The sequence below is a fragment of the Dendropsophus ebraccatus genome, unplaced genomic scaffold, assembly GCF_027789765.1.
Source record: "Dendropsophus ebraccatus isolate aDenEbr1 unplaced genomic scaffold, aDenEbr1.pat pat_scaffold_565_ctg1, whole genome shotgun sequence".
Taxonomy (NCBI): Eukaryota; Metazoa; Chordata; class Amphibia; order Anura; family Hylidae; genus Dendropsophus; species Dendropsophus ebraccatus.
The window spans coordinates 1-103675 of record NW_027210164.1 but is presented as its reverse complement, the minus strand read 5'-3'; the positions used below and the strand labels follow the sequence as shown (position 1 = coordinate 103675).

The following is a 103675-nucleotide window of genomic DNA, read 5'->3' as shown; positions in this document are numbered from 1 at the left end:
CCCGTAAGTTGCGCGAAGATGCCGTGGGGAGTAATGTCTGCTTGTGTGCCACTGCTCCCTCCTCAACGGGTGCTGCTGTGTCACCCTGCCCTGAAACACGGCCTCTGCCCACTGCATCGCCCCCTTACACTGGGCAATCAGGAGTGATTCCTTGAGTAAGAAATACAGAAATCAGAAAATATACTATGGTCCCACTAGTTCTTTGGAGGCTGTGGTATACAATCTGTTGGTGGCTGCACCTATACACTGTGTGACACCCCCTAACACAGGGTAATTTTGCAGTGAACTTGGGTATGGCTTCAGTAAGAAATACAGAAATAAGTAAATATACTGGTGGTCAGTGTCACACTAGTATTTGGGGGCTGTCGTATAGAGTCTGTGAGTAAGTGGTGGTCTGTGTCTATGGCACCTGTCACACTGGACAATGAGCAGTGAGGTTCTATGCAGCTGTACTGCAAATCACAGCAATACATCTACGACAGCAGCAGCACCAGCCAAAAAATAATATATTAGTACTGAGCACTTCTTAGGGGTCTGTATGCAACACCTAATGTCCTCTTTCTGTCAGCAGCCGATCACCACAGTGTGCTGCTGAAATCCTGGTAGCTGCCTGCAAGTCCCAGCCAGCAGTCTGGAGTAATACAAATAAAAGACAATTTAAAGCCCTTACAAGGGCTGTTTGGTTCTTTTGCTAGTATTCCCTGCCTACTGGAACACCAATTCCCTCCCTAACGTTCTCCCTGACAAGCAGCAGCTCTGTCCCTAATCTCTTCCAGCATGCATGTGAGCCGAGCGTCCGCGGGCGAGATTTTTATATGGCAGGGTCATCTGATCTGGCCTACCAATTGCTGCTATTGACATGTATGGGCCCACGTGGTCGCAGTATGTACTAAAGACTCTCCTGCATGTTGATTGGCTGAGAAATTGCGCCGCAACTTACAGGAAACGGATGATGAGATTTTCTCGAGTATTGCGACATGCTCGTCCGAGTAACTAGTACCATCGAGTACCCTAATACTCGAACAAGTATCAAGCTCGAATGAGCATGTTCGCTCATCACTAATCACAAGTCTTTCCATAATTATCAGCTGCTGTATGCCCTACAGGAAGTGATAAATTCTTTCCGGTCTGACACAGTGCTCTCTGCTGCCACCTGCTGCCTGATGAACAGATGGGGGGGGGGTTGGGTTTCCACAGCAAGGCAGATTTATCATGATTTACCATGATTTAAGCTTTAAGCCTGCTCTATATAATTTTTTTTATAATACATCTTATGAATCACATTACGTAGTCCTATTAGAAATACTTCTGGCAAAATAGCCCTCATATACATGACTATGTCATAGAAAAAATTAAATAAGTTACTGCAGAAGGATATAAAAAAAAATGTTGCTGTGAAATAAGGAGGGTGTAAGACAGTAAGGCTGGGTTTACACTGCGTTTTAGCAAACCGCTTTTTAATGCGTTTTTATTCTTTATTTAGATATTTTTTTTAATAAAAATGTCAGTAATTAGTGATGAGCGAACATCCCAATGTTTGGTTCGGATCCCGAACATAAAAAAAAATGATTGTGATTTGTGTTCACCGAACATTACCGAACAAATAACCTACAGTAGAAGCGTATGTTTCGGCCTACGCAAATGTGAACAGATTATCAAGTGCAAAGTGTAAATTACGCTGTTGCGTACGCTCACTAGTTCGAATATGTTTAAAAAGGATTGTTATAACCTTTTCGATCATCAACAAATTGTTCGTTTGGTGAACATGAACATTATCGTCATGTTCATACGAACATTTATTAACATGTTAGCTCATCACTATCAGTAGTAATAATAATTTTTAATAATATTGTCAGTAATAATAATAATTTTTAATATAATGACAGTGAAAAAAAACAGATAAAAAATGCACACAAATGCATCAGTTTTTTTCATCTTTTTTTTCCATCCGTTATAAGCACATTATGGAATTGTACACAGATTTCTGCTTATAATCAGTGCACGTTCTGCGCCAAAATCAATGTGGATTCCTCTTCAAAAATATCTGTTATACTTAATTAAAAACCATGTTGTAATTTATGCCACAGGTTTAAAAGTCCACATGCAGAAAATAAAAAATGACACCCTGTCTCCATAATGGTTTGACTTTGCGCCATTCCTGAGGGACCCCCGATTTTCACACTTTAACCCAATACAGGGATCTGAAACTTTACTGCAGGGGACCATCAGGTTGCTACCTCTAGGAGTTGTCCTGGTGGTGCTGACCATATGATGAAGAAACACTGGTGCAAAGCATTGAAAGAAAAAAAAAAAAACAGAGCGAGGTCAGGGCTGGCAGAGAGTTATTGTTCACCCAATAGGGCAGGTAACACAGGGTCAGTGATCATAAATAGGCTGGGGTCAGATATGGGTATATAGTAGAGTACGGTGCGCAGAGATGAGGTCACATAACAAGATGAATAACATCAGCATACAATAGAACACCTTGGCTGGTACTAGCAATCTAGGAACCACATTTCTCAGCCAAGTTGTGCTTTGTGAATTTGTCTAATATACATGGTGTTTGACAGGGACAGGGACAGGAGGAGGAGTAAACTGAACAGAACAAATGGAACCCAGCGTCTGTGTCAAAGTGAGAGCAAAGAATGAAATAATATACATTATTGACCAATATTCATTGTTGTTTAGACAACAAATTGTAAGAGCCTAACCATCAAATTCTAAGTAACTTGGTTTGAGAGCGTTTTGCAAGAAGAGCTCACAGTTTTTAAAAATCATAACTTGGTGTAAGAGCATTGCTTTGGTTTAGAAGCTCCCTGTACTGGGTGGGAGGGAAATCGGGGAGGGGGAGGGTCTGCATAACGTAGTATGGGGCAGTGTGGCTTGATCAATTCACATACAGAATTCTTATGTTTTTATGTAGCCGAGAGGTACTAGTATCAGCCATAGGTGTGAGGTGCAGCACTCTTTTTCCTCCCTGAACCGTATTTGTTTCTCTCTTTTCTCCGTGTTTTGCACTCCTCCTGGTGAGACCACATGACCGCAATTAGCAGGAGACACCGGAGTGCTCATGGTTTTAAATCCCTCCTGTCTGTCCCATTCTATCTTTGATAGCTATGGTGAGTGCAATACCTTATCCAGACTTGTGCTGTTTGGGGGCAGCTTCCTCGCCGGCGGTGCTGGCTGGGTTTTGGTGTGGCATTTTTGGGTCTGGTCCTGTGGCATGGGGGTTGCAGGGTCGTTCCATGGCCACCCTTCCCTCACTGTGCACGCCTGCGGGGGTGGTGGTCGCTGACTGGCACAGTGTGGACTTAGTGTAGGGACCCATGTGTATCAGATACCTGCACTAGGTACATGGGGGCAGTGTGGCTTGATCAATTCACATACAGAATTTCTGATGTTTTTTATGAAAGCCGAGAGGTACTAGTATCAGCCATAGGTGTGAGGTGCAGCACTCTTTTTCTTCCCTGAACCGTATTTTGTTTTCTCTCTTTTCTCCGTGTTTTGCACTCCTCCTGGTGAGACCCACATGACCGCAATTAGCAGGAGACACCGGATTGCTCATGGTTTTAATCCCTCCTGTCTGTCCCATTCTATCTTTGATAGCTATGGTGAGTGCAATACCTTATCCAGACTTGTGCTGTTTGGGGGCAGCTTCCTCCGCCGGCGGTGCTGGCTGGGTTTTGGTGTGGCATTTTTGGGTCTGGTCCTGTGGCATGGGGGTGCAGGGCCGTTCCATGGCCACCCTTCTCTCACTGTGCACGCCTGCGGGGGTGGTGGTCGCTGACTGGCACAGTGTGGACTTAGTGTAGGGACCCATGTGTATCAGATACCTGCACGAGGTACATGGGGCAGTGTGGCTTGATCAATTCACATACAGAATTCTGATGTTTTTTATGTAGCCAAAAGGTACTAGTATCAGCCATAGGTGTGAGGTGCAGCACTCTTTTTCTTCCCTGAACCATAATGTAGTATACAGCCCGTACTCTGACCCATGAAGTCTCCCTCACCTTCCAAATCATAACAGATCCATTTCAGGCTGGGGATTACATCAGGCGACAGGACTAAGGAGATAATCTCTCCATAGCTGTAACCCCTCTCTCCCAGGACAGAGAGTGCTGCATTTATGAGCCCACATCTGCCCTGCTCATTCCTTCATTCCTTGTGTTTCCCATCCTCTCCATTTCTGCTATAATGTGCCTGCACTTACATTCAGCTATACACACAGCTGCTATAATGTGCCTGCACTTACACTCAGCTATACACACTGCTGCTATAATGTGCCCGCACTCACACTCATCTATACACACTGCCATACCTCCCAAGTGTCCCTTTTTGGATGGACAGTCCCTACTTTACACCCATGCCTCTCTGTTCCTCTTTGCCCCTCTTTTTGACCTAAGGTTCAGATTTCCATTAATAATAAACTTTCTATATTACTCTAGAAAGTGTCCGGTTTCTTACAGTATAATAGACCCAAACTTGCATTTTTTTCTATCTTGTGGTGCAAGTTGGATCCTAAAAATTGTTATAATCAGATGAATCATGTGACATTATGGCCCCTTTCACACATGCAGTTCATATGGCCCCATACAATCGTCTGTAGGTTTTACAGATCCGTTTTGGGCCATGTTTCATGCCACAAAAAATGATGAAGCCATTGTGCGTCCGTGTCACCTATATGTCAGTGGGTGCCTGCAAATGCGGACAGTTACTGAAACACATTTGCAATCCTGTCTGCAGTTGTGGGTCCATAGTTACAGACAGGAGTTACTGGTGTGTGAATGGGACCTAAGGATGCAGTCACACATACAGGATCTGCTTCATACAGGAATGCATCAATCTGCAGCAGATCCTGTATGCGTGATGCATCCTTGAATTAATAAGTATACAAATGTCTGTAAAATTTTCCTATAGTGAACGCCAAGTGTCCGTCTTTGACTGCCCAAAAAGTTGGGGAGTATGCACGCTGCTGCTATAATGTGCCTGCACTTACACTCAGCCATTCACACTGCTTGTATAGAAAAGTTTCTGTCACTGTCCTCCTGCACAGCTCTGTGATTCTCACTTCCTGATTGGCCCATGCTGAACACACACCTCTTCCTCATTGTGATCATGTGACCACACAGACCTCTGACAGCAGCCCTTCTTTTCTATTCTAGCCTGTTGTACTACGCTCCTGCATTATGGGGATCTGCACCTCCATCACTTATAATCACCTCCAAAAACTTATAATATGACATATCCAGCTTTCTAAATGCTTATTTTACCGGTTATTCAGAGTAAAAAAAATAATTATTTGGGGGGTTTGGAACCATTTGTCCTGCATTTCAGTTATTCCTTGTAAAAATTTAGACACCTTCTCATCGGTGATACGAGAAATGTCAGTATTACCATTATGTATATGGACAATGTTTAGCTGCAGCTGTAATTCTATTTCTTGTATTACAATTTGCATTTATGGAAGTAGATCATGTTTACTGGGTGGAAATGCAGCTTATATTATTTTTCATTAAGTGGCAGAATTGCATTGTAATTGTTGATAGAGTTCAGGTGGTGACATTACTTTCCTTGGCTTTTTCGCTGTCATTTCTCATCACACATAACTTAAAGGGGTTATCCAGTGCTACAAAAACATGGCCACTTTTCCCCCCTCTCTTGTCTCCAGATTGGGTGGGGTTTCAAACTCAATTCCATTGAAGTAAATGGAGCTTAATTGCAAACCACACCTGACCTGGAGACAAGAGTGGGGGAAATGGCAATGTTTTTGTAGCGCTGGATAACCCCTTTAATTTTTTCACATATAGGGTTTAATTTCTTTGCCTGTGTGTATTGGAAGGGTTGTTACCAACATTTGGTGAACATTGTATGTCAATAGCACCTTTAAAAAGATATTCACATAGAAAATTGGTGATGGGTTCAAGTGTTCAATACTTACTTCACCCGCTGTGTGTGTGAGTGGCTACTATATAAGACTACTGGGGAGGGCTGGCTACTATATAAGAGACTATGGGGGTTGGCTACTATATGAGACTACAGGGGAGGGCTGGCTACTTTATAAGAGACTATGGGGGAGGCCTGGCTACTATATGAGACTATGGGGGAGGGCTGGCTACTTTATGAGACTACAGGGGAGAGCTGGCTACTATATGAGACTATTAGGGAGGGCTGGCTACTATAGGAGACTATTTTGGAGGGCTGGCTACTATATAGGACACTTGGGGGGCTGGCTACTATTTGGTCACTACTGGGAGGGCTGGCTACTATGTGGGGCAATTTTGGTTGGGTTGGCTACTAGATGGGGCATCTACATGGGGCATTTATCATGTCATTTATCATAGTGCACAGTGCTGGAAGAGGCACACCACTGACAATGCCAGGACCGCCTCATTCACGCTTTATTAATTATCAAGGTTGGCCCACGACTTTGTCCAGTTTTTTTAATTTTGACCCACTGTGTATTTGAGCTTGACACCACTGTCATAGACTGAACATGCTGACCTTCATATGGTTGGGTCAATAGCCCTGCATGAGCAGTGTCTCTCTATGGTTAATTGTACAGCGCTTGTGGCGCAGAAACTCCGGTTGTACACTTAAGAGCCTGTATGGATGTATTCAGACTATTAGTAATTAGCACTCTTAAGGACATCAGTCAGTTTATACTTCCTGGAATATGTAATAATTTTTACTGACGTTCCACTTCTAATGGGGACAAATAAAATTTTATTTATTTATTTAACTGGATAAACAATTGATAGATCACTCCTTTCTTGTTCTACCTTGTGTAGTGGAGTGCCTGAATGTAGGAGAACGTGAGCAGTTTTTTTTTTATATAGTTTGGTTAGTGTGCAGTTACAAGGTACGGCCACTAGGGGGAAGCACAAGTGAGGAGAATTTCTGAAACTTGCTGGTTGTAGGAGATCAGTTTACAGCCCCGTCTTGGTTCTCAGGCATTACTTCCTTCTGTGCTCCTCAGAATCACGTTGTTTTTTTTTGTTTCTCTCATCAGGAAGGGAAGAATAGTTGACAACGTCTTGTGTCTCTCTCTGAGGTTTTGTCTGGAGGGGGGCAGCTTCTCACCTGGATCTGGGATAGAACTCCTCTTACCTAGTGGAGTCCTGTGACCCTGGGCTGGGTGCAAGGATGAACTTGGAGTCATCCCTAGATGGTGGTGAGTGCGGAGAGTGCTGAGCGCAGGAGACTCCATCTAGTCTGTATCAGTGGAAGGGATCCTTGGAGAAGACTTACCAGCATGCTGCTGCCCCAGCTCCGGGGAGGATACCTGCCCCTGGTCTTCTTCCTGGGCGTCTGGAGTTTTATCACTTTTACCCTGGTTGATAGTTGTCCTGGCAAGTGTACCTGCTCCGGACTCAATGTGGATTGTCATGGACTGGGACTGAAGACTGTGCCCAAGGGGATCCCCAGGAATGCTGAGAGGCTGTGAGTATCTCCACAGTGTCACTGCTCGATCCTTATACTGCTATCATAGTGTCACTGCCCGATCCTTATACTGCTAGCATGGTGTCACTGACCGATCCTTATACTGCTAGCATGGTGTCACTGACCGATCCTTATACTGCTATCATAGTGTCACTGCCCGATCCTTATACTGCTAGCATGGTGTCACTGACCGATCCTTATACTGCTAGCATGGTGTCACTGACCGATCCTTATACTGCTATCATAGTGTCACTGCTCGATCCTTATACTGCTATCATAGTGTTACTGCCCGATCCTTATACTGCTATCATAGTGTCACTGCCCGATCCTTATACTGCTAGCATGGTGTCACTGACCGATCCTTATACTGCTATCATAGTGTCACTGCTCGATCCTTATACTGCTATCATAGTGTCACTGCCCGATCCTTATACTGCTATCATAGTGTTACTGCCCGATCCTTATACTGCTAGCATGGTGTCACTGACCGATCCTTATACTGCTATCATTGTGTCACTGACCGATCCTTATACTGCTAGCATGGTGTCATTGATCAGACTTTATAGTTATCATAGTGATCAGACTTTATAGTTATCATAGTGATCAAACTTTATACTGTTATGGTGTCATTGATCAGAGTTTATACTGTTATCATAATGTCATTGATCAAACATTATAGTTATCATGGTGTCATTGATCAGAGTTTATACTGTTATAGTGTCATTGCTTAGACTTTATACTATTATCATATTGTCATTGATCAGAGCTTGTACTGTTATTATAGTTTCATTGATCACACTATAGTTATCATGGTGTCATTGATCAGAGCTTAAACTTATCATAGAGTCATTGATCAGACTTCATAGTTATCATAGTTTCATTGATCAAACTTTATAGTTATCATGGTGTCATTGATCAAAGTTTATACTGGTATAGTGTCATTGCTTAGCCTTTACACTATTATCATCATGTCATTGATCAGACTTTATATATTTTATCATAGTTTTATCGATCAAACTGTATACTTTTATTGATCAGACTTTATATTGTCATCATAGTGTTATTGATCAGATCAGACTATAGGTATAGTTTTATTGATCAAACTTTATACTGTTTTTGTTCTGAGTTTATACTGTTATCATAGTGTTATTGATCATTCTTGATCACTGTCAGTGATAACGATAAAGTTATATTGTTATATATAGTTAGTGATCATGTTGGTGTTATTGTTCATATTACAGTGTTCATGATATTGATTATGTTATAGTGTTGTAGTATTGGTGTTATTGTTCATATTATATTGTTTAGTAGTATTGATCATGCTGTAGTGTTATGCTGCGTTTACACGGAACGATTATCGTGCAAATTCGCACGATAATGGTCGAATTCGAACGATAATCGTACGTGTAAACGCAGCGAACGATCAACGATTGATCTTTCAACAGGTTCTCAAATCGTCGTTGAAAAAAATCGCAGATCGTTCCATGTGAACAGTCGTTCGCCGATTTTAACCAATGTGTTATATAGGCTTTAAGCGATCGCAAAACGAATTTCCGTACGATATATCGTACCGTCTAAACGCTGATTGTTATGAAAAAAAAAATGTTACTCCGACATCGTTAATCGCACGATCGGGCGAATTATCGTTCCGTGTAAACGTAGCATTAGTGTCATTGACTATATTATATTATTATATACAGACTGCTTATATAAGTGTCCTTACTGACAGGACTACTGCAAGGTGACCTACATACTACCAGGCTCCTCTGTGTGCCATGGAGAATTCCTCGCCCCTGCTGTCCTGCCTGTCTCTAACTTTGATAAAGTGACAGAAACTTTATTGTTTTTTAGGTCATTTTTTTATTAGTATCTAACTTTTGCAGGGAATGAAACAGGGAAGTACCTGCATCAGACAAGGTGACAGATTTGTATCACCTGCTTTATAACTGCTATTGCTGCAATGAGTCTGTAAACCTGATCCGGGACTGAACGCCATTAATACGAAGGGCAGGGTTTTATATTATTACAATCACAATGACTTTTATTCTTTTTATTCTGCATAGCTGACATGATCATCACATAGGAGGGTAATCCCCAAAGTGCCATACATCATTGTCGGCTTAGCCACTAAGATACAAGATTTATCTTTCTGGGAGACACTGAGTGGTGTATTACAAGAGTCACTGATACTGACAAAGACGAGAGTGGGTAAGAGCCTGGAAAGTGCAAGTGACTCCAGTCACCGGCTGCAGCCTGATCCATGGGATGCTGAGTGCTATCATTGCAATACATAATACAAGTTCAGGGTCCATTATACTTTACTTCACCCAGATGATTCTTGTATTATAATATACATCATGTAATCCATTAGGGGTTGCATAAAATGTATCCCTTTAGGAGCGATCTGTAGAATGTATTGCTGCTCATGGCCGTACTACTTTAATGCCTTAAGCACTTCACTTTATGGCAAGGTTTTGTTTTACTTTTCACCATTCTTTTTCAGCAATCTCCCATACACTTTCACATGCACCCCTAATCTTGTCACACTGGTTCACATCACAACTTTGCTATCTATTGAATTTTTCCATGAAAAAAAAAAATGAATGGTAAAAATGGATGCTGTTGTATGCCATCCATTTTGACCCACTTTCCATTGAAAAAAACACCACAAATTAAAATGGATCTGCCCCCCCCCCTTTTTTTTAACACTTTGTAGTGTTCACAAAAAAGAGGTTGGCCACATTTTTCTGTAAATTTTCCAACCAAAACGGATACAGTAAGAACCTAGCAAAGTCACAATGTGAACCCAGCCTAACTGTATGCTTGGTTTACACATAATATTTAGGCCGGTATTTTTATCCAAAATCAAGAATAGGTCTAAAACACAGAAAAAGGTAAAAAAATATATAATTATAATTTGTACTAAAAATCCTGCCTATTGTGTGTGAATGCAGCCTTATAGCAATGTTGTCATGAAGTTTAGGGTCCCTGACCCTTCCCATCTGACGTTGTTCCTTCTAGCTTTCTCTATAAACCATGCTTGGCATGACAGCAGCGCTTAGAGGATCACATGGCACCTAGGCCTCACTGGATATAATTATAATGTAATGTTTTTCATAAAGAGTGCATGGGGGGGGGGCATTGATATAAAACTGATATAACTATCTGGCTGTGGAAGAGCAGATCCAGACTTTCATATGGAAAAGATAAAGCGCTAAATCTTTAATGTCGTAAGAAGAGAGAATATGTTGTAAGGCCAGCGTTAAGGTTATCATGCTGTCAGAGATCTCTGCCCTTCGTCTGCCAACCTCTTATCATGTCTCTGTCCCTGGTCTCCATCACTGAATGGCATTGCTGCACATCCATTACCCAGGACTTTATTGGAAACACAAGTTCCTGTATAAAAGGGTTGGATGTGATATAACGTGGTTTTCTAGCGAGTGTCTTGTATATTTTAGTCCTGGATAAGACGTTTCAGGAATGAGAGCGGTAGTTAGTGGTTGTGCCCTATGCCATAAATAAATGGCAGCGGTCCCTTACAAGTAGGCATCTCTCCAGGAAATGTCACATTGGAAGACGCAGGCCACAGTGCTGGAAAAATAACTAAGGAATGTTTTCTCCTATTGTTTTTCTCAATATACGGACGTCTGCTTTCTGATACGCAGAATAATGGAAATGTTTTAATGTTTTTGGACTGGTAAAAGTGATATATATTTTGTTTTATCATTATCGTTGAGCCAGAGGTTTGGGCAGAGAACCACTCAGGCTTTGGGTAATAAAAGGCCTTGAATGAGGTGTGGAAATGCAATATACAGACTCTTCCACTTCAGTCATGCTGCATTCAAACACTTCATAAATCATGTGAAGATGGGCTCCGTATCTCCAAAGAAACTTCTCATAAAGCCACAGGGTTTTTTTTTCTGACATGAACAAGCTGTTACACACCTAACAGTACAGAGGGGTCACAGACTTTACCACAGACTTGTCGCATATCTGCTACAATGATTTTTTATGCATTTAGGTTGTGACTGTCTGTAAAAAACTATTGGATTTATTGCCACCATCCTGAATGAAAAGGGCAACATGAAAGACATTGGGGGAGATTTATCAAACTGGTGTAAAGTAGAACTGGCTTAGTTGCCCCTAGTAACCAATCAGATTTCACCTTTCATTTTTTGAAGAATCGGTGTGGAATGAAAGATGGAATCTGATTGGTTGCTAGGGGCAACTAAGACAGTTCTACTTTACTCCAGTTTGTTTTTGTCCTTTTGGCATGGAGGCAGTAGAAGTATACATGTATTTCTTTTTGAATTATTAAGATCATGAGGAATAGTGTAAACAGAGCCAAATAAAACCTTGCTCCGCTGTATCATATATCATTAAGCCAATGTGTCATTTATAACCAAACTGATGTGGCTTCTTTGTGATATATTTATGGCCATATTTTCCGCCTTCGATAAATCTGTCACAACATACATCATTGTTATTAAAGAGGTTATCCAGCCCTCTAAAATTGATGGTCAGTATTGGAAGTGTGTGTGGGGCTACATGAAGGGGCTACAGTGCTTGGGCCACAGTGTCGGTAGCAGTGATGTGAGGTAGTGCAGCTTTATCCCATATATCACCATCACCTCACATCACCGCTGCTTCAAACAGACACCCATTGCTACATTGATGACTTATCCTCAGTATACACCACCAGTTTTGTAAGGCTGGATAACCCCTTTATCTTTTACAGTGGATAAAAATAAGACAGTCTACACAGGGGTCAAAGGGAACAGGCTTATTAAAGACGTTTTGATGTCTTGCGCTTTTCACTTTTTAAAGGGCCTAGAATGTAGTCACTGGGTGCGGTCTAGCAGGTGAGGTCATGACCTCCTATGGATCAAAGTACACTAGAAATTGGTGTCAATTTTGTGGTATACATAGCCAAAGGATGTAGCGAATATATGTTAGCAGTAAGTACCTTTTAAAAAGCTTGGCACTTTTTATGCCAGCATACTTTTTCTTCAGATTGGCATATGAAATGTATAGAATCCATTTATCTTATTTGTGCCTTTTTGTGGCCAGACTTTAAGCTATGCCTAATTCTTACTTTTAAAGTGACATGCATGGCACAAATGGCCCTAGTCTTTTCAAGATTTGTAAATGAGTTCTATTTAAATAAAAAATAAAGCATTACAGTACTTATCAGCCGCTGTATGTCCTGCAGGAAGTGGTGTATTCTTTCTAATCTGACATTGCTCTCTGCTGACATCTCTGTCTGTGACAGAGACTGTCCAAAGCAGGAGAGTTTTTTTTATAGGGGATTTGCTACTACTCTGGACAGTTTCTGTCAGGGACAGAGGTAAGAGCACTGTGTCAGACTGGAAAGAATGCATAACTTCCTGCAGGACATACAGCAGCTGATAAATACTTAGAAATTGAGTTTTTTAACTAGAAGTAATTTACAAATCTGTATAACTTTATGACACCAGTAAATTTGAAAAAGGGGTACCCTTTTAAAGCTAATGTACCAGCAGGTACATCGCTTTAAAATTTATACATATTGCTAGTGCCGCATTCCTTTTTGGAACAGCAGTCAGGCTGTAAGCACTGGAGGTGGGCCAGCCCGCCCCCAGTGGGAGGAAATACCTTCGCCTCTTTGATGTGACTCCATTGATTCTAATGGAGCTGTGCTATTAAGGGGTGGGGGTCTCTGCCCACTGGGGGTGGGCCGGCCCCTGCCTCCCGTGATTTAGCGCAGGTTGGTGACTGGTAATAGACTGCCACCGTGTGCAGGAAACAGGCTGCAGTTCAAGAAAAGGACCACGGCATTCCAGTGCCAGCGCTGGTCTATTGATGTATAAATCTTAAAGCAATGTAATTGCTGGTACATTGGTCTTTAGCTGTTAGCTTTTTTTTACATTTAGGACACAAATTACCCTAGTTCTAGTCTTTTAAAGACTGATATTTTCTTTTTTTCTCCACCTCTGGTGTGCCACAGTGCCTCTTGATCATGATTGCTATATGTCATGGTTTATCTTTCAGAAGTTCCCATGTAAAGCCTCTGGGGACACTTACAGACTGAAGGATTGTTGATACTTTTGCCATTGCTGGTGTTTTGTAGAATTTTCCTTTGTGTCTGTGTTTTCTGCTGGTGTTTATGTTCTGTACTGTTCACATATGGCTTTTAGTTGAATTAGTTTATATATCATATTTTACAAACTATTTCTCACATGGTACATTGGATGTGTTCTTATCCCGTCTCTCTTACCTCATGTTACCAGTGCTAACCATGTACAGAGGATTGATATGCTAGAACATTTAGCATCATTGATTTAGCTTGTATTTTTCTTTATGTCTGGCTGCATTCCTTGCTTATTTGTGTTTCCTCTCTGTATAACATTTGTAGTGTATGGAAACCAGAACCAAAATGTTTACAAAAAGAAAAAGTAGTAATCGGAAGTCTAAGCAGTAACAAGTAATGTGAATGCTGAAATCCATCATGTGTATTTGTTTGGCTTTTTAATAGCCATCCCTTGTATCTAATTACTATGTGAATGCGAAGATGAATGGCGTGCCACTGTAGTGTTTGGAAAAGTGGGATTGTATTAGCAGAGAACGTACGGCTGGAGTTTACAGACAAAGTTTAACACTAATAAATAGTAAGGATTTATAATGCTTCAAGAGCACATCGATTCTGCAGTATGCGGTGTTTATAAGTCATATTTATGCATTTATCACAAACATGCTGTTTTGCTATGCATTTGGAGCAATACTTTTTTAGTGATATAATAATAAAAAAATATAATCTAGGCGACTCCATGTGCTTGAATAGGCCCACACAGCAGTTCACAGTCAGTCTCCACTGATCAGTGGCATTGTGCAATCACTTTATGTGGGGGAGATAAAGAAGAAGTCAGGCTTTTTCTAAAAAACGGCATCCTGCAGAGGGAGGAGGGAAATTGATCACAATTACTAACTTACCTCTACTTGTGCCCTTGATGAACGAAAGTTCATAAGTTAGTACTTATGGTCAATTTCCCCCCTCCCCCTGCAGGGTACTGGGTTTTAGAAAATGCTGGACATCTTTAAGCTATTTGCTAATATCTTATTCATGTTAGTAAGAGTTGTGCAATTTGAGTATCACTGCAAGCTATGTTGTTTATGTACACAACATACCTCATTGGGCTATGTTGTTTCCCCGCGTAGGTTACTTTCAGCCTCTTGACCACCCCCGGATACTTAGCCTTTCTGACGAGTCCCATTCCTGGAGTCGGTCCCGGGATGAAGATATCAGCTCCCGAAGCCGTGCGTGCGCGCTGCTGAGATGAGTCCAACGCCCATAGAGAATAAATGGAATCGCCATTCTCTATGGGCGTCAGACTCATCTCAGTGGCACGCGCGCACGGCTTCAGGCGCTGATATCTTCTTCCACGGACCAGCTCCAGGAATGGGACTCGTCGGAAAGGGTAAGTATCCGGGGGCTGCACCGGGGGGTCAGGCGGGCTTTGTGCCCGCGTCCCCTTTCACAGGTTCCCTTTAAGAACAATGCCAGACAGGTAAAGAATTGATATGTAACACATACTTACGTCCCTCACTTTCCCGCAGTTCTCATGGTGCTCCTAGTCCTACTTTGCAGCACTTAACTTAGCAGGTATATTAGAATGGTGGGTAGGAAAAGCAAAATTCCTTAATGCCAATGTGCTGTATTTTACTTATTTATTTCCAGATGTGGCAGGGCGGATTTTGCTCAATTAATTATAATACAGTATGACGTGATCTGTAGTTTGCTATGGACTGCTGGTGCATCAAGAAACTATTTAGAAACACGGTCAGCTGCAGGGCGTTAATAATTATCCAGGCAGATTTCATTTAAAAATAGTGTGGAAACTATTTAATGTATAGAAATTGGAGACTAAAAATGATCCAAAATGCTTGTATGAAAGGTTCACTGACTAGACGTAAAGGATTTGCAGGCCGTATCTGCTGCTTGAGTGATTCAGAAATGTGTTCTTTGAAATGTCACTGTCTATCTCTATGTAGTTTTCACACCTGGTCTTTTAGATCCAGAGGGGAATTAAGTGGTTAAGTAAACATAAAGTATGACAGCTTTTAGAATGAAAGATTGTTACGTAGAATTTTCTTTATAAAAATAATCAACCTAAACTTTATTTATTTATGACAAATGAGAAGGTATGTGAGACCTGCTGTCTGACTGCAAAATGTTTTCTGATTGTAATTTGTTTATTTCAGTTTTTTCGTACATTAGTATCAGCCATTTTGCTTGAGCTATTTAGATATGCTTTACAGCAATCCCTACAGACAGTCACAATGGAATGACCAAGATTCATGGGCGGCCCTATTCATTTTAAAGGCATAGTTTACAAGGCACGCTCTATGACCTGTGCAGAGATCATACCACAGAGAGGGGAGGCCTAGATGTCTTAACTATGTATTGGTGTCACATTCCCTTTATGTTCTATTTTTAAATACAACCACTTTGGACAAGTTCCTGGTGTAGTGTTTGGCCTAGATGGATCCAGCTTTCCTTGGTGGGTACAAACCTTCCATAATTACAGCACAATAATTACACAGTATATAGCATATAGTATATAGGTATGCAGAGCAGTAAAAGTATAAAACAAGCTGTATAGCCAGTTCCAATAGAAAGTTGCTGCTAGTGTCTGCATTTTTTGTGTTTTCTATTTAGTGTATGTCTATGCAAATTTTTCCTATTATACATGTATGCTAAAACACTGATATTTACATAGGTCCAGGTGCTCTACACTACCAGCACTACTATCCCTCCTTTCTGATGGAGGGATTCCAACCGCAATGGGCCATCAATTGCTTTAAGTGACCCTAGAAGGTACATTTTACTAATTGTAAAAATTTGTTAAAGAGTACCTAACGCTAAAAATAATTTTTTACATGACATCAGACATGTCAAAAGTTATTGATCCCACTGGGTCAAGACCTGCTGGGATCACTGCTGAAACCTACTGGGATCAGGAGATACAGTATAGCCAGGAAGAGCATGTGGCAGAAGTGTGATCCTCTGCCCAGCCACCTGCTCTGTTTTTCTAGGTAGTTTAATAATGATGGGCTCGGCTGGAGTGGGATACGACCAGGGACTGAATGGCGTAGCTGCTACGGTCTCTGTCTGGCTGTATCTCCTGATCCCAGCAAGTCTCCCTAGTGAGAACTGGTGGGATCAATAACTTTTCATGTATCAAAAATTATTTTCAATGACAAGTACTCTTTTTAACAAAAATAATGAAATACACTAATTCTGGGTTAAATTTTTGGTTCTTTATGTGCACTTAATGCATTTAAAATAAAAGAAAAATTATTATTATTTTTAAGTAAACCAAATGCTTGCAGGTTATAGCGGTGCCCACAAGGGATTTATTTTTCTTTGTTACTAGACGTATTATTATTTTTTTTAATATTGTTTATCACTGTCTAATGTAATTTTTGATGTATTACATTAGGGTAATTGGTTTGTAGTAGTCGCACAACACAACACAACATCAAAATCTAAGGGATCTTTTACAAAGGTTGATAATTGGTTGAATAAGTGTTTAGATGATCAGATGATACATTTGTGATTAGCAGCAGAACTATGGCTGTACTACATAGCTAGGATCCTGCCTCAACCGACTGGATTGGAAAACTGTGATGATGGCACAGCATAATAGAATGCATGTTGGCTTTACACTGGCTGTAAGTAGTAAACTGACCATACAAAAAATTATAGCACATGATTACATTGCGACAATTCTGCCTGTAGATCTTCCACTTTTGGGGTATAAGGAGAGATCTTTCAATCAAGGTCAGTGGGGGGAGAAGCTGCCTTGGACGGCCCCAAAGACTGGTGGTTCAGGCACCATGAAAGTAGTGACAAAGACCCTTTATGGCAGGTATTCAAGGAGTTATTTTGGGGAGGGTTGTGTATTTATTTCATTTTTTTTTTATTAGAAACAACTTACTATGGGACTATTATTTACTGTGCTGGATGGTGTCTCTGCTTCTGTTCTTTCCTTAGCACTCAATGAGCATTGTGCAGCAGACAAGACAACGCAGAAGCTGAGGGCGCCTTAAGAGGTTAATTGTATTTATTTCTGTATTTATTTTGAGGCTCCGAAAAATCTTCCAGCCTCTCTTCTCAGAGAGTACAAACCCTCTTCAAGCCATTGAAGCATTCTCTGAGAGTAAACTAAGGATTATAAAATAGATTTGTTGCCAAAAATTCTAAATTATGTGTATTTGTCAACAGTTCTGTATTCTGTGAATATAATCTTTATGTGCTATGTGTCTTGAATGTGATAAAATAATGTGAAGAGCCATTATATTTAGTTAGAGATTTTGGCACCTGGAATTGCTGAGCGAGGAATTCCAGAAGCATGAACAATTCCATTATTTATGCCACATACTGACCTGGTTTGGCCTGTTCTTGTGATCTTCTGGCAAGCAGAAATGGTTTTGTGGTAAGCTTAATTATTTTAACAGCTCACAAGAAGCCTCCAGTGGAAGCATGTGGTCACCTCCAGGAAAGACAGTGGCCCACCATTATCAGAGTAGTTATCCCCTTTTGTGCAATTTACTCTAAAACAGTGTCTTATCTGCTGTGTGATATGTATTAACCATTTGAAGTAAGTATTCATTCATGTCAGTATGTAAAAGTGGAGAGAATGGACATGAATTACTAATTGGCCAGGAGTAATACAGGATTTGGTCACCAAAACCTTTAAGCAAATTTACCATCTCGTAATTAATTTTTTTTTTTTTTCATATAACCCTGTCAATGCCGGCATAGTGATCCTGGGGGCGTGGTCTATTTTCCAAAATGTGTCACTCAGCGACATTTTCTTCTTGTGCACTGGCATACTCTATGCACTGGAGGCGGGCCTAGCATCCCCAGTGTAACAATATCCACTCTTGACACAGGCTTGATTCTAATGGCACATCACTGAGGGGAGGGGATATCATTAGACAAGGAGGCGCCAGGTCCGCCTGGACAAAAAGAAAATGGAGCAGAACGCAGGAGCTGGGTGGTGTTTGGAAAAATAGACCGCGCCACAGGGATCACTGTTCCTACGGGGTAATGAAAATTTTATTTTGAATTACAAGATGGTACATTCGCTTTAACATTTAAAACTACTGATATTATATAATGAATTAAAGGAAACCTATGATCACTATCATGCTGCCTGAAGCAGAAGTCCCTGGTGGTGGCTGTTTGTCTTGTTGCCACTTAATTAAAAGTTTTGGTCTTACGCCCAATCAGGAAGGGATCTATCACTTAAGGCTGGTGGGAGGAGAAGCCCTTTTGGACTCATAGTTCAGGCAGCATGAAAGTCGGGTAACCTTCAAAGTCAGCATTGTCCCTTGTTTAATATTAAAGCTTTAACCCTTTGCCAGCGATCCTCATACACCCCTGTTTAGAGGAAACATTTTCCATGATTGCATTTTACAACCAGTTCAAGGCTACAAGCTTTTAATACTTTTAATATCAATGAAGTATGTTATATTGTTCCCTATTTTTAAATCATGTTGGCAGGGAAGGGTCCTGTACATTGCTGGGTGAATGACAAGTAATGCATTGATATTAAGCAGATTGAGCTGCCACAGTGACAGCCTGATCTTTGGATCGTGACAAGCAATCTGTCAGAAAAGCTTCAAAGGACTGAGTGCTGTGTCTCTATATGTGAACGTGGCTGCTTCCATGTTCAGCATGTTGCAATGGTGATGTCAGTACTAATGTCACAGATTTCCTAAGACAGAGGGGGTTTGCTAAAGAAGCTGAGAAGACAGTCAGTCTTCCCAGCATATCCAAATATACATATCACTGGTAACAGTAAATTATTAGACAGTTACAGTACTATTAGATCACTATTACCAGTAATGTGTGGGAATACATAGATCACATTTTTCCTGGCATATGAACCCCCCCCCCCCCACAAAGTATAAAAAACTAAACATGAATAAAATGCTATGAATGTACCTGCAGCTATAAAATGAAAACCTGACTATTAATAATTAAACCTGTACTTAATGGAGCACATCCCAGGCACGACAACATTGTGACTGACACAGACACAAATCGCTTGAGGTTAAACCTATTTCTGCTTACTTTTCCCTTTTAAAAGCCTTCAAGTCATATACAAAAATAAATGAAGCAGCCAAATACATAAAAAAAACACTTGGTATGTGCAAATACATGTGCCAAGACTCCCAGTCATGAAAAGGTTAATCTGTATTAAACATTTTATAACTGTGGTGGAAAAATCATCTTGAATAGCCAGAATTTTAGTGTATACTTCATTACTATGTTATACTATTAAAAACCATTGGGTAAAACTTGCATCCTCAATTTCCACAAATTCTCATAACCACAGATATTCCTCACACAAAGGAATAGCATTTTTACTGTAAACTTGAGTCTCCTTATTAACACCGTTCATTACTAGGTTCAGTATTCTGCACTGATTCATATTATTGTACCTTCAGAGCTCTGTATTTCTTCTACAGAGCTACAATCTATTCTCATTGTCCAGGTGAGGATTAGGCCTATCTGCCAGAAAGGATTAGGCCAATATCTGCAGAAAGTATTTCAGCCCTCTGTCCTCTATGCCTACTCTATATTTTATCTTTTCTATTATAACCGGAAAGGGGAATTTGGCCAAATAGCCTAGTTTGAGATTCCAAGAATGAAGGATTTCAGTGTTGTTTTACTGCACAACGCCGTTGAAGAGTATCAGGCAGGCTGCCGTCCCCTGTATGGCCTGGTGGCAGAGAGCATTATTGTAAAGCCAGGGACGATTCTGGGGTCTCTGCCGCCTGAGGCAAACCTCAGACGGCCGCCCCCTCAGTGATGGCCAGCATCACCCCCCCCCCAGTCAGCCGCTCACCTGTCCCACGCAGCACCTGTCCTGCGCTCTCCGCTGTCTCCACGTCCCGTCAGGTCCCGTGACATCACCCTGCAGCTGTCATGGACCTCCAGGCTGTGGTGAGTGAGTGGGGCGATCGGGTCGCGCGGGGCCGCCGGGGGGGGGGGGGGTTGCGGTTTGGTTTGATGCGCCACCCACACCGCATCAAACCGCAGCAACCCCCGGCGGCCCCGTGCGACCCGATCGCCCCACTCACTCACCACAGCCTGAAGGTCCATGACAGCTGCAGGGTGACGTCGCGGGACCTGACGGGATGTGGAGAGCGCGGGTGACAGGATAGTTGAGCGGCCGCTGTCATTTTTGTTAAGTGATACTTAACTAAAATGACAGCGGGGGGACATAACGCCGCCCCCTGCCGGACCGCAAAATCTGCCGCCTGAGGCGGAAGGCTCATTCCGCCTCATGGCGGAAGCAGGCCTGTGTAAAGCAGTGCAGTGGTCCATTCTTTGGGGTTCATTTAGGATCTGGTGGGATACCTTCCCACTAATATACCATTTCTTTGAGATGTGAATACCCTTTATGGATAATTTTAATAATATATTTAGGCAGGAAGAGTCTTAAAGGAATCTTCCAGGAAAAAAAAAACATACTGATAAGCTGTCCTGTGAATAACTTGTGTCGATATTTTGCCCAGAAAAACACTTTAATATGTGAACAAATAACCCAATACAAGCATAATTGTCAGTGGAGCTTCCGTATATAACTTCTGAAGGTAGCATTATATAAAAAAAAAATGCAGCAATTTTTTTTTATATATATAATATATATAATTTTTTTAATATAATGCTACCCTTGAAAGTGGCAGCGGCTGAAACAGAACACCAGGGGAGCGCAGAGCGCACCATTATATAAGGAATTTTTTAACGCTGAACAACCCCTTTAAAAACCTGCAAGAATTTAAAGCGGTTTTTAATGTAAAATCTATTGTTGACCTATCTTTCATAAAGGTTCCTAATACCAGATTTGTAAGTATAAGATTGCCCACCAATCAGCTGTTTGCCACTACTGGGTAGTGGCCAAAATTGAAAAAAAATTGGTTACTGCAGCTTTGCTCCATTTGAAATAAAGTTGGCCACTAACCAGTGGAAAAATTGTCGGTGTCACTGTGTGTACCAACTGGCAAACAGCTCATGTGTGGGGGTGCTGGGTGTGAGACATTAACCATCTGATATTGATGGCCTTTCTTTAACCCCTTTAGGTCAGCTATACATATGTATGCATTCCTACTGACGATGTCCCGTCCATTCGGAACGAATATATCTGTTTCTGCTGTAAAGGGGTTTTAATGTGTGTGGGTCCACTTCAAAGTTATCACCCATGCACACATTATTTACACCACATTAGTGTCACCAGAAACGCCGTGATCTATAGCCAACACATCATTCAAGGGAGTCAGTGACAGGATAAATACATGACTGCGGGAGTCCCAATCACTTTCCCTGTCAGGTGGGGGTATAATACCTCTGTCCTGTTGGATTGGCAATCTTCTTATAGAGTCTGCCATCAGGCCTTATAAAAGGGATCAAAAATTTTCTTTTACACCAATATAAAACTGATACAAACTTCAGATTATGGCACAAAAAAACAGCCAGCCCTGTAGGTGGAAAAATAAAAATGTTACAGCTCTTACAACGCGATGAGGAACACTGCTTCAATGTTACCTGGGCATCCGTGCATCAACAGCTTTAAGTCATGAAGGGGTTAAGACAGGCCAATAACAACTTTTCCCTTGAAAACCCATTGAATACAGTACCCTTATTGTAAAATTGTGCATGCTCTATTATGGAATAAATAAGATTTTTTGCTGAATCTGTATCCTGTTAATTCTATAACTGTAGAGACAGAGCTTCATCCCCTATAATAGTATGCAATCAAATGAGTCAATGCACAATTTGGATCTAATTAGAGGTCAAAGGTTGATATTCATTAGGGTTCATGCACTGGATCGTTGCCCTCCATGCAGCGAGCCAGATTGAGCAGAGATAGAGAGGGGATGATGTTGAATTAGGAAAGTCTGAGTTATACAGTGCCACTGCCCTGTCAGTAGATTCTGACTGAACTCATTCTGGTGATGGAGAGACGTGCATTTTGGAGATGTCAAAAATGGGATAAAGTACACCAAATTGGTCAAAATTGCCCAGGTGGCATAATATTTGTGATCCACTAAGCATATTAGACATATTTCTCCTCCCAATGCTACAGTAGCTCATTGCCGGTGTATCTTCACACCAACATTATGCACCAATATGGGACACTAAGGAAGGCTTGCCATTTGTCAAAAGCACGTAATTATAGTCTGCCATGTACCTTCTTATGCAGAAATGATAAGCAACATTTTGCAGGTCATTGTTCAATATATGCAGGTGTTTTTTTGGCATCCTTACTGTAACAACTTACCCTTTGGGTAGTGCCGCACTTTCAGTGGAAGGAAAGCTGAGCTGTGATTGGTTGCTGTGGGCAGTTTGCACCAGTCTAAATTTTACACCCTTTGATAAATGTCCCCTAATGGCTTTTCTTTCTTTCATCACATCTCACGTGGTTTAGAAGATTACATACACGGGGGTTGTGTTTAGTAGCAGAGTCTTTCAATGTTGGGTGCTGAGACTCCCACCATTTGCTAGGAACAGGGGGGAGAAGTGTTCCACTGAATGTGTTTGTTCTTCCCACCTACCTATTTCTGTAGGAGATGGACTCCTTGAGCTTTCTATACAGTTTGTCTTCTGCAGTGATTGAGTGCATCATCTTACTCTTTCTCGTTATTGTCTCAGCACCTCAGCTATCAAATATTAGACATGTGACACTTTTTTAACCTTGGTGAAATGTCTTGGGTAGTGTAGATGGAATTATTCTGAAAATACTGGTGTAACAGAGTTGTGGTTTCCTACCTCACATTGAAATCATGATTTTTAATGTCTTTTCCATCTTTTTATTATACCATCTCTTTATTAAAGTGCTCCAGTTGCCCCTGGAGTAAAGCACCCCGACAGTATGATGTCTAAACGCCTGTGTTTCCTAGTTGGAATGGTCTTCTTTAGCCTGGAAGCCAGAGAACATTTCTCCATTTTTGTCCCTGTGTGCTGTTGCAAATCATAATCTTTGGACCAGTGGATTCTTTCTTGCTGATAAGCCTTTCAGGTCATGTTGATACAGTTGACACACGGATATAGACACTTCCGTACCTCTTACAGCATCGTCGTAGGGTTGTTTACTGTTGTTGGATTGATTCAGTTTTTTTGCACCAAACTCGGTTTTTCAGTAGAAGAATGTTCTTCAAGGGTAAAAAAACAAACATAAACTTGTAAATTTTCAATCTATGGAAATGCAATCAAAAGCACAAGATGAATGGTGTAAATGTAAAATTAGAATACCAAATGCGAGAATTGAAATTTGCTGGTCCAATCATATCCCACAAAACAAATTAACCCCTATCCAGGTCCAAAGACAGGTCCCACCAACCTGAGCATTACGGATAACATATCAGTTTTACAGCACATTTAACAGCATAAAAATAACCAACCAAATTTGAAATGTTTTAAAATTTTCATATCACTTTTTTTCCTTTTTCATAGTATAACTTTTAGTAAACTGAAGGATGTTATGGTCCTGGGAAAAAAACAAGCCCTTACATGGCTGTTAGGACTTGGACCATGCGTTCGGCTCGGCGTCCATAGCAGCGAGTATTCACTCCTTGGCTGATCAGCATAGGTGTGGGGAGTTCACTGATTGTGGACTGATAACTGACTCACTAGTCAGCTGTCTGTATCTGGGCAGGAACTAAAGCCTCAGCCTCAATCACTTTTAGGGACTGGGACTACAGGTCCCATAAGTATCCTCCTCTGTCTCAGTATCTTGCCTGCGATAGAGCCTCACTTGTGAGTTTTTCTTGACCTAGCACTTGTTCTAACTGATACTCTTGGTAACTTGATTTTTGGCTTAGACTTTGACTATTCTCTTGATCCTGTTCCTGTACTTCGCTGACCATTATCCATTATTGTGTTTCTACATCTAGTCTTCGTTTTGTGCTACATTTTACCTAAGTTAGGGAACGCTGCCCAGTTGTCTACTGCTGCCTAGGGCAGTTGGGGCAAGTGGGTAGGGACAGCTGGGGTGGCTGCCAGAACTAGGGCAGCACTCGTCTGGTGTCCTCCATTCCTCCCTTGATGGTCCCTGACAATGGCCTTGTGGATGGAAAAGTTAAACAGTTATGATCATTAGAAGAAAAAAGAGATAAATTAAAATCAAAAATTTTAATTTTCAAGTTTTTTAAAGTATGCAACATGAAGTTAAAATCCTCAATATATAATAATTACATTTTTTCTGTAGTTTCCACATAATCCTTCTAGCCCAAAATGTGGTCCTTATAGCTTGTTGTCTTGGGGTTACGACCTATACTTCAGTCTCAGCTTGCTGGTCACACATGCTTAGTTGCAGGACTAGGAGCTACAGTATATTAGATTGAGCTGTTTGTCTATGAAACTGTGAGGGAGAATAAAGAACTAATGTGAGAGGTTCAGCAGTGAGGGAGCAGAATATGAACTGCACAAAAATGGTGTAGACTGCAGCAAGAGGAATACAGGGGGAGAACAGACTGTAGTAAATATAAGGAATAGGTCTGCTAACCAAGGGCGTATTACACAGCATGATACTCTAGAGGAAGCGAGCGCCGTCCTCTCTTTTTAGCGCCTGCTTCCATCTTGTACCTTGCTCGCTGATTGTGCTATTAAACTCATAGACATCAAGTGGGGAGCAGCGGGAGGGGCCGCCCGAATGATCCCTAGACTGTTCGGGCTGTCTATTGAAGTCAGTGGCATTTTACTGCTACCGCTGCCAATTACGCATTGCTTCACACAGCAGACTGTTGCTGCACAATCCATGCTCTTTCAGCATGTTGAGAGACCAGAATCAGATGACATTGTGCATGTGGGCTGATCATTGGCTTTCAACACGTGCTATTACACTAAAACATTATCAGCCTGAATGGCCAGTTATCATTTAGGCCTCAAGCCCCACTCACACTTTTTGTGCTGAGGACACTAGACGGCTGTCATTTTAAAAGCAAATATTGGGCGTTGTGTGATAATAATGGCCGGTATTTGCCTTGAAAAGGACGTCCGTCTAAAAAGGAGGCTGTCCAATGCATAAATTAGCCAAAGCATATATTAAGCATGTAGGGTTAGTGTTATGCTGATATTTATGATACTATGGAATAAGTGCATTATGAGTGAAGTAACTGTAACTGTACGTACTGTATATTTAGTGGGAGCAGTTCCCATTTCTTACCTGCACTCATCTGCTCTTAGTTGTGTTCAGCAAAAAGAGCTTTAAATTCTGAAGAGTTAAATTACTTGAAATTGGATTGGATTGTGTTGGCTGTGAGGCGTATAAACTGCTCTAATGTCATTGATCATACTATATTCATTGTGTGCAAGGCTTAGCGGTCTAACCTACTATAATTGTGGATGTGCATTGCAGACAGTGATTATGGGGCCTGCACATATAGTCAAGCTTGTTCCAAACGCTTCAACAACCACATATGCTGTGAATAAGGGTACGGAAGTCTTTTGGGCAAAAAAATCTGGGCAATCATTTATATTACTGACTCCAGGATATGTGGTATGTGCAACTGATGGACAGACGTGAAGTAACCTCATATATTTGTTGATAATTACAGAGGCCTCTAATAAGTAAATGAGCTAAAACTCTAGTTTTTTACTAGCGTTTCCCTTTAAAGTGATGCGGTGGAATCTTTTTTTCCACAGCTATCCACTTCCTGGAATGTTTCTGTGGCCTTAAAGATTTCTAAGAATTGCTAACAGAGTTGTCATTTATGACCAGATTAGTATGGAATATGGTAGACTTCCTGGGGTGACTTATTTTATTTATTATGCAACACTGACTTCCTGTTCTTGCCATTTACAGTGATTTTTATATATTGCATGCGGGTAGTATACTTCATTTTAGTGAAGATTCCATCCTGCGCAAAAAAAACTGATATAAGTTTTCTGTGGCTGCTATTCATAAAATAGCAACCACAGAGAACCTGTCAGTTCACACAATGGAGCATGAGGCTCCGGCTGCACTGTGTGCAGCGGTGAATTCGGATACGGGGGGCTTAAGGGTACGCCCGCATCCAAATTCAGCAGAAATTAAGATCATCTGGCTGGTACTGCAGTGCCGGCTAGAATAATGTTTAGTAACACCGGCCGTTCTGTGTTAGGGCCGGGTCACAGAACGGCCAGTGTTATACATAGTGTGCACATAACCTAAGGCCCTATTCACACATAGTATTTCCATCGGTCTTTTGGTCAGTAATCTTTCGACCAACATCAGGAGGGGAACTGGCAGTGCAAAATTATAATATGTGTATAGCTTCTTTTGTGTGTTTTCAACCCACTTCTAGTTGTGGTTGAAAAAATACTATGTGTGAACAAAGCCTTAGGCTATGTTCACAAATAGTAAAAGAAAAGCAAAATACACCCAAAATTACAGTGATATTACAGTGAAAACAGTGAAATTAAAACTTGTGTGGACAGTTAAAAAAAGCAGGTAGAAATAAGTATGTAAATTTTTTGGACAATTGTAATTATTTATGGTCTTTATTCTATAAGTTGTGTGCACTGCCAGACTATTTCTAATTGACCACAATGGTGCACATACAGGCATATTTTGAAAATACGGGCATATTTTTACCTTAAAATTATGGCCGTATGTTACCTTTATTTTAGGCTATATTCCCATGATTTTGTAAAGATTGCAAATCTCTGTAGAGATAAGCGAAGTGAAGCAAATTTATAGCGATTTGTTTAAAAACTGTCTAAACATGGCGGCCGTTCATGATAGCTTACAATACAGTCACTCGGGGGGAGCAACTTAATTTGAATGATTGGCTAATTGACATTTTTTTAAATTGACATTTTCCAATTTTTAACACTGTAACAACATCTGTTAAAAAATAGCAACTCTGTAATACTCCCACTGTTGTAGCTGCTATAGTTTGGCTGTTTTCTTGAGATTCATTTGCATTCAATTCACAAATTTCCCAAAAATCGCAAACCTTGTGAAACGAACGTTCAGCTGCTTAGCTTATCTCTAGTCCTCTGCACTTTATAACAGAGTTGAAACACATAGCACAAGTGCACTTTCCTGGCATACATTTGGCTATTGTATCTGTGAGCACCTTTGGTATTTCGGAAGATTTTCCCTGGCATATTTGCTGAAAAGCACCACGGGCATGGTGTGAAACCCCCTTAATTTCAGGAACAGGCAATGGCAGCGGATGAAACTGGATGCCTCTGGTGTGGGGAAAACGTTCACTGTGGTTAATGCTCTTTAGAATGGCTGAGTGTAAACAGATTACATGATCATTATATGTCTGAAGGTGAGCCATGTGTTTATTGTTCCAGCATCCATGCCAGATGTTTCAAGTCATTTCATTGCTAAAGCCACAGAGTTTCCTGTTCATCTATTTAGAATGTATGGAGACAGTCTCTTTTTTTTTTCATTTTCGGAATGAACTATTAAAAAAAGAATTTCAGTCCAGCTCTTTAGCCTGAGAAAAATTAAATAGTTTTCCTTCAAATCTTTATCGGGGAGACACAAGTCCAAGATAAGATGTCTTGGTTAGTAGGGCAAATAGTAGTACTGTACCTAAAGTACAGTGCCTTCCAAGACGTGCATAGAGGCTGGAAAGCTTCTTAGTATGCAGCCTATAGCCTCAGTGTGCTGCTGTAAAGGAAGATATCCTCAACTACAAGCAACGCTTTATACCTTTGTGCATACAGTCTGAGGCTGGGTTTACACTACGTATATTTCAGTCAGTATTGTGGTCCTCATATTGCAACCAAAACCAGGAGTGGATTAAAAACACAGAAAGGATCTGTTCACACAATGATGAAATTGAGTGGATGGCCGCCATATAACAGTAAATAACGGCCATTATTTCAATATAATAGCCGTTGTTTTAAAATAACAGCAAATATTTGCCATTAAATGGCGACCATCCACTCAATTTCACCATTATGTGAACAGATCCTTTCTGTGTTTTTAATCCACTTCTGGTTTTGGTTACTGACTGAAATATACGTAGTGTGAACCCAGCCTCATAGAGCATGCCATAGAAATCCAACAACTAAGAGGTATACAGAAAAACAGTGAAGTCTTAGGCTGGGTTCACACTACGTATATTTCAGTCAGTATTGTGGTCCTCATATTGCAACCAAAACCAGGAGTGGATTAAAAACACAGAAAGGATCTGTTCACACAATGTTGAAATTGAGTGGATGGCCGCCATATAACAGTAAATAACTGCCATTATTTCAATACAACAGCCGTTGTTTTAAAATAACAGCAAATATTTGGCATTAAATGGCGGCCTTCCACTCAATTTCAACATTGTGTGAACAGATCCTTTCTGTGTTTTTAATCCACTCCTGGTTTTGGTTGCAATATGAGGACCACAATACTGACTGAAATATACATAGTGTGAACCCAGCTTTAGGGTGCAAACAAGCAATCAGGTTGAGATCCAGTTGCACCTCAGTTTTCAATATTAAGTAACAGAAGAATTTTGTTAAAGTATTGGATAGTACAACGTAATTGCAATGCAACCTAGTTGTGTGTTTTACCGTTTTTCCCCAATTACACGTTAGGTAAAAATGTAAAATGTCATTTCACAGCAAATAATGGTTGTTATTTCTATGATAATGGCCCCTGTTTTTTGTCATGAAATATTGGACGTCCAAGAAAAATGTCCATCAATTTTACCTAGTGGGAACAAAACTGAACCATAATATAACCAAATGCATGAGCACTAATTCTTTTAATACTAGGCACACATAACAGACAATAACTTGTTAAACAGAAAAGCCAAAAAGATCTATAAAGTATAAAGGGTAAATCTTCATTATATTTCCCACTACATAACTGCAGGAAGCTAAGAATTGGTTACTAATTTAGGGCTTATGCACACAGCTTTTTGCGAAGCCATGTTGTGTGGATGTGCAAACCTATACATGACACTTATTTTTATGGAATCTGAAATTAAATGGTAGGACATACAATGGGCAGCATGATACCAAATTTCCTTCTGCAAAGCTTGTGGAAATATTCCAGGCATAGACAGGGGTTGTATTGAAAGTGCCACCTATGTCTTGATAGTGGGCAAACGATCCTCTACTGGTAGTCTGTCTGGGCCATGTGAAGCCTGTTCTCCATATATTTGCCCTTACATAACGACTTCTCCCAATACCTCCTAGCAGCGTGATCAGAGCGGCCTAGATGATTCATGGTTCATTAAACGACCATCCTGCTTCTCTTAGCCCAGTCATTTGCCCCATCTGAAAGTCTTTCAACTGGGCAAATTGTGTTCAGTAAATTGGAGAGACAAGTCTAGTAGTCAATTTCTCACAAAGAGGTCCATTACCCAAAAGTGGCCTCTGAGATTCTTTTTTATAAGGTAGGAAAGGAAGCACTTTTACAGCCTCTTGTGGCAAGGCTCAGACCATACCTGTAATCATTTACATATCTGCATTTTTATCTTCAGTGAATTTTCACTAGATTTCATATACTTATTTCGTCCTTCATGGCAAAAGGGTCCCTAGTTATGGAATATTTTCAGTTTTTTTTAATTGTAACAAATTGGGGGGGGGGGGGGGGGGTTAGAAAATGTGGGAAAAAAAAGTTGCTACACCTCCAGCCTTAGTCTGCAAACAGAACAGTATCTGTCTTCATGCTAGACAATACACAATGCTGAGAAAGCATTTTGTTCAGCCACATATTAATCTGCCTGCTAAAAGTGGCTGGAGTTGTTGTTCCTGTAATACCAGGAATTATGAATGAATGCAAAGTGAGAATAGATGAGCATTTGTTTGTAACAAGGCCAATTCATGTTTACATTGTCTGTGTTTACAGTACATAATGCACACACCGAGGTGATGTGTTCTATAGAATAAACAATATCTTTTGTCAGCTGACTACTGCGTTTGCTCATAAGGCTAGTAAAAGTATACCGAAATGTCCCAAATGTGCAAGACAGACAGACTATTTATTCTAGTCCTATAAATGAAGAGCTCACATCTGGGTACCAGTGAATCTTATTATTTGTGATGTTGTAGCTATAAAATATATCCTGATTTTCAGGGTTTCTCTAAAGCTTTGCTCTCCACTAGAGATAAGCGAATAGTGAAATATTGGTCTAGCAAATAGTGGTCTAGCAGTATGCACTTGCGTACGTATCAGGTCGGGTGCAGTGTAAAATACGTAATAGCGAAAACTAACAATAACTACAAATCAGTAGTAGCAAGATAACAGGTATTATCCCACACTCATAGTATACAGCCGAATACCAGATATATAATTGTTTTTTAAAATAATAAAATTAAAGGGCTGGTCAACGGCTTTACGGGATGCAGACTGCGCAAATCAGTAGTAGCAAGATTACAGCTATTATCCCACACTCACAGTATACAGCCATATACCAGATATATAATTGTTTTTTTAACACAATAAAATTAAAGAACTGGTCAACTCCTTTACAGGACGCAGACAGCGCAAATCAGTAGTAGCAAGATAACAGCTATTATCCCACACTCACAGTATACAGCCGTATACACTATCAGTAGATGTCTGAACACACTGTCTCACAACAGCTTCTTAATATACAGTATGGATACTTTTAGCCCTAACAAGGGCTTTTGGGGGTCCCTTCCTACCTAATTTCACCTAAAAGCTTACTCTCCCTGGTGAACAGCATATCCCTCTCTAGCTCCATCCAGCAAGTGACACAAATCTGATATCACTATTCTTATATTCAGTAGGTGACGTAGTTTAGAGAGTCAATCACAGTTAGAGTTTTTTTTTTTTTAATCCTGCCTATTCCTAGTGCTTGTCCCTCCCCCCATGTTTATTGGCTGGAAAAAAACACCAGGGGGGGTGGGAGGGCGAATTGAATTTTTACTGTGCTGGCATTTCGAATATTCGAACAGCTCAAATAGCGTACTATTCGATTGAATAGTATTCGCTCATCACTACTCGCCACCTTAGAAGTGAGAGGTTTGGCAAGTGCGCTCACTACTTCAGGAGAGCACACATACTTCTCATGCTCCATTAGGTAGCAGTGCCTTTACATAAATATGTCTACAGTGCGAAAAAAGTCTCCTGAATATACCAGAGTTCCTAGGATCACAGTTCTTTGCTAGTTTTCTTACCCAGAACAGAAGTTTGCTACCAAATTTGCAGTTATATTTTGAACAAATTTTTTTCATTTTTTTTTCCACTGAAAAAAACATTTGCATTTGCCGCATATTTCAAGCTTTTTCCAGTCCATGTAGGACTGCTTCCAAAATCCAAGGCAGAGTCTGATCAGCCATGCAGAATACAATAATCTGAGAATAGGAGAATAGGATTTTTGCCACACCCCTCCCCCGCCCTTCAGCTGATTGACAGATGACTGCCTATGCACAGCATGGATAGATAACTGCCAATCAGCAGCTGATGGGCGGAGTTTTCTGCTTTTCATGAATAGTTAGAACTACTGGGCTCATGCACATAATGGAGATGACTTCTTATTGCCCATGTTGTTCAGGAAGATATCTCTGAATCAGCTTCACAGAACAATGTAAGTGATACGTCACTCTGTCCAGCTTCCCCATCACTAGTTTATGTTACCCCTAGATAGGACACTAAAAATAAAGTATAATAAACAAAATCCCCATTTCCCCCAATGCAAATGCTAAAAGTAGGGAAAAAGTATACATTTGGTATCACTGCATTTGTAACAATGCTGGCAGTAAAGTTATCCTATATAACATGCATAGTGATCGCAGAATAGTCAACGTTAGAAAAAAGCTAATTTTGCAATTTTTTTATTAAAACAGGGGGCAAGACATTTCACGGATATCGTCCAAAATTTACCACTAACCTAAAGCACAATTTGTCCCAAAAAAATTGTTTCAGAATCGCTTGGATAAATGAAAGCATCAAGGAACTATAACCATATGAAGTGAGACAGGTCAGATTTGTAAAATGGGCTCTGGTCCTTAAGACCAAAATTAGCCCAGTCCTGAAAGGATTAAAGGAAGAGCAAAAAAGAAATGTTAAGGCTAGTTCCAGCCTATACCCAATTTTTTTTAAAATCCCTTGTAAACCCCTTTAATTGAAGTCCACTTCTATATAGACATAACCTTTTCAGCATTGCATTGCTTATGCTTTATGTATAATCCTGTTTGTAGGTCATTCACTTAGCAGTGCTCTAACATTCCAATGTGAAGTAGGAATTTCCAGCAGAAAGTACAGGATTATAGTTTGATTAGGACTAATTGGCCAGAATTAACTGCACAGCAAGTCTTTATATGGTACATAGATTTATACTTATCTACTAATCTGATAGTGATGACATTGAATGTACAGCAATTTATAGTTATCTACCAATGTGAGTGTATAGAGATTTGTAGTTATCTACTCATCTGACTATACGTAAATTTATAGTTATCTATTAATCTTGCAGCAATGACAATGGGCAGCTAACTCCTGTCAAAAATAAATAAATAAATAAAAAAAATAATTAATAACTTACAAAACTAGCCTTTAGTTCTATACATTTTGTTGTAAAAGGCAAGAGCTTGCCGTTTTAGTAAGTTTTCCTACCTACAATGAATGGAGAGATCTGTAATCTTTATCATTTGTACACTTCAACTGTGAGAGACAGAAAAAAATCCAGAAAATCACATTGTATGATTTCTAAGTAACTAATTTGTATTTTATTGCATGAAATACATATTTGATCACCAACCATTTATCAAGAATTCTGTCTCTTACTGACCTGTTTTTTCTTTAAGAAGCCCTCCTACTTATTATTATTATTATTATTAGCTGTATTAATTGCACCTGTTTGAACTTGTTACCTATATAAAAACAATATGTGTTCACTAAGGACACGATGGGACAAAATTTTAGACCTGCACAAGGGCGGGGATGGGCAACAGGACAATAGATAAGCAACTTGGTGAGAAGGCACTGTTGGCACAATTATTAGAAAATAGAAGAAACACAAGATGACTGTCAGTTTCAATTGATTTGGGGCTCTATGCAAGATCTCACCTCAAGGAGTATGGATGATGGATGATTCAAAAAGGGTCAGGAATCAGAACAGAACTACAGAACCCTGCTCACGACAGCACATATCTAGGCCTGTTTGAAGTTCGCCAATGACCATCTGGATGATCCAAAGGAAGCTTTGTAGAAGGGCATATGTTTAGATGAGACCAAAATAGAACTTTTTGGTATCAACTTGACTCGCCGTGTTTGTAGGAAGAAGAAGGAAGAGTGCAACCTCAAAAAAACTGTCCAAACGGTGGAAATGTCATACTTTGGGGGTGGTTTTCTGCAAAGGGGAAAGGATGACTACACCATAATGAAGGGAGCATGGATGGGGACATGTAATACAAGGTTTTGGCAAACAACTTCCTACCTTCCTTCAGTAAGAGCATTGAAGATGGGTCGCGGCTGGGTTTTACAACATGACAATGACCTAAAACATAGACAAAGTAACTAAGGAGTGGCTTCGTAATAAGCATTTCAATCTCTTGGATTGGCCTAGCCAGTCTCTAGACCTGATCCCAGTAGAAATCATTTGGAGGAGGCCAAAATTAAATGTTGCCCAGCAACAGCCCTGAAACCTAAAAGATCTAGAGAAGATGTGCATGAAGGAGAGGAACATAACTCTTCCTGCAGTCTGTGCAAACTTGGTCAAAAACTATAGTAAATGTCTGACCTCTGTAATTGCAAACAAAGGTAATCTCAAACCTCGCTGGTCTTACTCATCAAGTCCCTCTGAGTATTTTGAGCTGTCTCCCATCTTTCTAGCTGTTGCAGTTCCTGAGTTACAAGTTTTTCTAAAAGATGGTCTATTATCAAGATAGGAAACTACATTTCCCATCATTCAGTGCTTATGCCTGATGATAGTGAAGGAGCAGAGCTTAGATGGTGATGATAATGATGGCGTAGCAGAGCTGAGACGGTGATGATGGCGTAGCAGAGCTGAGACGGTGAGCTGGTGTAGCAGAGCTGAGACGGTGAACTGGTGTAGCAGAGCCGAGACAGTGAGCTGGTGTAGCAGAGCTGAGAAGGTGAGCTGGTGTAGCAGAGCTGAGATGGTGTAGCAGAGCTGAGACAGTGAGATGGTGTAGCAGAGCTGAGACGGTAACATGGTGTAGCAGAGCTGAGACGGTAACATGGTGTAGCAGAGCTTAGACGAGCGCCATGCACGGGTGAGCTGCGGGGGGTGTTGGAGGGCCGCGGGTGAGAAGGAGGGGGGTTTGTTGGTTCCGCGGGTTAGCGCCCGGTGGGTGACGCGAGGGGGGGAGGGTGTCCCGTGGATGCCGCAGGAGGTGTCGCAAATGATGCCAGCAGGGGGGGGGGATGTGGGCTTGCTGGTAAGCGCCGCCGCGTTTGAGCCGAGGGTGACGGAGGTGCCGCGGGTGAGCGGCACTTGTGAGCCAGGGGTGATGGGGGGTGCCGGGAATAAGCCCGGTAAGCAGGGTGAGAGGGGGGGCGAGCGGCGGGTAACGGGTGTCACGGGTGAGCGGCGCATGTGAGCCGCGGGTGCCGCAAGCGCAAATGGGCCCAGGGGGCGGGCGGTAAACATAGCCGCGAGTGACCCGCAGGGGTGCCGCGGGTGAGCGGTGCTTGTGAGCCACGGGTGACAGGGGTGACGGGGGTGCCGCGGGTGAGCGGCGCTTGTGAGCCGCGGGTGACGGGGGTGCTGCGGGTGAGCGGTGCTTGTGAGCCGTGGGTGGCAGGGGTGACAGGGGTGCCGCGAATTAGCCTGGTAAGCGCCGCTGTGAGTGAGATGGCACAATCAGGGAGTGAGCTCTGGGGCTGGGGGGGCACACGGTGTGGGTGATGGGGGTGGCTGCTGAGACAGCTGCACTGATCACTGTCTCCCTATCTGACAGCAGCCACCACTGTCAGTGTCCTCCTTCACTTCAGTGTACTGGGTTAGAAGTGCTAACCCGGCCATTGAAGAGAAGGAGGACAGTGATGCCATCTCGGAGGGTGGGAGCCAGGTGCAGGGAATGGTGACGGGTTGGACTGGGATTTGATGATTTCATGCGTTTGGTGGGGGTGGATGTACCTAGATAACAGCAAAACTGTGCAGAATTTATAATAAATTGATATTGGAAAGATGGAAAGCTAGGGGTGGGCAACGTATTAATGCAAAAATAATTTTGGCGGGAATACCCCTTTAAGTTTTTCTATTGTATCAAATATTTATTTCATGCAATAAAATGCAAAATAATTATTTCAAAATATTACAATGTATTTGCCTGGAGTGATTGAGAAGCTGGTGGGATGGGCCCAAGGATATTTGACAATCCTCCACTCTCAGGAAGAACAAGTGAAAGAATCTAAGGATGTAGACCTCAAATGAGGGGAATGTAAGAAATGTTACATAGTGCAGTGCAGGAGAAGAAGAAGTATGCCAGCTCATCTTCCCTTCCTGTTCTCAGGTCTGGGGTATGAGATATATGTAAACCCATGTGCGAAAGAGCAGTAGGGGCAGCCTGTTTCTGTGAGATCCAGCAGGTTTAATGAAATACATCATGAATAGCAGTGAGTTTGTTCCACATGAATTCTCATCAAAATCCACCATCCAACATTTTTTTTATTTATTTTTATTTATTATTATTTTTATTATTTTTTTTTATTATTTTTTTTGCATAATTTGCACTGAAATCCATATAGCAAAATCCTTAATAAATTACACAGAAATACATATGATTGTAAATGTTGTACATCAGATATTACAGTATATGATACACTGTTCTAGGAGACGCCACTGCTAAGGTAAATCTGTGTGGTCAATTTAGTGCCAGTAACATGAATCCTAGACACAGTCTATTTTTCCTGCAGGTTACATTCCTTGTGTTAAGTAGCATATCCATGATGACTTTTCGCCTGCTAACAAATAAGATTTTCATCTTAAATGCTGTTTTGTGTATTCATCATCCCAATGGAGATTATCTAAAAGGTTGCTCTGATATTTAGTAATTTTGCACTATTAAGAATACCTAAAGTTTTTAAAAAAGAACTGTACACTGAAGTTGGGTTCTTGGTCATCCCTGCCATGTGTTAAGTGTAAGAGTCCATTCAGAAAGTAATTAGTGAGCCCTCTGGGTTTTGCAAACCCTCATACATGAAATGAGTGTAAAATATTCAAGAAGACTATATTCAAGTCTACGTCGGTGGTGAAGAAGTTGGATGCAGCCCTAAGGCTGCCTGGAAAATGTAATTTCTGCAGGTGATAATAATAATTCAATTTATTTAATATAATATTTCAACTCTAATTTCTTTATGAATTTCACTGTAGTGAGTACGCGTCCAGGGAGATCTCTGACATCTGAACAGATAGATTGGTGAAGTCTGGTTGGCGAGCACTAAGCGAGCTCTGTATTTTATTAGAGCCATGTTTATCTGCGCATGGAACAACGACCTTATTTAAGAAGCATTTTATAAACATTGTTTTGTCACTCTTCACATTGCGCTGAGTAGTTTATTGAATGTGCCCAGATTATAGTGATTTTCTTTGAAGCATTAATTTGCTTCTAAACAAAAGTTGACTTTCTTGAGAATTTCTCTGGTTGACTTGTCAGAGCTGTTTCTGAAGTACAAAGAGTTATTGAACAACACTTATTCATAAGCCATTGGTTAAAATAACATCCTTTGCCAAATGTAAGTACAGTGGAGAATCGAGATACATTGTGTGCAGGAACAACACTGTTTATACAAAAGCCAGAAACATGCATGTATAGTTTTCAATAAGAGTATCATCCATTGTCCTAGGAAAACTAAAACTTGATCATTTTAATTAATCTTCTGTTACCATAGATGTCATCTGGGTCTATTTCTAAATAGTGTCTTATAATTATACACTGATATTCCTCAGTGTCATTCCTTCCTATAGTCCTAAAAATTCATATCACATATGAAGAGTTGTGATTATCCATATTTTACCAAATGGATCTGGGGAAGGACTGGTAGTTATTTAACCTCTTTGCTTCAGCAATAGGTTTATATACATTGTAAGTGCCGATGCCTTATGCACTTGCAACATCTATTAACATACCTCATACAGAGGAGCTTTAATGTGTGTGGGGCTGCTTCAGTGTGAGCAACAGCACCGCACACATGAATGTATCAGGAGCCGGCAACACTGTGCTGCTGTCTGCCATTAAACCCTTATAAACTACGCTCTATAGCGTTTAAGGGAGTTGATTACTAAAGCAGTACCTGTCAATGATTGATTGGAATCCCCGGGTCCCAATTTGTTTCCCTGACAGACAGAGGAATAATATCTCCATCCTGTCGCATTGGTGATCTGCATTTACAGTTTGCCTCTCTCTCTCTTTCTGTTCCCTGTTTTCTTTTTCTTTTCTGCTCTCCCCTTTCTCCTTTCCCTTTTTTCTGTCCCCTACTCTCTCTTTCAACCCTTTCCCTTTCCTTCCTCTTGCCTTCCTTCTCTCCCCCTCCTCTTTTCCTTTCTCTCCTCCCTCTCTCTCTTTCTTAGTTTTTCTCCCTCATTTCTTACTCTATTTCTTTCACCCACTCCACCACTGACCCCGTTTTTTTTTTCAATCCCCCTCTCTGTTTCTTACTTTATTTCTCTGCCCCTCTCTCTACACCAGTTTCGGGTGTATTTTGCATCGTCCTTCTGCTTCTTTACCAATTTATCTGCATCTCCCTGTATAGTCATTACATCCCTGTAAGTTTGTTAGCTTTTTGCGTCTCTATACTTCAGTCAGTTTAAGGCTATGTTCACACAACGTTTTTCAGCTCTGTTCAAAATGACATCCGTTCTTTTGAGTCTAAAATAACAGATGTCATTTAGCTTTCTGGCCTCCCCTTAGTGCAATGACTAGTGTTTGTACATTATTCTAGTTTGGATTACTAATTGGACTTTGGGTGTGGCTTAATTGAAAAGTCCATAGAATTTAATAGTCAAAACGGAAAGAGAACGGTGACAAAAGAAAAACTGTATGTGAACAACTAATAAAAAACGTCCGCTGTTTGCAAAAGACGGCAAAAATAATTATCATGTTCATTATTTTGACGTCCGCGGCAAAAACGTCCATTATTCACTACATTGTGTGCATTGTACTTCCGTCTTTCCATTGACTTCAATGCACTTCAATCGCGGCAAAAACTGATGTTATTTTAAATATCAATTACCGCTTAGCTTTTAAATATTTATGAGCCCTTGTAAAATAAAGGCTGATCTGTGATTGGCTGCTATGGGCAACAAAGACCATTCTTACCATAGGATTGCTTGATAAATCTCCGCTGCTTTCACAACTTCAGTTTTATTTAATAAAAGGTGACAAAATAAATCTAAATTTGCAAAATAGAATTAAAAAAAATTAATTCAGAGAATATATGGGTCATTGGTCTCAGTGAGCCAAGAAAGTTCTTATACTACAGTTATAAAGTTACTTTGGCAAAATTATTAATTCATCCAATATTATGGCCAGACATTTACCAGCATTAACTGCAGATCATCCAACTTCATTAAATTTTATGCACACTATAGTTCTTTTTAATATAAGGGCGTTCCTGAAACTATTCTTTTGATGCATTACGCTATTGGAAAGAGCTCGGTTTGCTTCCTGGATGACCCTGCGCTATAAAAGAAAAATGTCATTATTATATGAATGGTCCTTTTTATGGAAAATATAGCTTATTGTATGCATATTTATGTGAAATATTTGGGATCATAAAATGTCATTAAAATTCTGCATGAACAATAACTTTAAGACAAGGCCTGTATCATATGCAGAGAATTGATCTGTGCGGAGAATTTAAGGGCATCTGTCACTAAAATGCACAAATTGCTGTATAATGATATATCTTCAACATTTGTGAGGGTTCTTTTCTTCATATTTTATTGCACATTACACTGTAATTCTCAGAATTTCTACTATGTATTTTAAAAGGGTTGCTAGACATAAGAAGACCCTGAGTTGTTTTAAACACTTCCATCTATGGACTGTGCCTGGTACTGAGTAGGGCAGACACAACCTACCTTTTAGGGAGGAAGCCTAGAAAAATGATTATCCAAAATATTTTAAGTAAAAATGTATCTATATTTTTCACAAAAAAGAGAGAATTTTCTTATCAGGATGATGTTTTTATATTGAAGGTCATTCAAGGTCATCCATCACAGCATTGGTTTATAAGGCTTTATTACCAATTTTTCAGACCCTAATAGTGGGAGTTGTGAAAGGGTCATTGACCACTGTGAGGTCCATATGCCATAAGTTATGGTTTAAATTATTAAATAACATTTAAGCAATCACTTTTGTAAGTTGTCTCATTACACACACACACACACACACACACACACACACACAGTAAATGAACAAAATACAGAGGCCTTGTCATTATCCACATAGTGTCCTATGTCATTTCCTCATTGTTAAGCCACTGGGGATTCCTCTGGTTAAAAAAAAAGAGAGCACAGAGTGTCTTTTACTGGCACATAACTATAATATGACAATAGAAGGAGGCGATAATATGATACTCTAGGCACATACACGAATGTTCTATCTATCCAGGACATCAGAGTAATCTGACCAGTTTCATATCAGACTTCACACTGAACAGAAAATTGAGCATGTTAAGTAGTACTCAGCTAGAAATTACCTCGTCATATTTGCATCTTGAATGCTTAATCCTACCTAGTCTCCGACATTTGCAGCGTGCATTCCTCAGTTTAAATCCTCCTTTAAATCCTGCCATTCTTGTGATTCATTGTGGGATTTTTCTCATAGCATTCAGATGAATTTCCTTTAGTGTAATGTGGTAATTGGCTCCGGATACATAAGACTGACATATGTTTTAGGCAGGTAAAGGTTCGTAACAGCTCTACGGTGAAGAATTCTTTTTGTTTTTTTATTTTATAAACACAGACGACAATTGCACTTCTTGTACGTTATTGTCTTATAAATATATGAAGTGGGAATTCCCTTGTTAGGTGCAATAAAACTAGTCCTCTAGCTGATTTTGTCCAATAAAGGCTAAACTCAGACTTTTAGGGACCCATTCTTTCTTGATTACTTATTTGTTGTGCTTCCTTTTCTCTTTTAGGCTATGTCCCCACAATGTAAAAAAAAGGCAAATAACGGCTGTTGTTGCAAATAAAATGGCCGTATTAATGATCACAATCATTATTAGCCATTGTTTTGCAACAATGGACTTTATTTGCCCTTGTCTTTTCATTGTGGGTCACGGAACGGCCGGTCTCTGAAAAGATTTGCAACAACGGCTGAGATTATTACAAAACTCACGTGCACTGCATTTTGAGGAAATCACGGCCAAGGTGTATACACATAGGGGGAGATTTATCAAAGGGTTTAAAATTTAGACTGGTGCAAACTGCCCATAGCAACCAATCACAGCTCCTCTTTCATTTTACCAGAGCTGAAAGCTTAGCTGTGATTGGTTGCTGTGGGCAGTTTGTACCAGTCTAAATTTTATACCCTTTGATATATCTTCCCCATAGTATTCATTGAATAGCGGACGCACAAGCCTGACAGGTCACACAATGGAGAGTGCGGCTCCGGCTATGGTGAATTGGGATGCAGGCACAAACGGATGCACTCGCTTCCCAATTCAGCACAAATGAAGATCACTGCAGTATCGGCGGAGATAATCTTCACTGAGACAGGCCGTTCTGTGACACGACCGGGTCACAGAATGGCCGATGTCATACACCGTGTGAAGCCAGCCTAAAGTAAAAGTGCTTATTGTTAGCGAGGGTAGTAAGATTGTTTCTCCACTGGAAGAGAAGTATAAAAGATGTAGATTTATAAAGAAAATATATGAATATGGTTGTATAAGGATAACAGTAAATGTACATTATGAACATAGACAAAATGCCCTTAATTTACGTTGGTTAGTGTGATTTTCTAGTAAATATCTGATATATTGTACAGTAAGCAATACAAACATATGGGAAATCATACAGTTGCCAATTCCATGACAATGACAAAAAGAGAAGCTTTAGTAATTAGTTTTTGTGCAGCTTTATATAGCCAAGTTTATAAATGTTAAAGTCTGTCTGTTACTTCTGTAGGGCTCTATTGTACCTCTGTATACCCTTGATTTCATATGCCAGAATGTGTATTACAGAGCTGTACTTCTCTAGAAGCTTTAGAGTGGCGCTGGACCATACGTAGCATACGTAGTGCAGAACTCACTCATTTTGTGGAAATGTTGTATTTCAACTCATCAATTATTTTTTTAAATGTATCCTGAACAAAATATTACGCCAAGTTAGGGAGATTTGCGGGAACTGGACTCCTGCCGGCTGCTATCCTAAGGCAGTAATCATAGGTTTATGGCTTTATATTCTTCATTCTGTATGTTCCTAGAGTCTGTCACAAAATCTTTTTTACACCCATATGAGTTTCTAGTCTGGAAATTACAGAATTAAAATAAAATCCTTGAAATTATTTGACCTTTTTTTGTCAGTACACTAATGTTTAAGTAGAGTATACATTAAAATATTCTAAAGGGTTCTGAAATTGTCACACTATAGTCTACTGAGCCAAAGATCTCTGGCAGCCCTGGTAGACATAACTAGCAGATGACTCTGTTTTTTTTTTAAACCCTCAGTGAACTTGCGCAGTGTAGCAAATGGTTAAGCCAAATGAGGCTTATTGGGCCGAACACGGTTTATATTAACTACGGTGATTACACTTGGCCATCACAAATGATTGTCCATAATTTACAGATAATGGGTGACCAAAGGGGCCAAAATCAGGCATTCCAGCCAACCATTATCCCAGACATATGGTCAGTCTTCGACTAGACAGTTTTAAAACCTGGCACAACTATGCGCTCACATTCATGAAGCCACACCCCATTAAGCACAGTGCAAAAGTGTCTAAAAGTCTAAAACTAGTAATATTAGCCCATAACTGTGCAACTTCATTCTTGTGTAACTTTTTACTGTTGGCTTATGACTACTTTTTGGTGCAGTGTTACCAAAACAGTCAAATCTCATTCAGTAGGAGAAATGAATGGGATACAAAATAAGTCACAAGGGACAATGAAGCCTATTTGAAACTGAGCTCATATCCTTGAATATTGAATTATAAGGCAATAGTTACAGATGGTAATATTATAGTATTGTCAGTTACTGTAATATCGGAGTTGTGAGTCAGTATATTAGTGATAAACATAATAATCACAGACTGTGTGTAATATTATTCCAGCATAATGGGAAGGACAGCTGCCCGACCATTCTAATAACATAATTGTTCACCTCATTCTTGGTTCCAGATCTGTAGATTTTGCGTGTTTGTAGCTCTATACAGAATGCCACAGAATATGTGCTATTCCTTTTATTTATTTTTTTCCACTTTTACTTAACAGCTGTTATTACTTTATGCATTTATTTAGTATTGTATTTTCTTTTCTTATTTCAGAGACTTGGATAAAAATAATATTACAAGGATTACCAAGACGGATTTCGCTGGCCTGAAAAATCTTCGCGTATTGTAGGTTGCAAAAAAAAAGAAGCTTCAAATAATGACTCCCTGTGTAACCTTGCCGATATGCCATTCTTTTTATCTACATATGATTTTGCCTAAAGAAGGAACAAAAAAAGTTAATGTATAGTTTACTACACCTATACTGTTACCTATACCACTACTATTGATATACACTCTTTTATTTTATCTTTTTATTAATTCACAGTTGTCATATGGTGTTGACCTTTTGAAATATCACATACCCATTCAAAAGACTTGTGTGTATCCGATATTCAATCCTGTTTGTCCAAAGTATTTACAAAGAAACCTTATTCATATGACTTCTAGAAGTTAACAATGAAAGTGTTATTAATATTGTGTTGACATAAATGCAAGAATTTTCTATCTCTGAATATACAAACCTCGGGACAGTGCTAATTGCATGGGGACCATAGTATTGACATTGCAGTTTGCTTTGACATTCCACAGACTGTTCCCATAAGCAAATACACTACAGATTTACTAGTCTGTTTATTCCTATAGTGTAGTCTTACTGTGCTACACTGTTGTTTTTTGGCTTTTTTTTTTTTTAAATAACCTGCAAAGTTAGCATTTTGGAGTTCAAAACAGGAAGTAAACGTGCCATTTTGTTTGATATATAGATTTTTTACATTCCCATCTTTCCTACTTGTGATACCTGGTGAGATCCGGGGGTAACTATTGTAAAACAGTTTTGAGAAATAGTCTAATTGCATTGCTAAATTTAATGTATAAATATTTTTATTCTAGCTTAGCAAAGTTTTTTTTAGGAAAAAACATATTAATAATTGACATTCATTTAATATATTTTGTGCATGAATTCTCTGTAGTCATTGAACTGGTCATGTTATAGAGGTGATTAAGAAAGAGCTCGAGTAACTGTGCAATAAAGAGCTGCTCTACATTACATAACCAGGACAGACTTCCATCCTTTGGAAGTAAACGGTGAAGGCTCCATATAATTTGGAGGAACATTGAAGACTAGAAAGTTTATAAAAAGTATAAAAAAATGGCATTACTTTTTATTATATAATAAATAAACTTGATTTGCAGCTGAAGTAACGCTTTACCACTAAACAATTATACCAGCTGCTAAGTGGCCAAAGGGAACTAGCATGGAAGAGATAGGTATGGTAAGAATTCAATTAGCAGAGCAGGAGTAGAGCTGTGTTCAGACATAGAATATAAATACTATAGAATACATAGAATACAAATTCAATGATGACTAAGAATGCAGTCTCGCCATATATCACGATCCGAAGACTGCATCGAAGTCCGAACAGGCATGGACATAAATTCATAAGTATTTTTAGCAGACCGCTCAAATAATTCAGAACAATAAATAGGAAGTTTTTGGTCATAGCATTGTTCAGATATTTGAGGATAAAGTTTAAAGATTTAACGCTGCTTTAAACTTGTGCAGCTTAGCACGAAAGTATCACAAGACATGCATTAATTGCTATATAGTGCTTAATCTATAGTCTATAAGTGCTAGGGCAAAACATCTAAAGCATCAATAAGCAATAGAATTGACAACTACATGATACCCCAAACAATACTGCATAGCAAATATAATGGATTATGCTTTGTGTTAAATTTGGTGCTTCTCTGATTTTTGTCCAACTAATCACAGCTCATTTTGTGAAATGATAGCTGGTCTGTGATTAGTTCCTATCTGGGACATAAATCAGACACATTTTTTACTTGCACATGTGAACCTACACAGCCCCAGTGCTGACCATCATTAGGCTATGTTCACACAACATTATTTTAAAATAAAGAACGGACGCTGATTGCAATGGAATCAGCGTCTGTTCTTTACTGCAGGGGCGGCATTGCAAGGAAGTCAATGCAATGCCGTCCGCTGTATGCACACATTGTTATTTTAATGCCCTTCATTAGAACGAGCATTAAAATAATGTACATGCCTATTATTTATTTGGTGGACAGCGTGAAGAAATAATGGCTGTTCACACAATATAAAGTCGGCCGACGGCCACACTTTATAATGAAGTGAATGGTTAATTGATTTGTAGGCACACCCGCAAATCTTTTTTGTAAAAAAAAAGAATGTTCCTGCAGCCGATAACATAGTGTGAACATAGCCTTAAGGTGTAAATTCTCAAATACATATCTTGTGTTCAGGTGTAAGATTCCCATTTACTGGATGACTGAAATGCTTTATTTTCTAGGCACTTGGAGGATAACCAAATCAGCATCATTGAGCGGGGAGCATTTCAAGACTTAAAGCAATTAGAACGGATGTAAGTACTTACTAATTATATAACTACAGATGTACAGGCTTTTAGTAACGGATGCTGAAAAAAAAAAACAAGATGGAGTGAAAAAGTCTAGCTGAATAAAAGCGGAAATAGGAAAAGCACTGTTCATTGTCGTAGGCTAAAAAAATAAATATATAGATAAATATACATTTATTTATATATCTATTTTTTTTAACAGTATATTTAATTGCAAAATGATGGATTCGTTAGAAATAAATTATTGACCAACGAAAGTGTCTTGATTACAAAGAAAATGTGTTTTAGTAATTTAATATATTAACTATTAGAGGCATCGGCATTCGGCATCATTGCCGGCTATTTTTGAAGTACTCCGTACGGACCGCCTGTCAATCCTCGGCCGCATGTTCAGCCGCAAACAATGGTCTTCAGACATAGTGTGCACTGTGCAGCCGCATATCCTATACTTCCAAGCATACACACGAACCACCAAAAATACCGCCGCACTATTACAGCCGCAAATACAGCCGCACTGTTACAACGTGTGAACCGAGCCCTAACATCCATACGTTCAGTAAGGAATTAAGACACCTCTAGCATGATCTCAAATGAGCAGCTGAAAGTTAGACTATATCTATCTTAAACTTATACATTACCTTCAAGGCAAAATGTGAGTTACAATCTGCAGGGTATGCATAGATTTAACAAATCCTATTGAAATCAATAAAAAAGTGTGCAGCAAATATGCCACACATGACTATAGCCTTGAACACCATGCCCAAGTAAGCTGGACAAATCCCTTAAGTTTCAGGTTGTTCCTGTTCTGTGCTGTCTTTTCCCATCATTTAAGTATGACGAAACACTTTTCTTAATTTTACATGGAATCTGATTTGTCTAACCCAAGCTCATCTGACCATATTAAAGGGGTTGCACAGGGATGATCATTTTTTGTTGTCTTTAGAAATGACCCTGGGTGCTGCTGCTGTTTCTATAGTCTTAGGTGTATGATGCGCTGGTCCTGCAGGAAATGCCTCCTCAGTTAGTCACTTGCTGAGGCAGAAAGGCAGTTATTTTACTAACACCTGGAGTTATTTTCTCATTTAAAAAAAATAATAAAATGGCTATGTTTCCACGTCTTTTTTTACGTGAAAAACGCCCATCTTTTGATAAAGACTGACGTCATTGAAGGGGTTGGCCACTTTATAGTAAAATTGTCCAATATACAGTATTAGTAACTGTAATCACAGCACTTAATGACAGCAGCTCCCTGTGTACCTTACAGAGCTAAAATCAGATTCCCCTGCTCTGTGATGGGTCTTTCCAAAAAGTGGCTAACAAGGAGGAGCATGTGACCATGCCCCGTCCCCCCAGTGTCCACCACAGAGCCTGTATATGCTTATGAAGGGCACTGGGGGTGAGAGGCATGGTCAGACTCACCACAGAGCAGGACAGCACAACTTTGAGGAGGGGAGTCTGATTTTAGCTCTATGAGGTACACAGGGAGCTGCTGTCAGTAAGTACTGCGAGTACAGTTACGAATACGGTATACCGAACAATTGTACTATAAAGTGCCAACCCCTTTAATGTTCATGATAATTAATGACATCTGTCTTTATCAAAAGACGGACATTTTTCACATAAAAAAGACATCATAGGAACATAGCCATGATGTTAAGGCTGGGTTCACACTACATATATTTCAGTCAGTATTGTGGTCCTCATATTGCAACCAAAACCAGGAGTGGATTAAAAGCACAGAAAGGATCTGTTCACACAATGTTGAAATTGAGTGGATAACCGCCATTTAATGACAAATATTTGCTGTTATTTTAAAACAACGGCTGTTATATTGAAATAATGGCAGTTATTTACTGTTATATGGCGGCCATCCACTAAATTTCAACATTGTGTGAACAGATCCTTTCTGTGTTTTTAATCCACTCCTGGTTTTGGTTGCAATATGAGGACCACAATACTGACTGAAATATATGTTGTGTGAACCCAGCCTAAAGGTGCTTTCTGGCAACAGTGAGTGATAGCAGAAGTACAGGAATACAAAAATGTATTTTCTCCTTGCCAATATCTTCTGTTAAGATGCAGGAAATTCCTAAGTGTTGATAACATGTAAAATGTATCCTGACAAATAAGAAGAAAACAACATAAACCAATGATTAGCTGCTCAGGTATTTCAGGGCCCCCCAAAGCTTTCTATAAATGTGCAATAATATTGTCAGTGCTTCAAGATGTTTTGTTCAGAGCACAGTCTGCCTGTTTTCAGTGGTAGCAGTAAGTATATTGAGGCAGCAGCCACATTTTAGAAGCTTTTTTCTTCTGGTTTGGGGCGCAGATTTTGCATGTAAACAAATAAAATGCTGGTGTGAACAGATACAGATGTGTGGCCGTTCAGGTTATTTTTTAAGGATTCCAACTCTCAATCTGTTTCTTACTCAATATATGTGGAGAATCAAGAAATTCCATCTCTAAGTGTGAGACCATAGAATATGAACTCAGGCATTGAATTATCTGAAACTGAGAGTATATTGTCCAACCATTCATTATATTCATAGATAGTATTGTAGTCACTGGTAACAGTCTACATTTTAGAGTTAAAAATCTGTAAATGCTTTATGGCCACGATAAACCATATTTTGGGTTGTTGCATCAAAGATGTGTAAAACATTAATGACATATAGCCCCAACTGTCCTTATTTTCAAGGTCCTTGGATTTGATACTTTACAGTCTGTTCTCACCATATGTACAAATAGACTAAGCTAGATCAGTATCTTTACATTGAGGCAGGCCTCACTGGTGAACAACACCCAGTTGCAGGTAAGGTAGATAGCAAGGAAGTGATACTACACTAGACACTAGTCTTTCTTTATTGTTAAAGCAGTCCTGGATTTAATGTCTTAATTACCACCTTAAGATAGTCTTGTTTCACCAGGTTGAGGAAATAAAATGACATACATTTTTAGGCCATGTTCACATGGCGTAAGGGACCGGCCGTTCCATGACCAGGCCGGTCTCTGAAAAGATCATCCCGCAGAGATCATCTTTTACCCGCAGAGTTCTGATGTGGGCGCATCAGCGTGCGCCCACATCAGAACTCACCACAGCACACTATGAAGCAAGTGGGCGCAAAAAACTGACATGTCAGTTGTTTGCGGCGCCACTAGGGGTCCCAGCAGGAGCGTATACTATGAGTATACGCTCTGGCCGGGACCCCATAGACAGCAAGCCAGCGTATTTTTTCGTATTAACTACGGCCGTTGTTGCAATCGGCAACAGCGGTTGTAGAGATACGAAAAAATACGTTGTGTGAACATAGCCTTAATTTTGACATGGACATTGCTAATTCTACATATTACTGACCTCTAGTGGGTGAGGCCACAATAAAAAGAGAAGCAGTCATTGAGCATGTGGAACCAAGTGGGCAAGTAGAATTATAGAGGATGGATGTAATTATAGAGGATGGATGTAAATATTAATGATAGAGAATGGAATACGTAGCACTGTTTTATTTTTTTATTCTTTTATTTTTATTATTAGTTGTTGTTATTATTATTATTATATTATAGTGCACTCTATGGATGAGGTTCATCAGTTACAAGCTTACTTAAAGTGTCACTTTAGGTATTCCCTTGGCAAATATCTGTGAATAAATGTAAAGTTGAGCAGTTGTGCCTACTTAAAATGCAGTAAAAGTCAGTCTTCATATAAAATCCCTTTGAATTGATAACAGGGAGCTCCCTCCACCTAGTCAAAGAAACACAGGAGCTGTATATGTGTGGAACTAGCCATTCATAGAATAAAGGCTTAGTTGATGTAACATAATTGCTCATGCAAATTATTGCTGAAATTATTATCCAGTCTGATCGTCATTTAAAATCGGGAAGAAAATGGCCCCCTTTTAAAGGCCCTATTACATGGAGTGATCAATTGCAAAATCAGGGTGAATCAGGCAAATATTGCCCTGTATAATAAAGACAATGATAAGCCGAAGAGCAAGCTATCATTCGCTTGTCGGCTGACCATGGTCTTAAAATAAGTTTTAAGATCATCGGCCACCATCCATGCATCACTCCATTTAGTAGCTGATGTTTGGCTGCCTGCTGAATAAAGGGGTACTTTGGCATCAGTATATAGAAAATAATAAAGATGCTATGCTTAACTCCCCATGCTCCCCCTGTGTCCTCCTGCTGTATTTCTGGGTCTCCCACTGACTGGAGTCACCACCGCAGAGGAACCCATCTCTGCAGTGACAGCCCGCTCAGCCAATCACTGTCTGAGACTGGACAGTGCTGTGGCTGCAGAGACTGGTTCATCTGTGAAAGTGGCAGTGGTGGCTGTGGTCAACAGGGGACCTACAGACATGGCAGGAGGGAGCATGGAGAGGTAAGCATCACATCTTTTATTTTCTATATACCAATGCCACAGAACCCTTTTAAAGCAAGGGATGCTTGGACATCGCTAACAATGTCTGTGGAGACCCTCTGCAATGGACTGATCTAGCAGATCAGGCTGTCTAATTCAGCTCTTAAGGCCTACTTCCTCATACCCTATGTTTATTTTGCTTTCTCTGTATCAATGGGGGAGGAGGAATCCTAACTTTTACCCCAAGACATATATCTTTTTTTTTCTCGAGCACACACTGCGACTTTTTAAGCCTTGGTGTAGACAACACATATACATTCCAGAGTCACTCCCATGTAGAATTTCAGGCCTTTTGCCAGTTTTTAGAAATACATCATATCAGCCATGTCTACTGGTATGTGTATGAAAAATACTTGCAAATGTAGTATATGTTATCTAGGAGTCTTTTTCTGTGAGATCATTGAAGCAGACATGCTCTGGTTGTTCCAATTGTCTGTGCATATTTGTTCTATTCTAAGTACGCTTTCTGTATCTTTTCATTATCATATTTCACAGCATGGAGGAGACAGGGTTGACTGTAGTTTAATACAACTCCTCTTCAGCATGCAACATAGCGGCAATATTAGACCAACTTACTACCTGTTGGAACTTTCCAAATATACATAGGTGGTCAGCTACTGAAGATAATATTTTAATAACGGATTACAAAATGAAACACCTCATGTTATCCTACGTTTTTAAAATATCCTCTCCTGAAATTTCTCTAAAATCTATGTCCGACTCATTATTGCTGTGGAATAAATATATGTTAAAAAAATATTGGCTATACCTAACAAAGGAAGAAATTCCATTAAATCTATTAGAATTGATTATACCAGACTTACAACTGGATATCTGGCTTGAAGCTGGTTACCGCACACTAGCAGACTTTCGTGAAACTACTCATACCCTGTCCTTATCTGATTTACCCCTTCCTATCCCTCACACTTCAATTTTTCTATCACACTATAAAAAGATTATACAATTCATTAAAAAACACAATTGGTTTACAAAACCCACAAAATTGACGAATGCACATACCTTTTTCTTTTTCACTGGAATGGCTTCCGTAAAGGTTATACACATATATATGACATCTTAACAGACAACACAGAAACTGAATCTGATAAAAAGCTGCCTTACATGCAGAAATGGGAAGAGGAAATGGGCACTTCCTTTACAACAATGGTTTTCGGCCATTAGACAAATCTCTCAAAACACCAAATGCATAAATCATGGAGAGGTTGTAATCAAATTGCCAATCAAACACATATGTGGTGGTCATGTCCTATCATAGCACATTATTGGAATGAAGTGTTTGATCTGATCTCAAAATGTTTCCCCAACACTCATAAAAAAAGATTCAGCACTTGTTATACTGGATATCAACCTGTCTTCATTTCCCGCCCATTCTAGAATGATCATACACCATATTCTAATAGCAGCCAGACTATCATTGGCACATAAACCTCCCACAATCTCAGAAGTTATCAATAGAGTAAACTCACAATGTTCACATAAAACCCTTTTATCTCCTGTTTTTTTTCACAATATGAAGTTGATAAAACGTTGGAAACATTGGATTTCCTCACCCTTTGCGAAATAATCTGCCTATTCGGCTACTTACTTATCTTCCATCTGGAGAAATATTAAGTCCGCGAAATTCAATATTGGCAGAAGTACTTATGTGTATCTTATTGTTTTTGTTTTCGCAATTTTATGGTTTTTGTTCAGGCCAATTGTAGGCCTTGTTAAAATTCTGCAAAATCTAATAAAAATTTTAATTTAATACAACTCCTCCTAACCACAAATGGTTTCCTCTTCTAGAAATCAGGGGCAGTACTAGTCAGAACCCCATTGACTGTATCTTACCTGCACAAATTCCTGTCACCTGGTAAAATCTTTGATATGCTACATGACCACCTTTCTATTGGAAACATTTGAAAAAATATGGGCGCAGCCATGTTCCGGACATAGCCAAATTGATTGGCCCCCTCACTTGCTAGGGGGGGTTTGACTATGTCATGTGCCTTTTCATTTCAGAAATAAAAGGTGTCCTAAGTGTTTTGACTCACCCTGTACATGGATTATATTTATTGTTGTTTCCCAAACAATGGCTACTTCTGTGCAAGAACATATATATATATATATATATATATATATATATATATATATATATATACAGTATATATTCATATGTTGTTGGGATAAGTTAGGACAGCCTTTTTTAACATGGAGAAGTTTTGGGAAGCATTTCTTAAAGGAATAATTTGAAAGTAAGTTGCAAAAGAAATATTGTTGGAAGCAGGTTTGTAGCTATGTGAACAAAGCCAATTCCAAGAAATATGTCTCTTACATAGAAGATACCTGATGTCTCTTACATAGAAGATAATTGATGTATCTTATACAGCACAGACCAAAACACAATTCATATTGAATTTTTAAAGAGAACCAATCACAGCTCTCTGATGCTTTGCCCCTCAGTTTCCAGCAAGGAAGCAATTTGAAAACACCTCTATAATTTATGATATTTCATTGTAATTAGAGTGTTGCTACATATGTATTTTTAGGCTATGTTCACACTACGTAAAACTACGGCCGTAGTTCTTGCCGCAGAACTACGACTGTAGTTTTGCTGGGTGAAACGTAACCTTACTTTCAAAGGGATCCTGTCCGGAGCGTACACACATCGTATACGCTTCGGCCGGGATCTATGCGGCGCCGCAAATAACTGACAGATCAGTTTTCTGCGGCCGGAATTCAGTGAATTCCGGCCGCAGAAAGACCTCACAGTTCACACAGTGAAGCGAGCGGCTCCGGCCGCTTGCTTCACTGTGTGCTATGGGAAGCTCTGATGAGGCGCATGCTGCTGCACCCGCATCAGAGCTCCACGGGCGGAAAGATCAGATTAAGTACCGGCCGAGATGATCCGGCCGGGGTCACGAAATGGCCGGTCTCATACGTAGTGTGAACATAGGCTTATCCCGCTATAAGGAATGGAAGGGTTGGGAGGTGGTGGGGGGGCTGAGGGGTTTTGTTTGTACTGGGGGATAAATTGTTGTTTTTTTCATTTCAATAAAAAAAAAGATTTCATTAAAAAAAAAAAAAAAGGAAGCAATTTAAGAAAACAAAAAAAAAATGTTTAATGCTCGTCCGGGCTCATGGTAACTAGGCATGAGGGTGGAGCCACAGCGGCATGAGTAACACCACCTCAGCCCTACTCCTAGCCACTGACGCTTGATTGGCAGCCTGAGCACTGGGAACTTAAAGGGGTTATCCAGTGCTACAAAAACATGCCCACTTTCTTTCAGAGAAGACTCTTGTCTCCAGTTCAGGTGCGGTTTGCAATTAAGCTCCATTCACTTCAATGGAACTGAGCAGCAAAACCCCACCCAAACTGGAGACAAGAGTGGGGCTGTCTATGGAAGAAAGTGGGCATATTTATGTAGCACTGGATAATCCCTTTAATGAAAAGGTCAGCGCCAATAAAAAAGCTCAGGCTGCCAATCGAGCATGAGTAACTGGGAAGAGGGCAGAGCGTGACTACATGCTGCTCCGCCCTCATGTTACCGGGAGCCAGGACCGAGCATTAACCGTAGATTTTTATAAATTGCAGCCCCGCAAAAGACTGCCTGGAACAGCCTGGCAGCTATAAGTCACTGGGGCCTTTTTACTCTCCATCTGGGAGGTGAATGGTTCCCTTTTAAGTTCATCTTAACCACTTTGTCCCACATAACAAAAATGACTGTGTTGGTACCAGACAGTATGTAATTATTCTTATTCCCATAAATTAAGTAGATTGCATTCTTCATTCACCACCTGCATACCAGACAATCCTGTAAACTTAACCAGGGAATATAGCATGGGCTTGCACTATTCTTGCATCATTCTTTGACTGGTCCATATACTTCATCTGTATATGTCCACCATGTGGTAAACAAATATGAAGCATATTCTAGGGATCAGAATATCCCTCCTTTAGAGAAGCATTGGCCTGCCTCCTTTAGAGGTGACCTAGTAGAGAGACCTAGTAAATAGAAGTGGAAGGGTAAAAAGTATAGGGAAAAGAATGTTAAAAATATTTGCAGATTGCAAAAGGTATACTAGCTATCCCCAAACAAGCTTAAATGTCTGAAAGGATAGGGTAATCAGGATTAAACATTCATATCATGAAGTATTGAAAGACTCTTTAGGGTGATTGAATCAGGATGATTCACAAACAAGGAAAACACTTTTACATGAAAAGTAGCCCTCCTCCAAAAGGAATACAGCGTGCTCTTTGGTGCCACCTATTGGAGGTAAGTGTCCCTGCAAGTCAGTGCTTAATAAATAATTGGAAAAATAAGGGAATATGAAGTCAATGTTATGTTCCACAGAGCAAAGTGGATTAGAGAAATATATGTGATCGGTGATCAATGAGAGTCATTTGGAAAAATTTGAAGGGAAAGGTACTGTAGCAATGAATTTGTTAACAGAAAAAAAGGAGAGTCATGTAGTACTGTTGTGGTGTTAAATAGATTGTCTGTACTTCAGCTCTGTTACCGGCAGCATCTCACATCATTTCCACTAGCATTCACAATTCTTATGTTGGTAAATCAGTCTGTATGTATTTCACTTATTTGCTATGAAACAGTAATGCATCAGATTTGTCTTAAACTATGTAAAGAATGCAGCCGGACTTTTCTAGCATGAAGATAAAGAAAGAATTGTTTTCATATCGACAGAAGTCTCATGGTCTTTGAACAGTGTTACTTTCCTTCTCATCCTATTAGATTATAAAACCACACTTTTAGTAATTCACAGGAAGGAATAACCCCACTGTTAGGTGTTATGCGGGAAGCTGCAGTAGTTGGTCGAGGCTGCAGATTTTAGCAAATGTAAGGAATTAGAGAAAAAGGGTCTTTTGTGTAAATGAGTGTTAAATTACGTTATTTGCACAATTTCTGTGTCACACTGTCATTTACTTTAGTGCTTTTTTGTACCTTTTGTGACAAGTGAGAGGGAAACCAGGTCAGTTGTAAGTCAAGATTTTTTTAATTAGCAAATTGAGATATATCTTTATTATACTGGGCTTATCTTTTATATTTGGAGCAGATTTTGCTGCCAAGGAAGTAGCCTATAATCATCAAGGCACCTTGCATAAAATGTCTAGACTGCTTAACCCCTTAAGGACACAGTCAATTTTACATTTTTGATTTTTCCTCCTTGCGTTTTTTATTTTTCCATTGACAGAACCACATAAGTGGTTTTATTTACCACTTATAAAAAAAAAAATAGTATTCTGACCCTTATACCTTAGAGCAAATGTACCATCAGGTACATGACTTTATGTTTTTAACATGAATAGACCGACACAGGAATGCTGGGACACCATTCAAAAAAAGAACCGTGGCACAGGCATCCCTGCGCCGCTGCCGGTCTATTCATGTAACATAGATAATACACATACAAAAAGCTCCAAGGTAAAGGCATTACAGTGACAGAAGGTACAGATAAAAAAAAGTAAAAAGATACAAAAGTAAAAGTTTAAAAAATATTTTAGTTCTCTGTGTGAAATGATCTCCGCTTAGGTGGGTGTTGGTCGTACAACCTAACAAGACCCGCGGCATATTACCCGTGGCTCTGTTCAATCCTATGGAGCCACTGGAAAGAGACGAGTGAGCACTTTCTGGCTTATTTGGCTCTTTCCAGCGGCTGCATAGGAATAAATATTGGCAGGGGGTCTAACCTCCAAGCCCCCCACAATCTCTTACTTGTCCCCTATCCTGTGGACAAGGGGACGAGTTAATTTTGCCTTGAGAATCTCTTTAATAAAATGTAAATAACCCTTTGAAGTGACTAATTTAGTATGGGTATTCCATGACACCAAAGGGTTAATGTATGACATTTCGAGCAGACATTTTGGGGTAGTTATTGCTTCTCTGGTTTACCAAGTTAAATGACTTAAACAGTGGTACCTTACTACAAGTACCTGAGCTGGAGATTGTGTGCATGACCTTTGCTTTATTACTGTAAATGTAATGTAAAAACATTTAATTTTCATTTTTTTCAACCATTCAGCAATCCAAATATGGCCGCTAATTCAAATGACATAAGAAAATTACATTTTTCATTTGTTTCATTGCTCTCTTGTGGAAATGGAAAGAATTTAATTATATCTGGTATTTTGTATGAATAGAAATGTCATTTTATCCAGAACATATGGTATAATAGGGGAACAGCGATGCAGGGCACACGATTGCCATTCTTTATTCTTTATGATGTCTGATTGAAGTTGACAGATTGCACCTACTTAGTCTGCTGTGTCAGACTTTCATGAAAGAAAATGCGGCCTTGTAGTCTACAGCCACCAAATAGTCCACAAAGCTAATCTTTGGTTGGTAGAAAAAAAGCATAAAAAATTATTTAAAAAAATAATGCATCTATAGTTTAATAGCAGAGATGATGTTTCTCTTAGTTCCCCTCTATGATGCTCTTCTGGTCTTGCTGCTTGCCCACATGGCTGTCTTTGCGATTGTCAATGTCCTATTGCTAAGTGGACCAGAAGTAACTTTCCGCATACATCTCTAAGACATGCTTTATGTGTGGATTATAGAATAATGGACTGATATATCGAGATCATTTGTAATATCGGTTTGCAAAACTAAGAGACATGCAGTATATTTCTACCCAGCTCTTGGAGGCAACAGTGATCAGAAATGATGCCAGTAGACACAAAACTGACCCTAACAGAAGACTACGGGATCAGTTTTTTCTTCTGCTTTCTGTCTTTTATATACTGTGCTGGGAGGAAAAAGACTACAGAGCCACAGACTTATGAATGTGTCTTTAGAAAACTAAGATCCATCTATGATTTTGGGTTAGTTGTTTTTATTCCATATGACTTTTTCTTCTTATTTACCTTAATGAAATTTGAACTTTTAGAGTGCTCATTTAAAGGAGAAGTCCGGCCATTTTGAAAATCTGGCAGTCGGCATTGCAGGGGGGAATTTGATAACAAGTACGAATTCACATCTTTCCATGCCTGCGGTGAGCAGCACACGTCACAACCTGGTTGATAGACTGGCCGCTCAGCCAGTCGTGACTGGGTCGGGACGCCACTCCAGTCACTGATTAGCCTGGACAGGCATTTTCCCCAGAGTCATAAGGTCATCACAACTTGGGGGAAAAGGCCTTCCGGCAGGGGTCTAGAGGTTGGTCCTGCCACTCAATGCGGGCACGAGGAATGGTAAGTTAATACTTGTTATCACATCCCCCCTGTCCCTGTCAGCTTATGGATTTTCAAAATTACCGGACTTGTCCTTTAATTCAGACTCCTTTCTTTATTTTATAGGTTTAAATTCAGATTTAGACATGCTAACAATCCATACAAGCCATTACCTAAAAGTACTGACAATTCACAGGGAAACACCTTTCTACGTATGCCGCGTTGAGCCTTGCAATCGTTTTAAAGGGATATTTCTACTAATTTGATTAACTACAGTCAAATCGACTAACAGCTGTTTCTGTTTCACAAAACTCAACTACTGACTTTATGCAGAAATGCGCACAGTAAAAGACCTCTTAGTTGAGAACTGCAGTAGGTATAAAATTATTACCGAGGTAATGACATTTCTGTTTATTTATGATAATCCTGTTAATTTAATTTGCTGAAGTTCAGCATCAAGCAGAGGTCCTCATACAATGCGGCAGTGTTATGTAGACTGGGTGAAGCCTTGAGTCATGATGTCTACAGTTACAATGTTAATTGAGGTCTTTTACATCTTTTTACAATTTTTCTAAATTATGATCCAAACTTTAGTAACGTAAGTGCTGACAGTTTTTCCTGATGTGAAGCAATAATTGGTAAGCAACAAGCACTGGACGTATGTGTAGAAGTTTAATCTACAGTGTGTTTGATTGTTCGTGGCAGTGGGCATGTGTCCTGCCGTCTGATGTAGTGAATAGGGTCTGTTTCTTTGCATCTTATAATCAGTAGCTAAATATGGACTTATGACTCTAATTTGAACTAAGTGGTCTTTATGTTTTAATATTGGCAGTATTGAACAGTACTACATTGTGTTCCTATATTTCCAAACACTGATGCTAGGAACCGATCAACACACCCACAATGAATTCTTAAATTCATATAGTTAAAATTTCATTCATTATCCTTATTTTTAATGATTATAGCCCCATTATTAGAACGTATGTTGTGTCTACAGTGCACTCTACACTTATAGGGTGGTCTGTAAGTATGCCAAGCTATCAGCAGTAGAGAGAATGTCTTCTTTCTATGAACTCTATGTATACACAATGAAAATAGGTCTAATACAAGAGAATAACATAAAGTAGTATTAAACTATAAATAATAATAATCATACAGTAAAGAAACTTGTAGTGAAAAGCTTTTAACCCCTAAATACCCCCTCTTGCAACTCAAAAAATTTCAAAAACTTTCTTTTTCCGTAAATTTAGTATGTTTTTTGTAAAGAAAAGTAATATTTTATGTCACACTCTTTTAGAGTAGATATACATAGTATTTCAAAGCATTATTGCCTGCCAGCGTTAGGCAGAAGCTTACAGCTGACCTAGCCTTATTTAGCCGCTAAACTGGCATAGTAAAACATTGGTCTCTTGTGATCAAATCACTGGACACAAGTGGGCAGAGGGAGGGAGCTTCCTACCTCTGTTAAACCCCTTAGATCCTTAGATGCCATAGTTGCTATTGACTGTGGCATCTAAGTGTGGAATGATTTAGACGCCAACTTTTATTGGTTCCCATTCAATGTCCTGATAGCTAAGCTTGTTGATAACAGACTGGGTACAGTGCCTGTAGTGGTACTGTCACAGGCTAAGGTTGAGAACGAGACACAAGACAGTGGGCCCTGAATTAGACCCCACCCGCTGTCACCTGCCTACTTGCCTCGGCCGACCCTAGGCGGTCGAGGACAACCACGAAGACAATCCCTATGCTAAATACGTGCAAAACATTAAACGCAGACAGACAGACAAACACAATGCAGAAAAGTCAACTAGCCGAGTCAGAACCAGACGAGCAAACGCAGTACCAAAATCAGGGAGAAGAGGATAGTCAGGGGACAGGCAAAAGGTCAGAATCCAGGCAAGACAGAATAGCAGAACAACGCAGGGAACAGGGAACTGGAGAGCTGGGACCAGGACAACTAATAACCAGCAAAGAGAGCTGGTAGTGATGACACTTTATACTGGGTCAGGAGGCCGGACCAGTACACCATTGGTCCGACCCCCTGATTCCTGATACTTAGCAGCTGGTCTGCTCCAGACCGAGTGGCGGAGCAATCCGCCCCTCAGCCTGAGCCTGATGCAGTTCAGCTGCAGAGGCTGGACGGCCGGCAGGAGTGGCGCGGAGCCGCAGCGTCCCTGGTTACCAGGGATGCCGTCGGGTCTCCGTGACATCACCCGGCTCGGCCGGCTGCCTCGGCGCAGGATCCTAGCGCCGACAGAAGCAGCCGGGACCGAGGAGGACGCCGCAGGAGCGCTGGCAGGTGAGTTCCTAACATTACCCCCCCTTTTATGAGGGGCCTCAGGACCCTTAATCAAAGGACCAGGCTTGAGAGGGTTACATAAATGAAATTGTCGAACCAGACGCGGCGCATGCATGTCCCTACTTGCGACCCAAGTGCGCTCTTCAGGACCAAATCCCCTCCAATGAACCAGGTACTGCAAAGAATTCTGGACCCAACGAGAATCCAGAATTCTCTCTACTTCGTATTCCAGCTCTCCTTGAACAACCAAGGGAGCAGGGAGGACAGAAGGCAACACCGGGTTAACATATTTCTTCAACAGAGATTTGTGGAATACATCATAGATCTTCATACTTTTAGGCAATTGCAGCTTAAAAGAAACAGGATTGATGACCTTAAGAATAACATAGGGACCGATGAATTTGGGTGATAGTTTACTGGATGGCGTTCTTAATTTCAAATTTCTGGTCGAGAGCCATACCTTATCTCCCACCTTGTACTCTGGACCAGATATGCGTCTTTTATCAGATTGTCTTTTAGAACTTTCTTGGGCTTTAACCGGGTTCTGCAGAGCCTGGGCCCAGACTGTGCACAGTCTTTTGTAGATCTTTTCAGCGGATGGGTTGACCGACTCAGCAGCATGAACGGAAGAGTACCTGGGATTAAACCCAAAATTGCAAAAGAAAGGCGACATTTTGAGAGACTGATTTTCACGGTTATTTAGTGCAAACTCAGCCAAGGGTAAATATTCCTTCCATTTGTCCTGAGAGCTAGCAACAAAACATCTTAAAAACTGCTCTAATGACTGGTTTACTCTCTCCGTTTGACCATTAGATTGAGGATGGAACGCTGAGGAAAAGGACAAGGATATACCCAGACGCCCACAGAACTCTTTCCAGAACTTAGATACAAATTGTACCCCCCTATCCGAGACAATGTTTTCGGGAACCCCATGTAGGCGGAGAATATGATTAATAAATAGAGAGGCCAAACTACGAGCAGTAGGGAGTTTACTAAGAGGAATAAGATGACACATCTTCGAAAATCTATCAATGACCACCCAAATCACCGTTTTACCCTTGGAGACTGGTAGATCAGTTATGAAGTCCATAGAGATGTGTGTCCAGGGTTTGGTAGGTACAGGTAAAGGTTGAAGAAGTCCCTCCGGCAACCTACGAGATACTTTTGACCTAGCACAGATCTCACATGCCTCTACAAACAATTTCGTATCTCTGGCCCAAGATGGCCACCAATAATGATGAGCTAAGAGATATTTCGTTCCGGCAATGCCTGGATGACCTGCTAGTACAGAGCAGTGAATCTCTTCAAGGACTCTGAGACGGAGATTAGGGGGAACGAAGAGTTTATTTTCTGGAGTGTTCCTAGGGGCCATGGCTTGTGAGTCTATCACTTGGGCAGCCAGATCGGGCTGTAAAATGGCCACTACTACTCCAGGAGATAAAATAGTTGCCGGATTCTCTGTGGGAGTATTACTGATCTCAAAACTACGTGATAAAGCGTCAGCTTTTACATTTTTGGAGCCGGGTCTGAAAGTTACCTCAAAATCAAATCGTGTGAAAAAAAGTGCCCATCTGGCCTTTCGAGGGGTAAGACGTTTGGCTTTATCTAAATAAACAAGATTCTTGTGATCAGTCAATACCTTAATCTTATGTTTAGCCCCTTCTAAAAAATGCCTCCATTCCTCGAAGGCCCATTTTATGGCGAGAAGTTCTCTATTGCCTATATCATAATTGGTTTCTGCGCTAGAGAACTTTCTAGAGAAATACGCTATGGGTTTGAGATTGGTGAGCGTGTGAGAACCTTGTGAGAGCACAGCTCCCACCCCTACCTCTGAGGCATCTACTTCAACAATGAAGGGTTGCTCGAAGTCTGGTTGAATCAATACTGGAGCCACAGAGAAACACTCTTTAAGTTTGTCGAATGCCAGAACAGCTTCAGGAGTCCAGTTTCCCAAATCCCCAAATCCCTTCCTAGTCATATCAGTTAAAGGTTTAGCAATTATGGAAAAATCCTGGATGAATTTCCTATAATAGTTAGCGAACCCCAAAAATCTCTGTAACGCCTTGAGACTGTTGGAACGCTCCCACCTCTTGATAGCATCTATTTTAAGGGGGTCCATTTCAAAAGAACTGGGGTTGATTTTATATCCCAAAAATGATATCTCCTGAACACCGAATTGGCACTTCGACAACTTAGCGAACAAATTGTTTAGTCTAGGTAGCTCCATAACTTTACGCACATGATATATGTGGGACGACCAATCAGGAGAGTAAATAAGTATATTGTCTAAATACACCACCAAGAATCGACCTAAGTACTCACGAAACACGTCATTTACAAAATGTTGGAACACGGCCGGGGCATTGCATAACCCAAAGGGCATCACTAGATATTCGAAGTGGCCCTCAGGGGTATTAAATGCGGTTTTCCACTCATCCCCTTCCTTTATCCTAATCAGATTATAGGCTCCACGCAGATCAATCTTAGAAAACCATTGAGCCCCTACAATCTGATTAAACAACTCTGGAATCAATGGAAGAGGATGTTGGTTTTTAATGGTAATTTTATTTAGTTCCCTATAATCAATGCAGGGACGTAGACCGCCATCTTTTTTACCAACAAAGAAAAATCCTGCTCCTAGTGGAGAGCAGGAAGGACGGATGTGACCTTTGCGTAAACTATCCTTGATATATTCACGCATAGCCTCCCTTTCTGTCCTAGATAAATTAAACATTCGACCTTTAGGATATCTAGACTCAGGAATCAGATCAATGGCACAATCATATGGACGTGCGGCGGTAATTCGTCCACTGATTTTTCATCAAACACATCAACAAAATCAGATAAGAATTCGGGGATCTCCCCTTCCAACAAAGAACATTCCGTTTGATGCAAAGAAATACAATGGGAAGCACATCCCGGACCCCATTGAATGAGTTCCCGGCTTGACCAGTCAAACACCGGGTTATGCTGAGTCAACCAGGGTAACCCCAAAATAATATCTGAGGACAAATTATCCATAACCAAAAAATCAAGGAACTCCGAATGGATAGACGCTACTTTTACCTCAAGATGGGGGGTGATATATCTCACCTTACCCTGCGCCAGTGGTGTAAAATCTGCTCCAGTAATACTCAGCGGGCACTTAAGCTGAAGAGGACATACCCCCAGACTGGACCAAAAACCAGAATTAATAAAATTAGCAGATGTCCCAGAATCGATATGAGCCAATCCTGAAATACTCTTTTCCCCTAAGGAAAGAGTAATAGGCCCAATCAACTTATTTTTACTATCGAGCGGTACCTGTGCACCTGAATGACCCCCTCGATAGTCATTCAGGCGCTGGAGTTTTCCGGCGGTGATCCAGGCCTGGAGGTACACTCCCGAACACGGTGTCCAGCTTTGCCACAGTATAGGCACAGATTGTGCTGTAAACGATAGGCTTGCCTTGTTCTAGCATCCGTGGCTCCAATCTGCATGGGTTCTTCTTGGGACAAGGACAGAGAAGGAGTAGGTTTAGGGGGAGAAAAGACGGAGGATGAGGATTTACAGGGACCAGTGGTTAATTTCTCTCTACGTCTCTCTCGCATGCGTCTATCTACCCTTATAGCTAAGGTCATGGTCTCTTCTAAAGACTCAGGAGGCGGATAAGCCACTAATAAATCTTTTAATTGGTCAGAGAGACCTACACGGAATTGGTACCGTAGTGCAGAGTCATTCCAACCGGAGGGAATACACCACTGGCGAAATTCTGCACAATAGTCCTCTACTGGTCTTTTTCCCTGTTGTAGTGAGGTTAATTGGCGCTCGGCCACTGCGGTCCTGTCAGGGTCGTCATATAGCAAGCCAAGAGCTGAAAAGAAATAATCAACAGAACTTAGCTCAATGGCGTTGGGAGGTAGAGAAAAAGCCCATTCCTGTGGTGGTCCTTGCAGAAGGGATATGATAATTCCCACCCTTTGATTCTCGTCCCCAGAGGAGCGTGGACGTAACCGAAAAAATAATTTACATCCCTCCCTGAAGGTCCGAAACTCCTTTCTATCCCCTTTAAACTTCTCCGGGAGCTGTACAGGTGGTTCGGGCGGGGAAGGAGTCGTCATAGTCACTTGACGGGGAGCAGCCTCCTGTTCCTGAACACGTTCCGCAAGTCCTTGGACCAATGTGTTCAGGTTTTGCATCTGCTCAACTAACGCCTTAATGGGATCCATGACAACTCTCGGGAGACGTATATATATAATTTTAGGGCTGGTTATTCTGTCACAGGCTAAGGTTGAGAACGAGACACAAGACAGTGGGCCCTGAATTAGACCCCACCCGCTGTCACCTGCCTACTTGCCTCGGCCGACCCTAGGCGGTCGCGGACAACCACGAAGACAATCCCTATGCTAAATACGTGCAAAACATTAAACGCAGACAGACAGACAAACACAATGCAGAAAAGTCAACTAGCCGAGTCAGAACCAGACGAGCAAACGCAGTACCAAAATCAGGGAGAAGAGGATAGTCAGGGGACAGGCAAAAGGTCAGAATCCAGGCAAGACAGAATAGCAGAACAACGCAGGGAACAGGGAACTGGAGAGCTGGGATCAGGACAACTAATAACCAGCAAAGAGAGCTGGTAGTGATGACACTTTATACTGGGTCAGGAGGCCGGACCAGTACACCATTGGTCCGACCCCCTGATTCCTGATACTTAGCAGCTGGTCTGCTCCAGACCGAGTGGCGGAGCAATCCGCCCCTCAGCCTGAGCCTGATGCAGTTCAGCTGCAGAGGCTGGACGGCCGGCAGGAGTGACGCGGAGCCGCAGCGTCCCTGGTTACCAGGGACGCCGTCGGGTCTCCGTGACGTCACCCGGCTCGGCCGGCTGCCTCGGCGCAGGATCCTAGCGCCGACAGAAGCAGCCGGGACCGAGGAGGAGCGCTGGCAGGTGAGTTCCTAACAGGTACAGTCTCCTTATGAAGAGACACCATGAAATGCCCATAAAACACCATACGACAGCACATAAGGGGTATTCTCTTAACTTGTATAGTAAATCACATATTTTTGCAAATACATTGGTTTAGCGAACTTGCCTTCTTCCCCTGATATGCTGATTTTTCCCTCCCATGACGACTCCTTGTTAAGGTTACAGACCACCACTCTGCTCTAAAAGCAGTGGTCTGGCTTGTGTATATATAGTTATGCATATGTACACTACCGTTCAAAAGTTTGGGGTCACATTGAAATGTCCTTATTTTTGAAGGAAAAGCACTATACTTTTCAATGAAGATAACTTTAAACTAGTCCTAACTTTAAACAAATACACTCTATACATTGCTAATGTGGTAAATGACTATTCTAACTGCAAATGTCTGTTTTTGGTGCAATATCTACACAGGTGTATAGAGGCCCATTTCCAGCAACTATCACTCCAGTGTTCTAATTGTACAATGTGTTTGCTCATTGGCTCAGAAGGCTAATTGATGATTAGAAAACCCTTGTGCAATCATGTTTACACATCTGAAAACAATCTAGCTCATTACAGAAGCTACAAAACTGACCTTCCTTTGAGCAGATTGTGTTTCTGGAGCTTCACATTTGTGGGATCAATTAAACACTCAAAATAACCAGAAAAAGAGAACTTTCATCTAAAACTCGACAGTCTATTCTTGTTCTTAGAAATGAAGGCTATTCCATGCGAGAAATAGCTAAGAAATTGAAGATTTCGTACAACGGTGTGTACTTCTCCCTTCAAAGGACAGCACAAACAGGCTCTAACCAGAGTAGAAAAAGAAGTGGGAGGCCGCGTTGCACAACTAAGCAAGAGGATAAGCACATTAGAGTCTCTAGTTTGAGAAACAGACGCCTCACAGGTCCCCAACTGGCATCTTCATTAAATAGTACCCGCAAAACACCAGTGTCAACATCTACAGTGAAGAAGCGGCTGCGGGATTTTGGCCTTCAGAGCAGAGTGGCAAAGAAAAAGCCATATCTGAGACTGGCCAATTTAAGAAAAAAGATTAAGATGGGCAAAAGAACACAGACATTGGACAGAGGAAGACTGGAAAAAAGTGTTGTGGACGGATGAATGCAAGTTTGAGGTTTTTGGATCACAAAGAAGAACGTTTGTGAGACGCAGAACAAATGAAAAGATGCTGGAAAAATGCCTGGCGCCATCTGTTAAGCATGGTGGAGGTACTGTAATGGTCTGGGGTTGCTTTGGTGCTGGTAAGGTGGGAGATTTGTAAAGGGTAAAAGGGATTCTGAATAAGGAAGGCTATCACTCAATTTTGCAACGCCATGCCATACCCAGTGGACGCAAATAGCGGAAAAAAAAAAAAATTGCGTCAAACTCCTAGATGCCAGCGTTGCCTCAGAGGAATCACAGGAACGATGATGGTAATATTTAAAAGGTTTATTTAGAATACGCACAGAGTATTACGCGTTTCAAAAGCATAACTTTCTTCCTCAGATAGTTGTGCATGTACAACTATCTGAGGAAGAAAGCTTATGCTTTTGAAACGCGTAATACTCTGTGCGTATTCTAAATAAACCTTTTAAATATTACCATCATCGTTCCTGTGATTCCTCTGAGGCAGCGCTGGCATCTAGGAGTTTGACGCAATTTTTTTTTTTTTTCTGCTATTTGCCTGCACTTCTACGGGCCCCTTTGGGAGAATCCCGGTCTGTCTCTCCCAGCTAGCTGCAGCCCTGAAACACAGACGCCAAGTTGAAACAGGATACAGTACCCCATAAAGGGGTGATATGCAACAAGCCCAAGGGGCTTTAAGGTGAGCCTCCTTCTATCTGTTCATTACCCATTGGTACCTACGGTATCACACGAGGCGCCGCCTCCCGCCTTTCGCTTTTTTTCTTTATCCTATCTATACCCAGTGGACAGCGCTTGATTGGAGCCAGTTTCATCCTACAACAGGACAATGACCCTAAACACACCTCCAAATTGTGCAAGAACTATTTACAGCAGGAGCAGGCAGCTGGTATTCTATCGGTAATGGAGTGGCCAGCGCAGTCACCAGATCTGAACCCCATTGAGCTGTTGTGGGAGCAGCTTGACCGTATGGTACGCCAGAAGTGCCCATCCAACCAATCCAACTTATGGGAGCTGCTTCTAGAAGCGTGGGGTGCAATTTCTCCAGCTTACCTCAACAGATTAACAGCTAGAATGCCAAATGTGTGCAATGCTGTAATTGCTGCAAAAGGAGGATTCTTTGACGAAAGCAAAGTTTGATGTAAAAACAATGTTATTTCAAATACAAATCATTATTTCTAACCTTGTCAATTTCTTGACTCTATTTTCTATTCATTTCACAACGTATGGTGGTGAAGAAGTGTGACTTTTCATGGAAAACACAAAATTGTTTGGGTGACCCCAAACTTTTGAACGGTAGTGTATATTTATACAGTGGGTAAAACAAATATCTTGACAAGTCTTACAAGTTTAACTATGTTAGTTAAGGGGTTAAGAGTAACTCCAGGTGAGACGTTTCAATTGTATCTGCCAATTATTTTAATCACTGACAATTAAATTCTCTTTTGTTAACTTTTAATAGCCTATGATAAATGATCCAAAACTTCATCACAGCAGATAACATATGGTTGATTAGGAATAGGAATATATAGAATTTTATTTTTTTGTATATATATATATATATAAATATATATATATATATATATATATATATATACATATATATATATAAATCAAACATTTACAGTAATATTTTTTTATTCCAGTGAAGGTGAATGCAAATATTGAGTTTCTTACTTTTTAGAGCCTGGATTTCCCTTTTAAAGCATTGCTGACTTGCCCTCTGTCTTTCGCTTCCACCTCTGGAAAGGAAACTATTAGCTGCTCTGTCAACAGTTCAGCTTTGAAGGATTTCAATGAATGAATGAATTAAGAGAAGCAACAGGCAGCCAAGGCAAAATAACACATGCAATTTAGCTGTAAGGAATTTTATCACATGCATGAAGAAGCATATTATTTCACTTTTAAATAGTCATTTTCATCCCACATCTATCCATAATGGCAGGATGCTGACCAGATAGGAGTTTGGGGTTGGTTTATTCTTGTTTAGGAATCTTTGCTCTGTGTTCTCTGGGGCCATTGGCTGCATGTGTGGGGTGAATGAAACCCTTTTTTATTATGAATTTTATACTTCCAAATGAGAAGCTAAGAATGATCAGCTCTACAATATTGTTGTAGTATCGAAATATTGAGAACATTTCTAGTGTCATTATTTCTAAACAATTATACATAACTAGACAGCCAAATGTGCACCATTGTTGAGTTTGTGCTCCTTTAGATACATACAATTGAGCATTCAAATTCCAAGGTCCTATTTATACATCATTGCAACAATTCAGCTTAAAGATAGTGTTTGGCCTAGCTTTATTACTAGTGCGCATGCCCAGGGGTCACAAAATAGTATTCACACACCAAATCCCGACACTTCAGGCATGCACAGTATAGAGTCAAGGATGCCAAGATATAATTTCAATATGGAGCGTGCGATTGCCATCAGAATTTATAAGATGTCAAAATTTGACAAATGTTGGGACAAATGGAAGGAGTTTTATAAATAAGATCGCTTTGTATCATGGAAAGTTTAAATGGGTTTCAATAAGTGTTTAACGATGGAATGTAATGGTGGTTGACTGTGTTAAAGCAGGATACCATTATGAGCTTGGCTATGTTTACAGCATTATAATTTCAGGAGCCCATGTATGTTCACTGTGACTATAGGGTTTAATTACCCTATTTGTAATTTTTCTTTTTGTACTGATTAATGGAATGTGCAAATTTATGTTTATGTTGTGTATAGATGTGGAGCCGAATGTTTAATCGGCGAATGTTTGTGTATAATGTAAAGATAAAAAATATTTTTCCAATAAAAATGTAAATTAAAAAAAAAAAAGGATGCCAAGAACCAGCTGGCATGGCAGACGTAGTAGTAGTAGAATGATATGCTGTGTATTTTATCATCACAGGCACCAAAGTGTTATTAAAGTGGTTATGCAGAGCTACAAAAACATGGCCACTTTTCGCCCTACTGTTGTCTCCAGTTCAGGTGCAGTTTGCAATTAAGCTCCATTTACTTCAATGGAACTGAGTTTCAAAATCCCCCCCAACCTGGAGACAACAGTAGAGGGAAAGTGGCCATGTTTTTGTAGCACTGGATAACCCCTTTAATATTTGATATCATGAGTACTGAAGTATTATGTATATGTATTCACATCTCGGTACTAAATAGTAAAAGTAATATCAGGGTATAATCTGCGCACACATTAAAAGATGTATGTTACTGTTTAGACATGGTCTTGGTCTTGTAGGTAACTTACATTCCAGTTTTCTTGTTACCATATAATTTTTCCTATGTTTGTACCGATGAGCACCATTACCAGTGGCATGATCCACCCCAATGGACTCTCTAGCCATACGCCGCTCACAAGGACAGCAACAGCCAGACGGCTTGCTCAGTGATACATGTTTTATGTTTTATGCATACATCTAATAACTGAAACAGCTCATATCTGCACCTTCAAGACGTACATGTATTGTTTGTATGTTATAAAAATTTGAAAAATCCTGTTTAATAAAAATAATATTGAACCGTAAAAAGATGTATGTTGTTGGGAGCATTCTAAAAATAAAAAGTAATGCCTACCCTGGTCCCCCACAATTGCCCACCAAGCAACTTCTGGTTCCCCTCTGCTTTCTTATTGTACCTGCTTCTAAGGTGTAGGATTGTCTTCTTAGCTAATCATTGGTCACACCGGTGTTCCACCTTAGCCAGTGGTTGGCTGAGAGCACCGGTCCTGCTCTGATGTGTCATCTCAGATACAGGTACAAATGGGCTAACGGTAGTTACTAGAAGGAGAACCACAGAGGTCCAGGGTATGTAAACTTTTTATTTTTCAGCAACATATCTTAAAAATTTAAAATGTTAGAGTACCCCTTTGATATAAATGGACAAGGCTAAAAGTATGGTTATATAGTTAGGTAAATGAATATTTATACACTTACACAAATTTAGTTTTTTATTACTTGTTTACTGAAACTTATTCAAGTCATAGTCATAGGCTATGTTCACATTGAGTAAAAAAAATAAAAGAAAAAGGCGTCTACTTTTTCTTTTAAAAATGACATCCTTTTTTATTACCGCATTTTTATTGGAATGCATTGACATCAATGGAATGATGGCCACGCAGTGCACACAGTGTATTAAATACCAGACATTGTTTGTGCGGGCGTCAAAATAACAATCTTGACAATTATTGGTAGGTATCTTTTGCTAAGAACAGACGTTATTTTTTAGTTGTTCACACACATTTTTTTTTCTTTATTTTTACACTGTCATTACTATTAAAGTCAATGGATTTTTAAAATTAAAGACATACCCAAAGAACTAGAATAATGTACCAACAGCCGTCATTGTAGTGACGGGCACCCAAAACACGTGGCCATTACAAATATTCCTAATCTTGTACATATTAGTGTAACACTGAGTGCAGCAATTCTCATAGACTCCATCTTCGCATATGGACACGCTAAGTTCCACTTACAAGCAGAGACCTTTGTCCAGTTCATGGAAGACCAGTTGGAGTGTAAGTCGGAACTGGATGAGGGTCTTTGCCCGTTGTGGACCTAAAATTTATATGACCTATGGGGATGTTTTATGGATGATGCATTTATAATGAATTGTTTGACTCTCCCTTTCAATATTTTTGATCTCCTTGTATATATGTAGTTTGATTTATGAGGTATAATTTATTGCTATAAGTGAAAAAATGAAGTGTTGTAACTAACGTTGGAGATTAAGTGCTGCCCCTTTCCATTGTATTCAGTTTGCTGTGACCTGAGGACCAGGTCTGGTGATGCATGAGCAACATATACATGAAATTTTTTTCTTGTTCTTTTATTTTTGATTTGTGTCCTTTCAGGGGACACATGGCACGACCCGAAAATGTCATCATACTGCTGAACTCCTATCTGCACATCCACAACAGTTTACACAACACATTTCTTTCTCTCACAGTCACTTTTTGAAAGTTAATGTGAGATCTAAACAAATACAAGCCCCACAGGTCTTATCCAAACTGACTATGTCCCCTAAGAATTACATGCAGATGTTGTTTTTGCCCAACAAATGGTTACATTTATCATCTTGTTCTTACAAATGTACAGCTCTACAGATTGACATCTGGCCAGGTATACTCTAAGAAGAGCTTGCAAAACAAGTTACTACATCAAGTGATGTCAAGATACCTGACATATTGCATTTATATAATTCCATACACTTCAATGGAAATGTATGTGCGTGTAGGGGGGTAGCATCGTCTGCAGAGTGACACAGAGGTGCAGTATATATAGACATAAAGACACAGCTCTAGTAAGTTTTACATCTCACTCTCATAGTCACAGCTTGCATTACTTAGTATTATACCTAATGCTAAGTTATTCAAGCTGCTGATGCCTCTGCTAAATCTCCTCTTTTTTATGTGCAGTGTGTAGTTGTAGACATCATGACAGCTGCTATATACCCAGCAGCTTTGGGATAGGACATCTGAATAATAGAGAAGGACCCTACACAAAGAATAAAACCGATAAGAATGCAATATACACAGGGTGGATATATATATATTGTGGGGTAAGCACAATCAACTCCACTTTCCAGTATTATTAAAAAAACATCAAGGCCAAGTTAAGAAATACATACTTTATGATCAGTTAGAAGTGGCTTGTACGAAAGAGAAATCCACAAAGGGGTTCTTTAAGAAGTGGAAGACGTTTACATGTAACTTTCTCACTCAAGCATAAATAGGTAGTTTTGCCTTTCAAAGACACCAAATGGTATGTAACCAAAGAGGTAGTAGGGACACTGGGACGGCTTAAGGTGTTATTTGCCATACTCCGTGGAGTTGCTCTTTCGTACCTCTTCACTTGAAGGTGGAGTGCCTAAACCCACTGGTGAAACTGCAAGCAGGGGGTGGGGGAAGTGATTTAGTGGGGGTCATGTATTTCTGGCCGAACACTGTGGTTTACGGATCTTGGCTACACAAAAAACATTGGAATTGATCACGGCCTTTGTTGTTGTACACTTTTTCTTATCTCCACTAGTGATGAGCGAATAGTGAAATATTCGAATATTCGATATTCGTACGAATATCTCCCTGATATTCGACTATTCGATCAAATATTCAATCCCATTAAAGTCTATGGGAACAAGTATTCGATTATTGAAAAACATCTATTCGACCACTTGGAGGTTCACCAAGTCCACAATGACGCCTCAGGGAAAGAGAATTTGAACGCTTATCGAATATTTATTGAATATCCAGCACACTATTTGATAATATTCAATCGAACAGTATTCGCTCATTACTAGTCTCCACAAATGTTAATATGTTCTATATTTGAGAAAACTGAATGAAAAGTTAAAAAAGGGGGGGGATTATTATTTATATATGTCAGGTTTTTGTTTTTAGTGTAAAATGCACAGAAGTGGGAATTTTACCTAAGACAGGTGTGTGGTAGTAAATTTCACCCATTATTTTAGCATTGAGTCCATAGATGTCTATGGATAGTTAGGCTATGTTCACACTACGTAAGTTCCATGGATTTCCAACGGAACAGCCGTGATTTCTACGGAACTTACGTAGTGCTGCAGTTAATGTCAGTGAATAGCGGACGCAGAAAACCCTGTTGGGGCACACTATGAAGTGAGTGGCTCTGGCCGCATGGTCCATAATGTGCAGTGGGGAGTTCTGATGCAAGAGTGCACTGATGCGCCCGCATCAGAATTTCGCAGCGCTAAAGATCTGCAGTCCCGTCCGGGATGATCTTTTCTGAGACCGTCCGTCCCGCGGAACGGCCGGTCTCAGACAGCGTGTAAACATGGCATTAAGGTATATGCGTTATAATCATTTGAAAGAAAGAGTCTGTATTCTGTCTGAAAACCAACAGGTTTCAGCTGTGTCCTCCCACATGCGTTTTTGACGTGTTATTTCTTAAGCAGATAATAACATTTACACAAGCACCTACCCAAACACACCTTTGCTGTCTTGCAGCTTCCTTTCTTGTGCATTTAAAATGCTGATATTAGACATTCATGTGAAAAAATATGTACGGAGGTCCCAAAACAAGTTCCAAGACTGGAGTTAAAATAAATAAAAAAATAAATAATAATAATAATAATAATAATAATAGTATTCATATGCTTTTCTGTCCTATATTAGAAACATTTTTGGGGGGATATGCTTGGCTAGGAGAAAAATCCTCCCCATAATGGTCCCTAAGACCACTTCTGTGTGGATATACACTAAGTTATCAAGCAAAGAAGCTGCTGGAGTTCTCAGAACAATGACCTACAACTCTGAGATTACTTGGATAATGAGAAGCTGAAAATGCACCTAGCTTCTAAAAACAGACATGTCTTCCAGAAGCATGGAACATATCTTACAACAGATCTCAAGAATGGGAATGTTGGACTCAAAACCATGAACATTTTGATATTTTATTTAGTTAGGATTGTGTATAATTGTCATGGTGGATAGGAGTCCATGAACTCTAATAGAAAGCTGAATTGCACATAAGAGTAGCCTGCTGCACTGTGATCCTCCTAAAAGAGACTCTTTATTGAAAATTAATATGTTAGCATTTTGGCAGTTGCATATCTTTCTATTTTTCCTGGCTGCACACTTCTAAAAATGTTGCATAATTCAGCACATTTTATATTTTGGTAAGTGAAGATGTTTATGAATTTTAGGGAACAAATTAGGGCACGAAGCTACAAAAAATAAATGGAAAATTAAGTAGTTCATAGATTGCAGTTTTATTGCACCGGGTCATTTCAGTGAAAACGTTGCAGCACTGCGACGGTACGGCAATAAGCTACAACACGTGTAACCACAGCCTAAAAGGGTTTTCTAAGCTTATATAACATAACAGAATATTACGTAATTGTGTCTAATAATCACCTGATGGTGACACCTTTGTTTTTTTTGGTAAGTGCCTTGGTAAGAGCAAAAAATTATCTTTTAATCTGCAGCTCTATGCCAAACTGGTGTGTCTTTGCCCCATGTCTATGATGCCTCTCATTACTTCTTCCCCACCCTCCTCATCATTAGGAACACCCCCTGGCAGGATTTTTCCTATTCATCACTGACCTAAGCTGCATCTGGGCTGTTGCAAAACACTACAGTTTAGACGAACAATGAATAGGCATCACAGACCTGGGGAACAGATACTCTAGGCCAGGGGTACTCAACAACTTTTAGTGAGGGTCCACTTACCGGGGTCTATTGTCAGGTGAAGGTCCGAGCTGAACATCAGTGTGCTTTGTTACTTTTTACAAACGTTCAACTATTTTACATACAGAATTGCTGCTTATTAGCGGGAAAACTGGCATGTTTTCTCTCTTACCAGCCCTTTGATATAAGGTACAAAGGGGGTGACTGCCCTGGTAGTATATAGCCCCCCCTGTTGCTCCCCCAGTAGTGTATAGCCCCCCTGTGTGCTCTCCCCCAGTAGTGTATTGCCCTCTGTTGCTCCCCCAGTAGTATATAGCACACCTGTGATCTCCCCCCAGTAGTATATAGCCCCCCTGTGCTCTCCCCCTGTAGTATATAGCCCCCCCTGTAGTATATAGCCCCCCTTCCGGTAGAGCAGGCCGGCGGCGTACACTGAGGTCACTGGTGCACGCTCTGCTGGGGAATCCCCGGGACGTCCCCAGACAGCGCGTATCAGCTGGGGGCCGGACCGACACTGCCGCGGGAGGCATTACGGTGGGGAGCGGGACCTCCTAACCGCCCCGGATCCGGTCCGTCCCGGAACGGATCCGGGGCGGTTAGGAGGTCTGACAAGGGTCCGGTGAGCTGGCCTCCGCGGTCCGGTCCACCAGTTAAGGACCCCTTCTCTAGGCCATGCCAGTTTGACACAGCAATTAAAAGATAATTTATTTGCTCTAGCCAAGGCACCAGGCGCATTTTAACATCAAACGGATGGTACTAGTGGTTTGGTGGATACAGAGTCGCTTTAAAGGGGTAGTGCGGTAAACAATTATTCACAGAATAACACACATTACAAAGTTATACAACTTTGTAATGTATGTTATGTCTGTGAATGGCCCCCTTCCCCGTGTCCCACCACCCCCCACCCGTGTACCCAGAAGTGTGGTGCGCTATACTCACCTGTCACATGCCGACTCGTCTCCGATCTTCAGTTAGCGATGTCGACTTCGGACAGCCGGGCTGAATCCCTCCGAGCGTCTCGAGTGCCGACCGCCCTCTTCAGCGTAATCTGATGCTCAGCCGCGATTGGCTGAGCACAGTTTGGCTCAGCCAATCGCGGCTGAGCAGCCAATGATGCGGCAGAGGGCGGCCGGCACTCAGGACGGACGGAGGGATTCGGCCGAAGACGACATCGCTGACTGAAGATCGGAGACGAGTCGGCACGTGACAGGTATGTATAGCGCACCACACTTCCGGGTACACGGGTGGGGGTGGTGGGACACGGGGAAGGGGACCATTCACAGACATAACATACATTACAAAGTTGTATAACTTTGTAATGTGTGTTATTCTATGAATAATTGTTTACCGCCGCACTACCCCTTTAAGCAATAGATAAAATAGGAGCAGGTCTCTCAAGCACAATGATGGAGAACTTAACCTCAGAGTTGAGGAACATGGAACTTGCCTGGTGTGGACAGCTATCTTGGCAGCCTGATCTTCTGGTATCAGCCTCAATGCCAAACTTTGGAGAGGAACATAATGTACACTTTAAGTCGATATGCTGGAAACAAAATAGGCAAGTGTATGATTCTGAACAACTATGATAAGGACTTGCTTACAATACCTTGATGACTGGGTCATAGCATCTCCAAAATGTTAGGATTTGTGTGTTTTTTCCCAGTTGGCAGTGATTTAGACCTACCAAAAATAGTCCAAGAAAAGACAACTGGAAACAGAATTATGGATGCTCACAGCTCTATGATTTGGCTGGTCTGATCCCACAGAAAATTCACTGTAGCAGTCAGGAACTTACCTAACCATACCCCTGTGCTGCTCTGTTCTTCTCCTGCACAGCAAGGAAGGTGGGAGTCTGATGCCATGGTTGACCGGCCATCACTGGTGGCGACCAGTCAACCAACGACAGTTTGAGGATGCGTTAGGTTATTTGGTAGCCTGGCAGCGTATTTGAAACACTGGAGCACTAGACCAATCAGGAATGCCAGGGGTCTCCAGATTGCCAGGTGTGGGGGGAAGGGAGGTAAAAAAAGAGGCAGCTACTCACTATAGCTGCCTATGAATGTTTGGTCACTTGCTTTATCACCAGTGTAAACTTGTTTGACTACTGCATTCCTGACTTTAGCTTTTGTACCCTCACTATGTCACTGGATCCGAAATTTGTACCTTGTTACTGTATGTGTTTGACCTCCACCTGTTTATTGGTTTTGACTCTTCCTCTGATATTGTCACAGTTTTTGCTCTCTTGGTTTTCACCCCCTGGCTTGTTTGTAGACTTTTTAAGTGGCTAATCCACACCCAGCTGGTTGTTTGACTTGGACTGGGGACTGTTCTATACCCCTGATGGGCCCTAAACCTAGTCATCCTAGGGAGCATTGCCTAGTTGGGGGGCTGCTGCTTAGAGCCCATTGTCCAAGTAGGTAGGGACAGTGGTCTGGGTCCAGTACGTTTCCCACTGTTACCCTACAGACATGATAGTAGCACAATTTGAAATTGTAACACTTTAAAGTATTTGCTGATGCCATTTTGGTGTCAAATACCACAGATTGCCTTCTGAGGTTTGTTGGAATCCATGCTTCAAAGGGGCAAATGTGTTTTTGATCTTTGAAGGAGACCTACACAGTATTGTACAGGTGTTATGACTGAATGATTTATACCACTTGGCAAGATTTCTTAATTACCCTTTCTTCCACCTTAGCCCCTTTTCAATCATGAATAGTTATTGCTAGTTTACAGAATCCTGTGGTTAACCAGTGGATAGTGAGTGCAAACAGTCTGTATTCACATGCTTAAATTTTATGGCATTTTAATAAGAGGAAAAATCGTGTGGGGTGGAGCGTGTTTGAGTTTTGCCACAATAATGAGACAGTGATCACACAGCATGGGGGGGGGGGGGTAATATTGAAAAATATTTCAATGAAAGGAACTGACCGCTAAAATTTCAAAGCCATATAAAAATTTTAAAAAAAGGGGCAACATGAAGGCAACAAGTTACTTCTTACAGTATTACTAAGACATTTACTAACATTTTTACTTCCGTAAATAAGCAAAAAGTATGGGAAGTGATTTAGTGATTATGGTCATTTTTAGAAGTAAAATAAATGCATAATTCTTCATTCTACATAGTGTTGCTCACATTCCGCAGCTCTTTATAGTAATCCCTGACTATTTTTCCTATCTCACACACAAGGGACAATTTCTTTGGTGGCCAATTAATCTAGCAGTGTGTTTTGGGAATGTGGGAGGAAAGTGAAGTACCCAGAGGAAACCTACGCAAACAATTAGTATGCAGTTATGATTAGAGGACATGTTTAACATGGACGAGGGTAACAAATGGAATGAATCAACTAAGTGAAAAACAAATCTTTCTGGTAAATAAAGATGTCGGCTCAGCTGCTAAATTACCTTGGCATGAAACATCCAGAAATGTGTAAAGAACAGAAAGGAAAAGCCAAAATGCAAACTTCTGTCTAGGCAGCGGTGTGATAGTCTGCATCTATGTAAGTAAAACAAACACACAGGGCCATACTCATCAGTGACATTCCCCTGCCAGTGTTTGCTTACTGGGATTGCCCATTAACACTATCTCTCTTGTCACCTAATTGCTGGATGACAGCAGGAGCTACAGATGTAATGCGCCGTCACAGATAGAAGCAACCAGCAGTGTTAATGGTATTTCAGTCTGTATGGATTTTCTCTAATTGAATTCAGCTGCTCCCCGAGTGAATATTTTGTGGAATGTTTCTACTTCAATGTTATTTGTGGTAGAACTTTTTTGGCATGACTTTCTAAATCATCAGAGAATGTTCTTTACTAATTAGCAGTAATTGGGAATTTGCAGTCAAGTGCAGATCTGAAAACTTCTAATTATATTTTCCTTGTGCTATAATAATGCTCCAAGACGACGCAAGCACCACATCTTAACCAGTTAACTTATAAAACTTTGTGTGATTGTGATTATTACTATTTTGACTGTGTAAAAGCTTTGTAGATTTATTAGGAACTAACACCATAGTTACAACAACACAAAGCAGTTCACAGAAAAAAATTCTAGCTAGTAGGAATAATGGGAAACATGACAGACTCATCTTCCCATGATGGTTTAAATACACACACACACACACACATTTATATGCAATATATATAAAATGATGTTCGTTTACTCTTTTATAACCACTATTTTTCCCATGTAATTGTATGCAAAGTAGCCCTCCTCCAAAAAGAAGAGAGCTTGCTTTCTAGTGCTACACAATGGAAGCAGCTTTCCTACAAGTCAGTGATCCTGGCTCCTTTAGGCTTTGTTGACACAACATTTTTTCCTCTCTGTTTAAAATAACCTCCGATGTTTGCATTAGACGTCCAAAATTATTGACTTGATCATTATTTTGACATCTGGACAGATAACGTTTGTCATTTTATGCACTGGACATCCGTCATTCCATTGATTTCAATGCATTACAATAATTTTTTTTCTTTTTTTTAAATATAAATGGAGGACACCTTTTCCCTTTTTTCACATTGTGTTGGTGGTGCTATATATATATATATATATATATATATATATATATTACACAAAAGGGGTTGAGCTTTTTCTAATCTTTGATAACCCTTTAAGCTCCTTGAATTATGTCTGGGGATTCTAAATCAAACCAGAATATTTCACAAGAACTTCAACTTTGTTGGAGGAGTAGAGTTTTTCCATTGGTTTGCAGGAGGGCTACTTATTTTTTCCCAGTGGAGGATTTCATGTCCTGTCAGACTCCACACTCTCTCCTTTAGTTGCATGTAAATAGTAGCCAGTTGTTCCAAGGACAAAATATAGAAAACTAATTTAATTAATGTTAAATTCTAGTTGTTTATTAAATTTTTTTGTGTTACCACAACAATTCTACAGTTAGTAGCCCATCATTCTATTATGAAGCACATATTTGGTCTTTTCTTAGATTATGGTATGTAGTGCTGTGGTTAGTGTAAAGAGGTTATGCCACAATCAAAACCTCCTATCCTTTGGAAAGGGAATAACTAGCAGATTGGTGGGGCTCTGGGACACAAGGACGGTTCCATGATATTATTTAATCTGTTTTAGGCTATGTTCACACTATGTTAAGAGACCTCTGCAAAGATCATCCCGGCCAGTACTGCAAAGATCATCCCGGCCGGTACTGCAGTACCGGCCGGATGATCTTTATGGCCGTAGTGTTCTTATGCAGGCGCATCAGCGCGCATCTGCATCAGAACTCCTCATAGGACACAATGAAGCAAGTGGCCGGAGCCACTCGCTCCATTGTGTGAACTGACAGGATTTCCTACGGCCGTAATTCACTGAATTGCGGCCGCAGAAAACTGACATGTCAGTTCTTTGTGGCCTGGCGTGGGATCCCGGTCGGAGCGTATAGGATGTGTAAACGCTCCGGCTGGGACCCCATAGAACAAAAGGCAATTTTCCACACTGCATTAAGTACGGCCGTTGTTGCCGATGACAACAACGGCCGCACTTTTACGTAGTGTGAACATAGCCTTAACATAGCCTTAGCATTTTTTATTAACTCTGCAAAAATGGCATAACTTTGCTTGAACACAAATTTTGAACCTCAACATGTAGAACACAAATTAAAGACATACAGAGGGCACAAGGAAGCTGTTGCTTAAAATACATGATAACTTAAGCTCCAGTAGTATATGTCCATCCTTTGAGGTATGAATAGAGCCCTTTTGACAATAAATCTCTGCAATATGGAAAATAAGATTTAAAGAAGCAGTTCACATTTTTTTTTTTATCTGCCCCCCCCCCTTCCCGCGCAGATAGTCACTAGATCAGTGTGGCGCAGCACAGCTTCGTTTTGGTCCCACGGCACCGTTCAAATCCGGTGCACACTCACGTCACCCGCTTCTGTGACCCCTCTTCTGTCTCCTTTGATTGAAGACCGGAAGTTACCCTTTCCAATGCATTCTCTATGGGAGATCGTGACTTCTGTCTCTCAAACACAGGAGACAGAAGAGGGGTCACTGGAGCGGATAACGTGAATGTGCGCCATATTTGAACAGCAGCACGGGACCGGAATTAAGCCTCGCTGGGAGACACCGATCTCATCTGGTGAGTAGCCACACCACCGCGCAGCTGGGGGGCAGATAAAAAAATTTTGGGATTCGCTTCTTTAACCTGCCTTAGTGGCAAAATTGGAGCCCAGTAATACCAGTCCATTTTAAGATAAAGGGAATAGAAAGAGTTGTAAATTAAGGTCTAGACTGTACAGTTGTTTTTTTTTATATACTTTATACCCATAAATATCAGGAAAGGCCATTACTAGAGATGAGCAAATTTACAGTAACAATGAAGCGAAGCACTTTGTGATCTTTGCAATCCGCTAATCAGTCTGCTTCCTTTCTAACTCACTGCCGCTCCTCCCAGGGTGCTGGAAAAAACTGGATCCAGTCCTGGAAAACTGGGAAAAGTTTCTCAGGACTGGATCCAGCTTTTCCCTGGAGGAGTGGCACAGAGCAGCAGTGAGTTAAAATACAGCAGGCTGATGAGCAGATTGCAGAGATAACAAAGTGATTCGGTTTGTTATTACTGTAAATTCGCTCATCTCTAGCCATTACTATTGGACCAGAGGGCTGTCTGACTCACAGTACTCCTGCCAATCAGCTAATAAAAGAGGCTGTAATCAGGTGCGCTGCTTTCTCTTCTTTGTTTTCATTAGATTTATGGTGTTTGTGCTAGCAAACTGTACTTTTCCCTTGATCACACTATATGATCCCTGTGCAAACAGTATCACGTTACCTCTGTGGTAATTGTAGTGTCTGCTGTATCTTCTTAAGACTGTACAGTTACAATTTCCTCTCCGTTGGAGAAAATATTCAGAGTAATAGTCATTGCTTCACCGTGTGTTTCAATAAATAGACTGTACCCTACCCCTTTAATTCTAAGTGTGTTGGTTAACATAAATGGAGGCAACACTCCCATAATCATATATTAATGCGCACACGAGGATAAATGCAGAAAATTATTTCAGGATGTTGCTTTCTTTAAGTGGACTGTTGGCCATCCACTCCATGCTGTGAAGGGATGATGGAAAACAGATATGTTGTGGAAAGAATTCTTTAAAGCACGGAAGACAAGTCAATGGAAACCATATGCAATCATGTATGTTTATGTGTATGTTTCTTGTGGTTTCACATGTATCCCTGTATATTTTTTACAGCACAGCAATTTCCCTTGCCCGATAGAGACATTGCAAGAATTAAAGGCCTTAATGCATTTTATATAGAATAGTGACCTAAAGTAAATCTTTGTTTTGTTGAGTAGCTCAAAGTCTTACAAGAGACCATAGTTTTTGCCTAAGATGTTTATAGAAAATAAAAAGTATAACTCAGAAGAGAAACTTTAACCTCAAATCTAGCTGAGTCATTGGATTAGTCACTGTGGTTTGCTTGGTATATAAAATATAATATATGGTAGATCATTTTTCAGATTTTCATAATCTCTCTTGTAAGTGATGAGAGGGAAAAGTATGTGTGGCTTTCCTATGGATTCTAGCATACAACAAATTTATAGCATGATAGAAGTAACTCACTGGCTAAACACTGACAGTACTTATATTACCAATCACCTTAAGTGACCTATTAATCCTGACAAAAAGGACTGTTTTTTTTTTTTTGCAAAAGCAGGTCGTAAATAATGTAAATAATGTAAATAATAAACAGGGTCATAGTCAATTACAGCTGTTCTGCACTGTGTGTACATGGCCAGAACTGTTCTTTTTGCCTTCAATGGAGTGCATTATTACATTGAAAATTTGCCAGTATTTTTACCTCAAACTTATGGCCCTATTTTGGTATGATTTCACTGTGTGTAAACACAACCTTAGATTGTTAGTGACATTAAAACGTTTTGATAGGTAGATCCCCAGAAATGACTAGGATGAGCTGGAAGAGGTATTGGGTAGTACTCTTATTGGGTTTTTGCTCTCCTGTCTTGCTATGGGAGATAGAGTCTATAGTAATTTATAGAGCCTGTCTCCTTCGATGAGACGGGGACACGATAACTTAATAAAGTGCTCCTGCCAGCTTGGCTTAGTGATCAGTGTGTGTGTGTGTTTGTGTGTGGGGGGAGTGGGTGTCTATACACTCAGACCCTAACTGTTAAACATTTTGGAGCTGTCTCTGTGATATGTATGCTTTAAAAGCCTAAAGGCAATGTGGCATCAGAAAGTGAGCTATTATTTAACCCTTAGAGGACCCTGTTAATTTAAATTTTTGCGTTTTCATTTTTCCCTCCTTGTGCTTAAAAGGCCATAGCACTTGCATTTTGTCACCTAGAAACCCACATGAACCCTTATTTTTTGCATCACTAATTGAACTATGCAATGACCGGCTGAATTTTTGCATAAAGTACACTGCGAAACCAGAAAAAAATTCAAAGTGTGGTGAAATTGAAAAAAAAAACGCATTTCTTTTATTTGGGGGGGTTTTCATTTTTTACGCCGTTCACCCTATGGTAAAACTGACTTGTAATATATGTTCCTCAAGTCGTTACGATTATGACGATATGTAACATGTATAACTTTTCTTTTATCTGATGGCCTGTAAAACATCCAAACCATTGTTAACAAAATTGCGCTTTTATCCTTTGGTCTATGGGGCTGTGTGAGGTGTTCTTTTTTGCGCAATGATGTGTTCTTTCTATAGGTACCTTGATTGCGCATACACGACTTTTTGATCACTTTTTATTACAATTTTTCTGGATTTGATATGACCAAAAATGCGCAATTTTGCACTTTGGGATTTTTGGGCGCTTACGCCATTTACCGTGCGAGATCAGGAATGTGATTAATTAATAGTTCGGGCGATTGCGCACGCGGCGATAGCAAACATGTTTATTTATTTGTTTATTTTTATTTATAACATGGGAAAAGGGGGGTGATTCTGACTTTTATTAGGGGAGGGGGCTTTTTACTAATAACCACACTTTTATTTTAACTTTTACACTTATACTAGAAGCCCCCCTGGGGGACTTCTAGTATAAGTGCACTGATCTCTCATTGAGATCTGTGCTGCATAGACTTGCAGCACAGATCCATGAGATAGGCACATTGATTGCTTCCGGCTGCTGCAGCCGGAAGCAATCGAGTGCCGAGCCGGGATCAGCGCCATTACGGCGCTGACCCTGGATGGGGTAAGATGTGTGGGTCGCTCCTTCGGGACAATGTCCCGGAGGAGCGATCCTCTTCACTAGACACCAGGGAACAACTGCATTCGGTAATCGCATTACTGTATTACTGTATTAGCGGGCACGGTGATCGGACCGTGCCCGCTAATACCTGCGGTTCCGGGCTACGAGCGACACCCGGGACCGCGGCGGTTTAGAGCGCGGCTGCTGCGCGGCCCTGCTCTGAACGCGGTGAGGCGGCCCTGGACATACGGGTACGTCCAGGGTCGCCTAAGGGTTAAATCCTGTTTTTATTTTTTTACATTTTTGGTGATGTGTTATGTAATATTCCATGGTGCATTACATGATCCATTCCATGGATTGGTGCTTTAAGGATTGTAGTACTGCCCCCAGAGCACCAAACTGCCTAATTTACTAGTTAATAAAAAACAAGATTTGAGGAAAGCGGTGCTTATTTAAGGGTAAGAAAATCACCTTCATTCTTTAACAGCATTAGGCTATGTTCTCACTTTGTGAACATATCTGGAAAAGGGGGCCATCTTGTTACATAAATGTCCACTAATAATTCCCTAATAATCTTGATATGTTCCTGAATAGAACATAGCCTCAGAGGCTTCTAACTTGCTGTTAATTTCCTCCTGAGCCTTCAGAAAGATTCCCTGTTCACTAGCCTATGATATATATTGGGCAACTGATCCAAGATCACCCTCAAAATGTGCAAATGTGAAAAAAAAAAAAAAAAAAAAAGGTTTCTGTCATGTCGGCTGATGTGATCTTTTGGGCCTTGGTATAATGATGCAGAGAAACATAGTATACAGATCAAGGAAACCTACTGGAAACTTAACAGATCCCAGTATAGAAATGTCAACTAGTGGTGTGGATAATATTCTCTTGTTTCATCTTTTTTCCAGGCGACTCAACAAGAATAAGTTGCAAGTCCTTCCAGAATTGCTGTTCCAAAGTACTGTAAAATTGACCAGGCTGTAAGTCATTTTATATTTGCATATTTTCCTTATTTTGGCTTTTTAACTGGTTGTTGTTTGTCATCATATTGCTCTATATAATATCGTTTGTCTTACCATTATTGGTCATATTAATAGCCAAAGAATAATTTGTACTGCTTTTATCGTACCCTTATGATGCTGTCTAAGGTCGTTTATTTCCCTTTATATTTTATGTACAAATAGAAATAGAATGGAAATGGAAATAGAAAAAATTAATTTGCGTTCCACGGACTAACTTTTAGGGTGTGTTCACACGTTCAGGCTTTTAATTGCTAAACGTCCAGCTCTGGATCAAACAAATTTTTACATTTTAATGTGAATTTGCTTATAGGACCACGTGTATACAGTTGGTAGTATTTACAGAGTTGGTTAGAAGAAATTTAAATAGATCTGGGAATATACTTTATGTTTTATGTGTGCCAAAATGCAAAAATTGTTCTGGAATAAAATAGATAAAAATTTATCATACAGTGTAAAGAGACTGGAATGTATGATCAGAATAGATTGAGGGTGAGTTTACACGTACCAGATCTCAGCTAATTTTACTCTGCGAGTTCTGCAGCGAAATCCGCTGCGATTCCTGGCACTGTCATTTTGAATAGGTTCACATGTATGTAAAGCCCCATTCCCCCTTAACCACCGCGGCCCCCTAAATACTTTACCCTGGCTACACTTCGGCTTGCTTCGTGGGCTCCCGGCATCCTGACGTCCTGCTCAGCCAATCAGTTGGTGTGGCTGGACAGCGCACTGATTGGATGAACGGGACATCAGGGAGCTGAGAGTCACAGAAGCAGGCTGGAGCACAGATGGGTAAAGTATTCAGGTGGCGGGTAGAGGGGGATGAGGCCTTACATACTCTCAGCGGAATAAAAATTTCACTGCAAGTATGAAAACCTATACAAAATGACAGTACAGAGAATCTCAGCGGATTTTGCTGTGGAACTTGCAGCGTGAAATCTGCTGTGGTTGCTGTACGTTTGAACCAACCCTTAAACATTTTATTTCTCCTAAATTAATCAATGAATCTTCCTTGTTTTGTGTTATGGTAAGTGTCCTTGTCATTAGAAAAAAGTTTTTAGGAAACAAAAATTAGGGTGGGCACCACCTGCCAATGGGTGGAAGCTCAAATGGTAAACATGAAACAAAAACCATGAAAATCATTCAATGGACTAGAAAAACAGGTGTAAGTTACAAACAGTTAAAACAAGAATAAATGCACCATCCACTCACTGGGCAGAATCCATAAAGTAGTCAGGGTAGGGAGATGTAAATAAGAGCAAAGTGAATGTAGCAATCCCACTGTGAAGGCCAAAGGGCCCAATGAAATGTAAGGGTTCCACTCGTTCCGCTGTTGGTCACAGGACCAAGACTTTACCAGGAACCACTACAGATTGCAGTGGTAAAACCTGCAGAAAAAATATAGTACAAAGTAACTAAATACAATTTTATAAATTCTGCTAGGAAATTCACCTATGGTGATTTAATAAAAAAAAAATTCTGTTGCAAATGAGGACAAATTTATGACAGCATTTCCTCAGTGACTTCACCTGGTAGAGAAAACACACAGTGATGACTGCAAGTTACTTGTGGATCGGCAGCTTAATCCTCAACATGAATTTTTTCCCCGTTTCCAGAGCAGTAAATCCACCCAAATTGGAGCAGATTTGTCTTGCAGAATTCCCTGCAGATTGGAGATCTTCTATTTGAAATTCTACAGAGCACATCTGACCAGTGTGGTCTGACTTTAATGTTTCATTTCTGGGCCTTAAGGCAAAGGATGACTGGATTAGAAATAAGTTCTGATAAATGAACCATTTTAGCATGAAGACTTTAAGGCCTTCAGCAGTCAGCACCACATATGTGTACACAACAAGCTACACAACCTTAGTCGGAACATTTCATTGACTGAATTGCAGTTTAAATTTTGTTTAAATTTCTTTTCATTATGAGAAAACCAGCTTGTGTTAAAGTTAAGCCTTTCCCTGCTTCATGGTTGGCTCAGCTTAGTTTTACTGTGTGAGATCCAGACCACCTTGCATCTGACTTGGGGCATTCTGGCTCCATTGCAGACCATTTTTTTCTGAATTCAGGTCAAGTGAGTTTTTAGTTGTGTTTCCACAGGCACAAGCCAACACTTGCTGAGTGTTCTTAGAAAAGTGTCCTCTACTAGTATCCTTGGGAGTAAAAATCCTTGCTCAGGCAATCCATTAACCCTTTAACCCTTTAATAATGAACTGATTCTCTATTGCCAATTTTTTTTTATAGTTATAATGGTTTGTTTTGTTTTTCTATACCAGTTGCAGTTTCCCTTATAAAACACTTAAAACAATTTTTTTTTCTGTTTTGGGCACCAATTCAGTGTGCAGAAATAGCCAACTTCAAATTCTTCTGATGCAATTGATTTACTTTTGGATGGCTTGAAATCTTGTATTTATGAGAAATTATTCTACACAGAGGTAATGCACAGCTGGTGTTACAATTCTAATTCAGAAATATACCTCAAAACATTGTTTAATCCCTTCATGTACAGTAGAAGAATGTATGATTATGTCCTTTGGGACTTACCTACTACTACGTCAATTGTCCATAGATTAAACGAGAAGTCAGGCACGGGGCAAAAATATTATTCCAGGCTGAGGGTGGGGGAACATAAAAAAGAAGTTATATTCACCTGACCCAGTGCCCGCGCAGAGACATGCCCCGCTCTTGGACCCCAGCTGGCTTTCTTCTTAGCTCTCCCTGGCTATGTCAAGATTCGGTTGATGGATGCACCGCACAGCCAGTCAGTCAGTCAGTCACCGCTACAGTCACTAATTGGCTGAGCGTGCTAAATACCACCCACTTGACATTCAAACCGGGCTGTGACCTGGAAACCGGGAGAAGAGGACATGCGGTGGGATATGGGGGCCCAGTGATGCCCCTCCGCGCAGGCTCGGGGAAAGGAGAGCATATTGTCTTTTTTAATAGCCCCCACCCCCGGCCCATAATGATTTTTTGCTCCCCCGCCCCCCCGTAACTGTTTTGTATAATAGGGCCTTTACTAAAGTAGTTTTTCATTTGATCCCTTTCAGCCAATCATTTTAGAGCTACAAAGCTAATTACGAGATGCAGATGCAGGGGGCTTGTTTCAATTAGGACTGAGGTACTCGGACTGCTTTTATTAACTTGTTTTCATATGGCACTTCATGTGACATCAAGTCTACACTGATGCATTTTGTAACATTACAGAACAAAGTGGAGAAGACTTTTGGTAAAAGTTGATCTCCTGCAGTGTTTTCTTATATCCATGGCCTGTCTTGGATCAAGGAAGTAGGGAATAGGGAAGTACCACATGAACAGCTTTTACAAGCTTTTACAAGTCTGTAATCTATCTATCTATCTATCTATCTACAACGAATAGTCTGCAGCTTTCCAAGGTTGTGAAGCAAACATGAGATTTATTCCATTAGTTCATAACATAAAAAAGTGATAACATGCAGCAATAGACGCAACGTTTCGATAGCCTCTACGCTATCATTTTCAAGCATAGAGGCTATAGAAACGTTGCGTCTATTGCTGCAAGTTACCACTATTTTATGTTATGAACTAATGGAATAAATCTCAAGTTTGCTTCACAACCTTGGAGTGCTGCGGACTATTCGTTGTATATGGACATTTGTACCCCTGGGCGGGGAATCTGCTGGCACCAACATTCGCTATAAGGTAGTGCTGCTCCTATATTCCTTATCTATCTATCTATCTATTAGTGATGAGCGAATAGTGAGATATTCGAATATTCGATATTCGTACGAATATCCCGTGAATATTCGAATATTCGATCGAATATTCGATCCCATTAAAGTCTATGGGAACAAGTATTGGATTAGTGAAAAACATCTATTTGACCATTTGGAGGGTGAAACCGGAAGCTGGGGGATTTGAACGCTTATTGAATATTTATCGAATATTCGAGGGATATTCGTACGAACATCGAATATTCGAATATCTCACTATTTGATCGAATATCTTTTCGATCGAACAGTATTCGCTCATCACTACTATCTATCTCCTATCTATCTATCTATCTATCTATCTATCTATCCATACATGCATATACTTGTTTGTTGATTTGTTTGGGCAACCTTTTACCTCTGGTTAGGTCCGCCTTATAGAATCTGCTAAGGTCCAACACTTGTTTCCATTACATGACTATGGACAGATTTTTATCCCCTGAAAGTAAGCACTTCCACATTTTACAGGGTAAAGAAATGTTGTCCTTCTAATTGTGAACTAAAGTGGTTTTGTCAGGGGAGAGGTTTTAGTGGGTCAGTAAAATAAAAATATGTTACAACGATGCCTGGGACCCCACTGCTCACTACTTCCTGATGACGTGCCAATACACATTACGAGTGCACGTTTCCTGTATGTTGGTATGTTAGGAATCTGTGAGCTGTGGGGAACTGGGCAAAAACAGAGTTCTAGTGGTGGGGAATTGGGCAGGTGAGTATGTTTTTAATTTTTTTTATTCCATAAATATCCATTCCAATTCAGTTTATACTTAGTCTTATCACAAAATCTAATATAAGGTCGCTAAACATGTAAATTCACATCTGGAATAAAACCTCTTGATGTTCTTTGATGTTGAATAAAACAAAATGCACATTCCACATCCTACTTCAATTATCAGGATAATAAAAAATGGACAGAATTTCCACACTGTTTATGCACATTCTTTAGCTATTACATCATGTGAATGGTTAAAAGAATAGGAGATGCTACATGTTTGTCTGTTGTACATGTAAATACCAAACGATGTGTCATATTATAACTCATACCAATTGTTATCTAGATGTGAACTCTCCAAAAATATAGCCTCACAAATTTAAAGAGGCAGTTGCAGAAACAAGTATGGAACAAGTGCTTTAATTTTATTTAGCTGATTTATTACAAAATTAAATTTGACCTATGAAGATCCAATTAGGCTATCATTCAGGAGAGGGCAGATAAGGTCTGGAGACTGGGCCTTCAGAAAGTTCCTTTAGCTCTGAATAAGGTAGAGAAGTCTTCAATGTATGTGAAAACATGCAGACTGTACATAAGAAACTGAGTTGAATTTTTAATAAAACCTTATTGAAAAAATAAATGTATGAAATATAGTATATGCAATAATAAAAATAATTAAAAAAAATATATATAAAAATAAAATATGTAAGGTGTCCATAACCTTGAGGCTGGGTTAACACTACGTATATTTGAGGCTGTATTTTTGAGGCTGTATAGCAACCAAAACAAGGAGTGGATTGAAAACACAGAAAGGCTATGTTCACATAATGTTGTAATTGAGTGGATGGCCGTCATTTAATGGCAAATATTTGCTGTTATTTTAAAACAACGGCTGTTGTATTGAAATAATGGAAGTTATTTACCGTTATATGGCGGCCATCCACTCAATTACAACATTGTGTGAACAGATCCTTTCTGTGTTTTCAATCCACTCCTGGTTTTGGTTGCTATGAGGACCTGACATGAGGACCAAATACAGCCTCAAATATACGTAGTGTGAACCCAGCCTTAAACTGCAATAGTCATTTAAGAAAACATTTGACATATCATGTAATAGAAATGCTGGTCTTAATGAATTTCCCCCACATTTTTCTGTAACATGGTCTACATGTGATTTATTTTATTTTTTTTGGCACAGTTTATTGAAAAAAAATAAACACACACGGCTAGCAGCGTCCCTAACTAAGGTGAAATACAACTTAAAAACACCTCCTTTAGGTGAAGAGAAGTCCCTCGTGTTGAGAGATTTAGAGGAAAGATATGCATTTAGGTTAGGCTCTGTTTTCTGAATCTAAATCTCTTTTCTGCACACTGCAGACTTTGATATTTTTGCGAATGTTGTAATTTTAAGTACTTTTAAACTAATCTTTTGCATGGACAAGGTGCAGAATGCTTTACATGATGATGAGATTATCAGGGCCTGCAGCTACAGTTGCAGAGCGAGATTCTCTCTCTCCTTGAACTGGAAAACTGCTTATTGTGGCTGCTCAGGTTCAGAACATAACAGTCAATTACATGAAGTCATATAATTATTAAAACAGTAATTCAGTAAAGCCAGTTTATGGGAGAAATATCAGCTCATAAATATTTTCTTTTTCTTGTGTTTATAAAATAATAAAATCATACAGCACAAAAAAGACACTCCAGGGAGCTCGGGTTTCCTTGTCCAATTAATAGGCCCGATTTCCCTTCTTGTATTTAGATTAATGTTTAATATTCCATGTGGTTACTATTAGGAATATTACTTTTTGTGACAACTTTAGTTAAGATATCATTTAATAATAGGTTATTATGGTTTGTTACTTTGTGGCAAAAGCATATCTTAAAGCTCCGGAGTCCTAGTGCAAATACTTGAACAGGGCCTCCACCTATTATTTAAAAGAGAATAGCTATAATAAATGTGCATAAAAAAAAAGTATGGGGGGGGATTTATGAAATTATGTTGCAATATTTTATGCAAGAGTCGTGAGTGCAAACATTATCGACTTTTTGGTATTTTTATAAAGTGGATGGGGCTTATCGTTTATAATAGTACACCTAAAATTGACAAAATTAAAGTTGAAATCTAAGCAGGCTTGTAGTTGGTGTAGATTTACATATGAGGCACATGCATAGTCACAGTAATGGCAAAATTGTTCATGGAATAGAGCTGATTGCTTATTTCAGAGTTGTCTTCTATAGTCGAGAAACAGCTAAGGAGTAGACTAAGTGCAGTTAAAGGAGAAGTCTGGCCGTGTGAGAGATCCCACAGATCCTACAGATCTCCCTGTGTCCACGTTGAACCGACCCCAGGACCCCCGCCAGAAAGGTATTTTCTCCTGAGTTATGATGACATCAGGACTCGGGGGAAATTGCCTGTCCCAGCTGATGTACAACCTCTTCAGCCAATTAGTGACTGGAGTGGTGTTTTGCCTCAGTCACTGATTGGCCAAGCGGGCTGTCCATCAATCAGGTTGTGACATCTGCTCAGGCGGATATCCTGGTGATCCATTGCTGCAGAGGCACAGGGAGAGGTGAGCTGGTGAAGTTTATTTATTTTCGTCACTCCCCCTGCATTTAGGAAAAACATCCTATGGACGGACTTTTCCTTTAATGGGAGTGTAACCAGAGACAGAAAGCTCTGTTTATGGTGAGGTTTGGCTCTGCATTAGAAGGGACCACCTCTCTAGGAGTGAGCAATATGTTCAGGACAAGCCAGAGTTAGAGAATCTCTGAAAGAAGATATACTGTATGCCATACCTGTAATTTCAATATGTAACCAATTATAATATTGCACTCGTACATATGGGCCAGTGAAAGGTTTAATGAACAAGCCTTCACTTTGGTCTGTTGTTTAATCAGTTAGGTTAATCCTTTGTGATCATTTTTATATTTGCACATACTAGCACCATCATCCAACAGGTGCCTATTAACATACAATATAAGCATTTTTTATTTTTCTTTAGGGACAAATCTTTCTCAGTCCGTGAATCTTAAAATTTCACATTTGACCAATAAAATATGCCTGTAAAAATGTTACTACCCTTTGAGACTTCTCCTTTGTGACCTTTTTGTTTCACAGTGTAGTGCTGTAGAGATTTTAGTTAATACTAAATGACTACGTTTAAGATTTGTGTTTAACCTTTTTCAAATATACTTTACTGTCAAGCTGAAAGTACGAAGATGGAAGATGCTGTATACTGTACCATAATTTAAAAAAAAAACTTTTGACGTGTCATAGAGGCATTCAAAGAAGATGCTCTAGCAAACTTCATTCTATTCCAGAATTCATTTTATTGTAATTCCGTAAGCGTACAAAGGGCAGGATTGTTGAAGAGTGCACTTTATATATCTATGGATTTGAAAAAGTTTGACAGAAAAAGGACTAAAGTTTCCCGGGGAACCTTCTTTTTAATTGTATACAGTAGAGTGGGATTCCTTTGTGATAGAACCAAGCAGACAGTATTGGCGTAGTGCAGTCCATGCTTGTATGCTCTTTAAGTGCCAGTGACCCGGAAAGCAATGGCGATTGGTGCTGTCCGAGACAGCACCAATCGCCATCAGTGTCCTGGGGAAAGATGCCGCCGATAACACCCCCACGACCGCGACCGTCACCAGTGGGGTCCACATGCTCAATGCACCCCTTGTTAGATTCCTTGAGGGGTGTAGTTTCCAGAATGGGGTCACTTGTGGGGGGTTTCCAGTGTTTTGGCAGCACGAGGGCTCTGTAAATGCGACATGGCCATTGAAATCCATTCCAGTGAAATTCAGCTTCCAAAGGGCAATTGGCGCTCCTTCCCTTTGGAGGCTCGTCCTGCGCCCGCTTGGCACTTTATGTCCACATGTGGGTATTTCCCGTACTCGGGAGAATCTGCGCTACATGGTTGGTGTTTTTTTTTTTTCTTTTATCCCCTTGTAAAAATGAAAAATGAAGGCTAGAACAAATAGAATTTTTCCTTTTTTACACCACATTGTTCTGAAGATCTGTGAAGCACCTGTGTGGTCCAAATGCTCACAGCACCCCTTGTTACATTCCTCGAGGGGTGTAGTTTTCTAAATGGTGTCACTTTAGGGGTGTTTTTTAGGTTTTTGCACCTCAATGCCTCTGCCAACCTGAAGTGCTACAGTCAAAAATGACCAAATATAACGGAGGCGTTGAAATTCACTAGGCGCTCCCTTATATCTGAGGCTTGTGGTTGTGTCAAACAACGCAATAGGGCCACATATGGGGTATTTCTATAAACTGCAGAAACGGGGCAATCAATATTGGGGTGCATTTCTCTGGTAATAGGTAGGTTTACAATTATGAAAAATATTGGATTACAATAAAATCTCTGCACAGAAAATTTCAATTTTCAAATTTCTTACACACTTAGCTTTTATTTCTGTGACTCCCCTAAAGGGTTAAAAAAACTTTCTGGATGTGCTTTTGCAGAGTTTGGGGGGTGCAGTTTCTGAAATGGGGTGCTTTGTGGGGCTTTCTAACATACAGTCCCCTCAAATACACTTTAAGGCTATGTTCACACAGCGTATCAGACCGGCCGTTCCGTGACCCCGTACCGGCACATCAGCGCGCGCCCCGCATCAGAGCTTCCCATAGCCCACAGTGAAGCAAGCAGCCGGAGCCGCTTGCTTCACTGTGTGCACTGACAGGTCTTTCTGCGGCCGGAATTCTGGACCTGTGGGATCCCTGGCCGGACCTGTCAGTTTTGTTCCGGCGCCGTATGGGATCCCTGCCGGAGCGTGTACGATGTGTGTACGCTCCGGCCGGGATACCACATAAGGAATTGTTCCACAACGCAAAACTACGGCCGTAGTTTTGCGGCGAGAACTACGGCCGTGGTTTTACGTTGTGTGAACATAGCCTAAACCTGAACAGGTCCCTAAAAATATCTGATTTTGAAATTTTACTGAAAATTTGGAAAATTGCTGCTAATGTTTTAAGCTTTCTATTGTCTAAAAAAATGAAAGATAGTTTTATTAATACTGCCAACATAAAGTAGACATGTTGATAATGCTATTTATTATATCATTTATGTGGCATAGCCATTTTCTGTATAAGCAGAAAAGTTTCAAAGTTGGAAAAATGCATTTTTCACAATTTTTCACGTTATTTTGTTTTTTTTTCATAAAGATTCGTTATAAGTATCGACTCCAATTTACCAGAAATGTAAAGTACCTAATGTCACGAGAAAACAGTCTCAGAATCAGCCGGATAAGTAAAAGCATTCCCAAGTTATTAATGAATAAAGTAACACAGGTCATATTCATAAAATTTGTCTCTGTCCTTAAGGCCATTTCAGGCTCTGTCCTTAAGGGGTTAAGCTATCCATGCCGTATATTAATAATTAAAGCCTGACTATTTTCAGATATTCCCTAAAACCCTAAAAATTTTCCCCACTGTCTATGACACTTTATGAGTGTCTTTTGATGCAACAAATCTGATTTGTATAGCGATCGCTTGTTTGATTATCTCCCAACATGAGCTTCTTAGGTGGCAAAAGGGCATAGCTATAACTGTATGCATGTGCATGTCTATATAGATATCTTATGAGTATATGTTCAGCTCCATTGTTTAACTTTTATCCTTTACTGCCATAGGGAAAAAAACTGCATCTGATGTCTATGGTTTTATTTATCAGGCCCTAAATAACAATTGCGTAGTCCTCATTAACTTCTCTAAACAGACAAATGACCTCAATAAACACAACCGATTTAAAGTGTCACTGTCGTGAATTTTTTTTTTGCAGAAATCAATAGTCCAGGCGATTTTAAGAAACTTTGTAATTGGGTTTATTATCCGAAAAATGCATTTTTATCATGAAAAAAGCAGTTTGAAGCTCTCCCCCCTGTCTTCATTGTTCTCCTATGGAGAGAGCTAAAGAAAAGACCAAAACAGGACAACAAAGAGTTAATCTACAAATCCCTCACGGGATATCTCCTGTGACAGTCACCAGTGACCTGTCTGAGCTCGGATTACAGCTGTCACCCAGCTCCGTGCCTGTAATCCTCTGTTATCTGCTTTCTGCTGCCGGCTAACTCCCTCCTTCCTCCTCCCCCCTCCCCTCTCCCTAGAACAGACAGGGTACGTCTCCTGCAACAAGTCACAATTTTCAGATTTTTCAGAGTGGATGAAAAAGAGGAAGGAGGGGGGGGGGACCTGGGAAAAGGCTTTTTACATGCAGATAATGGCAGATTTGGCTAATAAACCCAATTACAAAGTTTCTTAAAATCGCCTGGACTATTGATTTCTGCAAAAAAAAAAAATACGACAGTGACTCTTTAAGTATCTTTGCTCTCACTCTATACCACCATAACATTTAGAATCTCCTTTAGCAATAACTTCAATACTTATTGTATTTCACATTTGACCCATTATGCTTCCTGCTTCAGTTCGTCAATGTTTAATGGCTTTCAAAGCCATATTTTAGCAATACTATGGCTATGAACAGAAGTGGCAAAATGTCGAGCAGCTTGAACACCCAATATTTATATTGTAATAGATGTAACAGAGCGTGCTGTAAACTTTTCAGAGCCTAGACAGGCCACTTATATTTGCACACAGAGTTATGGAATATTGCCAGAATTACCAGATACTTATTCTGGGTCTGATCCCAACCAAATACAAACGTTATATATACTACTGGATTTTTTCCACATGGAAAAGTACAAGGCAAAAAGGAGAAAGGTTAAATTATAGTTGACACAGAGCAGAGTACGGACCAGATGCTTGAAAAGAACAACCACTTGGGTTTTTGAACTGAATTTGCCATAAAAAGGGTGTTTGGTTTAGAAACCTTATTTAAAGGGGTTATGAAAACTTAAAAATCATGACTCTTGTGCCTAGTTTGGGTTGGTTTTGCAACTCAGTTCCATTGAAACGGAGCTTAAAACGAATGTGCCACCAGTACATCGCTTTTCTGATATTTACATGGATAGAGTGGTGCTGGTGCAGAGGGTGAAGCACTGGAGGTGGGCTGGCCCGCCCCTAGTGGGTGGAAACTCTCTTCCCTCTATGATGTGGCTCCATAAGAATGGTGCCCAGGAATAGAATGACACTCTACTGCAGCCACCGGTCCAAAAAAATGGGCTGTGGTTCAAAAAAGGAGCGTGCCACCGGCATCCCCGATCCGGCGATGCTCTATCCATGTAAATCTCAGAAAAGTGAGGTACCAGTGGTACACTCGCTTTAACTGCAAAACCACACTCAAACTGGAGACAGGAGTTGAGCTGTTTCTGGAAGAAAGTGGCCATGTTTATCTAATCCTAAATAACCCCTTTAAATACTTTAATAGGGCTATAAGGTTTAAGGAATGGAGTCCCCAATTTGGGACCACCACCAGTTACCTATGCTTAGTAAGAAGACCAAGGTAATCTCAAAAGCTTGTTGTTTGATATATTTTCAGTTAGCTAATAAAAGGTAAGCTACTGAAGATAACCATTCAATGGCTATTTTGCAGGAACCCTACGAATAAAAACTTATTGTCAAAAAACAGACATCCCCTATAGGAGCAATCTTTTATTGTAATAGCTTGCACTTTCATTTAAAGGCCATAGACTCCTTTGTTATTACTCATTAGTTTTTTGTCCATAATCTTTCCCTTCTTTAACACTCTTGGAATCACACAGTCTATAGCAATACAAAGTGAATGGAGAAAACTCATGTCTGAATCTTCAGAGGTGAAATTTCTAGCATATATTAATAGGAGGAACCTAGTTGGACACTAGGAGCCAGTTGCCAACTATATATGATGGGTTCTGAAAGTGAATGAATTGAATAAAGATTGCAGCCTTAACTTAGGGTGATTTTTTTCCGATTAGATCATGGTGCAGATGTGTACAGGGCCAAACAAGTTCTTTTTTGCTTCTTTTATTCCTGTTCAATTATGGAGCAGAAGCTCATATCTTTTAATGGGTGTATAAAATATGTGTAAAATAATGCAGATGGGTTCAAAATTTATTCTCATGTCCTTTGTATTCTGTTTTCTAGAGATCCTTAGGACAGAATCCACTAATTATATTATGCCAAATGGAAATGCAAATGCAATATAGTCCTTACATACAAACTTATTATGGTTCCTTATTCTGCCTAAGAAGTCTTGTGTTGTGTATCATTGGCCTAATGAAATTCCTGCAGATTTTCTATGTGCAGTCCAAACCGAAAGTCAACCACAAATCTACCATGTGCACAAGATTTTATGTATCATAAACGTCATTCATCAACCATCACTGTGGTATTTATTTCATAGGTGGAAGGTGTTTTTTTTTTGCGCTGCATTAAAAGCAATGACCAAAGACTTGTTTCCAACTGTATAATCTTGTATTTTTAATGCCATGCAAGAAATGTTGGAAATTTGGATTTAGATAAGATGTTGGATATTCCTGCTCTTTGTGAATGTCACTCTCTGAAGTTGGTTCAGTCAGTTTGGAGTTAGTCTGGGATAATGTGAGTACTTCACAGTAATACTTCTATACATGTAATATGGGGTGCTAGACAGTAGTGTTTGTCCACTGGTAAGTGTGAGTCCCTGGAATCCATTGTATGAGACAGTAGAATAGACTTTTTCTTCAAAAAACACTCCAAGTATAGGTTGATCTACTCGCTGTTTTTCCTAAAACCTGTCTCCTCCCTAATAGTCCCTTTGCAGGACAGTAAGTTTATAATTTTGCAATTGAGGTTATAAAATATGTTGGTTATATTTGCTTGTTCGTGTGTCTCGCTTGTTGTTTTGCTTACTTTTGTGTCCTCCCATGTTATGTTTGTGCCAAATGAATCGTTTGGTAACAGATGAACAGCTGTTTGGCTTTAAGAGCTTAAGTTGAATAGGGTGGCCCCAGTCATTTTAGTAAAAGGTGTCATCAATTTTAGACTTATCTCCATGGCAAGATAGTTTAAATGCATTTTAACTTCTAAAGTACATCTGAAAGTTATTTAGAATTGCCTCATCGTCTATAAAGCTTGGAACTTCCTGTATAATAAATGTCATCACCAAAATGGCGTCACATCACACCGAATGCTAATATGTTCAGTATGGGGAAACATTTTCTTGCTACGTCTCTAACTGTAATATATAGTATTGCTTCTTAATAGGAAGGTAAATCATAGTGTCATTCTGTAGAACTGCATGGTATTTCTCTGATCAGAAATTACTATGGGTGTTCAATAAAGCTGTCAATTGTAAAAAACATTTGAAATCCTTTATGTAGTACTAATAAAGATAGCTGGCGAAAGCCTAGAAGGCATAGGAGGCTGAGCTGTTTTAGTAGTAGTCAGGGGCGTTGCTAGGGTCCTAAAACATCCGGGGCCTGGGCCCTCTGAGTGTCGTCATAAATGGTTAGCGAAGGAGCCCAGTGCAGAAGTTAGTAACCTCAATGACCGCTCTATTAGCCCAGCTCTATAGCTGCCACTCATAACAACTGTGGCTAAACAGAAAGAGGCAGCCACCTGGCCTGGGTACACCCCAGTGGTGAAAAATTGCCAAGTAAAAGCATTTCTAAGAAGATTTTCTTGCTGTGTCCCTCCATAGTAATAATGTCGCCTGCTTTTTTCCCTATATAGTAATAATGCATCTGCTGTGTCCACTATAGTAATATATTTCCCCCTCTCTGCCTGCAGTAAACCCCCCCACACACACACACACACACACTACCTTCACCTAACCCATACACACACACTACCCCACCTAACCCATACACACACACTACCCCACCTGACCCATACACACACACTACCCCACCTGACCCATACACACACACTACCCCACCTGACCCACACACACACTACCCCACCTGACCCACACACGCACTACCCCACCTGACCCATACAAACACACACACACTACCCCACCTGACTCATACACACACACACACACTACCCCACCTGACTCATACACACACACACACTACCCCACCTGACCCATACACACACACTACCCCATCTGACACATACACACACTACCCCACCTGACCCATACAAACACACACACTACCCCACCTGACTCATACACACACACTACCCCACCTGACCCATACACACACACTACCCCACCTGACCCATACACACACTACCCCACCTGACCCATACACACACTACCCCACCTGACCCATACAAACACACACACTACCCCACCTGACTCATTCACACACACTACCCCACCTGACCCATACACACACACTACCCCACCTGACCCATACACACACACACTACCCCACCTGACCCATACACACACTACCCCACCTGACCCATACACACACTACCCCATCTGACACATACACACACTACCCCACCTGACCCATACAAACACACACACTACCCCACCTGACTCATACACACACACTACCCCACCTGACCCATACACACACACTACCCCACCTGACCCATACACACACACACTACCCCACCTGACCCATACACACACTACCCCACCTGACTCATTCACACACACTACCCCACCTGACCCATACACACACACTACCCCACCTGACCCATACACACACACACACTACCCCACCTGACCCATACATACAAACACACACACACACTACCCCACCTGACTCATACACACACACTACCCCACCTGACCCATACACACACACTACCCCACCTGACCCATACACACACTACCCCACCTGACCCATACACACACTACCCCACCTGACCCATACAAACACACACACACACTACCCCACCTGACTCATACACACACTACCCCACCTGACCCATACACACACACACTACCCCACCTGACCCACACACACACTACCCCACCTGACCCATACACACACACACTACCCCACCTGACTCATACACACACACACACACACACACACTACCCCACCTGACCCATACACACACACTACCCCACCTGACCCACACACACACTACCCCACCTGACACATACACAAACACTACCCCACCTGGCTGACACCCCCCACCCCCCCACACACACACACTACCTCATTTGGCGGCCATCCTCCACACATACACATTACCTCACCTAGCGGCCACCCCCATCTGGCCGCCATCAAAGGTGGTTTAATATCCCCTGCTGGTAGTTCCCCTGTGTATACATCATATACACCCCATATGCATACACACACACACCCTAAACACACTGCACATACATCACATACTTACACACATACTATACATGCATACACCATATACATATATCATATACACCAACACTGTACATGCATACACTCTATACATCATATACACACATACACCATATACATACATCATATACACATACTGCACATATATCACATACACATACTGTACACATATGCATACACCATATGCACACACTGTACATGCATACACTTACTGCTCATATATCATATACTGTACATGCATACACTTACTGTTACTGCTCATATATCATATACTGTACATGCATACACTTACTGCTCATATATCATATACTGTACATGCATACACTTACTGCTCATATATCATATACTGTACATGCATTCATACATCCTTTACACGTTTACTACACACACTGTGCACCTTACATACATAAGCACACTTTACACACATACACTTGCACACTGCATAAAGACATCCACAGTTCTCATACACGGACAGGCAGGCAGGCACACACACACTCACATACACACTTACTTTTTATCAGGTTGTCCTCAGCTCCTGTCCAGCCTCCCTCTTCCTCACGGTCCCGGCTCTCCTGTGTCCTCCCGCCCCTCCCCCTCCTCCCGACAGCAGAGGACAGCAGGAAACATATTATGTGGAGGGAGCAGGATCCCAGACTGCAGCATGAGGCAGCCTACTGGGCCTCTCCAGGAGCAGGGGCCCCGCAATGGCTGTCATCTGACTGGGTAAGTGCCTGAACCAGGGCCCAGTCAGATAACAGCTTGCACCGGCACACACTGACTCTGACTGCACGGGACAGTCAGAGTCAGTGTGAGTGCACTCACTCACTGACAGTCTATAGGAGATGCAGGGGGAGAAAACATTCGGGGCAGCAGGCATTTTATCCGGGGCAGGAGCCCCGGATAAAACTGCCTAGCGACGCCACTGGTAGTAGTATTCATTCTGCTCATATTCTGTTTCTGCTCATTATTTTATTCCTTATAAAAATATATGAAAATGCTTCAAGATTATTTATTGATTTTAATTCACCTAATATCTAATGTACAATAGCTCTCTTATTTACAAGGACCACCACTCTTTGGCTATATTCATACTAACTAAGTGGTGTCCGCTTTTACTTTTCAAAATGATGTCCATTATTGCCTAATTATAACTAAAGCCAATGGAATGCTTTGAAATCAGTGGAATGACAACCGCCCAATGCACACAATAATTAGCATAGAAATCAAAATAATGTTCATAACACAGTTTTTCTTTTTTGCTGTCCTTTTGCTGTCTTTACTATTAAATTCAATGGACTTTTCAATTAAAGACACACGCCAAAAGCCAATTAGTCCACCTGAACTAGCGCAATGTACCAACAGCAGTCATTGTAATGACAGGCACAAAGTACGTGAAATGACTGACGTTGATTTGACGCACGTCATTTAAAAAAATAATAAACTGGAAGGAAAAAACATTGTGTGAACGCAGTCTGAGGCTATGTTCACACTACGTAAGAGACCGGCCGTTCCGTGACCCTGGCCGATCACTGGCAGGATCATCTTGGCCGGTACTTAAGTGATCTTTCGGCCTCAGAGCTCTGATGCGGGCTCATCAGCGCGTGCCCGCATCAGAGCTTCCCATAGCCCACAGTGAAGCAAGCGGCCGGAGCCGCTCGCTTCACTGTGTGAACTGACAGGTCTTTCTGCGGCCCGAATTCACTGAATACGTTTACGTTTATGGCGGCGTATGGGATCCCGGCCGGAGCGTGTTCGATGTGTGTACACTCCGGCCGGGATCCCATAGAACAACAGGCATTGTTCCACCGCGGTAAAAGTACGGCCGTTGTTGCCATAGGAAACAACGGCCGTACTTTTACGTAGTGTGAACATAGCCTTAAGCTGTTTGGCTGTGTTCACACAATTGGTAATCAGCCCTTTTTTCCACCTTTTTAATGGCCACTATTTGGCCATGAAAAAGGTAAAAAAGAAGGTTCTATTTGTATACTTTTATACTTACAGGCCCAGATTTATCAAAAGGTGCAAAATATACACTGGTGTAAACTGCTCACAGCAACCAATCACAGTTCCTCTTTCATGTTATCAGAGCTGAAAGCTGAGCTGTGATTGGTTGGTGTGGGCAGTTTAAAACAGTGTATATTTGATGAATCTCCCCCATAGCCTTTATAGCCCAAAATACATACCAAAATATGGCTGTATATAAGGCCCAATCTGTAATTTTATGACTGGAAATTTAGAACTGGATCAATACTGCTGGTTTTTGAGCCACTTTGTCTCCCAAAATATAGCTTTGTGTATTATGTGGGAACAAAGCCTCAGCTAGTTACTTATTCCTCTCTAAAACTCATATGAATATAAATAATTTTACTAGGTATTGTTAAAGAAGACTTATGGTCAGTCCGTTTGTGTTTTATATCGTTTTATAGTCCTGATTTAAGCTGCATAACACATCCGTAGTCCATGGCCACAGACCCACAGTTATGGACGGCACTATAGAAGTGCATTTGTAATTGGCCACAATGCACGGACATATTAATAGATGAATAGGGATGATGGTTCGTAACACTCCTAACACCTGCAGTAGAGTGAACGGGGCCATAGAGAAGAATGGGTCCATAATCTGTCCACAATTGCAGGTTAAACTATGTTTGGTTGACTATCTGTATTTTTTACTAAATGGTCAGATGAGTTGAACCTTATTGAAAAACAGGGTGGATGTTAGGCTAAGAGGGTGTGGTTAGGAGGCCGTGGGACGTAAAACTTGTTTGGAGGGGTGAGCACTGTGGGTAAAAAAATTATATTTTAAAAAATCTATAGTCTTGGACTGACCACAGGTCCTCTTTATTTCCAATATGTTCCTCCTTTTCACAAAAAATATGACTTTCCTAACCCTTTCTATGCCTGTAACTTTTCTACAAGTCTTTTCCACATCCTATATTAATACATCAGCGTTGAGATTGTGTCAGCCTTAATTTAATGTAACAACCATGTCATACATTTCAGCAAGAATGATGGATTACTCCAATCTAAACGCATTCTGCATAGAGGAAGGGGTTTTCTATTGATGTTACGAGCTTCTGTTTTGTAGTCTAGCCTCTTCCATGGCAAAGTCTTAAAAGCAAAGATCTTGCAAGAATTTATAATCCCTCTGGCCGAAGTCCAAGGAAACAGGACAAGTGAGATCTGGGTGGGAAAACAGCCTACTTAGTTGGAAAGGAACGTATGGTGCTCTCCGTGATCAGGCTTAGCTATACACCTCTGGCTAAAACTGTTCATAAAAAGAGGAAATTGTTTTGTTAGAAGTTTGGAGCCTCTTCTCCAGTGGCTCAGTTGGCAAATACTTGAGCGCTGCAGGAAGCAGCCGCACTGTGCTTAATAGGGTCATTGCAAGAGTACACATGATAACATATGCACTTATTCTTCTAGCCACTGAGAAAGGGAAATCTCCTATGGAGAGGCCTTTTTTACGTGTTGAGAAATGACTGCACAGATTCTTATAACCATTTAAAATGAACTGGAAAGCTTTTCTCACCATTTATGGAGCATTTCAGTCCAGGGTTACAAGTAATATGTGAATTATAGACAAAACTCATAACATACATGTTACATGTACGTTATAGACGCAACCCATAATATATAATAATATAATAAGTTCCTTAAGTATGTTATATGATTCTTATATCTATTGGGTGCAATGTTATTAAGTTATCTTTGAAGAGTAAATTAGATAATGGTACCATACAGAATTGTATATGGCCTATCTAATACTATCAGCAATGTGCATTTTTTATACTTGGCAGTAGTGTTACTAGCATTGCGAAAGATTCCCACAAAGATTCTATCTTTTAACATGCTGTCAGATTGTTCCAGTTTTTCTGTCCTTTGTTTGCATTCCTGATTAATTGTGACATGTTTTACTGACACCTGATGTATAGTGTGTATATGATAACTGGCCGCACAATGAATGTTGACATTAACTTCCTGTCAGGGAGATCGTGAAAATTCTCAATGGAGAAGAAACTCCCATTTTTGTATTTCCTTTTTTTTATATTTGGGAAGAAGCATAGTCTGAAATGGAATAAACATAATATCATATATCACATTAGCTGCTCAGATTCAGCTCTTCACCAATTGTGTCTTTTTTAATGTTGGATGCAGTGACTTTTATAAGCATTAACATTTTTTATTTTTATTTATAGGGATAACTTACATTTTCAAATTAAAGAAGTATTCCTGTTTTGATGAATTACACCTTGTTCACAGTGTCCACAAGATAGGGCATAACTAAAAGTTTTTAGGGCATCCCCCATGATCTTGAGTACGGGGAACCCAAAATCTGAGCATCTAGTCGACCCTGCGCACTGCCGCTTGATTCATGAAAGATAAAATTGTCTATCTTCCCCGGATTCATAAAGAATCACCAATAGTGGCTGTATGGCCCACAGCTCCATCCAACCTCAGCAGTCCTCAATGTACGGGCCCCCACCCCCTGTGATCTCCGCCTTAT

At 40.4% G+C, this 103675-nt stretch overlaps 1 protein-coding gene across 1 annotated transcript; it reads left to right on the top strand.

Moving 5' to 3' along the window:
* The first annotated feature begins 6942 nt into the window (after positions 1-6942).
* Positions 6943-85942, top strand: LOC138777297 (slit homolog 3 protein-like). The gene is made up of 5 exons (XM_069956283.1): positions 6943-7440; positions 42863-42934; positions 45139-45210; positions 83437-83508; positions 85889-85942. The coding sequence occupies exons 1-5, from the start codon at positions 7166-7168 to the stop codon at positions 85899-85901; spliced, it is 504 nt and encodes a 167-aa protein (XP_069812384.1). The 5' UTR covers positions 6943-7165; the 3' UTR covers positions 85902-85942.
* Positions 85943-103675: the final 17733 nt, after the last annotated feature.

Excerpts from the sequence above, each read along its gene's own strand:
- LOC138777297 (XM_069956283.1), top strand. The coding sequence starts at position 7,166 with ATGGTGGTGAGTGCGGAGAGTGCTGAGCGCAGGAGACTCCATCTAGTC. Across the intron at positions 42,935-45,138 it reads CTGAAAAATCTTCGCGTATT|GCACTTGGAGGATAACCAAA; the intron begins GTAGGTTGCAAA and ends TTTATTTTCTAG. Across the intron at positions 45,211-83,436 it reads TTAAAGCAATTAGAACGGAT|GCGACTCAACAAGAATAAGT; the intron begins GTAAGTACTTAC and ends TCTTTTTTCCAG.